Genomic DNA, 127,499 nt, shown 5'->3' on the forward strand with positions numbered 1-127,499 from the left:
GTTAACTGCACTGTATGTAGTCTTCAATGTGTTGGTTTGTTTGCCTGGCTCAATCCAAAACAATTTAACTATACTGTACTGACTTTTGTGCTGTGCGAGCAATTAACATATTTTGACAACTCCCCTCCTTAATATTATGGTAAAGCATAGACAGTATTCTTGCCCCGTTCTAACAGTAATAGCCAGTCCATACAACACAGAAAACAATTATGCATGGCATTCAAGACAACTTCCTTGTCCATTTAAGGACTTTGTAACACTAGACCCCATAGCCACTTACATATTAAAAGTCAACAGGAGCAGCAACAGGTAAATGCAACTATATTTAACAGCAACTACATTTAACGGCTTCTGTCAGCGTTTTGGTAACAAAGTTCGACTTTTCAGTATGTGAACGGAAAAGATCTGAAATAACTGAAAAAAGAGAAGACCATTCCTCAAAGTCAAGACCCTATAAGCAATATTGCACTACTCCATTTATACACAAAAAGCAGAGGCAATATTGATAGGGTCTCGTCAGCAAGGCGTGTGGATATATATTATAAACAAACAATAAAAATAATTCTGCAAGTAATTTGAGACGTGAAAAGGGTGGGAAAACTACCTGTATGCTTCGAGTGATGAAGGTTTCCAATTGAATTGCAAACGTCTTACCACAGCCGTCACGTGGCGAGTTTGCTGACGTCGTGTGAATTCCAGGCTCTGCGCAGCCCTGCTGGTGGGCACGGAAATGGCGCGTGCCTGAAAATCAGCCATTAGTTTAAATTCCACATCTCTGCATTTCAATCTTGAGGAAACTCCACAATGCGCTCTTCTATTCCATCCGATTAGATCATTGGTGTCTCATAAGGCGACAAGTTCGTTGTATTTCGATGTGGTCATACGCAAAGAAAATAAAAAGCAAGAATTTACAATAAATGACACATCCAGATATCTATACAAATCAGCAACGATATAATTTACCGCATAAGCAGGTGACTATGATATTAATAAAAATATCAACAATGAATGAGAAGCATACAGTCGCATGCCTACATTACATTTAATAAAACGCTTTAACAAAACATTTGACCAACAGACTGAAATGCGCGCCCATGGCTTCAAAATAACGGATATTTTCAATACACGACGGTATATAAACAAATTCTCACTTACTAAGAATTAATCACTTCACTTGTGTAGTTCTCGTACACATACGTCGTCTTCTCAAACATCAGCACTCTTCTCTCTGCTTCACACACAAACACACAGAGCACGAGAGAGAGAGAGAGAGAGCGAGAGAGAGAGGGAGGGAGAGGGAGGGAGCGGGGGGGAGGGAGTGAGCGACAGCGAGAGAGACTTCCTCCTTCCAAAGGATTAAAGGAAATGGAAGTGCCCAGACAATCCCCTAATTCACGGATTCCTGACTAATTTAAGAATTCCTCATTGATCTGTTCTTTTCCACGAGGATTCCTCACGTTCCACACGATGGTGGCAGACACACTGCCGTCCCTTGATATACGTCGACAGAATCAGCACCCAAAATAGGGGGAGGTAGGGGGAAAGGGCCCGTGCTATTTCCCTTAGCCTCTATCTATAAACTCAAATAAAACCACTTAAGAAACTACATCTGTCTTTAAATAAAATAGGCCTATTTAGTATTTCCCCTTGGAGATTTTGCCCGTTATTGCATTACACAATGTTTCAAATTGATTTGCCTGTTTAAAAGAATCAACGACGTGTACTACATGTGTTAAAAACTATGTAATATATTTCAAACACATTTGAATATTAAAATGTTTAATGCAAGTAATACACGGAACAATATCTAGAAATTGCTAACGTAAATGTAACATGGAACAAAACAGTAGGTCATTACGCTGTTCTTTTTTCCATCAGTAATTAAATATTAAACCAAACAACAAAAGTAGCATCATTCTTTGAAGAAATGTTACATTCCAATTGTTATGAAAAACTGATTAAGAACAGCCGATTAACAATGATTTAACAAAATCGCTTGAACATGAATGTTCATCGTATATATGTATTTGCACGATGCTGTTTCTATTAAAAATAACATGAAAAGACGTGATTTGAGTCTGTGAAAAGATTCTGTGCACCACTTTTTTAAGTGGCAGAAACGGCGAACTTTCACCGCCACTTAAATAGAGACCTAGGAACGACTGAAGGGAAAGTGTGATTCTGCTGTTTTTAATTATTTTAGAAGAGGTTCTAGAATGCACATAGGGCAGCTCTTTCCCTATCTGTTTGTGGCAGTACTGTCAAACGAGTTGAGCATTTACAGCTATGTTAAATAGGCTAAGTTGTATTTATAAAGACTAATAAAGTAAGCCATTTATAGTGCAACAAATTGGCAACATTTCAGCTATGACCTGACTCATAACTACTTAATGGCGAGTCAGGTTATATTTTCCTTCATTTAATCATGTATACGCTTGGTTATAAGCGAAAATACTGAGGACACCGTATCTCTTTACGTTGTAATTACATGTTTTTCAAATGAGGCTGATCCCTCTCAACTTTGATGACCCACGACTTGGAAAGGTCGTCGTTCCCTCGTGCAAATGACAAATTCTTCACAGCACAGGCCAGTAGGTTTCTATCCAATGCCTGGTTTCTTTTTCCCCTACGAACTGAATGCTGCTGTCGCTTTAATTCCGTGCATTCCTACATTTGCCTAGCAGCATACGGCAAGCTTCTACAAGCTAGCTTCTTTACTTGGGGATTCCACACTGTCAAGCAAGATTTGACCTGCCCCCTACTTATCACATTCTCCTCATATTCCAGCAGATATTCGAATGGAAACACGATTTTAACCACAGTTTTGAGAAACCAAGGGTCTCTAATCTTAGCCGACACTTTTGTCGTGTACCAGTGAACCCTGATATCGATGGGCAACCAATGGAGTAGTTATTTGCCATTTTATAACCAACCGAAAGCTAAATTAGTAACATTATTATCAGTGTCACGGAACTGTGACTAAATCCTAGGTGCAACTTCAGAGAGCTGGAACCACACAAAATGTATTTCGTTAAGTTTTTCCAGGGATGGCTTCAAAAAAGCTTTGGGTCGCATTTGACACTTCAACGCTACGTTCAAATTAACCACATACAGGGGACAGTAACCTTTTTCCGATTGTGGGATTTGGTCTAAGGTAATGTTCTGCGAAATCACCGGGAACGATTCAGACCAGTTACACACAAGACCACTTGTGTTGAAACCACCACCCCAACTGGGAATATCAGGCCGTGTTCAGATATATGGGGTAGGCCTACAGCATGCAATTTTTAGAGGCCTTGACATTTTTTCAAAAGTTGCTCTGCGATATACCTTTGTTCTCCGCGTTATTTCTAGTAAACGTGCTACTAAATTGTTCGTTACACATGTTGACTTCAGAGAGGTTCCTTTGAGAAACTTAAAGTGACCGAGGATGAAACTTGTCCCAAGGCGTTTCCCCTCCCCCTCCGCCCACAGTATAGGACCTGCCTCCCTGCATTCCACAAAAATAGTCCCATCCCCCACTGACCTGCCACAAATAGGAAGCTCGCCCACCCAACACACGCACCATACACACACACACACACACACAATAATTTCTTCTCTTCTTTTGCTACATATGTTGTATTTTTGATACTGTAGCAGGTTTGCAGAATTTTCCTTGATTAAGCGAAATGTAAATTATTTGAATGTAAGACTCAAAAGAGCAGCTAGCTAGATTATTCTAAGTTAGCTGTTTAACAATTAGTATGTTGATTTTTATTCCCCGAAGACTGGTTTCTCGTGTGTTGAAATTTTTAACTTGTTTGAAAACGCCCTTCTTCAATCGACACTGACAACAAAAATATTATTGCGACCATCATACCGGTGATTTAAATGTACTGAAACACACGCTCATTTTCAAATGTTATTTTTGACAATGCAAGATATTACATTGTACACAAGTTTACAACTGCATGTTATTTCAGAAAAAATAATAATTCGTTCACCTATTCATGAAACTTGGGAAAGCGAACGAAACAAAGCGAATATATCTCCTTATAACATTTACAAGTGTCTAAACATTTAGACATCTATACAGGAAAGGGATTATTTCAATCATCATTATCAGGCCTCTCAATGAAAATCTCATCTGAAACGTGTAGACGTGTATATACCTATATCTTTCCCCAGTATTAAGCAGCAATTGATTCCCAGTCAAAATAGAATATACCTTTTCACATCCTTCAAAATTCGGTAATATCTTCATGTGCATTTAAAAGAGAAACACAGAGATGCAATTTAATAAATATATATGTGACTTTTATCCCTTTGCTAACCAAATTTTAAACAAACTCATTTCCAGAGATTCGACGTTGCCGTGTCAAAGACAGGCATCGTGGCTTTCAGTAACAATGACAGCGTACTGAATCGCCATTCTTAGTGATGTTATGATCTTCATGCATACTGCACATATTATGCTTAAACATAAACGATTTAGAAATTCAAAACAATGTATTCAACATAATTATAGGTAAATTATCTTTACCAATGAAAAACATCTAAATTAGTAGAAAGGGCGCAAACACAGAACTGGTGCATTTTCAAAAACATGTCCAATGTTTGGAAAGTGTGTGACTTCAAAGTATTACTCATATGTTACTCAATCGCACACGTGGTTTTCAAGGCAAACGAAGACAACTTCTACGGTGCTTGTCGAACAAAATGTTCTTTTTTTTCGGAGGCGTGGTCTACAAGGTCTTTTACTAGGAAAAACTAGCATGGTCGGTTGTGTGGAAATGTCTTTCATGACTGATGCCTCTTTTCGAATTTAACAGGGCTGATGTTAATTTCACTCATTTTTAAAATTCCCAAATTCACCACAGATTGCAGTAACTGCAATTGTGTAGGGTAGCCTACTACTCCTGCAGCTATACATTTATGTAACTGGCCATGGAGGAAGAGTGAGGCCTAAGGCTTCACCATTACAGTCGTAATAGGAATTCTGATCACTAAAACAACCCATTATTTCCTCTCTAGCTCACAACATCCATAATGGGACGTTCTTGCGAAGGCCCAATGCTATGACAATACTATTGCACTGCTTGAATGGATGGAACAGTAGTGCAACATCGTCAAAGCAACTGACCTCAGCTTACTTGAGAGGAACGAAAACAGTGTACACTAGTACAGCAAGCATCTCCATTGGCAGCAGAAACGAGTTAACAGAGCTAAAGGGTGGTAGTCAAACTGAATGGTATTATAACTGTACAAGATGATTGTGGATCTCCAAACTGATAACATGCATACACTCACTCACACACACACACGCGCGGCGCGCGCGCGCACACACACACACACACACACACACACGCACACACGCACAGCGAGGGATAGAAAATACGACTGTATGCAACTCAAGACAATATTACAGAGTGAGCTTTCCTGGAGATATAGGCTACCAGTAATCACCTATTGACCATATGATCAGATGGCTAATTTAACGTTACTGTTTATCTTGTATGCGTTGCAGCACCTTGCCTGTCAAAACAAACATTTTTTTACCTTCGTGCTGTGAAAATTATTATGAGGTAACTGCCATACGATATTCACATGTCGATTGTAACAAGTACAAGAGCATACCATTTAACAACAAATTTATAAACAAAAAAAACAATTATGACACTCAAAATGTATTGCCATTAGAATCAATCCTAGTAAGAAAATGCACTGAATAATTGAAACAACGCTTCATCGCAGACATATGTGTATACTACAGTGAAACCGTCACTGAGAAATACTGTAAAATGTAAAAAAGTGACTTATTTGTATATCGTACATGAATTTTTAAAAGCTGCATTTAGCAATTGTATTCAGAACCCCACAAAACACAGGCAACACAATAGCCTGACTTTTTACTTCAGTGACTCGTGTAAGGAAAAAAGTCAATAAAACGCTAAGGTAATCGTCAGAATTTACTTATAAAATTGTTTGTCAAACCCGCAAAGAAGTGGGAAGTTATACGAGCTGGGGAGGGGGTCGCTTCTCTGTCAGCCAATGCCCTTTTAATATTGCACTGCTCATCTGATTTCCCAGTAGTACAACAGAAAAAGGGCAACGGACAACAAAATGAACGCTGCCACTGATTTTTCATTTAATTTCTGCAGCAACCAACAACGTTGCATATAGACGAAGTAAAGGTACAGGTCCTTTTATTTTCATTTCACTTCTCACAAGGAACACTTTAAAATGCTACACATGCCTCCAAGGATCGTAAACCCGGATAAGTTGTACTGCAAAAACCGACAGCAAGAGATTATAATTAAAATGTATTTATATGAATTGTACACGGTGATCACCATAAACAAAGGTATGGTCCGTTTATGCGCAGCAAATTTTAGTTAAAAAGTTCTTAAAGAAGATATTTTAACAAGAAAACAACGTAAAAATTACTGCAAATACCCACAAATCGATTACTGTGAAAATGAATCCTAAAAGAAAATGCTGACATGGCTTTCAAAAACGTATTAAATACCAAATTAACGGATTAATCATAGTGTCGGGCTGAAGAAACGATAAATGTGAGTCCAATGCGATAAATCTAAACTTTTATTACATGTATAGCATTACATTTACAGTTTTTTTTTATAAACTGCCCAAAATACAATTTAAAATTGAACAGCGGTTCGAGAACTGAAATATTTCATATAAGTGAAGAATGTCTCTGGTCTTCTATTCCCATAACATATATGAACATGATGCTACTTTGAAAAGATGAACAGGAGGAATATAGGGCAAAGTGCAGATTCCGCGATACAATACCAGAAACCTTCATTTAATACGTACTATTCTTATCCCTTTTGCCAAAGTGGCAATTTGAAACCCTCCCCCTAGCACGAGAGACAGAGTGGGGGGCGGGGGCTGTTATTCTAACAGCTAAATAGTGGTTGGAGTCACAAGCTACAACAATCAAAACTGCAATTAAACCCTGAATCGTCAACATTTAAAAGGTAGATAAATGTAGCCGAACAGAGACCTACTTCCTTTTACTCATGAAACAATATTTCCTCGTGTCTTACTCTTCCGTTATTTATCGACATAAATAAACTTAAATTCTTTACACGTGTCGTTTTCAAAGTAGCCTATTTTGCTTTATTCCGGATTCATAATTTGCTCTCTTGCATTTAAAATCAGTGATATAAAAGGCACATTGTATCGTTGAGTTTGAAATGAGCATCTGAAAAATATTTTTCAGATAACTGTTTTAAGCACTTCAATATCACTGTAAGAGCAATGCGTTCAAAGTATATCAAGTGTTATATGCTTGACTTCAAAATGTTATGTCCTGCTGTTACAGCGAGCGACGTTACTCAACTATATTAAATAACTGGGGATGGTACTTACAATTCCATACACGTCTGTGATTCATACATTACTCAGACGTTGTAAATGTTGTTTATTTTTATTGTTTTATTATTATGTCTTTTACGGATGCGTGTAGCTAGTTACAGGAACATTCACTTCCACGACACTAGAAGCTCTTTACCTAGCCAACTATATAGCGCACTGATTGCACGTTACTTCGTTACATATTTCGACGAAATAATACAGGCCTTGCGGACTTGCAAACGTATGCTTTTCAAGACAGTTGTAGTGAACACCAGTATGTTGAAATACAAATGCAATGCCTCTTTTAGCATTACGGCTCTTCATTCTTATAAATGACCCCTGTTCACTCCCCTCCCCACCCCAACATTCTCGTTTCGCCCTGAGCTCCCGCCATTTCCGCCCAATCACCCGGATGCTACTCACAAACAGAAAGAGGACCCCCAAATTTCATGAATGGTACCTGGCCAAGGGAGGGACAATCCGTAAGGCAAAAAAGAAAAACGACAAAAGAAGAAAAGTTGGGTGAAAGATGTAGAAAGCAGGCCTCGCAAAACACTCCCAACTTTTTTTTCTCGCCTTCTTTGATTTTACTCCTTATTGGCTTTGCGCAATCGTGAAGTTTCACTTCGTTTTGACAAAATAATGAAAATTGCAAATTGTCCATGGTCAGCCTTACGGCCTCTCAGCTCCAGACTCCATCTTTGACTAGTTGACATTCAGCTCTTGCTGAAGCAAATTCCTTATTTGCATGCCCTTTTATGATTGGTTCTTTCTTGCGCTAGTCTTTGCCGCGTGATACACTATTGGCCGAATTTCGGGGTCTTTAACAGTATTATCAGTTTCAGGATTGGTCACATACCAAGGAGCGTCACAGTATACTTTTATTTTAACAATGAATACACAAACACTGTCTTCCATTCACAAATTTCTTATTACCCGCCTTTCCTGTCCAAGATTGTCATTATTTCTTCTGTTATGGTTCCGCCAGCCCCCACACATAGGAAGTAAATGAAGCAGTGGAAATGTGTTGGTCTGTGTGTGCGAGCGTACACATGGATGTAGACTACCTATAAATAAATCATAAATTTGTTGTAAGGCAATAGTTAAGGAAGTAAAGGAAGCTATTTATCGTTTCCATCACAATCGTAACATTTTGATAAAAGAAACTATTGTTGTACAGTATAAACTATTGTTGTTTTCTACTGGAACGTATTACCTTAACATTTTGATATTCCTCTAGTCCCTTTGAACTACACATTAAGAATTTTGAACGACCCCGTTTGCTTTAGTCTGCTAGTTTTTGTGTTATTAGTAAGTATGTGTTATAATTTCTTCACTCGTGGGAGAACCTTTACCATTGGCAAAGTATACTACTGAGTGACATCAGGGAACAGATAATGTACAATTTTCACATTTCACATCACATCAACACTATGTTTATTTTTGTTTTATTTCTCTTATTTATTTGACCAATTGTCATGTCACACACATTTAAAAGGTCTAAAATTAAAAAGTCTCAGATGCCGATGGAGATTATTTAAGGTGGCTGTGAAGTGTAGGTGTTACAGACGTTTCTGTCATGTGCATAATCTTACACGCCGTGGCTAAAATCGTAATACGTATACGTTGCAACCATTATAGTGTTTTTTTCGCAACGTAAGGGGAAGGTAGGCTATAGGTCGGAATAACAGTTAGGGTGGGACCGGGAGGGAGGGGGGTGTCGAAGGCGGCCGCTCTCTGGAAGCGCTTTGGTCGATGCCTGGAGGAGGGCAGTGGGCTGTGAAATCTGGCATTCCTGGCCAATGGAGCTGAAATAATAGTATTGTCCAGCGGAAAAGAACCCGCCTTTCGCTACCCTACTCTCCCCCTGTTCTGTAGGGACCTGATTGTGCAGTTAATCGGCAAAAAGCGTTTGATGTAAGGCAGGGCGTGAATTCAAATACGACCAAAGAATCGAGAGGGATACTTCGGTCTGTGACACAAACGGCTCTCTGTGGTTTGCTTTCTTGCTCTGCTCTCTCTCTCTCTCTCTCTCTCTCTCTCTCTCTCTCACACACACACACACACACACACACACACACACACATACACCATCACATCTATGCAAACTTTCAGTTGACATTAATTGCAGTTTGCTATAATCCAAATTTCATACAAATACAGCAGCAACCTTTCTGTGATGTATAAAATTTGCTATGCAAAGAATGTGTGTGTGTGTGTGTGTGGGGGGGGGGGGGTGTAAAGTGTGGGGCGGAGCCGAGGCTATGGGTTGCTGAATAAATTACAATGTGAGGGGCTGGTAGGTGGGCCAAAAGAAGAGTTGGTGGAAAATATCCATATTAAGGTATGATACTAAACCATGTCAATATGATCGATACATAACGTCTCCCATGGTATTGGGCACTATAAGGACAAGACTGAAGTCAAGGCCTTGCGGGACTGTAAAGGTTTAAGATAGCTACATTTCTTGAATACCGTTGTTTGACACCAGCAGGATTCTTTTCAAATTGTACCATGCAGCAAACAACACGAAAGGGCGAATTATCTGAACACGCGTGGCAAATGGGTATGTTTTTGTGTCTGCGAGGGCTAACAGTCAAGCTGATAAGGTTTGCAATATCACGTGTTGATGATGGAACACGTGTCATTGTGAAATCTGCAGTTTGAATTGTATTGAATCTATTGACAATATCTGTAAATCCATCACTGTTAAGTAATGAAGAAATCATGCGCATCTTAAAATAGAAAACAGACACGGGGTGAAATATTGGTTGAATATTAATTACAGGAATCTGTAACCTACATCAAAACAAATGGGAAATGTGGTATTTTTATAAAACATAGTGAGGAAAACTAGATGAAAACCTTTTTGAATTGTCTGAAAGGCCTCAAATATTACACTGATGGCAGTTGTCAGGTATACAATGTTTTGTGTAATGATAAGAGAAAACGTTTTTAAACTACTCACAAGAACAAGTCAAAATGGCTATATAAATGACTTGTTCAAAGAATTTAGTATTGTCCCAAAAATCATTGGATAGCGATTATATTAGCCAAGAAAGGTGTGAAAAAGAAATGGAGAATGAAGAGGATCTTTTTGAAACGAGAGGGCGGGACATCCGTTTTTTTTAAGCTTGTTGAAGAGTACAGTGTCTGACGCTAGTTAGGCTCTCGTGTTCAGATGACATATATGTTCACACATGTAAAAAGTGAACTGATTTTCCCTGCGAAGCGTTAAATGCATCTTATTTAATGATTTTAGCTGACGCATAGCATTGTTGTTCTCTTTTTTAAAACGAATAGGCTACCAAGTATTTCGAATATTTTGCAAAACAGCCCACGAAAGGTTTTAGTATTACTGCCTGCGAATTTTAGTGTTTTACATTGTTTATGTTATTGGTTGTGGAACATTAGTTTAAGAAATTACATAATATGCTTCACAACACAACACTTCACAAATATTATTAGCAAGGATGAGAAGTGAATAGTATTAACAAAGGGAAAGACAGCACAATTTACATCAGTTTATATGGCTTAAATAAGGTCTTACAATCAATTTGATTAAGACACGTTGAATTATTTCCACCTCTTTTTATTAAAAGAACAAGCAGGAATACCGTGATGAGCATAAAAAAGTTTATGTAAAAGTTTATGTAATCATTGCAGAAGGATTTGTGCCGAAAGCGAATAACAAGAACTAACTTTGAATTAATCTGAAAGCCTAAGTATGACGAGAATTTAGGGTAAAATGTTTTATTGTTGCTATAAAATTGAGCACGTCATCTGAAAGGAAACAGTTTAGTCAATACTTTAAAGTTGTTTTCTTTAGAGATGGAATTTGGGTAAATACCATTTCAGTTACCAATGTAACTGAAATGCAGGAAAATACTTTAATGTACATATGTGCAAATGTATTTTTTGTGTAATTCTTATGAATTAATCACTTGAAATGCCAAAAGTACACCTTCTTTTGCCTGAACAAAATCGCGGGGATTTTCCACACTACGTGAAAACGTGTGGTTATTAAATGACTTGCTGCAGTGTTGTGCACTTGGTCTCCGTTCCAAAATCACAACCAGAAAGCAGAAGTTTAATCGTTTCATAACATTCTCAGACTTATGGCAGTTTCCGGGAAGAGAAGGCCCGGCTGTTGAAGGCAGTCCTTCGTATACTGTTGATCGCGCCAACCCTAACCATTGTTAGCTATGTGTGAAATTTTTAGCACCGTTTTTATTTCACAAACGTTCAACGTATTCCACTCTGATTGGCTCAGATGTGTCACATTAGGCACCAAGATCATTCGGAGTTAAAGCGTTGGGTATAAATAATTACGCTCACGTCACTATAGATTTTCTTGCCCCACCCTCTCTACTGCCACTGAGTGTGAACATCTTAGAATGACCATTTACAGCATTTTCAATGGACAACGGCGAAGATATAGACTGTGAGCAGCATTAGATGATCACATTTGAAATTGCAACACTTTATTAATGTTGTTAATCTCGTAATCATGTTGCTATGACACAGAAGTAAACTTTTGATGATAAGACATCGATTGTTTTGGTATTTTCTAAAGGAAATTCACTTTAAGTTTTTGAAACATTACTCTAATTTACATTGTTTGAAATGGATGAATTCAAAAGTAATTTTTCCTTTGAATATGCAAACTTATCCAGGCCATTTAATGCATTTTTAAAATATAAATTTTCAATATATGGAGGCAGTGTAACAATTCCACCAATTAAGTTAATTACAACTTGGAATGTGCCACTTGGAGCTGGAATTATATTTTAATTATTGTATATTTAAGCACCTTATATTTTTCAATGCTTAAATTTGAGATTATTTGTAATATTTTAAAGAAAAAGTTGTGTAAACGTTTGGATAGAAGGAAAAGGGCATAAAATGTGATATAGCTTACAATACATTACAAGAGAATAACGGAGAAATACTGTAGCGAATGAATGGGAATGTTCAGTGATTAGGCAAACTAATAAAGTTATTTGGTTGGATAAATCATCAGATTTTTTCAACCAATTAAAAATGGGAAACATGTAGAAACTTCTATTTTCCTTACACGTATTTACATCTTAGCTAATATTTAATTTAATTGACACTCTTTTAGCTTGGGTCTGAATCATTAGTCCCCACAACGATAATAATTACTAACTCATGATAAGAAAGAACAAATACTCACTTTAGATTCCCTCCAGAAATATAGATAGAAATATAATCCATAGCTCCTATAGATACATTACTTTGTATTTGTGCACATAAGAAAAAACAAAAGTTATTTTGCATTAAATACTCACTATTGAGATGTACCAACGTATGTGAATATTTGTAGGACATTGTAATTATTGCTTTACAGATTGTGTCATATTTGAACAAATGAAAGAATGAACAAATTTGTTTGTATTTTGCACATGCATTACTTAGTTTGTAACATGTTTGAAATATATGTATATAACTGTCTGCTAAACAAACATTCAGGTTTAGATGCAAATTCAATCTAATCTCAGTGTGCTCTGCTTTTTCACACTTGTTCAGGTTCAACTCTTTTCATTTCTTGTACAATATTATTTAGTTTTAGCATCACTGAAAGCAATTAAGAATGTGTAATGACTGGAAAAATAAAAAGGAATTTATATTGTTTTCTACTCACTGTTAAGATTGTGATTATCTTGATTCTGGGTTTATGTCTTGAATTATATGTTAGCTTTTAAAAACTTTAACTTATTGAGTATGTCCTACTTAAGGAATGAGCTTTACATTTTGACTCTGGACAATGATCTTGTGTTAAAATTTGATTATTTCCAGCATTATTAACCTTCAATACATTGAATTGTCAACTTGAAGTTAAGATACTTTCATTATGTTCTTAATTAGTTAAATGAATATTTTTCATCAGATAGCCTACTTTTTGTATAATTTCAGTCCAATTTTCATTTCAACTATGCATATAATCTGCATGCTACAGAAAATTATTAAGGTTTATTAAAAGGTTTATTTATAGGCATTTTTTCAACCAGTACAATTGCAAAGATTTAAAAAAGCTTGTTCCGGGCATACATAATTCAGTATCTTTTTGATAAATTAATTAGAATCATACAGACAAAAAATTCCCACAACAGATGGATTTGTTGTGATATGACAACCAAGTTGTCACAAAGTAGTCACAAAATGTATTATGCATAAAAAATGTATGTTGTGTTGTACATCTTCTTCCACTTTCCTTGTGTTTTATAAATCTTCAAAACTGGTCAAAACTCAGCAAAATTTGTGAGATTTGGCATCATGAAAATGAAGCATATGTAATCAGCCTCCACGTGTTCACATGGCTTCCAAGTGTAAACCATGGAGTAAATGTAATTAAGATGCTTGTTGTTTTACAAACAATCCCTAATTGTATCATAACATGAGTATCAAGAGAGAAGTGGATAATCACAGTTGCAGTCAGCATCACAGGAAAATATGGAGTCAGAAAAGACACAGAAATAAAGAGAGAAGAGTTTAACCCCTCTGCAGTAAGGCTTGGTCTTAATTCTCAACACTAATTTGAAGATGCTGTCACTTTCCATCTCTGCACAGCAGTTGTAGTTAATCTCCAACTCAAAGTGAAATGACTGGTTTTGGCAGATTGTTGTGTCAACGTCAACAGTAGAAAATAAGAAGATAAGGATAGAGAAGATAGAGGAATAAGGGGAACCATATAATGGATTCTTTTGAGTGCTAGAGTGAAGGTGATTGCCTGGCTGGACTGAAGTCTGAAAAAAAATTCATTTGCTTCTCTCAGTATTGGTTCACTGGTGACTTATAATTAAAGAATGATTAGTCAAAATATGGGGAGTGGGAACCAAGTGAAACACTATTCGGGTGAGATACATTGGAACTGAGAAATCCCAAAGAAGGAATGACCTTTGTCTTATTTGTCAACCCGGGCAATTACACATTCTGTTCCCCTATACTCCCGGGCTCCCATTTCCTTCCTCTCCAAATAATGCTGCTCCTGGCTCCATTTTTGCACTCCCCCTCTCCTCTTCTCAGCTCTCCTCCACTCTCTCCCTTATTCTCCCACCAGAAGGAGGGCTATTGACTGGAGGCCAATTGCCATTGATGGGTATTGATGACTTAGAGGGAAAGGTTCTATGGATTAGTTGTTGGTGGGAGGTGTAGATAGAGCAACGGGTCTGTTTCTCTCTTTCTCTCTCTCTCTCTGAGCTCCAGCCCCCCACCATCACCATCCCAACCCCCCTTGACACAGGCCACCCCCCCCCCCCCAAAAGCAGCAGCAGCACCTCCCAGCCCCCAATCCCCAGCCCCCAGCCCCCACTACAAGCTTCACTAATTGCATGCATGGCATTCCAGCTGAGTGGGTGGCATGGGCTTTCGTGGCTTCTCTACATTGGGAAGGGTTTCCACGGGAGTGTGAGCGTGCGCGTGCATGTGTATACACACATGCACACACGCACACACACACACACACAGACATACACATAGACACACAGTTCAAGCTGAACGTGACAGAAACCTTTCACACACATTCTTGCACGTTAAATAAAGTTGAGGAAGCTCTAGGCCTCCCCCCTCTATCTCCCCTATTTTTATGACATTTTAAGGTTCTGTTCAAATGGCTCTCTATTTCCTTGACACACCACACTCTGTCTTACGAGAAGCCTTGTGCACAATAGTGTTCTGTGTAAAAAAGTCCAAATACATGACCAAATAGACATGTGTCACTAAAACATATAGGAATAATAACTCATAAGCATGGAAAGAGTCTTTTTTGCAGGTAGAGTACAAGTTATGTTGTTATTGACAGTTTGGCTTTTAAAAGCAATGTATGCAATCAGTACTTATGATGTTCTGTCCCAAAAAGGTTCATTCACACTTCTGTGCCTTTATTTATTTTGTTTATTTATTGTAGAAATTTGGATTTATTACAATTTTATTAGTTGAGTTCTTACAACATGTTTTCAACATCAAGAGACATATCTCTAAAGCAAGAGTATAGTTCCAATTGAAGACAATTAGCTGTTCAAAATTGCAGAAATTTGGGTTTATTACAATTTTATTAGTTGATGAGTTCTTACAACATGTTTTCAACATCAAGGGATGTTTCTCTAAAGCAAGAGAATAGTTCCAATTGAAGACAAGTAGCTGTTCAAAATCTGCTTCTCAAACATCAGAAAGCAACATTTTTCTTCATAACAAATTTGTCAAAATATTCAACATAATTTGCTCTAAAAATGTCCCTGGCATCTCACAGTTTTCCCATTCAAGAAAAAATAGAGATGCATACCATAAGCAAACTACCTGCATTCCCAGCAGCCTTGTCTTTTGTTAGATAAGCACTGTAATGAACATTTTTTAAAAAGTTCTATTGCAGCCCCCAGTAATGACTACTCTACCACTGTTTCTGATGTGTTGCTGTTGTCTGTTGTTGCAAGGCAATCCTTTCCAGAGTCACACAGATATGGAGATGAAACATGCAGATGTAGCCAAGATTTTGATCCTCCTTTGCACTACTTAATTTTGGTGCCTCAATTTAAGCCAGTGCGGCTGTCAATTACACTATCATACTATCAATCTCTGCAATGGCCAAACTCACAATTTAAGACAAACACACACACACACACACACACACACACACATACACAGAATCTGTATTTTCCAATATTCTGTGGGAGGAAATTTGGAGAAAAGTTTTTCTCTGATATTACTGTCCAATGGTACACTTTACAGAGAGGATGTCCATTAGAAGAAGACACACAATTACACACACACACACACACACACACACACACATGTGGGAGAGATCACAGTTTATTGCACTGCAATTGGCAGTTGGTATGTGTGCGTGAGTTATATCTTGTGTGAATAAATCTTTCACTACTGGGCTGCAACAATATATGCTAATATATTTTTAAAAATGGTGAAAAAAACATTTAATTATTATCTTTGAATTATCTTTGCTCTCCTGTGGCAAGTGATTGAAGACTTTCAAGGCCTCTACTCCTATCTTCACATCTTTTTTGCATTGGACTAAACTTTGGGAACCAGTACAAATAATCTTAAAATTTGTGAAATATAGCAAGAAGACATCACTTAAAGGGCTATATGTGCAGCTGGCCTTAATTAGAAAATATGAAATGATGTCCGCTACATTCTGGTCATAAAATGCAGTTGTTTATTTGTTTTTGCTGTGAAAAGCATTTTTCACACTGAAAGTCCCACAGAGTTCCAGGACAGTGCATGTCAAACAGAGAATAGGCACATTTCTCTGGCGTCTTCGGAGCGACTCATAGGTGCCTGATGAGTGGCAGGATGCCAAGAATGGTATGAAGATGGAAACCTGGGTGACAACGTACAACCTACCCTGACAAAATGAAGCCAGCTGTCACCAAGGTTGTTGTCACTGAATGACACAGTTCTATATGTTATATTCAGGTTTTCCTCAAAGTGCTTTGTGCTCACTCACTATAGTGTGGAAACAGGTTTTTTTATATCATTGTTATCAAAAGAACTTTTGTCAGTGTTTCCTTAACCTGAAGCAGTGCACTGAAGATCAGAGCTAATTTTAAGGCACCAGGGAACAAGCAGTTTAAAGCAGTCAACGCATGTGAAGATTTCAGGAAAGTCCTGTGGACCTGGGAGCCGGAGGAGGGACACCTTGATGATACTGTAGATGTTTGCCTGATGTGGAGAAGCTGGATTACACTTCTCACAAAAATGAACAGAAAGAACAAACTTACAAAAACAATAATTTATTTTAAAACCCAACAAACCAAAGGAAGCAGTCGCCTTAGAAAAGTGAGCTTTCTCATCTCCACACACCTTTATTTAATATGCCTATAACTAGGCAGGTGTGGCTCGTTACCCAATGGCTGGTTGTCCACAAGTAAACCACACATATTGAAAATTATAAAATGAACAATTAAACTGTTCAGAAGAAACTGACTGATGAGCTCAGTTATTGACAAAGTTTAAAATGGAAAGACAACAATCCTTAGACATTTAACACATTGGCCACTGAAGAAACAAACATTTTTGGCGGAAAAGTGTAGGTTTTCCTTCATACTTGAAGTGATAATGTGCAGATGGAAAAATGGCACACAGGTTGTTTACATGTATGTGGCTATTATCTCTTTGAACAAGTCAAGGGACTTGATGACTGGTAGAAGTTAATTTGACAGTTTGTAAAATTAATGATAATCACTGTATTGAGTGACAAACAATATTTCAATCTAATATGTCACATGCAATATGCACATTTATATCATCTTTTGCTGAATTATGCCCTTTAATTTGTATATTGTACATATAGTATTGCATAATTGTACTATAATATATTACACCATGCATATTGTATGTTTTTCTTAAAACCATAAGGTCCATAAAATATTAAGTACATGTATACATCTGCCAAAGCCTTTTCATAGATGATGGAAAATTAATCGCCAAATGGATGCTGCAGGAGATAGCTCCCATTTCTCCAGCTTGTGCGGCAATACTCCTTCTGTTCTCCTTCAAAGTCTTGGTCTTGAATGTAACACTTTTAACTTCACACTTTACAATTTGCATTAGCTTTAAATTTATTTGTTGTTTATATATTTGCTCTCATTCCATGCTCAAATTAAAGATAAATAAAGATAAATTGAAGATAAATTTTGTGCAGCTAACAACTTCATTTCTAAGTTTCTTTCAATGTATTTTTAAAATTTTGGTCAAACTTCAAGGATTGAGGACAGAATTACTCGCAAGATAGGACTTTCTTTCTCTTTACAGGGAAGTAGCTGGACTGGGGTCAGATGCACAGATTGGGTGGGTTGTCATTACCAATGCAACAAGGAAAATCAGTGTTGCATGAAATAAGCATGTAAAACTTACTCAGCAGAACTGTGTTGACGAGAAATTAACAAGAACACAAATTCCCATGATTCCACATTCAGACAGGACACTCTGCAAGACAGCTCATTCCATCGTGTCAGAATTGGTGGGGTCAAGCAGAACAAATACAGAATAAATCTGTGATCCACAACAGTATTCATCAATGGGCATTTATGCACTATACTAGCATGTAAACCCAGCCTCACTTGGATCATTAGTGTGAGGCTGCTTTTTTCTGGGTGGCTGTGCAAAGGCTGTCATGTATCTGGTGACTCAAAACATTATGGCAACATTATCATTATTATCATTATGATTCATTGTAATATTATAGATGGACGAGGTCAGGAGATAACTTGACCCATCTCACTACAGTTCTCCACGTAGAATGTTGAACACCAGGGTGTTGTTGGACTAAGCAAAGATGCAAGAGACACATGGGGTAACAATGACATGCCTATTGCAGGTGTGTGTGAGTGTGTGTGGGGGTACCATTCAAACTTCAGAAGTGGAAAGTAAACAGTAGCAGAACACACAACAGTCACAACCATCATGGCATCTGACATTTGCATCACCAAGTCCTTAATGTGACTTTGTGGTTGTTTTGTAAAAAGGTTTTAAAAATTTGCTTGTTGTGGACGTGATTGAAACACCCGAAGTTGCTTGCTGTTTAAAAATGAGAGCAAGCAACAATGAACTGACTTCTACTGAGTGTTTTAGGCACTCATTGGCAGACCCAGTGGGAGGACCTATCAGGACTATGTGGGTAGATGCAGTCTTAATGTACTGAGTGTCCACATACACACTTAGAGGATGCTTTCACCTAGGTGTGATTTTTACCTTTGAATGATTTGTGTGCATAAGTTGCAAATGATATTGTCCAAGTCTCTGAGGTATCCCTGTTATACATTATTTATGTTATAGTTTAATGCACGACCTCTGGGATGTCAACCCAGCATACAGAAAGAATACAAAATACTGCCTACAGAATCCAAAAAAAGTAGGTAAGGTAAGAGGAAAGAAAATCTATCACTACGATCTCTTTATTGTTTATTTAATGCTTAAGAATGTCTTTTACAGCCCAATATGATGGCTGTGTGGTGAACCTGATTTCAGTCTCAGTGGTGAAGAGAAATTGAGGGAAATATGACAAGAATTGGAAATAGAATTTCTTCTCCTATATTAAGAAACAGATCTCACATTGTCAGTCCACATATGACCAGAACTTGACTCCTCAATCCTTTGTGCAGATAGTTAGGGCAGGCCAATGTGGCTGTGATCAAACTGTAAACCACCATTCACATTAAATAAAATTGCCCTGCTTCCTCTTTGAAGCAAACATCAGTTGTTCACATGTGGCACAGAGTTTGACAAGGAGAGACTCGTCCCCATCTATGTAAACGTATCCACAAACACAAACTAAAATTTTAATTTGTCCTGACCAACTGGCAGCATTGAGTTTACAGCCAGTTTGTTACTAAAGCTGTAACTGATAGACTACAGTTAGCTTCAGAATTTCAGCTAGAAACAGAGAGACAAGAGATTGGCTTTCACAGACTGGTAAGATAGGACAAAAACATTCAATTCAGCAAGACCTTATAGTTGTGAGAGATGAGAATATGTGTGCATTAAAATAGGCATAGGATTAAGTAGAAAGTTAGATAGCTTTTCCAGCAGTGTAGTTAGCTAGATAACATAGTTATCAGAACAGGCTACATTTGTTTGAATAAAATTGAAAAAGACATAGAAGTGCTGCTAAGTAATCAGCCCCTATAGCTAGCCAGCTAAGAAGATCATTAGATTTACATGTCAGTTGATGCAGTTGCTGTCACCTATGAATCGCTTAGCTTTTGGTGTTGTATCACGTAATGTATCAAATTATCAATCATATTTTGGGAAATGTTTGATAAATTGCGCCATTGTAGAGAATATTGTCAGTTGGTGTGTGTGTGGGAAGACAAGACAATGGTCAATGTTCTCTGTTACACCACAAGCAAGGCTAACTGCTAATTTTCAAACCAATGGCTATTTTAGGATTCAAACAAACTATGACCACTTGTTTGAGTGGTAGACCTCTTGTCCTCAATCCTGCTTTAAAAAGTTGGCATTTATCAGTTCCTCTGTGGTTGAATACATCTGCTTCATCAAGTGTAACAATGAAGATTTGAACAACCTGAACTCTGACACATCACATGACTGTAGTGACAGCGGTTCTATTCCGCCCTGTCCTGCACATTTAAAATAATGATTGGCCCCTCACAACTGTTCAGTTTTTGTGTAAAACCCCCTTCACTCAGGTGAGATGGTCAGAAATGGTAATTGGTAATTGAGATGGGCAGAGATTTTTAAGAAGCTGAATTTTAGTGGTGAGGATAAAAAGGTAAAGTTTCTCTAAGAACAAGGGGGACAATAATCATGGAGAGGTTTGCATAACTATTTTCTGTCATTTCTGTCTCATTATTTAACATATTTTCATATTATTTTTGCTAGCTATAAAAAGTTCAGTTGAAATTATTCCTGGTTCCTTATGTTGAGCTGTTTATTTATTCTAGATGATCACAACTCACCGTGTACAATTCAAAATATATAAATTAAATAAGGAAAATAAAATGTTTAAAGTGTGGACACAAAGAGGTAATGTTTCATTCAGCACAAATATGATTACTGTGTTTTGACTGAAGAGTGTTCTGAAAGAAATCACAACCACACCCAAAGAAGATTTTTGGATACCTCTTGTGCATGAAAGACTAATGAAGATAATGAAGATGTCACGTTTTCAGTCCTGACTCATGTTTAAGTCACAATAACTGGGTGAAATGTCTCATGATGACTGTCAGGTGTCAAAATTGAGTTATCTTTTTAAAATGGTGATGAAATAAAAGTTCCTTTTCCCCATGACACGCCTCCAAAGAATCCTAAATGGAAAGGAAGCCTCAGGCTGAGACCAGTCGTTGCTCTCAGTTGTCACATTATGGAGTGATGTTGTTTGCTCCCAGCTATACCAGAGACCGAGATTGTTTTGGGTACTGTACAAATTACGCTAGCCAATGAAATTCAGACGAGAATGGGGGTCAAGAATGAACACAGGTGAGAGGATACATTGTGGTAGGTGTGGAACATTACAGATTACATGTAGAGTTGTTTGTTCATGCTGTCTTTCATTCCAGCCTTCTCCATTTCTTTTCTTGTCCCTCTCCCTCTCACCCATTCTGCTTTGCAACTACTCTCTCTCGCTCTCTGTCTCACACACATATATTCTCACATACACACACATCAGCTACAGAAAACAAAGAGGTGATTTTACTCTTCCAATGCAAAGTGTGTCTTGTGTGGTGTTTTTTTTTACCTTTTATTTAAGCAAGCCAGAGGAAGTGTCTGAATAGGTGGATGATTGAAATGTAAATAGCAGAATTTATTATAATTACTTGCCAGTTCGAAATGATTTCCCCTAAACTGCAGCATATTTTTGCCCTCCATCAAGGTCTCCGTTGGCACTGAAAGAGGAAACTGCCGGACCCCCAGGTGACCTCTGACCCTGTGGGTCAGCGCTCATAGAATTCCCAGATGTCACGGTTCAGAAGCGGTGCTCAGACTCTCAGGTTTCTCCAGGCTGTGTGGCGCCAGGCTCAGGCAGAGGCCCACATGTGTACACCTCTGCCGCGCCCCCACCGCACATACCTGACATCCAGCGCAGGCCCGGCCCCCGAACACCACCTCCCGCCCACCCCCTGACCCCAGGGGCCACAGTATCAAAAACATGATAATATGCCTACACACTTCTTCTTCATTATGGCTAGACTGTTTGTCTTTGAATTTTGAAATAAATGTCATAAGCATCTCTGGGTGGACTGAAAGGGCATTTTCAGCCATTAGATGCAATAATCAGACAGGGTGAAAATGTTAATATCGGTGTGTAAACTGCATTCTAACTCATCCATTGAATTTTATAAAGAAGATATGCCAATAAATTCTAACTTTTCACATATGTTAATTTCACCATTTCCCCCAAGTTTCTCACTGCAGAATTTTTCTGCATGTCATTTTAAAGATTACTTAAATGTTTGATATTTGCAGTCAATTACTATTAAGACTGTCTTTAGGTGTAAAAAAATAACATTTTTGTTGTTGTATTAGGGGCAGTCCAAGGCTGTTTTTTCAACTCTTCAAAGTTTGTTTGCTTTTATACATTAACTAACAAGGGTTACTGAGTAGTTTTGAAGTTATCCTAAAACATACATGCTGATTGAGGTCAAGGTAAGGTTAAATTTACCCCGCACCCTTGCCCTTAAATGGTAATTGACGTATTTTCACTCCTGAAAATCATTTATTCCTTGTTTAAGAGAACTGCTTGCTGAACCTATGAAGACATTGGGTTGATAATACTCACTTCTCAACGTGTTGCATTTGATCAAAAGTACAGGAAATACAGCAATAAAAACGTTCACTTCGTGTTATTTTCTCCAACCGAGTGTGCATTGGCGTATGTGTTCCGAGACTGAGCTGACACCCTCAGAAAGGGAATGGGGCGTGGACAAGTACCTCGGTAGGCGTGTCTTGTTTCACGTTGCCTGGCTGTCAATCCCTTTCTCCTTCCTTAATGACTTAAGGAAGTTAGTTTGTGTGTGGCTACTGTGCTCGTTATGTTTTGCGTTATGACTGAGTTCTTTTGTTTTTGATCATTCCCGAAATTCTTCGAATTCAACCTTTGAATGTGAAATTATGGTTCGTCAGTAGATGCATATATACTGAACGCGCAGGGAATTTCTGTTTAGGTATTGGTCATATTTTGTTCAGAGAAAGAGGGTAATCAGACTACGTTTCGATAGCAGTATTCTCACCAACTCATTTTTCAAGAACACAGGCTCATTTCATCACGCCCTTTTCCGCACAAATATTCGACACTTGGGCGTTTTTTTTTTCTTTTTTGAGTTCATGTCTCGTGCAAAATTCCTTTTAACTAAATCATCACCATAGATGCTGATTTGACAGTCTCGCAATGAGTAGCCTATCATATTTCAATTTCGACGATTACTCAATTAAGATAATACTTAACAATTTAGCGCCGGGCACACGTTTCTGTGTTTTTTTTTCTTGCTTGTTTATTTGTTTGCTTGTTTTAACTGTTATAACTTTGTCACTCTCCCTCTATAATGTAATTTAGCTACTTTGGTAAGGGTGAACTTTGTTCTTACGATACTTGGCTATCAACAAAACACAGCTGTTGGTGTTTCACGCTCAGTTTAAGACGCGTGAAGTTAATGCAGACAGTAATTTACATGTTTTTACAAAGATGAATATTTGTTATAATTTAATAATGTTGTATTTCATTGTTTATGTTTCATAGATAACATTTCCAATTCATTATATAACTCTAAGAAATTTTAGAAAATACTTCGATTAAAAAAAACTTGAGAATAACATGGTATGCTTATAGTGTTATACAAAAATTCAGCAACATATAAATATGTAATGGACTTGTATCTGCACTGGAAAATAAAATTACACACAAAACACATTAATTTGAAAATGCCCCAATAATACAAATACACAAAACATACGAACATAATGAAGTTCCATTAATAATGTTTGCTAATATAATTAGCTAGTATAGGGAAGAAAAATCAACCAAATATTGACACGAAACAAGTGCAAAAGTAAAGAAAAGCACAAATGAAAACAGTAGGTTTTGGGGAAAAAAGTTATGGCAACAATATTTACTAATAAACAGAATCATCGAGGTTTTCATGAATATTTCGTTTGATGGTTGATATGGCATATCATTAACAATAAGAAGAGGAAAAAGAAGAAGTAGAAGAAGAAGCATGACAACAATAACAACAGCAATAATAATAACAATAAAACTGTGATCTTGATTTCAATGAGAAAAGAATAATATAATCAACATTAAAATGAAAGTGGTAAACAGAATCACATGTTGTTTTTAAAATTAAATGATTGCTTTTTCGCTTTTAGGTCAATTTTCAAATGTGCTTTGTCCATCCTATTTAATGACTAACACAAATAAGAAACTGCTGTGTTGTTTCCCACAAAACTTTTTTGTTAATTTCAGGGATTTCGGGATGCATAATATTGCTTTCTGTGTATATATCTCTACATAACGTTAAAAAACTAACATTTCATCTCTTGAATTCATCATTCAGTTTAGAACAAATTATTTTGGCAAATATAAAACCAGTGGCTTGTTGTGCTTGAACAGCTTTTCATTATTTTCTATTTTCTATAAGGATAGCACTAAGTTGATACATTTCAAGAAATAAAAAGCAATCATCTGTGGAAAATCAGAAGAGGGAAAATCATTAATATGGGTGTATTTCAAATGTTCCATAAGCATGATTTGCACTTAAGAGGTGAGAATAATGTTGTGTGACACTTTGATAACAGTCAAAGTGAGATTTTTTGTTAACAACAGGTAGCATCAGCATCACTCCCACACTAATATAAATTAAAAAGGCATTTCTTCTGTGATTGCTGGTCATTATCTTATATTCTTAACAAGGAAAGCTTGTTGAAATTAACTCAATTTTAAACATTTCCAGTCATTTCAGTATATGAACCTTATTGTTTTTGTAGTTGCCTATTTTAGTTTTAGGTGAATACACTTCAATTGAATCTATAAAACTTCTAGAATAAAATCACACAAAACTCACATCACATGATTTCAATATTTTCTCAGCTTAATTAACAATAAAATTGAGAACAATATCAAACCTGTAACCCTTCTGGTTTTTGTATTTCAGATCTTTTAATTTAACAAATACAGATAAGATTTGTAAGAAAAACAGGGTCAAATATAATTAAATGCTTTGAAGTGCAAAAATATGACCAGCTGATCCAAACAACATCATAGAAGATAATTCCTCTTACATCATTGTTTTTTTTCCTGAATGAGCATTTCAGTGCTGGTGAGATGAAAACAAGTCACCACCTCAGTTGTGATTCAGTAAGGATTTTTACCACCAAGGGCTCCACTTTGGAATTTGGAGTTCACAACTTGATTTAGGCTCTTTTTCATGTGGTGTGCTTCCAAGTGATGACAATGCTTGGGGTGACTCTGTGTATCTGAAAGTGTAATTATTGAAATTAAAATCTGCCACTGTTTATCTAGAAACAAAGGTGTGTGTGTGTGTGTGTGTGTGTGTGTGTGTGTGTGTGTGCATGTGCATGTGTGTGTGTGTGTGTGAGAAAGAGAGAGAGAGAGAGAGAGAGTAAGTTGTTTTCCCAGCCTCCCGATCCTGGCCCCTCTGTGCTTCTCTATTGAGTGTGTAAGTATACAAATTCGACTTCAGAGGAATTCCTGCCTTTTCCTCCACTGTCCGCATACCTAATACACTGAGTGTCAAAGGGCAATGGGCCAGAGGCAAATGCATCTCCATGGCAAGCAGGCCTTGTTCAAACAATCCTGGAATTCCAGGTTGGAAGTCGGAGGGAGGGGAATAGGGAGGGGGAAGCTCTAAAGAGGCCTCTGCCCATAACAGATAAAAGGGGAGCGGGCTGTTTTTTGAAGAGGGCGAGTAGTGGGGGTGGGGGTGGGGTGAGGTGGGGTGGGGGGGGGGGTTGGGGGGATTTGGTAGGCTGCTTGCTCCAATACCAAACGTGCCCCCCAGTTCACATGATCATTTTATTCTGAAGGTTCTCCGATGCTGTGGCCGTAGAGGCATTGGTGGCCATTGTCCATTCTCGGACACCCCGATCTCGGTCTTCGACAGGTTTCTCCACCATCTGTCGGGGGCCATCTTCTGTGGGTGAATGGGGCAGCCAGGAGCCCCTGGGTCTGTGTGATTGTCCAGTTCAGGGTGAAACAAGGCGGGTCAAGAGAAAGAGTGAGTGTTGGAGGAGAGGAGGCGGGGCAGCAGCAGCAACGAGGGGCACCATCTGTGTGGCCCACCTAACGTGACTGGTTGTTTTCCCTGTTTTTTTGGGTGGCTTGTACTCCTGTTCACCTTTCTTGCAGATACGTGCCAGAATCCATATGGCCCCGGTGGAATTCGGGCCAATGATGAGTCCTGTCTAGGGTGCGCTGGTCTGCTAGCCTGCATACCTCGTGCATGGCTGCGAAGAAGAAGCAGTAGGCCCCTGGGGGCTGGGGCCGGGGCCGGCAGTGGAGGAAACCTCTCACATTCTTTCGATGTGTGACCACACTGACCCCTGTCCTCCCCCCACCCCCTGATGCCCACCCCCCCCAGCCCCCACCCCTCCAACCCTGGTCCTGTATATCACTGGCTCGGTGACCACGCTGTGTTCTGTCTATCTTGCTTACTCCTCAAAGCGCTGGAATCCAAAGCAAATGTGCTGCAATTTTCCAGAAGTGAGGAGATAACTCACGCTGCTGTTGGTCAGACACCCCAGAATAGGGAAGGTTAATCAATACGAATGCTTTCCATCTACATTCTCCCACCGGTGCATGTGTGTGCATCTGAGAGTGTGTGTGTGTGTGTGTGTGTCTTCTTCTAATGGACATCCTCTCTGTAAAGTGTACCATTGCTGACAGGATACATTCTCAACATGCTCAGAAATATCAGAGCAAAATTGACAAATTTCTTCACACAACATTTATGAATAGTTGCCTAGAATATTGGAAAATATAGATTCTATATTTTTGTTTTTCCTTTAAAAAAGATCAGAAAAGCTATAGGAGGAAAACTTTTGACACTGTTTAGGAAATCCCTTGTGGCAAGGAGGAAATAAAGCTGTCACATGAAAAAGAAATATTCAGAAGTAGATCATGCATTGGTTATGCAATGCATATAAAGGGATGAAGCAGTCATTGACCTTGTCAATCCTACAAAATTTAATGGTGTCCATATGGAAAATTTGTCTGCATTCATTTAGGACAAGGTGCTTGCCATCCTTATTGCAGTCAGTTTCTAAATTTTAAATACCAGTTGTTTTCCCACTCACTGATATCAGTTGTTGCTCTTGTCCATTTCCTCTTCTCTGAGGTGTCTACACCCTCTGCTCTGGGTCCCCCTCTGTCCTCATCCTATTGGCTGCTGCATCATTTCCTTTGTCTGGCTGCTGTCCACCCTCTGGGCAGCATCTCCTTCTTGTCCATATTAAGTCACTTAAATTTTTTTCATATTCCACCTATAGATCTCATATCATGACATATTTTACAACCTGTGATTCTATCACAGAAATACATTTCTATCTCTGATTAACTGAAATATTTAAATCTAAATCATGATCATGGCTCTTTAAGAACTAATCCCCTGTCCTTGGGTGACCAGCAATCTTTGCAAATTTATGTCAGCAATGAACGTCTGCCAGAATGCAATCAGAGACAGTCAGAAATAACCAAAACCTTTTCTGAAAAAAAGGCAAAAGGTGTGACTCAATACCTGAACTTTAAAACAACAAAGTTAGAACGGGTAAAAAATTTTGATTATTTTCATGTATTGTTGAAGGTATAAATCCCATGTTTGCATCATTTTGTGATTTGTTGTGTATTTTATATTACAAATGTGAGTGTGAGCATGAGGATGGAGACTTAAAAAGACAGAATCAAGCTTTTTAAAAGCGGTTGGCCAGTTTAACGTAAAAACCAAACTGGCAACACTGTGGGAGGTGGTTAAGAGCTAAAGATTTAAAGTTCTTTTTTATCATTCTATTTACTGTTGTTGCAGAACACAAGGTTGATGTAGTGTCCACAAAACATTGCCAGGTTAATAGTAAAACTATCATAACACAGCACCATCCCTGCCTAACACAGAATTTGTGTAATGTTTCACCGACATGCTGTTATGTCCACTTATCCTTGTCCCTGGCCAGATAGAACTTTTCTCTTCAAATGCAAAAATTACTGATCTTAAAAGTCATTTTAACACCATTTTTGAAAAGTGAAAACACAGAGAAATCACATAATTACCCTACATTATTTTAAAAACTAGGAAATCAGTATGCCTGTAAATGTCCCTGATTAAAAAAAGCAAATCAAACAAAAAAACATTCTAAGCTTTCTCATTTATCCTTTTACTTAGTTCACACTTCTAGAAACGAACAATAACAAAAAACCAGACATCTTCTATTTCTAGCTTTACATTTACATTTACATTTATTTATTTAGCAGACGCTTTTATCCAAAGCGACTTACAAAAGTGCATACAGTAGGTACAGCGACAGTACGGGGACAGGATGTGTACAGTTCCACAATGAGACAGTTCTCAGCTGAGAGCAAGGTCTGTTTGAGGACGCAGTACTATCAGATTTTTACTTTAAAGATAGCCATTTACAGTAAAGACGGAAATGTTAATTATTTACAGTGTTTTGGATGACAATCCTTGCCGCACGTAAAGAAAATATTGGTGGTGAAATTGATGAGGTATTACTGTTATAGGAATGTTTGCCTATGCTTCTGCTGTGATTCCGCCAGACAAGTTACACCTTACCCTGAAGTAATTACATTTCTGACTGTTTTCACTCGCTTCAAAAAACATAAAGCATGAAGCATGTGCAGACCTCTGTTATTTGATTTAGTAATCTTCTCTGAGAATATCCAAACGTGGAGAAGTGTTTGCTTAGACACGACATGATGAGCAATTTCTGCGGGGCTGAGGAAAAAAAGGTGACTCAGCATTTTTGACTCTCATTGTCTGCCTCGTATACTCTGGACCCTTTCCCCCCTACCGTCCCTTTAAATACCTCTGAACCAGCACCTTTTACACTAGATGAGACCAAATATGTCCTATGTCAACTGAAAAGGCCCCTGTCACCCACGCAGGCCTTGCAGATCTGCCCTGATGTAGGCCCCTTGAGGCTGAAGGTCTGTGGTGCTTTACCCCTGCCCTCCTCCCCCAGGGCAAAAACTGGCGATGGGTCTGACAGTGGTGTCACCCCAGGCTTAGGCACGAGGACAAAGATGGCGTCGGTGGTGTGAGGAGATGGCATTCCTGGTGAACGTCATCCCCCGTGGTTGGGAATTTCCAGCCCGTGGATGTGCCACATCAAAGCCCGAGCCTCTGACCAATCGCCCACTTGTCACCCGAACCGATCCGGGGGAAATCCAATATCCGCAGAAAATCTGAGTGCATTCCCACACTCTTCTGGGCAGGCACCACTGTCATGTCAGGGCTTATGAGAGATAACCTGGCAAACAGTGCCCAGTGCAACAGACTGTACATCAAGAGAAAGCTTGATTGTGAATAACTTGGAGCCTATTGCGTTTGAATCCCCCTGAGAAGTGTGAGCATAGGAAGAGATTATCCATTATAGGCTTGATTTATTGAACAGCAAAGAATTTAGCTTTAACAATGCATTATGAATACAGTACACAGTACAGAACTACATCACACGCACAAGTTTTCATTTCAATGTCTATTGCACAACAACGAATGTGCCCTTAAATGTGCTATTGATTAGGGTCGCTTTGCCTGAATGTTCAGCGGTACTGCTGTTGATGGACAGTGAGCCCAGGGGTGCACCTGCATAATCACTATGGTGACACCCCCACTCATCACGCCTGTGTACCGGTTTGGCTCGGTCCCACGGGGAGCTGTCCAGTTCTTTTGCCCCACCCTCCCCCCCACCTACTCCCCCCCCCCCCGAGCTGCTCCCACTTTGTCCCCAAGGCAACTGAGGGCATGACTCCCTGACCTGAGCTCTCATAGCACACAGGCTTTTAAATCATCTCACCTCAGCATAGCTTGTCCTAGATATATTTTGTTGGCATGGCAAAGTTCTTCCATCATTATTATTAGTATTAGTATTAATAATTATATTAGAAATGCTTTCATTCTCCTTTTTACTATTATAATCATTATCATTTTAGCTTCTAATAGTATTACAATGACTACTGCCATTACAACAGTAGTTCACTCCAAATTATATGAGTCATAGTGACTAAAACCTTTGGGGCAAATCAGTATAAATCCAGTCCAAACATCTCAGCTCTTTCCAATGTTCAAATCACATACAGAAATATGATGTGTGCAAAAGGAGTGAGCTTTTGAGGATTGTTTCATCCCCCCGTTGTGACTTGTGGTTTGTCTCCTGGCTTGAGTGTAGACTGGAAGAGGTGGGGTTTTCTCTATGGCAGGGTCCCCTGTAGTATTTCCCTCCGTTTCTCTTGTTCTGTGGGGGTCTTGGTTGCCCAGCGGAGTTTGTGTATACCTAAGGGGATTCTAGGCTTTAATGAGGGACAAACAGCACCTTGCTAATAGAGAGTCATAATCAGACAGCTGATAAGACAGGAATCCAGCTGCTGCAGCAAGTATGCTCTGAGGGTCTCCAAGCCCAGTACTGATAAGATACCATCCCTCTCTTCCTTTCTCTCCTCATCTGTCCCTTTGTCACTATCTTTCCTCTCTGTGTCTCTCTCTGTCTGTCTCCCTCTCTGCATCTGTCTTTCTCTATACCTCCCTCTGCTCACTGCATCTCTTTCTCTCTCTCTGCATCCCCCCTCCATCACCGTCTTCATCTCTGCCTCGATCTTGGCTCGCTCTCTGTCTTTACCCGAGCGACCGAAGGAGCACGTGTAGCAGCATTCCGCTGGCTCTCTCCTCCACGCTAGCAGCCAGGCGAACTGCGCACCAGCCGTCGCTCTGGCGACAACGATTAGTGACTCAGTGCCTCTGACTGCAGGCGCCTCCTCATGCCCGCGATCTACGGCAAACCGCTTCCCTCTGACTCACCGCACAGCCGCGACCCCCGACCCCTGGCGGAGCCGCTCGAGCAGCTGCTAGCAAAGACGGAACATTCTCACTCGCATGTCTGTGACATCCCTGCGCCATTACAGATCTCACAGCAATGCTGGGAGAGCATTAAGCCTTTGCTGAGAGACCGCTGGGTGAGCTTGTTTGCATGCGTTTGAGCGTGTACTATATGTACATATGAGTGCACCGTGTGAGTGTGTGGGTGTATCTTGCACACGCGTTTGTGTGTGTGTGTGTGTGTGTGTGTCAGGTGGGCGGGGGGTGAGTAGTGAAGTGACTCATAGCGTGGGTGAGCACCAGAGGGACAGCTTCTCATTGACTACCTGAAAGTAGAGGTTTGGGAGGCGTGTTTATGAGGGAGGGTCTGAGGGTAAACATGGAGCGGGTCCTTCCGAGGTCCGCAGGCCCACCCCCACTAACAGCACTTCCAGTCGAGCTGGCATGCCTTACACGTGGCTGCTAAATGAAACCTCCACTGTCACGGGGACAGACGTGCAAGCGAGGAGAGAACACAATCTTTTGTGGTTTGTTTTCACAACTCGAGGAAACATATTTCACCAGAGTTATCTATTTGAGTATTTTAGAGAGAGGAGCTTAACATTATATGTATTTGTGTTTCTTTTTTAAAAACATTTTTTAGACAGGTTTTACTGCACACCCCTTAGATGAATGACGAAATAAATATGCTCATATTTGTATTTTCAGGCATGACTGTGTGCATGCTCGCACGCAGAGTTATGAAGGAAAGCAGTGCGTATTTTTTTGGGAGCTCTAGGGAATGATTTTCAGTGGGACATACATGAAAAATCTCCTGTTTGTAGACTGTGCATGTCCATTTTCTGGGTGTCTCTGAGTGACTGGAAAATTCCAGAATAACCACACAAAATTATGCATAGGAAAGTGTCAGTTTCTGAGGATTTAAACCCAACAATTCAACACATATGGCTACAAAAATGGAGAAAACCATGACTATATAATTACACAAAAATACAAATTACATAAGATAAATGTACACCTCAAAGTATTTGCACCACGCAACAGAAAGTGTTTTAGTGCACTGTGGAGTTCGTTAGAAGAATATAACCAGTGAAAAAAATGCTTCAACAAAATATATCACAAGCTACTTATATTAGCACTGTTACTGAAAAAAAAGCCAGACATTCTATGGAATACGATTGGCTCACTATTTAAAGGACATAAATACAATCTAATTATTAGAGAGGGAGGAAGAAGTGGGGGCAGAGGGAATTAGATCATAAACACTGGAAAATATGTAGAGGAAAATTTGAGTAAATGATTCACAGTTTCAAATAAGCCAGAGCTTTCTACCCCGAAATCAATGAGTTCTAAACTGTATGTAGCTGCATAATATGGAGTGATCCTACTACTGTTTAATACATTTACATTGTGATATGCTTAGTCATGATATCCAGATTAATATGATATTGTCACAACATTGTGACAACATTACAGATATATGGTATGTATGATGGTCTTCCTTTGGCTTTGAGAAACAGATCTGATTATTCTGAAAGGGCGAAAACCTACATGCTGTAAAATCTACACTGAATAAGAGAATCAGTGATGCAAATATAGCAATCATGGTAAAGCCTAAGGTGAAATGTGTTCATCAGGAGACCAGTTAATTTGATGAAAAAAAAAACCCACATATACATATTCTAAATGGGACGCATTAAATCGATCCCCTGGTCTCTCCCCTCAAACCAAAATCAAACATCTGGTCTCTTGCCACCTGCCAGAGGGTCACTTCATGACTATCCAAAATAGGGCAGCCTCCCCCTCTTGCCCTCTCACCCCCACAATGCGGTCAACCCCTCTCCCCTAAACAAAAGGTTGGTCTGGAAGGGAAGGGCAGGGAGGGTGGTTCAGCTAAAAAATATAAATGCACTGACCACAGCAAGGACACTGCGAACAACAATGGACCCTGGAGCTTGTGTAGATGTACATAAAATATTATCACTCTTTAAAGTTTTACTATAGTGTATCTTGTGAATTAATTCTCTGAAGGAGGGAATAAAGACCTACAACAGTGAGTATTATAATCCTGATTTGTGTGCTGCTTTGATTGAAAAGTATTACTTTTTGTTAAAAAATAACGTTATTACTAAAAACAACAAAGATCTACAAAAACCATACCACAACAACAACAAGAATAATAACAATAATTGCCCGTACAGAAGTACGAGTAGTAGTGGTAATGGTAGTAGTAAGAGTAATATAATATTACTCTTACTACTACTACTGCTACTATATTACTAATATTATAATCATAACAGGCAAGAAATAAGACACTATCCTTCAGGAAAGACTCCTTATTGCCTTATATTATATTAATACAGGGCATTAATGCTGTTTGTGACACATCTTTTGCAGAAACAGTTTCCCATTTCGACCATGCCTATTCATGCTGTTTGCGATCGGCTCACCGAAATATTTAATAGCCTCTATCGCCATCTAGAGGTAAATAAATGGCAATGTCCTGTGAAGCGAGTGATTTGGGTGCCGAGCAACACTATTCCAGAAGCCTAACAGGCAACATTTTGTTTAATGATATCACTGGCTTTAAAGTCTGACTTAATGGCATTTCTTGCTCTTCAAGCTTTGAAAATTATAAGAATAGTTTTAAAATTGCCTTTGGTAAGGTCACCTCCAAAAAGTAGTAAACCATGAAAAAGCAGTGTTGTACCAGCTGAAAAATAACAATACTTAATACCATTGTTGCCATAAATGGCAACAGTGACAGCATAATAATCTGAATGTTTTATTAGTCAGAAAGTGGTCAGATCCTTTAACTGTATCCTTAAAAGACTGCAAATGATCTTCTATGACCATTTGATCATACAAAGGTGAGTAGCTGTATTACTGGTAGAATGGAATAATCACGCTACACAACATCTCACAGCAACGTTACACTGAAGCAGCACAAAACAACTTACAAACTTCTCTCACAGAACACACAGGACTCCACCCAATGCCATATGCTAATAATTCAAAACTTGTGCATTTCCATGCAAATATTTAAAAGGTAATGTAAGAAGGACGACAATATGATTCATGATGACAATGTAAATTCAGTGGTATATTAGTACTTTGTGTAATATATGGGACAGACACATATGCACTGTCTTTATCTTATGAATATGGAAAGCACCTGGGAGAAGTTGTTTTGCATAGAACTAACCAGCAATCTGGGAGATATTAGATGAAATGGCTATATTGACTGCTGTAGCTGGGAATATTAGGTGGGATAAATGTTCCAGTGTACATTTACTTCTGACTCATTGCATTCTGTGTTTTCTTTGGATTTGTGGGAGTACGTTAATAAATGCCATTGCACTGAAAGTTCACTGCATGCTTGACTTTTTCTATTTTGGAGAGTTTTTTCCTAAGCACCAAAAGCACAGCTACCCTTAATGAAGGACATGGTATCACAGTCATCTGTAGTCAATGTATACATTACTGTTGAAAGTAAGCTATGTTTTGTTTGTGATTGTCTGTGATAATAGTTACAACATTACAACATGTAATGCTGAAAGCCCCATGAGCATAAGACAAGCAACAGAGTCAACTACAAGAGCTTTTACCATTAAACTATAATGCAGTCATTGGTGGGCATCACTTCAAATTTAGCCATACAATAAAAAATCAAAATTTAACGTACATGGTATCCAATTAATATCATACATACTTTATTTCGGTCTGGACCACAAATGTCCTTCAGCATGAATGACATAACCCCATTTTCCAAGTATTAATCACCAGATTACCACATCAATCACCTTTAAACAATAGAAGCTAACTAGCAGACCATTGCGTAAATACTGTATGTACCCAGCAATCAAAAGTAGAATATCACTGATATATTCCAAACAATAAATAAATTAATTAACAATCTGAGTAAAAGAGTCTAAGAAAGTGTCTCAAATAATTCCAAACACAGCCTTGTTGTGTGTGGCCATCTTACGACTGCTGACCTCTGTGGAAAAAAATCATGACTCGATGCCTTGCGGTCCAGGCTCTTTAAACCAGTGCTTGTTGTTACCTCTGGGAACACTTCCCCCCTCCCCCCAAGGAATACCAGAGCTCATCTGTATATGCTTAAAGTTCTAAATACAAAGCTGTGCCAAAATCAATGCAAGCTAATCAAACCTCAACACTTACTGCTCCATGTTATCCTGCTTGATGGAACAGCTGCAAAGGACTAACTATGCATGCATTGTCAAATGTCTCTTCCGCTGCAGTGAGGTATGATAAAAGGCTTGGGTCATTTTATATGTATAAAATTTAAACCTAGCAAAAGTGTTTGGTTGGACTCACTATTCAATTACGTATCTAAGGGCTGCTGATTTGGTGTGTTTGGTGTATTTAATATCAACTAAAGACTGCCTCTGGGGTTTGTTTTGTTTTGAAATGTTGACTTGTTTGGGGAAAATGTAAAATTAATTTCAAGCATAATTTAGATACTCATGTTAAAAGACGATTGGATGTGAGGCCAATGATCATCCTTTTAGAACACATTTGTTACCCTTTAATAGCTTGCTAAACAAGAGAAATGGGTGTTTTTACGTGAGATGAGAAATCAGTGATACCAGAACCAATGTCATGAATCAACAATGAAATAAACTTACTCAAGCCGATCAGGGATCCAGATGGTATGGTAATCCTAAAAAGCAGGCAAATACTGTTATAGGATACCAGTGTGAATGTCAACATTTAACTTTGCACAGAAGACGTTCAAACATTCTTTACTGGAAGCAGGTGAATGTTGATCATCCCACATGGGTTTCAAGGACACTTGGCTACATATGGTTGCATACAAGTTCACTTTATCAAAATATGACCACTGAGAAGGCAAAATCCTCAAATCAATGGTAAGTATTACCAACATCAAGCTTATCTACAATTGTTATAAAATGAACATTGTATTTGTCTAACCTGGTATTTTTTTGAGATGTTAAAGTGAGTGAGAGGGGTAAACTTGAAGGATGCTGAAACTGAGACAAGAAAAGAAAATCTGACTAAAATAAAATACAATTTCACACTGAATGACCCAATGCAACTCTAACAAATTAAGTAATTAAAACTACAAATGGGCCTGTTTTGTGATGCACTGAATTTAATGAGCATATATTACATAAGCTTCATGCACTTAAGTTAGCACAGTCTATGCAAACATCGTACCTGATGCAACCATTTGTATTTTATTTTAAGAGCAATGCAAAAAAAAAAAAAAAAAAAAAAAGGATGAGTGGTACCCTAGTCGACAGGAGTTTCCATGGCAACCAAAACATTGGCAGCTCAGCATGGTACTATGTCAGAAAATGCTCACATTTTTTCACCATTTTCGTTTGACTGCATCAAATAAGAGCTATCCACATTATCCATTCACCTGTAATCTGTAGCTGATGTTGTTCAGAGAGTTTCTACCACAGACAATTGTTCAAGAAATCAATACCAACAGGAGGTTTATTTATGTTCCACGCAGACCGCACCCATTTCCTTCAAACCTTTACTACGCGCTAAACCGCAAGGGTGCCAAATCTTTTCGTTCTGAACTGGAATTCATATAATATTGGAATACTGGATTTCCAATAATGTTCCACCGCACGTGAGTTTTCAAGAAATTAAATCGGTCAAACGTGGTGGCAAAGTTTGATTATTCATAAAATTCCGAAATGCCCTACACCGCTTTTCTGACGTGCACACCACATTATGTTAATCACCGACCTTGCTGTCCGGCGCTGATAAAGTTATTCATTGACCTCACAATTTGCAGCTGACTGACCAGCCTTTGGACTGACAGACCCAACAACCGAAGCTGAAAACATGTGCAGTGGCTGAAAGGGCCATACAAAATACGGAAGTGAATGTTCAACAAGAACATCTGTAGCAGTGCTTTACTTCTAAACGAAAGTTACTTTCTACAAAATTTGTAAATCACACTATTGTAAGTATTTTTCGAATTATATTATTTAAAACATAGTAAATGCTACGTTTACAAGAATTAAATACATTTCACAGATTTACCTACACAATAAAACATTATAAACCAAATATCCATAACCACCTGTAGTCTTATACAGGCTACATCTTTCAAACGCTATCATTGCCTCTCAAAATATATTATTTTGTTAATTATAATTTGTTGTTGTGAATAACTTTCAATTTTGGAACACTAAGTAAATGTATGAACATTAAGCTTTGCATTGATCAAAATCTGTTGCTGCTAATGTGAATGTTTCTGGTATTTTGTACTGTAAAGTAGGCCTACATTCTTATAACATATTTTAAAATAATAACTCAAGTAACTCAAACCATGTTTATATAACAAAACCATAAAATTGCATTACTTGCACCTCAAAAGTTTACCATGTGAGGTAAACGAAAAAAATAATTATTTCCATTCAAAACAACTCACACCACAGACTTTTAAATGTAAGACACTTTACAGATCATTTTTCACATATCAAAATAAAAATGCACTCTATTGCTGATTATTAACTACATAACTGATCTTAACAGATTTAGTGAACCAATGTGCTTTCTTGCAGAAAACAATACTTTTGCAATTTGCAAACTGCAAATTCAGTTGTAAAAATAACTGGTACAATAAAAATGCACACACATAAGCACACACATAAGGTAACTGGCTACTTGAAACTGAATAATGAATGTATGGTAAGGAAACACTTTATGCAGCTACCTTTACAATATTGCACACTACAATGGAGAGGCATATCAGAACATATTCATAATTATAGACATGTTATTTTCAAAGGTTTGATTTTAACAAAGAGATCACACAGGAATAGATATATAGAATGGGTCCATAGACCAAAGCAACAAGAAAAATTAAACATATTTAACAACACTACAGCTTTATGAAAACATTGTCAGCTATAAATATCAAACATACTAAAAAACAGAGCAGTTCAGAGGTGTGATGAGGACATAATGGTAATGTTAGATCAGAATAATGCAAATTGAACAGGAAAGTTTATGTTAATTCTTTTGTGTAATTTCTTTTGAGACAATATGAGCTTTATCAGTGCATCCATGGAAAATTTGCTAATGAACATTTTAACTGTGCAATTTTACTCTTACTGGATGCAAATACTTGTCAGGATTTTGGGAAAAGGTCCTGTCGTCTATGTACTGTACTGTGTGTTTACTAAAGTATTTACAAATGTAAATAACAAAAATGCATTACATACAATATTAAATACATAGACATTTTTTAAAGAAGACGATGCTTTGAAAGGCTAGTAAGTGGTCTGTAACAATATGTTTTAAGAATGAATTAATAATGAAATGAATGACAAACTATCTAATGACCCATCACGTTTAGCTTGACTGTTACGTAACTTTGGCTTGGAGAAAGATGTTCCTTTGAGGGCGAGCATTCTTACCTTCACCTCAGACAGAGTGAAAACAAAGAAATACATCTTCGCATGTGATGAATGTGATGAATGAAGAAAGTTTAGTTCAGATTATCTGGTAGGCATCCTTGTGTATATTATCCCATACTGCTAATATCACCTTTTTGAAAAACTTTTGCAATCAATTTCTATATTACATGTAACTTAAATTCTCATTGTATTTTTGTCTCCAAAGCAACTGACATGATACCAGAGTGAATATTTATTGTCGAAGCTTTGATTAAATCAACGTGTTGAGATGAAAGGAGTGCAAAAAACTGAATTACTAATGAGTGAAATAAGGACATTCGATGGATAAATTCCTGTATAATTAGTGATAAGTTCAACCCTACTCATGAATCATTGAACATAAAGAAAGACATTAATAAATCTGACCTTTGTGGTTTGTACATAGCTTTAAATAATAAATATAAGCAACAAAATTATGAGTTTGGTGGTCACCAAGGTTAACATAATACTTGAGAGACAAGTTCATGTCAATTTTAAAATACTGTGCAAGAGAAAGAAATGTGCCTCTTCCTAAAAGCTGTTATTCAAAGAGGGCTAAACTACAGAAGGAATGCAAGGATGGAGGGAAATAACCACACCCCACAACAGCAGCTGACTTCAGAGGTACCCAGGCTTCACAGATTGGGTTTGCTGAGCCATAGGACAAGTGTGCAACATGTTTGCCTCAACTTCAGGGAAAACTTTACAAGGATATTCTTGTTAGTATGATTTCTTTTTTTATTATTACTGTGGATTCATTGCATTCACAATTACAGTCTGCTTCCTGATAATTTTCTCTGTAATTCCAGTGTCACAACATCCACTGATTTGATCAAGATCAATTTCATCCATCCAGGCTTTCAACTCTGTGGTGGAAAAGTTAAAATTTCTTGAACTGGAAAGAGTGCTTTTCCCTGCTCCAGAGCTCCAGAGCAGAGAATGTCTCAGATTCAACAAGATGTATGGGGAAAGGGGAAACATGGCATGTGTAATTTAGCACAGGACTGTCCCATGCACTAAGTTGCATCTCAAATAAACTTTTCCCTACACTACATTTATGATAAACAACTGAGTGTATTTCCAACATGTAGAGTATTTGAATTGCCCATTTTTCCTGTCGCAGTTTTTTTTTTTAATGGTGATTAATTTTTCCAGCCACAGACTTATAATAAGTGTGTGTGTGCGTGTGCGTGGGAGTGTGCTCAATTAATCTTCCTTACAATGTCCAGAATGGTCTTACTGAAGGGTCACTGACAACTCTTTGCACTGATTGACAAGAGCTGTCAATCATATATGGAACTGGATCATTCTGATAACTATTTAGGATGAACTCCTTAATTTAAGATAATAATATCTATAATCTACACAGGGCTGTATTTTATATCAGTCTTGCATCGATTCAGAGATACCAAGAGAGACATCACACTTTTTCTGTTCCTGGTCCGACTTTAAAGTTCCGGTCGCTGTATATGTAGTTAGAATGAAAGTGTACCGGTATTATAAATAGCTAGTTCGTTTATGTGTTAATATCAAATAAACAAAGTAAGTTTTGTGCCACCACAGAAGGTTCAAAGCAAACTGTAGATAGGGAAACAGCGTCGTTACCATTGGGTTACGTGAGTTTTGATTTCATTCATTTGAAATTTCTGCCTTTCACCCGGAAGTACTTATCCAGCAAGTGGGTATCATGGCACTCTTTTGACATCTAATAGCTGCAGTGTTGTGTTTGATGTCTTTGTCATCGCAGTGAGTGTCTGTTACTTTATTTCTGACGGTTATTGTCTTGTGTCAGAATATTAGTGCTACCTAGAACCGAGGGACCATTCTCAGTTAAATAAATATATAGCTGGAGAATATACTAAAACTCAGGCAATGTTGAACAGCCAAGCAACATCGCAGCTACTTAACGTTAGCCAGCAGTGTTCCTAGCTGTAACATGCAGGACCAAACAGAAGCTTGCGAGGTACATCATTATCCTTTGTGGTAGCTAGCTAGCTAACTAACTAACCTGTTTGTTTTGATTGTAGATATTGAAGAAGAAGCGCGCCAGTTGGGGACAGACGGAATTATTATACCTAACGTAGTTAGCTAGTTACCTAGTTAGCTAAAGTTTGCTTCTGCTTGCTGGTGTCCAGAATTGTGTACAATGAGGACCGTCTTGATGGTCGCAGAGAAGCCGTCATTGGCACAATCCATCGCCAAAATTTTATCCAAAGGTGGGTGTCCCTAAAAAATATTAATTGGAAACAATCAGCTGTTCGGTGTAGGCCACACATAATTTAGAGAAAAGTTAGATATCCCCAAGTAACCTTGCTGTCCCTGAAAGACGTTTACACCATTGCACATGCACATATTTGTAAGTGGAACTCGTCGATGAGCATATATACTTTGTGCTGTCCTCCCAAAAAAGTAAGATTTTAAGCTTCAAAAGGCATACGAGGTTGAATTAGACTGATTAGACATTTTGTTCTATAGTACAGTACACGTAAACAGACAGTACACGTTTACCATTGCATGGACAATCAAGTGGCCCTTGATTTATGATGGGGGCAGCTAGAGTTGTTTCAAGTTGTATGATGTCAACATGCATTTACAGTACCTAATAAAACCACACAATCTAGTGATTTCAGTTACTTAGACTGAACTATATAATCTATCAAACGAGCTGCACTCTTGTGTCCTCTTGCTGTACTTTATTGCTTGCCTGGTGATTAATTAGTGAGTCGCTACATTACCTGTCCGCTGTATAGTGGACTGTGTTGAGCTAACTTAGCTTTAGAAAAGTTCTAGATTGCTAGCTGTTTGTTTAAGCAATTCTTTTCAAACAGCTGGCCAGCTAACATCAGTTACAATAGCTGGGTCAAGGTCTCTTCCTTCACTGGCAAGTAGCGAGCTAGGCAAAATTAGGAGTGTAGAATTTATGTAATGTTATTGTTTCCATTTTTGCTGGAATGATGTACTGAGGTCATCCATTTTACTCAATTCTTAAGTCATTATAATTACACTGATAGGCATGGCATAGGAATCACATGTAGCTGATGGCTAGCATAACTCAATACCTAGTTTATTTATTCAAGGTACATCCCATGCTATGCTAGTATACAGGCATAATTACATAAGGTGTTGTTGCTACTGTAACATTGCATAATGTTCAGGATAGTGTAGAATAGGAAATATAAATAATCATTACAACCATTATCCATTTAATGTTACAATATGATAATGAGTCCTCTGAATAGTCTCTGCTTAACACAAGGTTTACCACTTCTAGTTATTAATTTTGTTTAAACAGGTCTGAGTCTGGTACAAATGGTGTGTCAGTAACCTTCGTCACCCACTTTGTATGCTGGCTGTTGTGATAGCTGCTTTCAATGAATTGGCCTTGGCTGAGCCAAATAATGATTGGTATTTGAAGAACATATCTACTTAATGTGATATAAATCTCAATTAAGCATCAGTTATGAATTAATATCAATTAATACTATTTTTGGTTTATAGGACTTGTGTAGCTGCTGTGTATTTTCTGAAATTGTAATTATTCACTAGACAGGTTTTATGGGAAGAAGATAGAATTACAAATTTTGCATAGTGTCCTTGACTGAAATATCATCATTGATGGTAAGCATACAGTGTAGTACATTAAGACCATTTTAGTTGCTTTGCACTGTTTTTTGAAATTACATGAACTTTTCTGAATCAAGCAAGTTTTAAGATAAGCAAGCTATAATGTTAGCAGTAGTACATTGGTAGCAGGTGGCAATTTGGACAGATGATCCCACCCATGCCTTGATTAGCCCCAGGTAAGAATTAACTGAAGTTTATCCTTATTCTTATCCTTATTAAGGTATGCTTGTTTTGAGTGGAAATATAGATGTTTTGGCACTGGGTCTGAGTGAGCAAGAATGCATCGTAATTTATCTTTAGTATATGTTTAATTATTAAATTTATTATTTATTGTCATTTCTGTTGTTGGTATCAATGTTCTGCTAATAACCCCCATTTTCTGAAGTCCTGATACAATCCTGTTTATGCCGTGTTATTTATGTTCTTGACATTTGTTGCTCAAAGTTAAGGACAAAGCACCATATCTTTACAGGGGCTGTAAAAATGAAGTTAAGACTAAAAAAGAATGGTGTCCACATGTTGCTCCCAAAACATGGAGGTTTAATGTTTGGAACGAACATTGACGATTTTGTGTTCATCGTGTCAAAGTGTACATATACATGTACATTGAGCATATGGGCACATATAATTTTCCCCTGTACTCCTACAGAAAATTACTTAGCATTGAGCCCAGCATGAACGCTTGCTGGGAAAAAACCTGCGAGTTGCACTGCTTCACAAGTGCCTATATTTTGGTGTATATTATGACAGAGGTTAAAGCCACCACATGTCACAGCTTTATTTAAACAACGGCCAAACAATCTGCACTTTCCTTTTATTTACAAGTCTCTTTAGCCTTTCCAGTCAACAATAGCTACTATAATTACTTTTTTCATCATGAAAACAAATAACATTGAAAGGTAGATATCCTTGTGTAAACATCCCTATAGAGTAGTTTAGACACATGTACAGTTTCAGCAAGTGGTTATTATGGTTATTTTGAGGTCTCGATTGACTGCCTGGATGTAGCACATATACAGGCTATGGTGACAGCCTCATATTCCAGAGAGTAGGAGGCGCATCTTCTGTTTTTCCTGAGTACAGGTATCTTAATAGAGATGGGGATGGTCTCTAAGCTGAAAGCACTGTCCATGTCCCTGCAGGAATGGCTGGTGAGGCAGTTGGCTTCGTAGATCACTTGTGGCACTCTTTCAAGATCAATTTTCTCCCTGAAAGGCAGAAATAAGCATGTCAGAAAAAATGTCCGGTTCTGATCCGTTAGTGTTTTGAGTAAATGTGAGTAATGAGAACGCAGCTGTACTGATAAATCGCATGTGAAAGAGATTTGAATGAAACTAGCTGAATAGATTAAATTCATAGTTTTCAGAATATTTGTCATTACCATTGTCCATAGTGAGAGAAAATTTGTCGTGTGCAGTACCGAAACTGTGCAGCCTACTGTTAAAAATAGGAGTGAAATAATATTTAGTCTGCTTCTGAGACTCATCAGGACTATTGTTATCTGTGAGAATTACGTACATTTAACGTTATAGTTTTCTTACTGAAAATGTAGGTGTTTTCTCTGAAGCTTCAATTATATGCCTACTGTATTATGCCTCGTATACAAAGAATACTCTTCCATCCCTCTTGTTAGCAGTAACATTTCTGGCACATGTGAAAAGTAGTTCCTTCAAACAACATGTGTTAATTGAAGATATAAAGCTACTTTTTTCCACTACATAGTTGCTTTTCAATTATTTCACTTGGTAACCTCATTTCATGACAGAACTTTGATTAATATTCATTCAAATGTGTAACTGATGAATGAATAGTATATCTTCCATGTTTTACACAAATTGCCTCAAAGGGTACAATCTGTGGCCAGCGTCTGCCCACTCACACATATCGCCAGGCCGCCACGCTCCTTTCGTTGATGCGGTTGGGCACGTCGATGAGGTGGGAGTGGTACTCCTCCAGGCTAGCCGCGCAGAACGTCTCATCCACACACCGGCTGTTCAGCGGGTTGCCGTGGCCAGAGCTGAAGGCCAGCAGGACAAGGCAACAGAGCTGCACGAGCTGCAAAATGTAGCAGATGACCGTCAGCCATGGAAAACTGTGGTGTTGTCGTCCAGGCAGTCATGCGTGAGAGAGAGTGTGTGTGTGTCTCTGGGACCAACTCCCTTCCTAACAAGCTTGCAGAACCATTAATGGAGGGGTTCAAGGGAATGGGACTCCACATTTGCATATACTCTTGAGATGAGATGTAAATTGTGAAATAGCTGTGGTAATGTCCATTAGCCCAGACTGGCAGAAGCTGCTGTGTGCTGAGAGCTCTGTTTGTGTCCCTATTGAGCACTCTTCAGCTCTAGGTAGATTTTTAAATGTGCCATATGATGGCGGTTAAGAAATAAAAACTGAAGTTACTATATACTACTTCTTGTAAGGATAACGGTGAAAGTAATTGGTCTAATACAGTGATTAAAAGCCAGTACAAGCCAGTATGAAATGTTTTTCTTACAACACTGTTTGCTTGTAAGAATGAGAGCTTGTACAAAATGTGATCCACACTGATACAATGTTTTATTTTTCAAATATTTGTCTGTAAGAGTACTAAAAGATATTTGGATTAGAATTCAATTTCAATTAGAATTCAACAAATAACATTCACAAAGGAGCAACAAAGAAAGTTGCATAAAATAACAAATTCATCGATATTAATTTTCCTGCAGTGAGTCTCCGTGCAGTGAACAGTCATGCAGACAGAACTAGAGCAGGGTGATTCAGGGCTGATTCATTTGAGTACTAAGCTCTTTGTAGCCATCGTATAATTGGCAGAGATGGTGGTGCAGCATAGTGGTAATGACAGGGCTCATAATCAAAAGGTTGCTGGTTCAGTTCCCTGCTGGGGCTCTGCTGCTGTACCCTTGGGCAAGGTACTTAACTGAGAATTGCCTCTGTATCCAATGGCAAAAATGGATAACATTTAAAATTGTAATCTATATAAGTCACACTGGGTGAGAGCATCTGCTAAATGATAGTAATGTAATCTAATTGAATATAAGCTTAAATGGTAAAGTACATCCTAATATAATGACATTCTAAACAACTGTTGTTTGTAAACCACAAAGAGACAAGAGACAAGCATTAAGAACCACCATGGTTTTCAGGTAATTGTTGTGCCTAACATCTGATGACCTCATCAGTCCATGAGTCTAATTAGTACCAAAGTCCTGAACTGATATGTTCATCCCTTAAATTTCTCAATGAGTAATCATAATTGAGCACCAATGTGAGCCAGACCAGTTGAGGTAGCAGGAACAAATGTGAAGCTGATGCCCTTTTCAGTCTAGTGCCTGCCTAAAATAAGAGAAAGTACCAGCTTACCTGAAGCTGCATGACTGTTTCGTATTGGTTCTGAGTCCAGTGATGTGATGCTTGGAGGTGATGCCTGGCAGAGCCGTTCTGTGTCCATCGCCCAAGCTGCCCTATTTATACAAGAAAGCCTGAATGAAAATCAACGTGTGTCCATGAGACTTGAGTGAACGTCATGGTGGAGAGTTCCAGTAATGGATGTTTTAATTTTAACCTTGCGAAGGTGTAGCATTAGCAAGCCATGTCATGCTGGTTATATTCCAAGGTTTCTTTTGAAGATGGGGGTGCTTTGCTTCATTTTTGGTAGAGGCTACAGAAACATAACTTCTGTTTCTCGCAACTCATCTTCTAGATGTCATATGGTCTTTGGCATAATGTAATTTTTCTCCTTTTTTACATATCATTCTTACCTGTTCTTCAGGGTTCTGTGTGTTCCTGTGCAGAGGCATTGCCATCATTACAGCGCAGAATTGAAAGATTTACTGTCCATAGTTTACTCCTTTAATATAATATGTCGATATATTATATTTCCCAGGGAAAAGTATGTTAATATGCATTGAATGGATGTATCAGCATTTTCTAGTTAAGTAAACAGATGGCAATGAATGATGTACAAACTGTCCAAATCAGTTGCTGAGGATGTATGTATACATGAGTTTCCATCTTTCCATTCAACTGTGTTTTCTCTTCTTTGCTGCCAGGAAGCTGTACCAGCCGCAAGGGCCTAAATGGAGCGTGCTCAGTGCACGAATACATGGGCAGCTTCATGGGACAGTCTGTCCGCTTCAAGATGACATCGGTGTGCGGCCACGTGATGAGCCTGGATTTCATAGGCAGGTGTCTGACAGATTTTTCCTCTGAGAAGAAGATTTTAGTGAGCATGTAAAAGGCCATTGCATTGAGGCCATTGCAGCCTCCATCAGTTTCTATCTGTGTGTCTTTGTTGTATCTTGAAGGCAGTTGTGACTGCACAGTTAAAGTATGTGTATCCTTAGGGAAGTATAACAACTGGGACAAGGTGGACCCTGCCGAACTGTTCAGCAAGGCACCCACGGAGAAGAAGGAGGCCAACCCAAAGCTCAACATGGTCAAGTTCTTGCAGGTGGGCTTCAATCAAACTGTGACAGTCTTTATTATTGGCTTGCTGTGTTGTTTAAGTACCTCTCTTATTTGTCAGGTTGAAGCTAAAGGTTGTGACATGGTGGTTCTCTGGCTGGACTGTGACAAAGAAGGGGAGAACATTTGTTTTGAGGTAAGTCAGTTGCAAAGTTCTGTTGTTGGACCAATAGAAATTATACTAAGTAAAAGTGGTGTGTGAGTAATTGGGGGAAAAAAATCAGTCTTGGGTTATTTTGCAAACATTGCCTTCTGTGTCAACTGCATTGAAGTTTCTATGTGTTGTTTTACCGCAGAATTCCCTAATATGTAGAAGAACAAGAGTACAACATGAATCAAAATGTCCTGTTAAACTGGGAGGCTGTGTATGTGTTTGCTTTGAGTGGTTATTTAATTGCTCTTGTCTTTGAACACGATAGCAGTTGTGAACATTAACCAGTTTTAGCATTTATCTTATATCTTTATATCTTTATATTTTTATCTATCTTACATTTTTATATTTTTAAATCACGATCTATTTTACAACTACTTGCTTTTATTAAAGTGTTAGAGGGCTGGTTAGGGTGTGTGTAGTCTGAATAGGTGTGTTTTGAGTTTGCACAGAAAAATGGACAGTGATTGTACTGTTCTGACAGTTGTGGGGAGCTTGTTTCACCTCTTGGAGGCAGGGGTAGAGAAGGGACTTGAATGAAATGAGCGACCAGTGCTGGTCTGTGATGTCATGTCGTGACACCGCAGGTTCTGGATGCCATCCTGCCATTCATGAACAAATCCTACGGGAGCGAGAAGAACATCTTCCGCGCCAAGTTCAGCTCCATCACAGACACGGACATCTGCAATGCCATGAACCGGCTCGGGGAGCCAAACCGGAACGAGGCCCTGTCAGTGGACGCCCGACAGGAATTGGATCTGCGTATCGGCTGCGCCTTCACTCGGTACGGCTTTGTGCACGTTCATGCGTCACGCCACGTATGTCGGCCGTGACAGGTAGAGCAGACGTGAATGATGCTGTGGGCACTTCGGTGACACACTGTGTGAAATGAATCTGCATTCCTAAAAACAAGTAAATTGCATGCTATTGGGAAGTATGAAATAATTAGTCCATATGCAACGGAACTCTAAAATATTATCAAAGTTTTTAATATTTCTGCAAAAAAAATTTCACACTGTTAAATATGTTGAATTTTGAAAACTGAAGAAGAGGGCAAAAGGCATTGTAGGCCTTGTTACCAGATAATCTTCATGTTAGATTATGCCAGAATTTAGTCTGTCATTGTATGCAGGCTGTTTGCATACTCAGGTATGTTTAGCAAAGGCTCCACTTGTATTACTTTATTTGAAGGGAGATCCTTTTTCTGATGCCTTCTGTTTTCAGATTCCAGACTAAGTATTTCCAAGGGAAATATGGGAACCTGGACTCCTCCCTGATCTCATTTGGACCCTGCCAGACTCCGACCCTGGGCTTCTGTGTGGAGCGCCATGACAAGATCCAGTCTTTCAAGCCAGAGACATACTGGGTTATCCAGGCCAAGGTGTGTACACTCTCTGTAACCCCCAGAATGAGTGATATACTGGGTCATCAGGCAATGGTTTATGCATCTCTGTCATCCCTGTAATAAGTGGCATTACCAGGTCATCCAGACGAAGGTCTGTATGCTCCCTGTCTCCACCAAAACAAAGGGGCAAAAATGGAACCCAGTGAGCCGTTCTCTCTGCTATTTGTTTTGACTGACTTCTCATTGCAACCTTGCTTAGAGGTGATGTACAACCTGTCATTGAATGTGTAGCCTTGGAGTGCCACATATGATGTTCTCCATGGTGAGGTATTCTGTGTTAGTGTGCACCTCCAATCCCGCTCGAGCCTTAAGATGGCCTTTCTTTATAGGTGTTCAAAGGAAAAGAGAGTCCCCTCACATTGGACTGGGAACGTGTCAGAGTATTTGACAGGGAGGTTGGCCAGATGTTCGTCAACATTGCTAAAACGTCAAGAGAAGCCAGGGTAAGAGGTCTTCGTTGTGCCTACCTGACCTATCTCTCCATACGGTCTCCAGTGGGTTTATTTTCCCATTATTTTTTATAGCATATGCCCCTACCCATTGACTCCAGAAAATATGCATGTGTCTGGTTTTGGAAGCCTATATCTGTTGCAGCTCATGCCTAATGCCTGCAGGACTTTAACCTTTTGAGACACATGGTGGCCATCCCTGTGTTCGATCACAAAATGCAGAACATTTCTTATCTTCTGTGAACCTGCAGGTGGAATCTGTGAGCAAGAAAGAGAAGGCCAAACAGAGACCTCTGGCTCTCAACACAGTGGAAATGTTGAGAGTAGCCAGCTCAGCTCTTGGTAAGCAGCTAAAATCACATTTTATTTGACAGGCACTTAATATTCTATACCAAATGTCTACTCCTTCATAAGTGCTGCGTATGCTAAAGTGCTGAATTCAGTAATGGGGAATTCTTCAGTATTCACACCAACCTGTGATCAGACACTATCTGTCTTTGGGTCAGTGTTAGGTATCTCTGTTTGACATTCATGTATTTGTTTCACTGTAAGCAGACGGCATACAGCACATACACATTTGCTGATGTTTTTCAAGGTATGGGGCCCCAGCATACCATGCAGATAGCCGAGCGCCTCTACACTCAGGGGTACATCAGTTACCCCCGCACAGAGACCACGCATTACCCCGAAAACTTCGACCTCAAAGGCACCCTGCGCCAACAGGCCAACAACCCCTTCTGGGCTGACTCGGTGAGTGTTCCCATTCAGGCCGACTGAATGTGGGATACTGCAGTGTTGGGACCTGAGCAAGATTTCATCAAGATTTTACCTGTGCTCTGTCCTTTTTTCTATATTTTCCTTGCCAGTTCCCCGTTTTTCATGGGTGTTTTTGGTTAGGGTAGTGTCTAATGTGTATCCTGTGTAAGGAGTTTTTAGGAATTCAAAATATTTCTTTGAGCCCTTGCAGCCCTCCTGGAACCCTTTCTAGCTCTTGTTGGACCCTGGTCTTTCTGTCCTCCCAGGTAAAGGCGTTGCTCGCAGAGGGACTGAACCGTCCTCGGAAAGGGGTGGATGCTGGGGACCACCCGCCCATCACCCCTATGAGGGCGGCGTCTGAGAGCGAGCTGGGTAGGTGCAACATCACGCTGGAAACCAAAACCTATGTTCCTCACCCCTGCATTCTCTTAATGTGACAGCCACTAGTACCCCTGAGGAAATAATGTCTGTCTTATTTTAGCAAAATATGTATTTATATTTGTAATTTTGTGTGTATACATGTATTTATATACCTTGTGTATGTATTTGTCTTTGTGTGTGTGTATAAATATTTGTACAACAGCTTTAAAAAATGATGGATTCTAGCCATGCAATAAGAGGGCATGTAGGTATGGTAAGTATTCATATAGCTGTCCTGCAAAGTATCATTTCTTAAAAGGTCTTCATGGTATTATGTTATATTAAGTAGTATGTACTGCTGAAGTACTGCAACTCTATGAGATATTGCACTTTCGGGTGTAATGGCACCAATTGAGATGACAGTCTCTACTCATGAGATGTATCACATGCACTGTTCAGCCTTGCATAGGTTTGCAGGTTACACAAACACACACACATACATACTTTTGCTGTGTATCTCTGGGTATTACCGGGGTACAAATCACATTGCTAAATATATACACAGTTGTCAAAATATTTAAATTTCTGATAAACAGACATGACCACCTCCTTTTTGGCTGAATGACTGACAATAATCTCAATTGTTGGGCTTCTTCTTTGTGCAGGAAGTGACGGTTGGCGTCTGTATGAGTACATAACACGGCACTTTATTGCAACGGTCAGCCACGACTGCAAGTATCTCCAGACCACCATTGCCTTCAGCATCGGCACAGAGGCCTTCTCTTGCACCGGCAAAACTCTGATATCAGCTGGTAAGGTCTGCCACCATCAGCTGGTCTGGTTAAAGAATATCATATGATCAATATTTTTTTTTTTTTTTTTTACCATTGTCTTTGATTATTTATATTCAGTCAGAGCATGATATTCATGTCCAAAAATGTGCAGAAAATCACCAAAACACTTGAATTTTTGAAACAGTTGAATTTTTTACCTTAAAGCCTGAGAAATACTTTTGCTTTAAGTATAGCTTTGGAGAAGATGGACACAGTAGATATGTTGGCTGTTTTCTCCTTGACTGAATCCTGTTGTGTCTCTTCCAAAGCAACAAGGTCAAAATTACCGCACAACCTTTTATTCACACCAGGCTTCACAGAGGTCATGCCCTGGCAGGGCATCCCGGATGAGGAGAGCCTGCCGGCCTGCGAGAGGGGGGACGCCTTCACGGTGGACGAGGTCAAGCTGCTGGAGAAGCAGACCAATCCCCCCGACTATCTGACAGAGGCGGAGCTCATAACGCTAATGGAGAAGCATGGCATTGGTGAGAAGTGGTGGAGTAGCCCAGGGTAGGAAAAAGGAAGGAGTCAGGGAGACCGAGCCATAGAGAGGGAGCGAGGGATGAGGGCAGCCGAGAAAAGAAATGAATGAGGGGATAAACTGAATGAGGTGGTGTGAGGGTAAGAAAGAGAGAGAGAAGAAAGTAAATAAGGGAGAGAAAATGAGGTAGCTGAAAAAGTGATCAGGTGAAAGAGAGGTGAAAGGCAAAATGTAATGAGAGAGAGAAACATGCAAGGATTTTTACCTCATCACGATATCCACTGTGTCTTTTATGCTGAAAGGTTGTGAAGCCCTCTACAAATTTACCATGTGTCATTTGTGTTGAATGAAGTGTCGAGCTGTTCACACATCCGCTAAGGCCGAGCGACTGGGCTCTTTGCCCAGCAGTATGCACGAGTACCATTGCTGTGTGAGAGGCAGGCAGCTGGAGGCACGTGGCCCATTGCCTGCTTGAGACTTCAGCTTGCCTTCCTGTGCCTTTTTCAGTGCCCCCTAACTCCCTCCCTCCCTCTCACAGGGACCGATGCCAGCATCCCTGTCCACATCAACAACATCTGCCAGAGGAACTACGTCACGGTGGAGAGCGGCCGCAGACTCAAGCCCACCAACCTAGGCATCGTGCTGGTGCACGGCTACTACAAGATAGGTGAGTGCGGGTTAGAGCAGTCTCCTCACTCTTGGTCCCTGGTCTTTGGTTCCCCAGCTACCCGTAAGACTACGAACAGAGCTCAAACAGGGGAGGGGCTGTTGGGAGTTTGAGTCATGCAGCAAAGTACTTAATTGGCCCCCATTTTGGCCTTCCTGTACTGGACGATCATTGTAGCAGTGACAGATTCACATTCCTGGCCTTTTTGGATAGATTTCTATGCAAAGAATAGATGTGTCCCTGTGTGTCATGTGAACAAGTAGCCATGTGGACCTGCCCGAGTAAACGCATACATCATTCTCTCAGTTTCGCTAGTGTCACTGAAACGCTGACAGACTGTGACATTTTGTCAAAGAGTAGAGTTTGGGTCATGATGAGAAAGTTGTGTGAGGTATTATGTAGTTATGTATGTGGTAGCCAGCTAATAATGTTAGCACTTTGTAGTTCTTCATATTTAGTGCTTAATGTCCCATTTATATTCAGTTTACAATCATTCCAAGTTTCAGAAAGGATATACAGGTCACATAATGCATGTAAATCTGTGACCGACAATTGTTTTTCATTAAATCATTTTGCAGTTGGTTATATTTATTGGCTTTCTTTTTCTTTTTCTATTTGTGGTTAAGATTGTTTCCTTCATGATATAGTTCAGATAAGGTTAAGTTTACATAAAGTTATTTCAGGAATATTACATTTATTGTGATTCATTGCCATTTTGGTGTTTGGTGCTGTTGAACTAAACTGACAACTGAACAGTTTTTTTTATTCTTTCTTTTCACCTTGACTCAGTTTGTGTGTGTGCTTATATGCGTTCCTTTATGTTTGTGTGCTGCAGATGCGGAGCTGGTCTTGCCGACCATCCGCAGTGCAGTGGAGAAGCAGCTGAACCTCATTGCTCTGGGCAAGGCCAACTACCAGCAGGTGCTACAGCACACCCTGGACATCTTCAAGAGGAAGTTCCATTACTTTGTGGACTCAATCGCAGGTGAGTCAATGAGAGCAGCAGGCAGGGGTTTCAGCTCCAGCTTCCTGTTCAGCTTTCTGCTGTTCTTCAGGGTGTGGAGTGGGGCCTATACCCACATACAGTTATACAGACACACAACACATAACACGCATACAGTAGTACACAGTGCACAGTGGTATGGGACAATTGAGACACCAGGTTTGTAGTAGTATATTATCACTACCGTTGTGCCTTTTCAGTTTTACCCATAAGGTTTTTTTTATTTTGGGCATTTTTATTTATGATGAACTTCCATCCATTTTCTTTTTATTTTTTCATGAAGTGCAACTTTTCAAATGACTACCAGCCACCAAATTATCAGAACTGTCAGTTCAGCTTATTTCCAGGCTCCATTGACCACTTACCGAGTCTGCTGATAACAGTGAAAGAAATGGACAAGTCTATTAAGACAGATTGAAATTGAAAGTGTTACTGTGAATCCAACAATATTACCGTGCAGCATTTTTATTGTAAATATTCTGCATTATACACCCAGCAAATGAAAATGAAGGAGAGTGTGAATCAAACACCATGAATCACAGAGCCCTTCAGATTTTACAGAATTCAGAATCCCTTAGTCACCCACATGGAGCTTTGACTCTGCGTTGCTGATTTCCCTATTCTCCGCTCCCACCCAGGCATGGATGAGCTAATGGAGGTCTCCTTCTCACCCATCGCGGACACAGGGAAGCCTCTGTCCCGCTGTGGAAAGTGTCACCGCTTTATGAAGTATATCCAGGTGAGCGCATCCAGGGAGCCGACCCCTTTCACCGCCCAACCCCTACCCAGATACCTCCTGTGCAGCTTTCCCCCATGACTCCCAGCGCCCTGGTAACCACTCAGTCGACCACTTACAGCTGTGAGTCAGCTTAGGTGGAGTGGCCACGTACCAGCCTTGTCCAAGATGGTCTACGCAAAAACCCTGGACATTGGGTCCTCACTGTCTGCCTGTCTCTGCCGTCCATGTTCAGAATATGACTTTGACAAATGTAAAATGCAGAAAATTTACATATCGGCAATTTGCGAACGTGGATGTGCCGGATGTTTGACGCACATCTGGCTTCATGGTCATCGCTGGCTGTTGTCCCCTCTTTGTTATTAATGCGTGTCCTTGGACTGCTAGATTGATAAAAGCTTTCACAGGGCTTCCAAAGGCCAGTTGAGGGAGGCCAAAGGGAATCGTTCTGTCCATGATGGCATTTCATAGGAGGTGTACTCACAGAAATGAATGCATTTTGTGAAGTCACATGAATAAGTCATGAAGGTCCGAACATGCATAACCTTTTCTCGACTCAGATTAAATGGGTGCTCTTGGAGTTTGAATGTGACTCAAAGAATTGTTTGAGTCCAAGAACATTTTGCACAAATACACCCATTTCATTCAAAGTGAGTGTCTGCTCTGCAACATCTTGTGCTTACTTGCCCATATATGAATTTTCCATTGTATTAGTTCCTTGCTAATACAGTGTACAACCTAAGCAGGTTGCTGTGCTAGCCCTCGATTGGGTATGTCAAAAAAAGAGGTTTTGGTTGGTTCAGTGCATTTCTACCCTGTCTTCTGATTAGAGCTTTGCCCTAAAATACCAGAGACGTCCTTGGAAATTGTCTAAGTCTCCATACTTACAGTTTGCGAAAGAAATGCAGATATAGCTGTTTGTCAGCAGGCATTCACTGGCCCGTGCATTATCTTACACATGGACCTTGTTGATGTGCCAGCAATCACAACATTTTTTTTTTCCCTGCCCGTCATCTGCTGTAGTATTGCAGTCACTGGGGAAACATGGTCTTCAGCCTGAGAAGTGTTGAAACCAGCCAATTGTTTAAAGCAGAAAACTGTATTGCCTTAAAGCAGTCATTCCATTATTCAACAAGCTGAAAAGATTTTCTAGTTGAAGTTGATAACTGTGCACTGCTCAACTTGGTCGTCTGCCCCAGGAACAGATGCTGTAAACAGAACGAACAAAAATCATTTGCAGAAATTCTGGAAAGTTCTTCTTAAAAGTATGTAATACCATAACTACTTTGCAGTATTACTTTGCAGACACATTTGTCTAAGGCACATTGCACGGCTTAATTTTGTGCGTATATTTAAACAGCCTAATATTTATTAAAGTATCTTGACTTAAGTACATTACTCAAGGATACAGCATTGCCCCACCTAGGGCTGCAGGTTCCATTCCTTAACTACTATACCACACTGCCACTGTTTTTGGTGCAGATAATTAGCTGCGTAAACATTTACTCAGAGAGAGGAGCTTGTGGTGTAGGTGGTTTATGAACGTGGGTGGTACAGCACTGTGTTATTGAATGAAAATGATCTGCGCCTGGGGAGCAGGATGGCATAGTAGTGAGGAGCAGGGCACGTAGCCCATAGGTTACTGGTTCGATTCCCAGGCCATTGCTGTTGGGCCCTTGGACAGAGGATTTCACTTGAATTTGCCCAATAAACATCCAGCTGTATAAATAGATGACATGTAAAACTGTAAGCTATTTAAGGCTGCGCAACAAAGGTAACAAAACCTAATGTAAGGTAACGTAATGTGATGACTCTGTGTCTCTCAGGCCAAGCCCAGCCGGCTGCACTGCTCGCACTGTGACGAGACGTACAGCCTGCCACAGAACGGGGCCATCAAGCTGTACAAGGAGCTGCGCTGCCCTCTGGACGAGTTTGAGCTGGTGCTGTGGACCTCCGGCTCCAGGGGCAAGAGCTATCCCCTCTGCCCGTACTGTTTCAGCAACCCGCCATTCAGGGACATGAAGAAAGGTGGGAGAAAGGCACATGCAACAAACCTGGGTACAAGGGACACACGGCATGCTGAAAAAAACAAAAATGTAGATGTATACGTAGATGCATTGTAATAATAAAAAAAGATGTATAATAAAATATATACAAAATGAATATATAATTTATAATATCATACACTTGGTGTGGTATTAATACTTCCCAATAGTTAATGTTGTGCTGATGTTGGCCACAGTCCATGGGTTAGCTAAAGGACAACTTTGAAAATAATATACACTTGAGTCATAATGAAATATGCACGCTCTCAGATTTGTTTGTCCGCTTTTTGTTCTCTGATGATATGTCGAATCAAACTGAATGGATGTTCCGTTTGGATATACCAAGCATTCTCATGTTCTTGTATGTATTGTATAGCCAACTAATGACTAATTTTGAATTGACCCCCCCCCCCACACACCTCCTCCCCTTTTTTTTGCGTGAGCAGGTATGGGCTGCAACGAGTGCACACACCCTTCCTGCCAGCATTCCCTCAACTCCTTGGGCATTGGCCAGTGCGTGGAGTGCGAGAGCGGGGTGCTGGTGTTCGACCCCACGTCGGGGCCCAAGTGGAAGATGGCCTGCAACAAGTGCAACGTGGTGGTGCACTTCTTCGAGCACGCCCACAAGGTGCAGGTGTCGGCCGAGAGCTGCGACTCGTGCGAGGCCTCCCTGGTGGTGGTGGACTTCAACAAGGCGCGCTCGCCGCTGCCCGGCGATGAGACCCAGCACAGCGGCTGCGTCTTCTGCGACCCTGTCTTCCAGGACCTGGTGGAGCTCAAGCACGCCACCATGAGGCACCCCATGCACCGCGGAGGGCAGGCCCGGCGGCAAGGGGGGAGGGGACGGGGGCGGGGCCGCCGCATCGGGGGCAGGGGCAACCCCAAGAGGCCCAAAGACAAGATGGCTGCCCTGGCGGCGTACTTTGTATAGCCATGTCCGTGCGTGCATGTGTTGCATCGTTGCTTTTGCTCTGTGTGTTCACGTAACCACAAATAAATTTTTAAAGTAAAAATGTGTGATGTTTATAAAATATACAAGGTTCATTCCGATGTTGAGTGTAGACAACAGAATAAGAGATGCACAACCTCTACTATTGTTTAATGTACTAATTTCTATATGAACAAGGACTTAAAACATTGTGAAATAAATCTTGCAGAAGGTGAAAACTGGGCCATAAACAAACATATTGTCATGCAATGCTTTGAAAAAGCAGGACAATAAGTTTCAGTTCAGTAGACTAGAGCATGCAGAAATACAATCCACACTCCATTTTAATGCATACCTTTCATTCCACCTGTAACGCCGTAAACTCAAATAATTTATTTCGCCCCATAAGCCATCATTTTACTGAGATATATCCAGTTCCATTTAAGTTTTTAAGCTGTTCGCTCTGTCAGACGGATGGGCACTTATGTAACTATTGTTTTCCACGCCACCTACCGGTGGCAGAGTCGCATCCAGCCTGACTAGTATACACTCAGCCAGCAGAGGGAGCAGCAACATACTTTTCAGGATCTTGTTGAAGTTGTAGCCTTCGCTACTGGGCATGCGCGTTGTGGTAGACATTATTTGACTCGTAGGAACGGAGCATGTCAGTATCTTCACGTCGTTACAGTAGCCAGACTTCCGTGGAGTGGAACTAGACGGGGGTCTTGAAGCGGCGGGAGGGCGTGGGAGCCTAGGTACGAGGATTGCAGGCAGTGGTACATGTTCCGCTGACGCAGAAATAGGCATTTACTCGTTGCGAAGGAAAGCCACGTGAAGGTAAGAAATGCATGTGTCGTAAAATCCTGTTGTATGTAGTATTAATTCAGGTTCTTATAAATGTTTCAGTATTTTACAAAAGGTAACAATTTTATTGTGTACCGTTAAAAAGTGAAGCCTCATATCGCCGGGCCCTGTGTAACTAGCGACTGAAGCAAGCAAAAAACAGTTGCACAGGTGCAAAAGCAAAATGAGACATCCTCTCTGTGAGGCATGTGAGCATTTAACGTATGGAACCTGTTTAATCTGTGTTTCAGCACTTGTGCTCGTGATCTGCACGCTATTGATATGCCAGTCACTTTCCACGCGTATGGGTGTGTTGTCTGAGTTGGAGAAGGAGACTTTCTGTGCATGTGGTTTGTGTAGTTGCCAAGGCAACTTGTATTTTTGTAGACAGCTAGCCACAATGACTATGTAGATGCTTTGGAAGAAACGTTTGTTCAGTTAAGAGGGATTTATTTTACTATTCTGAGCACATTACCCCTAAAATTGTTTTCTTAAACCATACATTTCACCTTACATGTGCTTTTTAAAAATTTATATCTATTATGATTCCTCTCAGGCCATGTGCTGGCTGTAATTGTGTTTGCAGATGGAGTCAAATGTTTTACTTTCACCAATCACCAATCACAAATCTGGCATCACTGATGCATGTTAGTCACAACTTTTAGTACGCAGTAATGCAAAAGAGAGGTCAATATTCTGAAGCTGGTTCCTTTCCTCAGCGTCCTTTAGGTTGCTGAAAAGCACGGTTTTGTCAGGGTCAGCCCCTTGTGTTGTGAAGCCAGCAGTTTAAGACAGTTTTTCCATTTCCCATGTTGAAGACTTCTGTGAACGGGGGGAGTGGGAGGAGCCCGGTCTGTGGCGCGGCGTGGATGAGATCGTCTGGGGGACGCTGAGAGCCTCAGAAGGAAACAGGATGGGCGTGGAGGGAGCGGAGGCCCAGCGCTTCCTGGATGAGTTCGTGAAGGAGTTCCCTGACCCGCTGGGCCCAGACGACCCGCTGCCCGTCAGCCCACTGAGCAGCAGGCTCAGTCAGGACGAGATCCGGGGCGAGAGCCTGGACCTGGCTGGCCGACTGCTGGCTGCGAGGTGGGCAACGACGTGCTTTTGATTGTGGAAAATCCTGTTGATCCCCACCCGTGGATTAATCTCTCTTTATTTTAATATACACACTGAAATGGAATTATGAGTAACACGTGTCATTTTTCACAGCATTTCGTTTAAGCAGCTTTTCCTTCTCTGTATGACACCCTACTGAATACAGTCTCTTCAGTTGCACACTGCAGAAAATCCATTCCACACTTTGCTACACTTTTGATACATTACATAAATTTTTCAATTAATGCAGTTTAGCTCTGTGCCCTCCTTGGGGATGACTGTAGCAAACCAATTGTAAATTGTTTGCAGACTGCCCTACAGACACTAGTAATATTTTGTCACCAGTTTCTCTTTGATGGTGCATGTTTGACACATGGACAGTATAGTATTTTGCACCGCATAAAGAGGGATACGTGTTGCTTAATTTTTGGTGTGACATGTCTCTCCGAGGAGGCCCTCTCAAGTTGAATCATGTTGAGACATTGCAGATGCGGTTGAGATTCTGACTTACCCCTGGTCGTTTGGGGGATTATGACTAGGCTGTGAAGGCAGTGGTTTTGTAGCTTGCACTTGATTCAACCTAAGTTGCCCTGCTTGTGAAATGTCTACTGGAGGGGTAGTTCAGAAGCAGAGAACAAGCCTGCGTTGTCGCGGCTGCTCCAGCTCTGCCTACCTGTGTGCCTCCAATGGGGGAGGTTAACTGTATGCACAAGCTGTTGCATTCCTCAGATTCCTGCGCTGGAAATAAAATGGCCGATAACCTACAGCCTTATCTGTGTAAAATGTACTGGCGAAGAAGTGAAGAGTTTGCAGTCTAATGTCACCAAAAGGACATTCTTTGGTGTTATTGCCCCCCCCCCCCCCCCCCCCCCAGATGATCATTGTTGTTGGAACAGCAACGTGTCATACAAGTTTCGGTTTTTTGGTCCTTTCTATAGCTGCAGACAGGGAAGCACTCGGTTTTATTTTATTATTTATTTCATGAGTGGAGTCGTTTCCTCTGAGTGTGTGGGTAAGGTCTGACTTCCTGTCAGCAGAGCAACTATTGTTCTTGGCCTTCCTGCTTTTCAGAGACCATTTCCCTTTAACTCTGCCTCACAGCAGAGGCCTAAACTGATGACAGATTGACTTCTCATCGGGTTTGTGGAATAACTTCATGCCTGGACAAAACCCTGATTTGTTGCATGTGAATTAAAAGCATGTTTAAACTGTTCCCTCTATTACTTGCTAGCAACATGGTGTGTTTGTGGAAGACTGACGGCAAAGGTCAATGGCAGTCCTTTTTGAGACTGCATTTGATAACCTTTTGTGGCCAGTGTGCAGGAAGTTCCTGATGGCTGATCCTCCTCCCTTTTCCAGCGTTGTTTTTCATTTTTTGCGGCAGGCAGTGAGCTCCCTGGATTGAAGTTTGCCCCAGGCCCAAGGGCAATGACTACACCATGTCTGCTGCAAATGGTTGGCAGGCTGAAATTAAACGGTGGTCAGCGTGGTCAAAATTCAACAAAAAGGCAGTATAGTACTGCCAAGCACATTCAAAGGGCCAGGAAAAAACAAGCATGTCGTGATACTTCACCAACGCTGCCGCCATTTCTAAAAACAAGCTTTAATGGAATGCAGTAAAAAGAGAGTTTTTGAACAAAAATTGGATCTTAAATCGCAAAGCGTGCCAGAGAAACGTATGGTGTTTAATTTTTGTAAGTGCATGCAAAATCAGCAATAATTTGGCTGTTGAAGCGCAGTCTGGCAACCCTGCCACAAAAGACAGGGATTTTTTTTTTCCTTCGTTTGCAGAGGCAGAGGGAGCCACAGCAGGGTCCCATCTCCAGCCCTGTCATGTGATCATGTTAATTACGGGCCCCCCTTTGTGTGGGCTGCTTTCAGAGCCTGTTTACTGCGGACCTGGCAACTGCTACAGTGGCTGCTGAGAACAAAGAACCTGCAGCGTGGCCCTGGAACAGACCAGAATTTGATCAAATGAATAAGTCCGAGGCGGTGCTGTTGCAGCACATTGTAGCCTGCCTCTGCAGTGAGCACACAGTGGTAAATGGAGCCAGAAATGAGTTTAACCGCGCACACTACTGTTAACATGGGTACTGTGTTTCAGTTGTTGTCCAGTTATCAATGGAACAGCAGGCTTTCTGGAGGAAGGTTTGGCAGGTCTCTGACTCTGCATCATGACCTCTGAAACAAGGCATGGGTGTACACCCTAAGGCCTGAATGCTGATCAATAAGACTGAAGCTGGAACAAAGGTCCTGCTTTGACCCCGTGTGTGTTTGTGTGATAGACATGGCTTCACAAGTCAGTGGCACATTGACGCCTCTCCAGCTAAAAAACCGGCTAGTGTAAATGGAGCTTTGGGCTGGCGGAGGGTGAGGAGTAACGCAAGCCCCCGGCCTCATGAAAGATTTAGGAGACTCCAGGGAATTTTAGGAATCCAGTCAGTGTGACGCAGGTCTAAGGCCGGTGGCTCCACTCTCCGCTTCACATGCAGTGAATGGGAAGGGATTGAGCTGATGGGGGGGAGGGGCTTCCATTCACAGAAAAACTACTCTTTGTAGCCTCTGTAGAGACCCAAACAGATTTTGAAGAAGACTCCATATATGGGGGATATTACACAGTTTTATTTTCCTGTTACATTACCACCACTTCCTGTTATGTTAACTGTCATGGCAGTTCTGACTGGAGCCTACCTCTTGAGAAACCTTTGTAATTTTGTCATTCCCTGTTGACCTTTGAGTGTTCAGGTAAATCAAATGGAGAGACTACTCAAACAATCATGGGCGAAGCTTAAACTTTTCAGCCTGTTTTTGCCCCACGAAGCCCCTTTCTGGGCGTGGCTGGACTGTGATTGACTTCACCCCCGGGCGTCCTGAATGGGAACAGTTGTTCCCTAGTATACCATCTGCTCCCTTGACACATGACTGCCGCCCTGCCCCCTTCCCCACTTCCCAACCCTAATGACATCTCCATCCTTGCCCCCTTTTTTTTCCAGCTGAAGTCCAAGAAGAACTGTCCTCCCAAACTCCTTTTACATAGATGTCAGCAGTGGTATAGTGAAAAGATTGACCCACAGTTGCATCAGTAAATATCCAGCTGTATAAATGGATAACATGTAAAACTGTAACCTTTGTAAGTCGCTCTGGATAAGAGCGTCTGCTAAATTACAGTAAGGTAATGTAAAGTTGCCTCATTTTTTTCTAAAAGAGATCCTCATCTGAACGTCCATAGTTCCCCTTCCCTGAGGGGACTTTTAACACTAGTTAAAGCTGTGACAGGGGCCTGATTTAACCCTTGATTTCAGACTGCTGCCTGTAGGTTTACCCTTCCTGATATACTCTGCACACATTCTTTGAGGTGTAGCCATTCTGATGTTCTGACAATAAAGAATACTTTTATTTATTTTCCTTTGTGCCCTCACTGTTTCAGCAGCTTCTATTATAATCCACCTGGAATCTCACCAAATTGGATTATTAACTGTAATATAACCATAACCATAACAGCTATTAAAAACCAGAGAAGAACCAATTTGGTGTTACTCTTATCTAAGCATCAAGGTTTCTTTGAAACGGACAGTACATTTTTAGCCATGCAAACACAAAGTAAATGTTTTGTTTAATCTACAGAGTAGGCTCAGTATTGGGAGTTTCGCATTTGGCTGCTCCTTGTCTGAAAGCACACTTGGGGCGAGTCGTGTCATGCTCTACCAGGTGTGGGGCACCTGCCATGCATGCCTGTAAGCCACAGACTCCTGGGAACGCTTGTGGAGCATGTCCCTCCTCCCTCAAGACTCGCCACTCTCCAGGGCTGGGACTGAAAAAGCGGTCCACAGTGCAGTCCAGAGTGATTTAAGTGTTTGTTCACATGTAGTCCTCACAATCTGCAGTTTGCCCTTTGCCTTGAATAATGAATTTTTTGCAAATGTTCCCTTAACCCACAATCCTTTTTATCTGCATGTATGTGAACAAAACAGAGTGTGTGTTGTCAAAATGATATGATAAAAAGTAACACGTGATTTAATTATGCTGCAGCGAATAACTGGTGCAGTAGTAAGGAGCCGGACTCCTGTCTGAAAGGTTGCTGGTTGAGGTCCCTGTTGGGGCACTACCCTTGGGCAAGGTACTTAACCCACAACTGCCTCAGTAAATATCCAGCTGTATAAATGTATAACATGCGAAATTGTAACCTATTTAGGTTGCTGTGGATAAGACTGTCTGCTAAATTACATGTAATGTAATGTGATAGCACCTATTTGCCTGTCGGGTGGACTGTTCAGTCTAACCATAAAGCAAGAAGTCATAGAAGTGAGTAAAACAGTCAATGACACATTTAAGGCTTTATTCTTTTCAAGAACTAATTTTTTTATATTTTCTGATCTAAAGGACAAAGGTGTTCTCTGAGTAGCAGGACCTTTTATTCAGTATGTTAAATTTCTGGGGCATTTTGCGTTGCAGTTAGATTGAGTACTCACTTGAAGTGATTTAAAAAATCCTAATAGCTGCCTGTGAAGAAAACATTGATTTGATTCTCTTCGTTCTTCACTCACCAGTAGTCAACTAGAAGATAGCATATACAATTTCCAATATTGTGACACAGAGTATTGTGTGCATCAGAGATATCTATACATCACAGTTCTGTCTGAGAGCCTTCTTTGTCAAACGCTGCTATTTAATTTTTTTGTAATCCTTAACATTTTCATTTAAGTTTTCATAAATATATTAGATGATAATGATATTTGTCAATACTATGGTCAAAGCTGTTCAAAAGAGATTTTACAAATTTTACATTGTTTGTAATGAGAGTGATGAATTTTTCTTTATTCGTGAAGCATGTTAAATGAAAAGATTTTTCAGTAACTACACATAGAAGAGGTCCATGTTTAATGTTTTTAATAAAGATGAGGCAAAGGGTTCGAACATTTAAACATTATGCCATCGACAGTGAAATGTTGCTATTCTGTTGCCAGCTCTCATATCTAATTCTAGAAGTTTGCCAAATGTGTAGGCTTTAATTAAGGACAAATTGTGGATTGGGTGAATGCCATGCTGAGTGGAGATGGTCTGATGCCCTAAACCCCTCCCACCCTCTGCCTCTTACAGGAATGCCCCACCGCTGCTGAGCGCTGCCCTGTCCCATGCAGGGCTGGAGGAACTCCTGAAGAGTGACCTCACTCCCTTCCACTGTCCCCCGGACCCCGAGCAGGAATCCACCTCCGTCTGTGAGTCCCCCTCCCCCAAGACACACTGTCATTCTGGCTGATGGTTGCTGGCATGCCCTTATTCAGTTGCCAAGGGTTTTTAAATCGGATATTTGTTACACTGCATTGTAGATTTGCCAAAAGTCTGCTGGTAGCATACATTTTTTGCATGTTATTTATATAACCTCAAGAGGTTCAGATTAAGTGCCTTTGCTGAAAGGCACAACAGAACATTGTTTATTTGGTTGTATTTGATAAGGACACATGATCCCACACAAAGATCGCGTGAGTTAGAAAGGTCACAAAAACACACATTTCAGTCAGCACTGTAGAACTGCCATAACCACATGATGCAGGCATAACTACAGACACTGCTTTAATTGTAAGCAAATCATTGATTTCAATCCATGATGTGGCCATGCATGTTTAGCAAACTGGGGTTGGCGACCATCGATATCCCTTACGCGGGCGAACGATGGAGGAAATAATCAAGATAAATAGGCAGCGGCGTCGCTATGTGTAATGAGCCTTTATGGCACTACAGTAATGAGTTTCTTAAGATGTGAAAAATGAACTGGCCTGAGGAATTGCAGTGCTCCATTTTTAAAATGTCTGCTCCTCTGGAATGCTGAAAGTGTTTATCATGGAACAGGTTTACAGCATTTGTTCTGTTACCATTGGAGGTTGCGTATGAATACCTTGCTAATTGCTCAAGGATGGAAGTCACTGCCTGATGATCTTGAAAATCGGTGCCGATGGGTGGTTGAGCCCAGCTGCATGTGGCTTGTTCTTGAACCAGAGGTTCCCACAGATCTGCCAGCTGTGTGCCTAATCTTAGGCATGCATAATGAGGATTAGTTACTTGCTAATTTGCTCACTCAGAAGCCAGCGGCTATAGCCAAGTACTGAGAAAGTAACCAGGTGTGTCTGGAACAGGGTCGGACACTAGGGAGAGGTGGGGAAACAGAGAGAGCAGGATGTCCTCAGGGGCTTCTATGATCAAGATTTTCAAATTGATTCATAAAACAATCAATGGACATCCTTGAGATCCTGCATATCAAATGCCATGCTGGTTGAACACAATATCCCTCAGAACACCAATTTCCAGGACCGGTAGGGCAGACATGCTCTAAGATCCCTCCATTAGGCTGGTAGATGGGTGTTGTATGTTTGCAATTTGGGCTCAGAGGGGTCAGACTTTTAAAGTGGGCCTGGATTTCCTGCAAGGGAATTAATTTGGGGGGTAAAGGGGATGGGAGTCATTGTGGTTGTCTGGCACACCGCCAGCCAGTGCAGCGTTGCCTGCTTCTGTTTAATCTACAGGCATCGCTTGGCCTTCGCCTGTCCCACCACCCCACACCAGCCCATTCCCATTAGAGCAGGGGCTCGTTAGCATGATTAGCTGGGTAACCGAGCGACCATGTTAGCCACGCTCTGGCTGCGTCTAAAGGGAGAACAAAGCGGACCTTGTGCGCCCCCTCCCCCCGTGGCGGCGCCTTGTGCTGGTGGGAAGATGCAGTCAGCTTTTGCGTAGAACTGTCTACACCGTCACACGTAACTCTGGCCAATATCGCCCATGATCGATTCTCCACGAGCACACGGTCTTAACTCAAAACAGCTTTGACACGGGCATAGCTATTACATCTCTTGGCAGGCCATACTTGCAGATATACACCCACACGTACACAGCACACCCTATTCATCACTTATGTAAGGACACTACGAGTCATCCAAGAGAGTGTAGTCTGGCCTGCTGGCCCCGTCTTTTGAGAGTTTCCATCAGCCTTGAGCCACAGATGTCCATGGCTTGCTATGATCAGACTGCCCTGCAATCAAAGCCACTCACACATACTCTGTCCATGGTGAGAAAACCACACCACCCCTACAGACAGACTCTCCGATTCACACCCCAAGGAGGACATGCAAGAGTGGGCGGAGGACTGCTAGACACAGCTCTCCCTCCCCGAGGTCCTAAAGCCTGCCAGCTGATTTCATGGGAGTTTTCTGGTTCTAGTCTCAGATTGCTGGGGGTTGTGAGTGCAAGGGTAGATGGCAGAAAGTTTTTTTTAATTTTCTCTCACAAAATAGAACATCTTGAAGTTTTTTGTTTTGTTTTAGTTTGGTTTATTTTTTAAATGAAAGATCCTTTTGTCATACAGATGTGTGATGTTCTTGCTGCTGTTTAAGAGCTCTGTGTTTTCTTCCCCTGGTTCACTATTTTCTCCACACCCATAAAACACTAAGGGATGCTATCACCTGTTATGGGGCAAATAAGTTCCCCTCTGACAAATAAGTATGCCGCTGTATGCATTGACCTTCTCTGATTAACTTGTGTGTTGATGTTTTTATAACGTTCCAGCCTTATTGTTACCGTGTGTCCAGATGCCCCCCCTTACTGCAGACACGTGCTGTGTCATTGTAGGCATGGCCAGAACACGGAAAAGCAATGAGCAACAGAGCGTGCCTGACCTCTAGTGACAATATTTGAAATTGCACCTCAAGCTCCTTGAATCCTGGTTAAAGATTTAATTTTCTGATTAACACCTGAGATATCAGGAAAGTTGACCTATTTGGCTAATGAAAACAATCCAAACTACAATTTAAATTCTAATAGTAAATAGTGTTTTAGTATATGCAATGAAACTGTTTCATGTCTTTGATATCCTTTACCTCCAGTGCTTGTTTTAGGACATTGTTATGAATTTTTTAGCAGCATTAAATGCAGGGGTGATTATAGTGATTTATGATTATAGTCTGAAGTGTCTTTTTATGTTGCATTAGCTTGAATGCATGGAGTACTGTGCCACATCAAATGCCTTTATGGTTGTGATTTAGGTGTATTTTTAAACAATTGAGAAAAGAAAAGAAGGTAACAGTCTCTCCCCTGAAAGCAGGGTTGTCCCTCACTTATGTGCATGTGTGTGTGCATGTGTGTGTACGCACAAGTCTGCCTCATGTCACAGTGTTTGGTAATGAAAGTGTAGCTGTGAGCAGTTCATGTAAATATAAACATAAAATCAGTATTGTGAATGTCATCAATATCATCCAGCTTTAGTCTGTAAATTAAGTGCAGCTCACGTGCTTTTACCAGTTGTTCTCTTTTCATTCAGTCGAGTGAGTGTTACAAGTAGATTCAACTTTTTTTACCAATATTCTGGTTAAAGATGCATCAGTCCCACTACCACACAAAAGAATTGTTTGTATGAAGCAACACTAGCCATGGAAACATCAGATAAATGTTAAGTTTGAGATGTTTTCATATGCCATTCATGTGAGGGCCTAGCCACTATAACCCTTGTGGTTTCCAGTCCTGACATACATCCTTTCAGGCAAGAACTACCACGTCAATGTCAAAATAAAATTTTCAGTTAAAATAGTAAAGATAACATAGTGAATGACGCCAAAGTGCCGCAGTGAAGATGGCATGCAAATTTCTGTGGCTTCCTGTCTGTCAACGACTTTCTCACTTTCACTCTCTTTTACCCACTGTAATCAATGAATATTAACTGAGACCTGATATTTTGACATCAGAAAAGGTTGACATTTTAAGCCAGAAACATTTTTATAAGGTTTCTTTTATCCTGTAATGCAGTAATTTATCAGCAAGAATCCACAAATTGCTCCTGCCTCCACAGTGCTCCAGTCTGAGCCGCTCCAGCGCCTCTTCTTTAACAAGCTGCGAGAGGTTGGATTCGCCTGGCAGCAGAGAGCCCCCGCCCCGGCTTCACCCCCCTCCCGTCCCCTCCTCACCTCTGTCCATGCCATCCGCAATGCCCGGCGGAAGATGGAGGACCGTCACGTGGCCCTTCCCGAGTTCAACCAGCTCTTCGGCCTGCAGGTGGCTGCCGCACACTCGCAGTCTTGCATGTTCACCCAAGCTCCGAGAGCTCAAAGCGAGCCGCGTGGTGCATCTCGTGCCCAGAGTGGGGCACCGAGTAGGCCTGTTCAAGGGGCTATCAGCTCCTCCATACTTTCTCTGTTTGGCATCAAGCCATTTCGAAAATCTGGTTAGCTGGAACACATGTGTCTGTGACCGAGGGAAACCCACCAAAAACCTATTTGACAATGTTCCGCCTGTCTTCTGGTAGAGCAGCTACTTTGCTTCTACGTATCTGAAATCATTTTCTCTGATGACAACAAGATGTAGAGAGCATAGGATTATCACATACAACTACTCTAGATTATTACAATGATTAGCTGCAGGTATTATACTTTGGGCTAAATCACTAATCAATTAATCACTCACTAATCTTGCCTAGGCATTGCATGTAAGAATTTGTGCACATTTGACTCCTCTGCAAATAACTAATTTTGACAGAATGAATACAGTTACATTAGCATAGACCCACTGTTACTGAGATAAAACTGGAAGCTCCCATTGGAGTCTGGTCTATGGATCAGAAATTTGATTCTCTGAACCCCTCACATTTGATCTTGAGTGCCATACATATTGAAAAACGTACTCTATGATTCACTATTGTTTTTATCAAAGTTTAATTTAGTTTTATTTGCACATATGAAATAGTAATGTTAAAAGAAATACAGATACAAGCAAGTGAATTTATGTGGAGTTTACCTTTTGACCATGTCAGTACCAAGGACCAACTTTGCATGGATGTGAAGTAGTTTGGTCCAGAAAAAAAAAAACACAAAGTCATTCCTACCATTCAATGCCTGCTACAAAGTGTCTTGGCAGTGAAAATAAATATTATCAAGTGCTTTAATCGCTGCTGCATACTGTTTATCAAAGGTGGTCTCTGATAGTTGCACACGTCATTGTGTGGAGTCAGACTGTCTGCCCTGTTGCTGTTAGAACATCCTCTGTGCCCCTCTTTTCATGGGCCGATTGGCTGAGAGTCAGAGCTCTGATAGCCGTGCCCCTCCCAACAGGATGGAGTGGAGCGAGGATACTACGCTGTGTTTGACGGGCACGGAGGGGTGGACGCAGCCACGTACGCCGCCACCCACCTGCACGTCGCCCTCAGCCAGCACGAGGAGCTGCAGAGTGACCCGGCCGCTGCGCTCAAGAGTGCCTTCACCCGCACCGACGACATGTTCAGGGAAAAAGCAAAGAGAGAGGTGAGCACCGGTCTGCGTCCTTCTTGCAATGCCAGGGTTGTCAAATGGACACACTAGGTTCAACCTGATTGCGTGAAGAATCTTCTCATTCAAACGTCTCATTCGCTGTAGACCTTTAAACCCGTCCACACCTCATATTGTCCAGTGGTCAACATTTCTCTACACAGAAGGGCATATTGTAATATTCGTTGAAAAGCTTTGTAACCCAGAAGTTTGTAATCAGAACGTTTTACTGATGTTCATGCCACAGCTAATACTTAAGGAAGGAAAGGTTTGTGTGAAGAATATGACTGTATACCTTCAACTGGGAGCACACTGTGTGACTGCTAAAATCTTAATGTCGCAGACCACTACACATTGCAGGAAAGTAAACTCCCAACAAATCGTCTTGTGGTTGTGGCGGTGGGTACACTGTGCAAAATAGGCACCCACATAGTACAGTTTCACAGCTTGTGATTGTTTCTCTGACCAAAGAAGCAACAGGCTAGTGTCATAGTTAGTGTCATTTTGTGCCTGGGAGTCATAAAAATAAAAGTGAAAAAGACTTGGGGCCTGTTAGGGGCTAGAAAAGCCATGGACAGTATGCTAACTACCTACCGTGCTTCCTCTCATACACTCACTCAAACTCACATGCGTGTGCAGTGGAGAGATCTGTACGTTCTCATCCCCTTGCCTGTCTGGTTAGAAATGGCATTGTTATTGTATTGGCTGAGATCTAAAATGGACAAAGATGGAAGGTGAATTCAGGGGCAGATGAATGTGCTACACATGTTCGCATGTTGTGCAGCCCTGGTCAAGGGATGCTTCATTGTTCTCTAGCGTTTTATTCTATTCTTCTAATGACGTAATCTGATTAGCTGTTAAGATTGAAAGGGCTGCCAAAGTGTTCATAGTGTGTGATTGACGTTCAGTACTCAATACTACAATACTACTCATGAACATGGTAGTTATTCTCAAAGTATGAAACCGTCTTATCAGACTGCTTGATGAAAGCTTGTTTTGTCATTATTGGAGTACTAGAGTCAAATGGTTGAAGGCAGTCGCTTCTTTGGGGCATAAACACTGAAAATTGTAGCAACAGAAGGAATGTGGAGAGGGTTGTGCCAGACATTCTCATTTGCAGTGTGTGTGTGTGTGTGTGTGTCTGCAGCGTCTGCGCAGTGGCAGCACTGGGGTGGCGATCCTGCTGTCAGGCGATTGGCTGCACGTGGCCTGGCTGGGTGACTCCCAGGTTATGCTGGTGAGCCAGGGCCAGCCTGTCACGCTCATGGAGCCCCACAAGCCCGAGAGAGAGGTGACCAAATGCACCCACACCCTTTTCACACATGCCAGGGCCTAGCCACTCATTACTGTCAGTGTTCTCCCGGAGGACACACCCTAATCCAAGGGTGTTGTGCAAAAGATAATGTGCAAGTGCAGCAAGTGGAAGACAGTACACCCACAGCACAATATGGTTATCGAATGCAGTTACGTATAGTATCAGCCTAATAGAATAAAGCACTTCCGTTTTGCCTGCCGGTTACCCATTTATCCTTAGTAGGTTCAAGGGCTCAGGTCTGATTTAGACCTCCTGTTATAGTGTGACTCAGTCTTGGTTCTGTAGGACAGCATACCAAGCCTGCTATCTCCCAGCCAACTGCACTGTGTCAGGCATTAAACTAGTTCAGTTTTAAGAGCCTGGCTGAATCGGGTGGTTCCCGTGAGGAGAGGACACCTGCAAACACTGGCAGTCCTCCAGAGCCGGGGCACAGGAGCGCCCTAGTCAGACCGCTGAAGGCTTTATCGCTCACCTTCGGTGCTCTCTCCCTTCACTCCAGCTACTGTGTGGAATCACTGCAGTTACACAGCGCTGCGCTCCTCTGTCTTCTCGTTGTTTGCGCAGCTGCTGTCTTGTTTGACGAGCAGAACGGTATCCAGAGGTGTTGTGAAAAGCCCCATATAACTGTAAAATATGGATTGCCCTCAGTGGATTATTGATTAGTCTGATCTGACATTGCCCAGATTCCCTCTCAGGCAGGCAAATTTTACTTGAAGAGTACACCCACAGAGTACTGCAGAACTGCTGCAGGGTTGTGGGTTTGAATCCCAGGTTGGAATCTGATGGAAAAAAAGCCTGCCTGTGTGGGTGCATGAATGTTCCAAAAACAGCAAATGCAAGCACACTTGATGGACCCAGAGCGTCTGCTAGGCACGATTGCGGGGATCGTTATGCTCTCTAAAAGAGGAGGCGTGTTAAATTCAGCTCTGCTAATGGCTGTGTTTAACCCTCCAACCAGGATGAGAAGCAAAGGATCGAGGATCTGGGCGGGTGTATTGCCTTCATGGGTTGCTGGCGCGTCAATGGCACTTATGCCGTTTCCAGGGCGATCGGTGAGTGACATAGCCTCTACAATAGTGTTGCTAAGCGATAGCAGACATCCCTCCTCTCTACTAAGCACATTGTTGTGAAGTGGTCTTAAAATAGGTCGGAACAGTTTGTCAGTGGCGGCGGAACCAATGGCTCGCTGGCACTTTATTACATTGTACCTAGCTGGATAGCTAGAGCAGAGTGTTTAACAGAAGTGATTACTCATTTCATGCTTTTTCACCAGATGTTGCATCTGCAGTTTGATTGCATCTCACAGTATGTTCAGTTTTACTGTTAGAGCATCTGTGTGCTGCATGTACCACATACACACAGTTTCAGACTGTCTTTGAGGGGTGGTTAGAACATACGAGGCAGTCGAAATGCCATTTGGGAATGAATCCCAATGTATTGACATGAAGCCCCCCCCCCCCCCCCCCCCCCCCCTCCCTTTCATCTGCCCCCAGGTGACTTTGACCAGAAGCCCTACATCTCCAACGAGGCAGACTGTGCCTCCGTCCGCCTGAGCGGTAAGGAGGACTACGTCCTGCTGGCATGCGATGGCTTCTTTGACACAGTGCAGCCGGCAGACGTGCCGGGGCTGGTGCTTGAGGCCCTGCGGGACAGCGGTGGCCAGGGTGGCCCGGCAGCCCAGCGGCTGGTGTCCCAGGCCAAGAGTGCCGGCTCCAGCGACAATATCACAGTGCTGCTGGTCTTTCTGCGGGACCCGGAGCAGCTCCTCCGGGAGGCAGAGGGGGACGCCGACCACCCCCGCTGCTCCGTTGAGGAGACGTCCAGCATCGTCCAGGACAGCAAGGGCACACCAGAGGGCCCCTTTGGCCAGAGCGCGGCAGAGCAGTGAGGCCGGAAACAGAATCTGGGCAGAAAAAAACAGGTGTCACAATATGAGCTCTGGCAGGTCTCTCTGAATACTGAGTGTTGGCCTTAATTTGCATGTGGTCACCAAAAACCAGGGCTTATGTTATGGTCTGACTGGCAACGTGTGCAGACGCACTCTTGAAAGGGTGGTTTGAAGTGGAAACCTGCGTTGCAGTGGGTCCAAAAATCTCTGCTACTCAACCAAGCCAGGTTTGCTGTAAGGGCCACCCAAGGAGCTTTGGGTCATCTGTCTTAGGGTCACTGTTACAAGCCACTGGAGCCAACTCTCAATGGCTTTCCGTGAGCTTATGTGTTTAAAAAAAAAAAACACTCAAACAAAAATGTGGCACTGTACAAAATGCTGGTCTTAAAAGAATATTACTCGTGCTAAAAGCTTGGCTGTAATGTGCTGTTTTTTGTATATGAGTAACATGCATATTTAGCAGTGTGTCTGCTTTGTGGGTGTGTCATTAGTGTATGCTTCCACTGTCCTGTAAAAGAACCACATTTTCTTCCTCTCTTATCAATACAGAATACAGAGGTCTATAAATCAGTACCAGCTGGGCCAAAAAAAAAAAAAAACAGTGAAGTGCGGCTTTTTAACCACAGTGTATCAGCACTGATGGCCAGCCTCCATCTTTGTTTCCCTTTTGTTTTCCTGTGCCTTTGGAAACAGTGTTAAATAAATAGATGTGCTAAGACTGGCTGGAGACAAACCAAAGACACCAAGAGCACGGGGGCATTATGGACTCCCTGTCCTGTAGCCGAGATGTGCTTGGGGTTTAATGGCAGCCCAATGGCTGGGGCAGCTCACATTGCAGTGTCACAAGTGTCATGAATATTTTAAACCCTGATGACATACAGCTGTAGTAACAGGGCAGCTGTAATATAATGGGGCTATTAATAGACAAAGTGGAAGGTATTGAACCAAGCTTGTGGAGGGGCAGAAAGGGGGGGGGGGGTTGGCAAATATGTCAAATGAACCACCTCTGCATATTTGATCTAGCCCTCCTTCAGTTCTCACTTTGCTGAGACTACTGGGTCAGGACAGGAGAGGAGAGCAGATTCTGCAACCCCCATTGGCAATGAGCAGCTTTCTTGGTCTTCTGATTTTCTAGGTCACCCTAATCCATCAGTCACCATGCTTCATGAAAACTTTGCCATTAGGTCAAATCAAACCTAGTAATGAATTCTGCTTCTGTGACCGAGAGTTTGCATGGATACAGACACTGCAGCAATGCGCAAACATGGCTGCTGAACCTGGGGGGCAAGCACCTCAAGGTTACTAGTTTGGGTTTGGTACCTAACATTGTTGCTGTCTCTCTTTATCTACGGTGTTATCGTATCTTATCGTATCGTATCTATGCAGCTATCTAGTAGAGCTTGCAAGTCTGTTCCAGGAAATCTGTTGAATCTGGGTGCTGAGTCATCTTTTGCCCACAATTCACAGTACGCATCTGATGGGAAACGTTCAGTCGATGATGTCGCTTTATTGTAAACCCTCTCAAAGCAGTGGCTTGTGATTGATGTCAGTGTCTGGTAAAATCCAAAAGATCTGTAGCTCAGAGAGAGCTGTGTGCCTCTCTGCTGACAACATTAGACGGTTATGAGATATATCAGAAATGAGCAGCTTGCCCTAAAAAATGTGTGCCCCGTGTAAAACTAGCAAAGCAAGGCTTTGCGTGTCTGATAAATATTTAACCAAAGTCTCCCTAAAATACGCTGAATGCACACAAGTTGTGGTGCTTGCAAAGTGTAGAAACCCATTTTTGTTCTGACAAAAATGGTACAAGGTTTCGGAAAACGGATCATCAGGGCAGTTATGGCAGGCAGTGTATTCTGTGTGTTCTTTTCACTGGCCTTATTGAAGTGAACCATCACCGGATAACACCCGAAACCAGCCCCCTGATTCTTACACAGCTGGTGCATTTTTCAAAGAGAGGCCTGAAAAATATGGAGCCAAATTCCCCATCCATCTTCATACTGTTAACTATGTCAAGAATTTGGGTGCTAAGCCTTTGTACTGAGCTTTTGTAGGGTTGTGGTGTCTGAAAATTTTGCCCTCATGTTCAGTGTTTTCACAGTTTCTTAATGTGTTGATGTCCATCATGAATCTGGAAGATGGTATTCGTTTATAACCTCTATACCAGTCCTTTTGCCCATATTTGCTGGGAAATCAAGTGCCATCTGGAAGGTTTTATAACAAGTGGATATACAGTATTAAACTTCATCTTTCGTGTATGCGTGTGTGTGTGTGTGTGTGTGTGTGTGTGTGTGTGTGTGTGTGTGTGTGTGTTAATATGATTGCATGCAGCATTTGTATTGACAGTTGTTAACATACCCTAATGGATCCTCTCTTTTTAAACTGGTTAATGTTTTTTTAAAGTGTAGTGTGACTTTGAGGTGGAAACTGGGTGTGTTTTTAAGCTTTCGCATTGATTTAAACAGGGAACATCCCAAGACTGTGTTACGTGTTTTACACCACTCTATGTAAGTGCCTTAACCTGTCTCAGAAATATTGGTAAATAAAACTAATCAAAGCATAATAAGATGAAAATGCTTTGACAAAACTTTTGGTTTCAGACTTCCCTCCCCCCACCACCCCCATTTCAAATTTCTGATATTCAAGTAGTTTCTGAGATTTATGAGACCTAATTATTTACTTGTGTGCACGTCCTTCACATTTCATCCGTTATTTATGAGGTTGCAGTGGGTGACTTGGTTGATGAGGAAAAAAGCATTGCCATGCTACTATGTATGTGCAGCTTTTATGTTTTTGTCAGTATTCTGCAAGTTATTGCAGTTTTACCCTGACACCATTACTGAAACACAAATGTTGCTTCACCCATGTATACTGATATTGATCACCTGACCAGGAATGTTCCTGAACACAGTTTAAGTTTAGATGAATTGTATTGAAGTGAGTTGGTGGATTCAATTTCTGGACAGATATTTTACAGTATTACATTTTCCCCAATTGTATCATTGCTTTGTGATCTGAAACTTTGTATGAGACACCCTATTTGATTCCAGTGTAATGATTTCTTAACCATGAGTTGAACTGTAGTCTATAAGTCTAAACCCAGCCCACAAGCTGTGGGTCAAAGTATTCATTGCCTTTCAGCCTCAGACACTGCCATTTTCCTTGCCAATACCATAATGATGTGTTGTTGAACTCTGTATTAAACCATAATTGCTAATCACATTTTTGTCATGTCTGTTATTGTATATATTGTTTGTTAATTGACACCGCCTTAATAGATGTAACTGTGCAGAACCAAATGCATGCCAAGTTATTAAGGAAATATTATTGCATGTCATGCATTGCAGTTCACAGCGATAGCACAAACATGATCATTTGGCCCCAACATAGTTTAGTTTTGAGGAAGATACAGGAAGCTCATTTTAAAATGTCTGTACTACCGGAAACATTTCCACAAGAAAAATTCATAAACCATGTTTGACACTTTACCACCAGTATACACCTGAGTGGCTGAACTCAGGGTTGAAGCAAAGCTAATTAAAATATAAATAAATAAAACATAGATAAATAAATATAGATAAATAAAACTAACTGCTGTACTTGAACCAGATAAATTAGTTGACAACAGGGAAAACTGATCTTGGAGATCCTTGGAAATTTTGCCATGCCCATTTAAAACTGAACAAATGCTTCTGTTGGCACATGTCCTTAGTGTTGAAGATGCACTGGCTAACCTTTGACGAGTGAGATGTGTAATATTTTGTGTCAATTGTTGTAAAAGCTGCGAGGCATCTCTATTCATTTCACAGACACTTGCTTTCACTAGACCATTCACCATATAAGTCCTCTTATGTTTATAAGAGAGATACATGCATTTACATGGAGATTGATACACGTTAACTGAAAGTCATCCCATCTTTGTGTGTTTCCATTTGGAATCAGTACCTTTGTTTGTATGTATTTTGTCTGTAAATGACAGAATACAGAGGATTTAGTTGAGTAATTTACTTTGATAAATGAAACATAAGTTTAGAAAGTAACTTTTGACTTGCCAGGCAAAGTATTTTGAACTAACATGAATAATTATAAACATTGCAAATGATCAACAAATTACAGTACAATTACAAATGAACCATACTGACAAAATAACTAGTAGTAGATTTCCCTATAAGTGATGGGGAATATATTATGTACTTAGACTAAAATGGAACAATATATGTATGTAACAGTGTTAAGCACATAAAGACAGAAATCGTTAGCAGCAGCATGTAGTCATTCAGAGGTAAATATCTGCCAAAACCCTTGTCCCCTAAAGGTAATGGTGAACACATGTAATGGATATCAATGGTGATGAAGGAATTGGAGCAATGCCCCTTTTCCTTTCTATGCTGTAGCATGTTTTATGGACACTGCTTCAAAGGGATATGAATTGTGGCTGATTGGCAGTGATGTCTAGCAACCAGGGAATGGCACTGAGGGAAGGATGTTGGGATGTGATAATGTCAGGGCTGAGCTCTCCAAAGCTCTGAGTCATATTTCCTGCAACAAGGGGAATGAGTAGATAAGATTGTGCTCCTCTGTTGAGGGACAAAGGGGCATCTCTCTAACATCACTACAAAATCCTTGAGGACAAAGCTGTCAAATAGGCAAATGACTATCCTGACATTGTTTTAAAAATATTTCTATTATCAGAGGAATACACACTAGATATATTAATGGATATATTACAACTAGGTTTTTTGCCACTGGCTACTCACATAAAATAGAATATTTCCATGATGCTACATTGATGGTGAAAGTAAGATGACATTGCTATAATGTTTGCTGCATCGACTCAGCTAATACCAGTCTGGTGCCAATGATATGATGTTAATCAGAGGACGTGGCAAAAGATCAAACATGAGCAGGTTCAGCACACCTCAACAGGCTGTTAGCTGCCACGCCTGCCAGCTGCTGTCAATCATCAAGGACAACCTTTATTTCCCTCTTCTTGATTGGGTTAGAATTGCTCTGTCGAACCATTCCAGTGCCTTCTGGAGAGCAAGTGAGCAGAACACAGTAAAGCAGTCATGCGAATGGATGTACCTACACTGAGAGGAAATAAAAGACACAGCAAATGAGAAAAGTGGAGACAAAATGGCTCAGTCTTACATATTCCACCCTGCTTTTTATCACTAACATAAGTACAGCCTTAATGTTGATAGGTGAATGTTTATAATTGTACAGTCTAAACAGGATGTCTGAAATGCCATAATTAAATAAATATAAAAGAAATAAATGGAATACCATTGTAACTGTATATTTCAACACTTGGGGTCAGACATACATGCTACTATTAGATTAGAAAGGATAAATACACTCGCTATGCAAGGTATATACCAGTCGGAGATATTTAGGTATAATATGTAATCTAGTATCATTCTATGTAATAATGATAAGTACTGAACTGCATACAGCATGCATGATGATTGCTCCCTGAAGTAGTAATTTCTCTTCCAGGATTAGTTCCCTTTGCTCACACGAACATTGTAACCATCTATGCAGGGAAAGACATGAACCCCACACGAGCAAGGGAGTCATTAACACTCAGTTGTCTCCAAGCCAACATTCCCTCTCAGGGATAATTCATTGTACCTGCTTTGAGACCCTCATGACTCCAGTCGGGTATACGCTACTTCATCTAAATTCCACCTAGTCCTCCTAGTTAACCACTTGCTGTAACGATACACTGCATATACTGCGTCTTTCAAACCTATCAACACTGCAGTGTAAAGTACAAAAAATCATTTTATTTTTCAAAACAACAGATACTCATTACTAAGACTGTATCGATAAACTTTGATACCCTTGGCAAACCCGCCCCCTCACGTGATAAATATTTTTTGCTCCCTCTGTGATCACGTGACCCTCCCCTTTATTTCCTGCAGTATCACTGCTTGCTTTGCTTGCTGCAGTCTTGCGGATGCACCGTTACGAAGTAACCGAGAAACGGACTTGTTAATATTAGCTAACGTTACTCTCCTTCTACTTTTATCCCCTCTCGCCACCCTTGCAGGCGTTGAATAGGTTCGAGAGTTTCACTGCCTCTTCTTAGAGAGTTTATTTGTGGCTATTACCTTTTTTCCAGACTTGATTTGACAGTATCGTGGAGAACGTGTGTACAGGCAGCTAGTTTTAACAATGGCGACAGCTGCGGTATCTGCCCCTGTTGGCGGCGCCTCCAACCCCGGATCGGGAGCTGAGTTAGTCCGCGGGCAGGCCTTCGATGTCGGTCCCCGCTATAGTAACCTGTCGTACATCGGAGAGGGCGCCTATGGAATGGTTTGGTAAGTTCTTTTTTTTCTCCATCTGCAAACGGGCTTACAGTGATTTGTGTCTACATTGCTTTTGGTTACTGCCGCATCCCCCTTATAAAAATAACGTTCACGAATAAAGAGTTTAATTTCGAGCTCTTCCACCACATGGTGGTAAATCTCAGTTTGTGATGTGGACTACATGCAGATAGGTAAGTTTTTTTCTGTCTCGCCGTGTGCAAGCACTGCTGTAGCTAGCCAGCTAGCTGGAAGTACACAGTCAGCCACTTACTTGTTGATCACCGTTGGAGGCTCCTCATGTTTCATGTTGTTAACGTTAGCTAGCTGTCTAACTAGCATACGTGGCTTGCTAGGTAATTGTAATTTAACATTGTAGCTATAATTATACAGTACACACTACTGTAATTTTCGACATAACCAGTTTCCTGGCACGGCATTGTCAATATTCTGTCTTGGTTAGCTAGCCTTAGCTATACTGCTAGATTCTAGACAAACTCCCATAAACGGATGTAGGTAGCTAACGTTAGCTACTTGAAAAACGGAGATATCATAAGTAGTTATTCCAAAATCACAACAGTTTTTTAAAATCTTACGTTAAAAACTGGTGTTAAAACTTCCATACGTGTACTGTCAGTAAATTGCACACAGATGTTGAAAGTAGAGATCTATTGGTTGCACATGAAATTAACAATTTGTTCATTCATGCCTTGACATTAGAGAGATGCGATGCAATGAATGATTATCTCTTTATAACATTTATTAGATAGCAACCTCCAACGCTCTACAGTTGAATGCTGCAAGCCTGGTGTACGGGAGTTGGTAAAGCCAGCCTTAACTAACTTAATCAGCTAGCTGTTTAGTTAGCTTGGCTAGATTTTCCCTTTCAATTAATTACATGGCGGGGATCATTTGGGATAGATCTATTTATATAAACGAGTTCTTCAACAAACCGTTTGTTAAATATTGATTGTGTTAGGCCCGCAGCGCCTGTGGTGTGCATAATGACATTGTTAGTGTGTATACATTTTTTTCACAACTGTGAGACAGGTCGTGCAGACCGAGGAAATGTCAAGGCACGATGATGCTGACGTGCTTTGTCGAAGTGCCCGTTTGACGGGGGCGTGGGTGCTGATGAGAGAGGTTACGTGTGAGAGAGCCGTACAAAAAGCCTCTTCCTATGCACGACCATGCACCAAACTCAAAAAACCCATGCCTACGCAGCGTTTGGCCGATTATCTGTTGATCTCGAAAAGTATCGAAATGAGGGGTTATGCATCTTTTAAAATCATATACAGCTCGAGAATGGCCTGCTTATGCAAGATGAAATTCGGCTGAAAAAAAAACGTCAATGATGACTTAATTCTTTGCCCGGTAAATCAGTTCTGGCAGAAAGCTCCGTAATCTTATATAATATATTACGTAATCGTATTGTATATTACAAGATTTCCATAAAAAATAAAAGGCATTTAATGTTCTAGGTGTGAGTGTTCATATGCACTGCACGGCCGCAAGTAAGTTTTCAGTTAGTTTGTTTTTGTTTTGTTTGTTAGAAGTCCGCGTGCTTATGTTTTTGGTATTTGACGGACCATTTGTTTTAATTGACTTCCCAATTGTTGAGGTGTGCCATAGTGGTAGTTTAATTGTAATCTTTGCATCATGGTGAAATGTTCTTTGAGGTGCAAATTCCTTTGACAGATCCTTTCTTACAGCAGTGGTTTCAGTTTTTCAGTATTAAACTTTCTGAAAATAAAGAGGCATATGAATATTCAACAACTCTGATCGTGAACCTGCCCTTCCTTTGAATCAAATATTCTTTTATTTTGTAGCCTCAACATGCATTTTTAAGATGTTTGGATTCTAAAGAGTAGTCGAGAGTGTTTGGTGAAAATGCAGGCCCTGTGTCAGTGTTTAACCAAAACCTTGAATAGTGCTAGCCTTCAATAATGACATTGCTAAGCTTTTTTAATTATTATTAATTCTCTTAAGGACAGCTTCAGATTTCACTTAAACAACGAAATGAGGAAGGGAATATAAGACCTTGCATTTCACAGCATTGTTGAAAATCTGTACAGTGTAGGCAGTGTCTGTTGTGCAACACGGTGGAGCAACAGTGTGGACTTGTAGTCTTGTAATTTTGTAATTAAGGCCAGTGGGTTTGAATGTGGACGTGACTGCTGTTACCTGTGGGCAAGGTATTTGGCCAAAATGCCCCAGGAAGAAAAACAGTGCCAAAAATGGGTAATTTGGCAATGTCTGAAATCTGCTCTTGCTTGCCATTTAAAGAATGCATACTCGCTCCTTCCTGCTGCATTCATTGGAAAAACAGTTTTGTCATTGAGGTTGCATGTGCCAGGGTGTGGTCTTTGTTGGAGGCTGATGAAGCTGTTGGTGAAAAAAACACAGCAACAAAACCACACTTATTACAAAATGTTTGGCTTTGTATTTGCTAGTGTGAGCAAGTGTGTATGTGTGGGTGTGTACACAGAGGAGGGTTGTAAGTGTAAAGGTGTCTCCTCTTAAATTTCACCAAAAAAGTGGTTCTGCACTTAAAATTCAGTCTAACTGCTTTCCTCATGTTATCCGTAGGCAAGTTTGTCCATGTGCCAGAGAAGATCTGTGTAAGACTTTAATTATGTGATGCGGTGCAAGTACACTTCCTTGCTGTGAAGTTAGAGGAAGCCAGGTAGACATTACCATCTGGTAAAGATGTCCAGTTTTTTATTTTCAATTGTAGTAAATATATCTGCTGTTGTCACTACTGTGGTCTTGCTGCCTGTGTAGTTTTTCATTTCTTCATTGTTGCTGATGAAATTCTCCTTTTATAAAACCCTCAAGGTCCAGCCATTCTATGCTGCTTGTTCCCATGTCAAACCCTGGCAGCTGATTTTGCTGCTGTGTCCCCACCCCTGCTTTGGCAGTAGTAATCATCGTCTCTAATTACGGCAGGGCGGAAAGATTTGGCGCTGCAAAGTCAAAAGCCTTGATTTCGACCCCAGTGGGATTTGGCCTCTGGCTGGTCTCTCTCGCCTGGCAGTTGCATTGACTTACACTCAATTGTCTGGCTAATGCTAGTGGAGACGCTGACCCTTTGGTCTGTCAGTAGCAGTGACTGAGTTTGTGCTGGATAGGTGTCTGTGAGGTAATTGAGCACTGCGCAGATGTTGACCTCTCAGAAATTCTTTTCCCCTTATGTAACAGGTGTCTCCCATGGCCGTAACTGATCAAGTGGCTCTGCAGTGTAATGAAAGACAATGGTAGCAGTTTTGCAGGTTCGCATGTACAAAAGTCATAGAACAAGCCCAAATGCTATGTTTTACACTCTCACATTAGCCTCCAAAGACCTTTCTTTTTTCAGACATTTTGGTTGGGATTATGGATGTCAACATCTGTCTTAATGATATGATACAATATTGATACCTAAGCAACAATATATTGGAATATATCTAAGAAATTGCATTGATGCCATGCAATACGATTCATGCTATGCATTTTGACACCGTACAATTAAGCTTAACCTTAAAGTTATTGTGTGCTTTTATGGAAATATTGAGTGTCTATAAAAATCATTATATGCCATTGAAATATTCAGTGTTTATTATTTTATTGAGTTTATTAGGATTGTTGCAAGCGCTCTGCTATCATCCAAAATAATGCAATAACATGAGTAAAAATAAAGCTCTGTGCTGCATATTGATTCTTGCATGCAACGTACAGTTGTATTGTTGCCTCTGTGTCACAGCATCAGTATAAATTGATGTATTATTACCGCTCAAATTGGGAATACCTTTCTTCCCATCGCTGTAAATGTTGCAGTGGCATGGTCATAATCTGTGGGAATGGAGTGGAGCAGAAAAGAAAGGGTCCCAGTCTTGGGCTCTCCTAACGTGAGTGTTTTGGCCAGAATTAAATTGTTCCCAAAACCGAAGGCCAGCCTGTGATGAAAGAAATGTTTCGCCTCTCATTCTGTCGAATGCTCGTAAGGAGGCTGTCATCTTAATGAACTTTCTACTTTCCGTTAACGCGCTGAAGCGACATCCAGGCAGGATTGGAGGAGCTGCTGCTCGCTGACTACCACTCGGTGGTTATGTAACGGCACAATTGGAGCTGTTCAGTGGTTACATGGCAAGAGAGGGGGCATTAACCACAGTCATTTGTTTACCAGTGTCCTTATTTGCTCATGGCGTACATGTTTGTGGTCAGACCTGCGCATGTCAGGATAAGAAAGGAGGGCTTACCGCGAATACTGGGGTGGAGCTTTTCTGTGGTTTTTTGTTTTTTTTTTTCTTTCTTTCTTTCTTTCTTTCTTTCTTTCTGTCTTCTCTAGGTCTTATAGCTTGAATGTAATTTGCATTTGTGATCTTGTGACTGGGAGGCAACAGAGGTAGGGGGCAATCATCATGTAGCTAATAAACTGTACCTGACAGCACTGTGCAGAGGTTATTTTGAGATGATCTGTTTGAATTGGTGTGCTGTCTCGGCAGCATTGACTCTGAAGTAAGTGATTGTAGTTGCATTTGGAATTCATTTATCAAAAAGGAAAAATTTTAGTTGTTGTGAAGAGAATTGAGCGGCACCAGGTGGAAGCAGATGTTGGGGAAATATTATGCATCCAGTCCATGTATTACTTTTCATTTAATCAAACAAGTAGGCTAATCTGGTCTGTCTTGGTACACTTCAGTCCAAATGTTAAAGCAAGAGCCCACTGCCATAGCTTTTCACTGTACTGATCTGGGTTCTTGGATTAGACGGTGATTCATAAACACCCTCTAGGACTCAGATGTGCTCTTAAAACTGGAAAAGTCCTCATGAGGAAGCAAATGAGACCCTCAGGCTTTCAGTTCTTGAAGTAAAATGTTTTGAAGCCACACAGTGAGAGGTAGCCGTTCAGAGGGTATGGATGGGCATATACCTCAATTAACCAAGCCTGTAAGGAAAAAGCTCCTTTGTAATAGTGTTTTTTAATTAAAAAGTTATTTGTTTTTAAAGAATCCAGGAATCGGGTAGAACAATTTAAATGGTCCAGATGCAATTGCTTTTAAAAGTAAACTACTTTTCAGAGTATTAAAAGCCAGCCAGCAGGTCTTCAGGCTTTAAGGCTTACCTTTTCACCAAATCCTCCCTGTCTTGTGTTGCCCTTTTTCAGTTCTCGTAAATGGCAGTGATTCATTTGCTGACTGTGGCATCCAAATGGTCAGTTAATGGGAGTGCGATTGACCATCTGGAGCAAAAAATGCTGAACATACATCAAATTGTCCAGATACTAAAATACTGATAAAGACTGTAGAATCACGAGAAACTCTGAAGTAGTGCGTTTGCTTGAAACCACACAATTGACAATGAAATCCATTCCGAGCAAAGCGGAAAAGGTGAAGACTTTGGTGCAGCATGCTGTTGAAGTTGAAGTTGCAGTTGAAGCTGAAGCAGTGGTGATAACAGTACTAGCTTCAAGTGAAATGCAGAGGCACCAGAATTGGTTCTGAAGTGGGGAAAATGAAAGGGCGTCTGCAGCAATTGCATGCTCTGGACACTCAACTCACCAACACCCCCCCCCCCCCCCTTTTTTTTTTGTTGCATTTGGTGAAATGAGTGTCATTGCCCCTTAATTATTGTTTTTTTAATAATCATTAAATGTTTTCATTTCATTCTTTCATTAGTAGGTAATGATATTTTGCCACTTCGTTCAGGTTTCTGAGGTACTTGAAAACACCCATATTTATGCAATCTGATTTGTGACGCTGGAAATGAAATGTCTTATAAGGAAGTGACCTCACTGAATGCATTTGCTTCATTAACCTGTACAGATTTGATTAGGAAGATTTTGGTTAAAGATTTGTGGTGGGTAATTTGTATCATATCATTAAGCAAGTTTTAGCTTGTAAATGGTTGGTTAGTTCTTACTTGTGTTAGTGTCTTGTCAAGTGTGTACAGAAACTTCTTGTCTTGTTCTAAAGTGCATATTATGCAGTTGCTTCCCACACTCCCAGTTGGGATACTGAGTACAAGGGAAGGCAGTAATGAGGTGAGAAACAATTTCCTCTACAGGCTTGTGTGTGGATTTTCCATTTAACACTGACTCAAAACTTGCAATCCTTAATTTATGGTTTCCTTTCCTCCCCCACCTTGTCTAGCCATTAGTAAATTTGTGCCTAGGATCAGTCAGATATGTTTTTGTAGTGCAGATATCCATTGTCATGCAAGTAATGGAAACTGTGATTTATTGGCATTTTATTGAGGGTATTTACAATAATTTATGGTATTGTATGTAACTGACAACTGCTAGGTTGTCTTAGTTTCAAATTAGCACAAGTTGGCTTGTGTTACGCCTTGAGTGGTGCTGTGCATGCACTTGCTGGTCTGGGACTGTTGTTAACCAGGACTGGTTACTGTTGCTCATATAACTTGGATACATTTCTGTTCTCTTGTATCGGTTGCTCTGGACAAGGGTGACTGATAATAAATGTACTGTAATGTGCAGGTTACTTTACTATTCCAGTTTATGATCAAAGTGCAAGGTAGTTTCTCACCTTGTTTCCAGCAAAAATTGGTTCAGGATTTGAGTAACGTGAGAGCAGATCCATTTTCAGCTGGATGTACTTCTTCACCTCAGTATGTCTGATTGACAGGAGCGCCTTGCGTGAGGTAATGATGGACTTGAAAGCAGACTGGTGGAATGTTTAGTGTCCACTATATACCCACCTTTGGAATAAATCCCTCACTACACAACCATCACATGGCTAGCAGTCACAGCCAGAAGGCTATTTCTTTATGGCTTTGAAAGATACTCTTGGGGTCATTGTTGTTGTCGTCATCATCATTGCATACACTCCTAAGTATTTTTTTTTCCATTGTTTAAGCCAATTCTTAAGAAAACTGTTGGAACCATTATAGGTATGGGGCCTAGTCTAACATTAAGTCACTTCCACAGAACAGCTGAGGTTTCATAAACCAGCTTGGCTCAGAAAAAGACATGATATGGGCACCATACAAAAATATTCTTTGGTTTAACATGGGTAAATTAAAAACATTTTAAATGGACCAAGCTGTCTAGCCAGCTGGTACTAGTCATGTTGCATACCTCCAATAGCTAATTAGGTAGCAGTGAATAACTATTTTGCTTGAATGAAATTGTAATGAATTGTTTTAAACTGCAGTATTTTGTTTGGTTGACTGTCAGAGAAGCTTTGTTTGTACATCTTAGAAGGTAGAGTCAGATATTGCTTACTAAAGGCAAAGGGAGACCAGCACAAAAAAACCAACACCAAGCCACGGTGTCAACAATGTATTACAAATCTGTAAACCAAACACCGTTGTTTGATCAGTCTGTTTTGTATACAAAAGAGTTACAATGTCTGGACTGGCCTCAAACTGCTAATTGGACAGTGGAAACAGGCTTAAGATCTCACATTAACGGTCTATCTCAGACCGTGTTTTAGGGGGGGTGTTTTGAAGGGGAAGACAAAGGCACCAGTATGTTTCTGCGGTGTTTTATGAGGAAATTGCCTCAAATACCATGGGGGTGACACAATAAAGGGACATAACGCAGCGGACGTTACAGGCATGTTGTATTCCACTCTCGAACGCAGAATTTTCATTCAGAATGTTTCCTCCGCTTTTTGGAAGGGAACCTGTGACTCGTCCAGTGCCGTTCCCCAGGCAGTCTGACTCCCCCGAACAGAGTGAGCTCATCCTGGCCCGGGCCACGCCGTGCTCGCACGGATGGATGAATGACTGAAAGCGAAAGTAACCAGATTGGAATGCGCATTCAAGCCCGCTCAAGTTGGGCTGCTTCCCATCAGACAGTAATCCTGTTAACAATGATTGGACCATGTTCTGTTGTTTTTTGTTTATGTTTTGTCTTTTTTTGCCGTTGTCTCATTCTACCCAATTCCGTCTCATTCACCACAAACTAATGTACAATTTGAGAATGGTTAAAAAGTTGTGTTTGGAATGAAGGGTGAGTGTAGTGCGTCCAAGAAAATGTATTTCTGGTCTTGTGCATGCAAATTGAAGTGTCATTTTACAATCAGAGGGAAGTGCTGAATTATGAATGGGAAGGACATGGATAGGGACATAAGCATTCAACTTAAGGGGGTAAAACTATGGCTGGAAGTGGTCTTTGGCATAGAAGATGTAGCATTCAGTTTTTAGGACCTTTTTTTCCAATGGAAAGGACAAAGGTTGCACCTTCTATTTGTTACTGAATCTGTAAATTAAAACTGGTGGTAGCAATATTTGAATATGTGGTCAGATATTTTCTTTGTGGGCTTCATGTTACAGCTGGAGTCAGACTGAATGCAAACCCCTTGCTTGCTTAGGAATTCAAACTGTGGAGCCCTCACAACAATGTGAATTTATGTCGGACAAACTTGATCCAGATAGGAAACAAGCCAACTTTTCAAATCTGTGCAGTGTCTAGTCTCTCTTTGGCAGTGTAAGTTTTCCAGTTTGCTGACGAAGCTTGCTAAGCAAACACGACACTCAGAAAAAAATCTCTACCCTCTACCAATGATTCTGTTTACCTGGCATGCAGGTTTTTTTTATTTTTCCCTTGGTACAGTTTTGGTTAAGTGAAAACATAGCTAGGCCTGCTACCCCTCTCTAGCTGTATTACCAACAATGCCGTGTCTCTGACCTTCTCCTGTGAGGTGCAGTGATGCCATGCATCAGGAATGCAGAATGGAGCCTGGCTAAACAGAATCCATTAGCAGTGTGGCTTTAAATTTAAAGCTCAGAAATTAAGAGCGATGTGTCTGGAGCTGGCTGGTTGTAGCGACCAGGGAGCTGGCTTCATCCAATGGCGCCTTCATCTCATTTTTTTAATATGTCTGAGTTAGCCATCTGCTCTCGCCTAGCAGTGGCAAACTGAAGTCGGAGGATCACAGCCCTGGTCTCTGAGAATGGCAGTATGATAATATTTCCCCTAAACCATCAGTTGCCTCTGATTGTAAATCATCAGTCACACAGCACGTGAGGTGATTTAAGAGGACAAAGGTTTGCAAAATCCTGCTTTAAACCAGTAATTGGGATCATGTGTCTTGATAAGACAGCTGTAGAGGATTTTGTATAACCGCATACTTTCAGGACCATGTTCACAATGTCTGATGTCTTTGTTGCACAGTGTGTGGCCCAGGTGACTCTCCTACCCTCCCCTGGTTGAGGAAAGTCACTCATTAATCTGTACTCCATTATGATGGTGGATGGCTACTGTGTTGTCTGAAGGCGTTTCCTGGAATCTGGCCAAGGTGCAAGCCAGGAAATCCAGGCATTACACCCCACTGGCGGACACAGAAAAAGTCATTACACACTGTTACACACAATCCCTTGTTCCTTTAGCAGAGCACTTTTTGTGGCAGATTATGTCTGGTTTTCAGAGATCTACAAGTTCAGGAACTGCACCATTTTTTAAAATCAATGCAGAGTCTGTACTGTAAAACAGTATCACCCATTTTTGGGTGCTCAAAACTAACATTTGTATTGCAGAGGTAGGACGCTTATAGGGGTGGTTTTGCCCCTGGAGATTGTAGGTTTTGGTGATCCGTTTCGTCTGCGATTGGTTCTCACTCACCTGCTGGAGTAGCCGTTTGCACAGGCAGTCTGCTGATGGAGCACCACTGTAACTGTCTGTTTCATAACCACCTCCTTCTTCAAAGCCTATGATATTGATGCATCCTGGTAATGCCACAGATACAGCAAGCAAGCCTTGCAAAATGACCATTTCCAGCATACATAAAACATTGTCACTCTGTCAATGAAGGGTCCTACATAGGTATTATGTAAGGCCCTTATACATACTCTGAAATGCTTATACACAGCATGGACATTCAAAATTATTTGATAAGGACTATCATGTCATCCACATCATTGGTGATGTTACCATGACACCCTCTTCCATTTCTAAAAACAGCAAATTCTGTTTTTCAAAGTAATCAGTTTTGTTTTCCTGATTTTGAAATGTTTTTCAGTGCATTTTCCATTTTCTTACACTTCCTGTTTTCACCCAACGTACCAATGTTAGAGTGTATTTGAATAAGATAACAATTTGGAACAACCTCAGAGATACACCTACAGTAAGTACCAAATGCAAAATTCAAGTGCAGTTAGGAGTCAGTGGATTTAAAATTTCCTCTGCCTTGATGTGGAAATTCTGAAATCTCTGATTACCCAGCTTCTTCCCATTGTGGTTATGCTATCAGCCATCAGGAAACTGAGTAAAATCAAATTAGTTAAGCATATTTTTATGAAACAACAAATTAATGGCTGAGGCAAAAAGCCACACAGCACACAATTTTGCTTCCTGAATAGTGTAGTTAAATATCAATTAATATGCAAAGCCCTCTTCCTTATTTTACTGGTCACCAAAGTTGAAGCGAGTTTATATTGAATTCACACAAATTGCCATGCAAGAAATATCATGTCCATGGAAACATTGATCTGCATTTTAAATCGTCAGATTCCATCTTGAAATCCTTCTGAAGGTGAATTCCTAAATTCTGTCAGCGATTTTGTGGTAAAGTAGCGGTGTACATTCTGGTTTAATATTTGACTTCAGATGCAGTGGAATGGAATGCAGTCAAGGCTTTTTGTGTTTCTTGTGTAGGCTTTGTTGTAGAAATTGTTAAAAAAGTGGCATTTCAGTTTGTATATAGGGAAAACATAAATACTCAAATGAGAAAAAAATCAGTTTAGTTACTAGAGAGGAAGGGAACACTCTTACAAGACTGCAGCCCACATTCTTATATGGATCCTTGAGAATCCATACCACAGCATTTCAAGTTTAAGAATCATTATTTTGATCCAGTGTACTTGGTGGGTGGGAGTCTAGTGTATGATCTTGATGTGTTGCAATTATTACACCATCACGGTTTACGCCGAAAATAAACTGTATACTTCGTGTGCTAGTGTAGTTCCCTAACAGAACTGGGTTGAGGGAAAAAAAAAAAAACACTTGCATCGATGTGAGCGCAGAATGGCTTCATGCCCCTTGAAGTGTCACATCAAATGGCGTGTGAAGGTTATCACATGTGGTGGCTGTGGCCAGGATGTATCTCAGGCCTCGGCCCCACCTCCCCACGATCGATATCACAGCTGCTGCGCAAACGCTTAAAGAGAGGCTGCGAGGGCGTGCCCCATCGCCGTTATGCACCTGCCGCCGAAGCACGGCGGCTCCGTGTGGCCTTTGCTGCCGCCAGCATCCCGGGTTCACAGGGGTGAAGCTGTGAAGGAACTGAATTCCAGGTCAAGCACTGACTTAAAAAAAAAAAAAGGGTGCCACAAAGGGTGTGTTTCAGGTAAACCGTAAGGAGTCACGGTGCAACAGGACACTCCTCCCATTAGGGGCCCTCGCTGCGTGCAGCGGACCTCCTGCCCCCGCTTACGCCCACCCCTGCTCGCCACTCCCGCAAGGCAGTGTACCCAACGCCGCTCTCCGCCAGCGAATACCGCCAAGCCTAGGCTTTCTTCCAAACTCCAGCACAGGAACGGTTTCCGTGGAAACCACTCTGGCGTTGACGTCAGCGCGCTACACCAGAGCCAATCTGACTGCAAGGAGCTGGGAGGGAAAGGAAAAGGAAAGCGTGAGACCAGCAGCCATCAGAAATGACTCTCCCCGTTGATTGAAATAAAGACGAACCTGCAAAGCAGCAGTCGTGATGTGCTTGTGTTTCATTTCGACCATAGGTTTCTGAGCTCATTCCAGCCGGATGCAAAGCTTTGCCTGATGTCTGCTTTACCTGCATGCAAATGCAGTGGGCGTATTAACAGAAGCCTGAACAAGGTAGCAGTTTAATTCAAAGGGACAAAAACTTGACAGAATTACAAACCGGCTCATCTCACTACATGTGTCAGAAATGGAAACTGTATACATTTTGTAATGAACTTTGAGTATAAAATGGTAATAAGACAGAAACAAGTAATGGTAACAAATACATTTGTATTTTGTTCAGCTAAACTTTGCACAGCCTACTTGCATTTGTAAAAAAGAAGAAAAAAATATATTTGCAGTATATCGCCAAATGACAGGAAACCAGATAATTATTAGATGAATTGACAAATTGGTCATTTAACTGCAGCAGTTATGTGTGCCTTTTGCCACTTATTTTCCTTTAAATCAGTGAATTCATTGCCCCAATGCCACAATTAGTTTGTAAAGTGTTAAGTTATGATTGAATTCATTACTTCACCACACATTACATTCTTTGTATTTGTAAGGTGCATATTTGCACCACGCTCTCATACCAAACACCCCTTTGCACATATTTTTTGAAAATAATTTCCCACTGCCACTTTGGAGGTTGGCTTTATTATAATTTTAATAATGTTTATATTTCTGCATGAGACCTCTTGAGATCCACCCCCCCCCCCCCCCCCCAACAAAATGGTGAGACTGGAAGAGAGAAAAAGGAAAAAAAATGAATTATCAGACAAGATGAGCAAGAACCACAGTAACAAAGAGACAGTATATAAAGAGACATCTCATTGTTTCTTGCATGGTTAAATTGTGGAATTAGCTCACTGGCAGATGTAGGGAGTCACTGATTGGTATCCAAATTTCATTGAAAGATTTCTTTTGAATTTTGGAGCATGTGGTTTTTTCCCTTCAAGATGTGATTTGTTCACAGGTTTAACCATTGGAATATTGTGAGTTTATCTCTGCTTTTCCAATTGAAAGGTATTGCCTTTTGGTCATAGTTAAGGCAATGAAAATGTTTCGTTGAAATTTAGCTGGTGCTATGAAAGGTCTGATGAAAGGTCTCCAAACAGGCATGGGGTGAAATGCTGTGACCCAGAAAGGTGGATTTTTTTTGTATGATGTCTTTCCAGAATATTTGAATTGGTGAGCAGAATCTGGTAGCATGTTGTTATCTGAAATGTTTACGCTGGTGTGTGTATTAATACATCCCATTCTGTATGTTTTGTGTTGGATGATATGTTCTCAGTGGATAGTCTTGTATCGCATGAGGTGAGTTTTTGCAATTGGTAGATAGTGTGGTATTCCTTTTTGGAGAAGAGGTTCTTTGACTTGACAATGTGAATGAGCTGTATTATCAGCGGTGGAGGCTATTGTCTGATAAATTGGATGTTGATTGCAGGGAGTTTTTAAGTTGAAGTTATAGCAGGAAACTCCCACTGCCAATATCAAATTTCTGGATTAGTGTCGTAAATGGTTTCAGTGAATTGTTTTGTGTTCCAGGTGACTGATTCCTTTAGTTTCCATGAGTTGAAAATAAAAAAATATCTTGAATTTGGAAGTCAGGATTGTGCCATATTGGAGTGAATTTGTTCACAGATTATGTGTAACCCCTGATCATATTGACTTTTCTGTTGCACATTTTGCATAGTGTGTATACACGTGTGTGTAAACATATACATTTTTTTTATACATTTAACTTAACAGTAGTATGCAGAGGCACACACCAAGCTGAAGTTTCTGAACCGAACACACATTTTACACAGAAAGTATATATTCTAACAGAAAAGGAAAAACTAAGCCCCATATGGTTTCCGAATGGCTTGGAAAGTTTAATTATCTTTCTAGTTACTCTTGATGCTCAATTTAACATGATGATATGGCGTTGTTAAGATGTAACTGTGTTTTAGAGATGTAATGTTAGGCCACGGAAGTAGCAGTATGTGGTTTAGGCACTATACTTGTGACCAGAGAGTTGTGAATATCCTGTGCTTGGTGCAGACTGAAGCATAGTAAAACGTACACAAACATTTTATCCAATAAAATGTACTGTTTTTCTGACAAAGGGAACAAAGCGTGCTATAAATGAACAATTTTCTGGCAGTTTGCTTTGCCTCTACTGTTTTTTTTTTTTTGCCTGCCCAAAATATAGCTGCATTATTTGAACATGACTTTTCCTCTTCTTGTCTGCTGTACAGACACAAACCAGTGATGTCGATTGCATGATAACCATGAATTGTAATCCATGTCGTGCCATCAAATTGCACCATTAAAGTACAACATGGAATCAGTTTGACTTTTGTCATGGCCTATTTGAAAAATCCTGTGCAGAGGTTGGCCTTAAACTTCTGAATAGGATAGCATTTGAATTCCTAAAATCCATATGACCTGACCCTCTATGCCTCTTACATATTCTCATTGCAACTTGAATTGATTCCCTGCCAGTATTTTATCTCCAGCAAACAATAGCAAAACCATTTTCCTCATGTGAGTAGAAATTATTTTAGAATATGTGCGTTTTTGTGAAAAGGCATCCAGCAATGTGGTATTAAAGCAAGTTACTTTCCTGCGTATGCAGTACATGTAGTCTACCTTCATTAATTACAATCCATAATGTTCCCAACCAGCTGAATGACATTAATCTAGCCAGTTGTGTATTAATGGTAAAGTGAAAACCAGTCACTTAACTTTTAATTGCCTATACGCACTGTGGCAGATATGATGTAATTGTGGTCTGTGAGGTTTTCCTCTTTAAAAATACTAATGTTTTGTATTACTGAACAGTAAGAGCTCAGAAGTAGGCCCTTCTCGTTTACCTCCATCCAAGTATCTTGCTTAGCAACGTGTAATCTGTTTGTGTACGGGAAACTGAAATTGTAGATTAGATCAGCAGAATCTCTTGACAAATAATTAGCAATCCTGTTAGCAGCTGTGTTCTCAGGGTGAATAATTTGTGAACAGAAGAAATGGTGAGGAAAGAGAAAATTATGCTGTCCATAAGTGGCTGTGGTGAGAGCCACAATATTAGCATTCACAGCCTTTTGAATCTCTGGGATCTTCATGGTGAGTGCATCTGTAATCTTGAAGAATTAAGGTAGGCACATTGAGCACTTGATTGATAAATCTCAAATGGGCCATAAATACTTTCATACATTTTCAGTTCAAGCCCATTGAACTGGGAACTGAAACCCCTGAAAATTCTGGAAACGTTGCCCTGCTTTTTTCTGCATTTCCCTCTGACGTCTTTTAAAATTCCTCCCTCGTTCTCTCTGAAACCCAGATTATCACCCTCCCCTCCACGCTTGTCCCTGTCCCAACAAGCGGGCGCTGTCCGTTTCAGGCCATCCCGTCAGCCGAGCCAGGCACCAAAATTCTCACGCCCCTCTTCATCCCTCCCAAACAGCCCACAGCTGTCCCCCGTGCCGCCCGCACACTTCTCCATCCTCTATTTTTCATTGTGCTCAGAGACTGAGCAGCAGGCCTTTATTTTTCTGAGATTGTTCCAGAAATATGCGCCATGTGAGTGTCTGGGGGGGAAAAAGTCCTATATTCTTTAAGTAAAATGGTTAAAATGAGCCTCTTTCCTCCTCTGGCGTAAAATGTGATTTAGACAATGCAAGAAGAGAATTACCTTCTGCCTCCCCTTTTTGAGAGCGCTAAATCTGGGAGTCTGTGTACGCTGTTGTATTAATCGCTGTTTTGCAGATGTTGCATTGCATTCACTCATATGTGTTGAAGAGCTGTGTTGGCTGTATGCGCAGGTACTCAGAGATGCTGAAAGTGATACACTCTGCACAGTGTATCTGCTGATGCATCGTATGAAAGTGTATCAGTTTTCAAAATGACTTTATTGCTGAGGGGTTTCAGAATCAGTCATTTACAGAGAAAAAGAACAGTAGTAGGCCTATTACCCGCCTGTCTTTTTTTTTTTTTTTTTCCTCCCCCCCACCACTACCACCACCACTATTGTCATAGCAACAACCTGTTGCATAACCACCAGCTCTTGCTGCAATATAGGTTAAATCTTGTAGTCAGTTCCCGCGGAAACAGTCCCCCCCCCCCCCACCCCCCGCTCCTTTGCTAACCGTCGTGCCTGCCAGGAGCTGAGCACTCGGGATTCAGCCACACTTTCACCGTTCCCAGAATTCAGTGCATAAAAACCAAGAGCTTAAAATGCAAACTCTCAAACCCTACAGTGCTTCAGGAGAAGCTTTAATAAGGAAGAATCCACTTTTTTAATAGAACATAAGGACCTTGTCGTCCTTGTGTGAACAGAGATGATCACATGCAGCATTGCGAAATCTTTATGTAATTATTACTCATGCATGATAATACTGAGTTCAGCTTCCAAAATATTTTTTAATTTGTTGCATCTGACCCCTTTGGTGTGTGTGATGTACTTATTAACTGTACAATGTTTATTAAAATGACTATTCCCTGCCTGTATTTGTATTGCAGTTTTAAGCAATGACTCCTTACTTTTTCATTTTGTTTAGTAACAAACAGGGGCTATGCCTGCTACTACTGCTATCTTCTGTGTTTCACTGGATACTCCGGGACAATAGGGTGTTGGTGGATTGTCTTTGTTTTCTCAGTTGTTTGGAACCGGGTAGCTTTCTTCCAGATTTAGTCCACACGATTTGCAGCAAACAAAACAAAGCTGTCAGTAGCTCCTCACTTTTCTTTATCTGATTGTTTTGTGGGTATGGCATCTTTCACATCTGTTCCGCTTTACTTTCTTTCAAGCTTAACCCTTTTAGACCCAGATGCAAATGCGCAAGATTGGCAGATCAAAGATGTCTGATCTGCAGGGGCCGGCCGCAAACCTACATGCTCTTAACTGCTCGGGTCCCTGGTAGGCTGCAACCTTTGAGCCCTGCCACATGAGGCTTTACAAGTATTACAGTGTTAGGCGATTGCTTTCACAACACTGGAAATCTTCTGCGTTTGATCTTGCGGGGGTAAAATGCATCATTGGTATTCTGACCCATTCAGGCTTCTGTAATCTGGCCTTCTACCAAAGCCTTGCTTCTGAGCAGCTACCCAGACAGCACCTGCCTGAAGCTAAGCCGGGGTACTGTCGGCTGCAAAAAATCCTAATCGGCCCAGACAGCCACTTTCTCTCAATACTATCTCCTTTCACTGCAGACATGGCGTGGCACGACCAATAACGATGATTATGCAGCAGCGCCATCCATTTTGAACTTTGCTGGTTTCCCACCTGTTGAGCAGGATTTCCAGACAGATGTTTTGAGTGACTGGCTACCTCTCCCGTCCAGTGAAACCGCTGGACTCATGGTGTGGGTCTCTGTCCCTCGAAGGTTGGACAGTGTGTCATTGTCACATTGCTCAATTTCGTATCCACCTAGATGAGCTGACTCTGCAAAACTTGTGTGACCCCTCTGAGAGACCAGCTCGCATTAGTCTCTTAGCACACCTTAGGTCACCTCTAGCATGATGGGCTGCATAGGGGTGGGGAGTGTGTATGTGTGTGGGGGGGTCGGGGTTTTGTGGTCATTTTTTTTGTAAAATTTGGTGACTATTTGTTCTTACAGCAGTCCTGTCTTTCCTCTGTGTTTCCTCTGTATTACATTAAGCAGATGCTCTTATCCAGAGTGACTTGCACATCTTTTGGTTTTTTTTTAAATGTTATCCTTTTACAAAGCAGGGTACTTCCTGAGGCAGTTTGGGTGGGAGGTTACAACAGCAGTGGCCCTCCTGGGAAATGAACCTGCAACATTTGTGTTACAGCCCTGCTCCTTAGCACTATGCCGCACTGCTGCTGTAGCCGCAGTCAGAAATTATTTTTGGAGAGGGAAGAGAGGGTGTGCATTCAGAGAGTTGTTAGAACTTGCACACAGGGTTTGCTAGATGATGCGGTGTGGCGCCGCTGCCCCCGCACCTAACAGCTCTTTTGCAGCAGCTGCCACAAAAAAAGCAGTGCCACAGCCGTACAGTAAAGCGGCCATGGAGCAGCAGTCGTGATCCCCCCGAGCACCACTCTCATTCCTTTTCGAGCGTCTTCACTTTAACTGGTCTAAAACCCGACCGGTGTTTCCTTTCCAGTGTCGCATCTTGGTGAGCATCAGTCTTCCTTTGGAACAGTCTCGCGTCCGCGTGTGTGCGGATCGGAATGGAACAGCTTCATCAAAGTGTGTAGCCCTCTGTGTAACAGCAAGCTGTTGACAGACAGGGGGAAAAAAGTATTCCTGTGGTTTGAAAAAGAGTAGGGTTTTTGCTCTCTCCCACGCAGTGCGGTTGAGTTCAACCTGCTCTGGCAGAAGAGGCTAGATACACTATGAAAGGGAAAAAAAAATGTAGCAGAAAAGTAACTTGCTTTTTTTTCTGTCAGCCGTGTTATACGTTATACTTCTCCATTGTTCAGGGGACATTCATGTTTATTGTGACATGCCTTTGTTTTTTAACGATAGGTTATAGCTAGAATTGAAGATGTCCAGTGGATATGGCACCAGTAAAATGTATCTACTGTGCAATGACATAACTATGCCAGTATGTCTTTGTGTGTGTGCTTGTTATTAATTCTTGAAGTCAGGTTGTTTGTTTTTCTGGTTGACCTGTTCATTTATAAGATTACAAGTATTCAAGCACTTAACACCTTGAGGGCAGTGTGTAGTTTTGAGGACCATTAACCATAAACAAGAGCAGGCCTGAAAAGACTTTGAAAGACTTTTTGAAAGTTCAAAGTTTTCCTTGCTTCCCAAACTGTAGAACACTTAAATACACTTGATTGGTATGCATGACATGCATTTCTTTCTTTTCCACTCCCAGTTTATGGACAGAGGAACCACCCAAGTATATCTTTTTTTTTTTTTTTTTTTAATAGGACCACACAGGCACAATTTTTGTTGGAGGCAACCTATGGTGTATATATCTGGATAGAATGAAGGATCATGTAAATAAGGCTTTCAAAGCATATTTGCTTTACATTTTACTCTCTAAGTATTCAATATTTAGGGTAAAACATGATTCTTGCTGTTTTTAGGCAAATGTTGCTTCCTCTAAGTATTGACTTGCATCGTCTGATGCATTGTAGCATGTTACAATCCATAGCATTCAGGGAATACAGTTTGACTCCAGGGAAAGACAGAGAAGTGGATTGTACCACGTGTAGAGCTTCTTTCCATTGCCTGTTATCTTAATGGTGTCCGCCTGTCCCTGACTTTCACTGCTCGTCATAAAACTGTTTGCTCAGGAAAAGCACTTCCTTCCCAGGTTGATTAATTGACATTAAATGGTCGCAGATTGTATGACATTGATGAATAAATAGCCTCATATCTTTATATCCTCATGCATTTTAGACAAAACATTTATTTTAATGTGGAAAAACTAAGAATATGAACAGAAATATTTCAGTGTACTTTCAGTGGGGAGAAAAGCAGACAAGAAGGTAAGCTATGTTGAGGTAGCTGCTGGCAGAACTGACGCTCTGCTGCTGAATGATTGCGGCGTGGTCCCAGTCAACAAGGAACATTCAACCGTTGAGAGATGTCAAGAGAAGAGACTAAGGCTGTTTTTCAGTTCCTTCCTTATTTCAGCTCTTGTTGAGGCCACACTGCTTCAATATTTCCCTTGTCATGCTGATAAGGCATCACTAGGGCATATACACATAGATAACTTTTTTTTTTTTTTTTTTAACAAAAATTACACAACCGTTTTTGAAATGGTGAGCTCAGCTTTTGTTAATGAGTATAAAAAGACTTTTTTTTTTTATATTTGAATTGGGTTAATTGAATTTGGCTCTTGTTTATATCCCTTAGAGTAGCCTAATTCTGGCTGTGAATGTGTGTGAGGGAGAGCGGTTAGTTTGTACAATTGACCAACGTATGCTTTGTGAAGAGTAGACTTTGAACACGTCATAATTTTTACTCTCCCCTCTGCCCAAGTGGAATTTCCATGTAATTATGAAGGATTTAGGGGGGTTTTTGAGCAGGTGAAAAGCTTTTACTGTAATTGCTTTAAGGACTGTTTGTATAATCTTCTTTACCTGATGCTTGTTCATAATTCAGCATATTCTGCATGCTTTAAATTTACAGCTTGCTGTCTGTGTTCCAGTTGAAGTGCTGTTTTTTCCAAATTGTAGTAATTTAGAAGTGTTACTGTACATGTTGAAAATCCCACCCCCTGCGGACTGTTTGTTTCAGGAATCATCCTGTTTGGAGAAATATAGTACAGAGAGGTGTACGCATAACAGCTGTCCCCCCCAGGACTCAAACTCACAACACAGCTGTCACCTCTACTCCACAATACCACCTGCTTATACAGACCTTGCATACCCGTAAAACAGGTGGAATAATAAAAAATACATTAAATTAAAAACCTATTCACTTACGACAGTGACTGGAGCTTGCTTTGAAGGCAAGGGGTAAGTTGAATGGAAAGTAAGTGAAAAGATGGCTGGGAGCCACAGCAGCCTGGCATTTGCCAGGCCCCAGGGGAGTCTTGGCTGGGGGTCCGAACGACGGTGAAAGGGAGAGGGAGGGAGTGGCAGACGAGCGCTGAAGGCTGGCATTGTGCAGGGCCTCACTCCCTCTCCCTCTCTTCCCTCCCCTCCCCTCGCTCCACTGCGCCTTGATTCCTGGCAACCCTCCAACCAGCTAATGAGCCTCCCTTCCCTCCCTGTGTGCGTGCACACACACGCACACACACACACACACACACACACCCCCAACCCCAGCACTGACCCTGAGTCACTCTCTCGCTCCGCTCCGGGAAAGAGCAGCGGCCGCCGCCAGTCCTGGAAATGACGCGCTGGAGGACCGAAGCCAGCAGGCCACTCCTCCCGGCTGGGGGCAGGGTGGCATTTACCGCCCAGGCAGCGAGAGTCGCCAGTCGCTGCCGGAAACTCCCACTGCACCCAAAGGCTCACCCCTCTCTCCTGCTTCCCGTTTCTCTGTAGCAAGGCATTTTGCAGCACATTGGCAAAGCGCGCTTTGCGTCTGCTCCCGTTTCTTTGCTTTCACGCAACAGACATTCTGTGGAATGCACAGAATGAGATGCCGCTCAGAAAAACGATGTCCTCGTCTCTTCTATCCGAACGGGAGAAGGGGAGCATCTTAAAATGGCTGTCCTGCAGTAACCAGCTGCAGCGCCTGCTGCGTGCTGTGCAACTGGTGCCCTCCGCCCGCCGCTCTCCGGCTATCCGGGGCTGTGTCTGAGGGGCGCATTGATAATGTTTCACCGGAGCACAGCTGCAGTCTCTCTCGCTCAGCGCAGGCGCTCCGGAACGGTCCCCCCCCTCCTCTATCCATCCCTTTATTAAGTCCTTTGTTTTCAAGCCTCGTTTTCCATTTGCCCTTCCTTCAGCTAAAAGTGAGGCTCTGTGTCATTCATGCTTAATTCATTAGCATGACTCAGGAAATGAGGCCTTCTGCAGATTCTGCACACTCTTTCAGCATCGGTTGTGGATAGATCTGACATGGTGACCTTGGCATTGCGGATAAACAGATATACTTGATACACGTACCAAAAACACATTCCCTCTCTTTGTGCACGCTTCCATTATTGCACAATTTCCTTCTGAGTCAGTACATGATTGACATAGAAAATACACTGTAAGTTACAGGTCTGTTAACGCAAGGATTAGTCATCATCTTTACCTTTCCCTCTGAAAATGTGCAGGTCTTGTGATTCCCATTCATGATAGTAGCCCTGCCAGTCCAGTAAGTGTGACTGACTATTAGAACAGGACATAATGCTTCCATAATGCTTCAAATGAATGTCAAGCTTTATGTGTAAACTCCTGATAAAGAGAACTACAGCAGGTGCCCTAAAATAGTGTGCCCCCTGTGAAATACTGGTTGCTTCAAACTATAGCTTGTTTTCCGGTGTTCTCGTTCCATCCAGTCCACTGTAGTCTGGGAACTCGTTCTCTGCCTCCCATTTACTTTGTGTCAGGAACCTGCACTCTAATCTCTTCATTCTGTCATGGGGTCCTTTACTCTGTATCCCTGTATTAAGCTAACCAAACTAGTGAGATCCAAGCGATAGGACCAAACCTCGCCTCTAGTGCAGTGCAAATGTGATGTATCCCAGCCTCGGTTTCTGGGTTCAGATGATGCCTGAGCGGTCACTGTGCGATTAGATTGAAAGCAGCGTAATAGAAAATTCAATAAGTGCCCTCTTTGTTGTTTGTCTCCCCCCTCAGCTCGGCCTATGACAGGGACAACAAAGTGCGGGTGGCCATCAAGAAGATCAGCCCTTTTGAGCACCAGACCTACTGCCAGCGCACCCTGAGGGAGATCAAAATCCTGCTGCGCTTCAAACACGAGAACATCATCGGCATCAATGACATCATCCGCGCACCTTCCATCGACCAGATGAAAGACGTGTATCCTTTTCAAGGCCACTGCCCTTCCACATTAACTCAGCTCCTCGGCCCTGGTCCCAGAATTCCTGGTCCCACACGGTCAAGACACCTGCAGGTTCTCTACCCAGGCAGTTGAAGGGTAGCCTGCCCAGCAGACAGATAAGTGGCATATGATGGTTACTGCTCAGTCTAGAAAGGGTCGCTGTGTTTTGGTTTGGCTCACCATGTCATAAATTAGCTGGCCATTTTTCAGCCTCATGATGTTGCTTACCCGTGAAAAGGTAACGTCTGTGAGCACACCCAGAAACTGCTATGTTAGACAAAAACGGCTTGGCGCAAGGTGGCCAAATACACACCCCTTTCAATCCAGTTCCAATTTTTTATTTATTTATTTATTTATTTTGCTGTAAGTCAATGGTAGGATCCCCCCTGTCATTTTTCAGTGGTGAAAACTCACGTTAGTCATCTCTGGGCAATTTCTGGTTTATCCAATGCAAATTCTTGTACTGGGGTAAGATTCAGCTTGATTTGACAACTAGCTAGCTAGTTTTGGTCAGAGAAGTATACTTTTCCATTTGCCATGTCTTCCAACACACATTGTACTTCCAGCTGTTAAAATATACAATCAATTAAGAAAATATGGAGACACTATTAGACTGAACAGAATTAAGAAAAATGAAGACCATGTTCCGAAAAGTACATACCATCAGAAAAAGAAAGGTAGAAGGAGAGGTAGTAGCAGTAGTAAATATTACTATGGTTTAGTTGTCAACTTTAGCTGTTATTTTGCTGGCTAGTGCTTTAGTGGTTTGCCTTGCAGAATCCAGGTATGATGTAGAAATAGATGAAAAAATTCACCAGCCAAAATAATTTAACAGCTATTTTCGTTGGTGGACCAAAATGTTAACTATGATGCTTCAATGACTACATTTCCTCACGTAATTTGTTTTGCTATGCAGGCAACATTTGAAACGGCCACATCAAAAACCTCAAAACATGCACTCAAAATAACCAAGCATGCACTTACGTTAAAAAAAAAAAAAACTCGCGAGCGTGCCCTCTTCTGCCTTTCCCCAAGGCATACGTGATTGAAACGGCAGTGACCAACGAGATAAATTCCATAAAATAAGTAGGAATTGCAGAAGGCCAAATGTTAACAGCATGAGCATTTCAAGATGTGGGCGTTGTGACGTGTGGCAGGTCAGACAGAGCCCATTGAAACCTTTATCCCTTGGAATGTTTTCACAGAAGATACCAAAAATGAGTGGTTGCCCTGTCAAGGGTCAGCTGCTTACAGTATGCTTACAGCATCCAACCAGATCTCTGGATTTTGGTTTTCCAGGAAAGTAAGAAAGCAATTATTGTTAAAAATTATAGTTAAGGTATTCATTAATCTCAGGATAACTGATAGTTGCACTATGCAGTTTCATATTAATAGTAAATTCCTGAGACTGTTAATGGTGTATAGATAGCTGGAAACCAGCCATTTAGGGGCACTTTAGAGCGTACGTTTATGTGATTCTAATGTATTATGATGCCGCTTGGCTAAACCTCTGTATTAGGATATCTACACAGCTGACCATCTTGGTCAGTGATGTCTGTCGTGAAGTATCCATTCAGTAAAACATCCCTCTCTGTAAACAGCTGGGAACCCTAAGCAAAGGAATCTACATTCAACATGATTGTTCAACATTACGCAAATATTTAGTCCTTTATAAACTTCCTCCTCTCAAGTTACTGTTGATGTTCTCCGTGTCAGGTTCAATGGCTGAGTTCATCTGAGGACACAAGAGTCTGCAAGTGTGATCAATGCAGTAGGCATTCAAACTGTTTAGGCTTTGCAAAAGTTTTGATAGAAACGCCAACCTTCTTTTCCATGTACTTTTTAGATTTACAAGCAATGATGTGCTCCTACTGAACTTCTAACTGAATTTCCTGAGGGGTGTGTGTGTGTGTGTTTGTGTGTGTGTGTGTGTGGGGGGGGGGGGGGGGGGGGGTTAATACTAAATAACATCAAGAAAAATCCTGTGAAAAGGTACTTTTTTCTTGTACAGCCTGTCCAGTGTCCGACAATCTTATTCGTTTCTGTATCGGTTAAATAATTTTAAGTGCTCCAGAAAAGTAAAGGAAGAAATGAAAACGAGGAAGAGTTGGGGGTGTGCACAGCAATCAGGTTCTCCATACAGCCTGGGTACCAGCAGGACAATGGCCCTGTGTTTGTGCCTCTGGTTTTTCTTCTTAACTTCAGCTCTTCAACAGCTACATCGTGCAGGACCTGATGGAGACCGACCTATATAAGCTGCTGAAGACGCAGCATCTCAGCAACGATCACATCTGCTACTTCCTGTACCAGATCCTGAGAGGTCTCAAGTACATCCACTCGGCTAACGTGCTGCACCGTGACCTCAAGCCCTCCAACCTGCTTCTCAACACCACCTGTGATCTCAAGGTCTGCTTTCCCTAGCCACGCCACCCTCTCTGCTGTGTCCTCACCACATGCAAATGTGCAAAAGCTCCAAATGTGTGTGTGCAGACAGTCAGCTCTGCAGGCACATGATATTATCTTTATTTGCTTGATATTGCATATGATATTGTGAGCGTATCCTGCATGCGACCTGTGTTCAGCTTGTGAGCACTGCCATGGGGAAAGGTAGTTTTACCGTGCCACAAGCTTGCGCAACATGCACTGCTGGGCTGATGGTCCAAAGGACAGCTCATTGTAGGTGTGCAGATTCTACCACAGATACCGCTCCTTGGAAAAATGGCTCGCCACATAATGTAGTTTTCCACTGCCTTTTTGAATAAGACAAAGTGGCTAATAGTGTGTTCCCACAAGTGAGTCATTCCCTCAAGGCTGTTGCACTGACAGAGCGGCTGAAGACTGAGGTCATTGAGCTTTTCGCAACACGTATGTGGTTTTTCAACTGTAAGGGTTGCACCCCTCCCTCCACTGTGTGTAAGATGTACCCTTTAGCCAATGGCAATCTTCCTCTGCCCTGCTCCCCCACCCCCTACTCTTCTTCCAGATCTGTGACTTTGGTCTGGCCCGTGTGGCAGACCCAGACCACGACCACACCGGCTTCCTCACAGAATATGTGGCCACGCGCTGGTACCGGGCGCCCGAGATCATGCTTAACTCCAAGGTGAGAATCAACGCCAGTCGGCAAGCACTCACGCATACATCACAAACTGTTTTGCGACAGCTGTCACACCGAAAAATGAATTCCGATCAGAATAATGTCTCAATGGCAATGATGTCAAGTCACCGAAGGAGCTGTTTTGCAAATGTTAATCCAGCTATTCATCAGCCAATTTGTAGAGTGCAGTAGCATGCAGTGTTTTTTAGAAAGTTTAGTTTAGTTCTGATGTTTGGCCACGACTGTTAAAATTAGCCCTGCTTTGTTTGTCACTGGTGTCTATGGGCTTCACAGTCGTGATATTATAATTGAGATTGAGACATCTGAGGAAATCTTCACGTTCAGTGGTGATCTCCTTCGTAAAGGTGGCAGCTGGAAGCAGCTGATGCAGCAGCGCGTCCAGTCTTATTTGCCCTTCCTAGTTCACTACCCTTTCTAGGGATGCACTTATTTATGCAGCTATTTGCAGGCTGTTCGAGTCGCAAGCAAGTGGAAGGAGACTGAGCCTGCGTGCGTGTGTGTCTTTGTGCATGTCTTCGTTCACAAATAAATGTACATACACAAGTGTCTGCATGTGTGTGTGTATGTATGGATTATGCCTTCCTTTGGGCATTCCCAGTTTACTGAGCATGTTGAGACAAAGGCAGTCTGAGGTTTAGGCGCAAGGGTGACGTCAGCAGGCTTGTTTCGAGAACGAACGCCCTCTTTGTTGGAATACCGTTATGAGTCACGAAAGCCGATTGATTGCAAGTGCTGCCTGTATGAGCGCCTTAATCAATGCAAAGCCTATTTGTACTACAGTGTTTGGAAAGAAATTATGGTTCTGCAAGAACGAGTTTGGTTTTTTTTTTTTTTTTTTGGCTTGTGTACATAATTGAACAGAGAAAGGGAAACAATATGCACTCGTCCAATCAAGGGTTGCTCCAGCATGATTAGATTTCCATCAGCTGTAATGAGTGCAGTATCGCCTCGCAATTGGGTTGATGTCCCTTGCCAGTGTTCGATGGATTAGTATACATGCAATATCTGATTTGAAGAGAGGGAGAGAGAATTGCCACTGCACCCATGTGAAAGTGATATGATTCTTATTTCTGATTTGTATTCCTCTTACAGCAGTGTGTATTTTTTTTTCCTTTTTCACTGCAAAGAGTAGAGCAGCAAAATGTGCTCCCTCTTTCATTGTCTCTGGGCCAAGGGCATTGTTGTCATGGCAACGTGGGTTTGTGCTTTCAGGGCTACACTAAATCCATTGATATCTGGTCAGTGGGCTGTATTCTCGCAGAGATGCTGTCCAACAGACCCATCTTCCCGGGGAAGCACTACCTGGACCAGCTGAACCATATTCTGGGTAAATACGCACAGATTTATGCCTCCTCCTTTTTCACCTCTCACACTGGACTGCTTTAATGCTGTAACGGGTATCGTGGCGGTTGTGCAAACGCTCCAGATTGAGCACGTATCCTCTCTCAAAGCCAGGTGGCAGCGATGCCTGAACTTTTCAAATTAGATTAAGAAGTTTAATCCTTTGCAGCGTTTATAGCTGGGATAATCGCATGGTGCTGTTTTAGTTGAGCAAACATTTAGCCGCACTCTGAAAACGTCTTCCTTTCTGAGAAGCCATTTACCCTGAACCGTGTAGCACAGCTGCCAATAGTGCTCTTTACACATTTTGACAGTTACAGCTTTTTACAGTTACTTTACAACTTTTGACGGATTTCATGCGTGTGTCTCTTTTGGCACATTTATCAGCCATAAACTGCAGACATGAACTTTCTCAGCCATGCCTCGCCACACTGAATACAGTGAATGTGTCTATATCTGTAGATATTTTAGTGATGTGAAGATCCTGCAAACTTTTTTTTTTTTTTTTTTCCAGCATTCACTTATTTGGCTAATATTTGCCACACTTATCAACCATAGTTTCTAGATGTGCTCTTGACTGAGTCAAAGTCATGATTTGTTTAGCTTGAAAGTCTTGTTGTCGCTGGAACACACATTTCATAACAAAGCCAAAATTATGGCTGCAGAAAGGTGCAAAACGGATAAATAAATGCTCGAACCAAATGGTGTCCATTGGATGAATAAATCCTTTGCCGCATGATTTGTGGGGAGTCGTCTGTCACACAGTTGAGGCCTTTCCACTGTCGGAACTGCAACCACACCGCACTGTGGAGTTCTGGCTCTGCATGCTTTTCCACTTTCTTTTCTGTCAGGCTTAACTAGAAGCATGCAATATGAAACTGTGCTACGTTAGCCCCATAACTAAGCTGGTGCTAGCTAACAGGAACCAGAAGTGTGAAGCAGGAAGCAGGAGTTTTGGCACAAGTATGAGAAGCAAAATGCCTTTGCTCTTAGGTGGAATCAAGTAAGAAGCACTTTATCATTTGTTTCCATGCCGAGCATGTGCTCAGAGTTTGTTACAGGAGCCATTCGCTCAGAAGTTCATTTTTGCTTGCTAGAGCCACTTAGCCCCTACTCCTTTCATGTCAGTCTCAACAGCATCCATTTGAGCCAGTGAAGAGTTTTAACGCCAGGGAACTACTGGCTGTGGGAAATTTCAGCTGAACAGCATTTTATGATTCTAGAAGGTTGTGAGCGTTGTTTTAGCTGGCTGATCTCTGGACTGATGAAGGATAAATGCTTCATACTTTGTACTACCTGATAGCAGACATTTATCCAAGAACAACCATTTACTTTTCTGCTTACTTCACCAGTAGATGGTCTGCCAGCTTGTCAAATTTGATACTTTTGAGTCTCCCCTGATTGGCTTGACCTGGTGGTGGGCTGCTTCTGGGAAGGGAAATGGAAAGGAATGAAAACACAAACAGGACCTGACCAGCTCTTTGGGCTGTAGTTCATAGTAGTTCCCATTCCTCTCTGTCTCAGCATCTGTTAGTGACAAAGCCTTCGAACTGACACTATGTCGTAGTCAGGCGAGGTGCAGGTTGTGCGTTTTTTGAGGTGTGAGATTTTCTCAGTCTCGTGCTTTGGAGATTCACTACAAAACAATGTGCATATGCACTGTATTGTGCATAATAAGAATGTTTTATTGCCCACTATATATTCAGAAAGCAAGACAGAATTGTTTCAGCTCAAGGTATGCGCCCATCAAATTTACTGCGTCAGAGAGGAATCCATAAATCATAAAAGACCTCCGCTGGGACCTGAGGTTTCAGATGCCTGTGTTGTTTGGCTGAGTGGAGTATGAAAGATTGATTTCCTCTCTGCCTCCACTCTGCCTGCCATAGAACTCTTTAATGACTGTTTGTTTAGAGCCACTGAACAGATGTTTTCTTAATGATAACGAGCGTCATTCCGACATTTAGATTACTCCTCATGTCATTAGCCCCGCAGAACAGGCGATTGTGGGACCTCTCAATACTCCAGTCTGTGCTGTTATTGAGGAATGGCGTGCTTGTTTCTGATCTCCTTGTTGACTTGGATTGCGCGTAGACAAACTTCGTTGACAGTATCCGAGATGTTAAGTGCATCTGCTACATTTCAGCCCGATAAATGTGGGCCAGTGAATCTCCCCTGGTTTCTTGAACTTGTCAGGAGCCTCACGAGGGAGATTCAGCCCTGTTCATGAAGTAGCCCGATGAGCTTGCCCCCGTTTTTCAAACCACTGGCTCATGAGTGTGCTTTTATGCTGCATTTTTACATCGTGTTTGCAGGAGAGAGGTTGAGTTAAACAACCCCCCCATCTCTCCTGCAGGCATTCTGGGCTCACCCTCCCAAGAAGACCTCAACTGCATCATCAACATTAAAGCCAGGAATTACCTGCTGTCCCTCCCCCTCCGCTGCAAGGTCCCCTGGAACCGCCTCTTCCCTAACGCCGATCCGAAAGGTCAGCCCACTTCGTTTTCCCCACACCCTCTATTCCTCTGGAAACTGGGCTCAGTCTCATCACCCATCATCTTAGCTTGTCTGTCTGAGGCCAGATGGGCTCTTGGCATACTCTTGGACTGCCTCAGTGAGGATAACAGAATAGCAAGGCTATTGCACTGATTTTTTTTTTTATTTTTATTTACTCATTCTTTTATGAGTTGCAGTCCCCCAGCCCACTCCCATGCGTACGTCACTGTTAACATATTTCCATTTGGTTTTCTCCGGTTAATAGCATTGGCTGAAGAGCCTGTCCCAGGACTGGAATGTTCTGGATTCAGTCTTGTGTAGCCATAAACAGAAATCAGAAACCTTGGTTTCCACAATGGTTTTATTTTCAATAGTGAATGTCAGTAAGAGAAGCAGGGCTGGGGCACTGCGATGTGTTGGTGTCCTGCTGCATGTTTGTTTTTTTCTGATCCTGTACTTGAGGGTTAATGCTGTATGTTTCCCATCAGCCATTGCCCAAAGTTGATACCAGACTGTTTCGCACATGTTGATTTACTGTGCCTGGAACAGCCTATGCCCTTTCTATGTTCCAGCTTTGGATCTGTTGGACAAAATGTTGACCTTTAACCCCCACAAGCGGATTGAAGTGGAGGAGGCCCTGGCCCACCCCTATCTGGAGCAGTATTACGACCCCACAGATGAGGTAAAGCTGGCCCTTTAATTTGAAAGTTGTTCTAAAAGGGTCATAAGCTCAGAATAACTTTTGCTTTCAAGAACTAAATTTGGTCCCTTCAGATGTAGTTTCTTGAATGTTGAACATCTTAAGACAGACTCCCATTCGTCAGAGGAATGGGCAGTGAGGCTAAATATTTGTAAGACAGCATTGGACATGATTTATTTCTTAGTGCAGACTGAAATTGAATGGACTTGTCCTCTCTCTTCATTAGTCCAGTTAGTGAGCCACCCCCGCGGAGGAGACTGTTAGTTATTGCTTCTGTGTGGGCGTAGGTCGAGATGAGCACTAGGTCTGCTCGCTTCTCTTCAAGGACGTATTCCCTCTGTCCGTTTGATTCTCTCTTCTTCCATCTCCATTTTCTTTTTCTTTTTAAATTCTAGGAAAAATTGAGCTTTGTCTGATAAAGGCAGGTAAAATAAGTTTTGGCAAAAGCATTTAACATAACCTAGCAATGTACAAAGCTTACACTTAAACTGTGTCCATCTGCATTGAATGGCCCCTATACTCATCCCTGTCCTAAAACTAGAGGGAGATAACTGAACAAATAACGTTGGTCACCTTACTCACCCCTCTCATCCTCTCTCTTGATTTTCCCCCCACTCCTCCTCCTCCTCCCTTCTCCCCCTCGACAGCCTGTAGCAGAGGCCCCGTTCAAGTTTGACATGGAGCTGGACGACTTGCCCAAAGAGACACTGAAGGAGCTGATTTTTGAAGAGACGGCACGCTTCCAACCAGGATTCAGGTCCTAATTCTCCACCCAGGTAAACGCTTGTGAGCGAGGGACAACCTGGCCTCCCTTCGGCGTCAGGCGAGCAAATGTCGCCTCTGCGAAAGGAACGCAGCTGCCCGGCGTGCTTTTGTCTTGCCGTGATTTTTAGCCCCCGCTTAGCACTGAATCAAAGGGCACTGTAAAGCTACTGCATATTCCATTCCCAGGACAGTGCATCTTGCAAGTCTAACCAGAGCCTGAAGTTCATTTTCAGATTGAAGAAAGTCAAACACTGCATTAAATTATCACAGGGGAAACCAAGCCAAGCGTACCCTAGTTTGAAGTGGCATTGTAAGTCAGAATAGTACACCCTTTCTTTAGAGGGTCTCTCTCAGCCCAGAGCTGCAGAGTTCATTCATTTTGCTGCAGCCAATTCCCTTACTGGGCATAATTACTCAATTAAGTGCAGCAGTATCAGTCTAGACTTTAATATTCCAGCATTTGAGTTTAAAAAAAAAAAAACACAACCAACCTGAAGGTTAAAAGTATTCTTTTTCTTCAGAAATTTAAATTAAACCAATAAAGATTTAATTAATTAATACAAAAGGAACCAGAACTCAGAAGTGAGTTTAACAGCAGCAAAAGCAGCAAAGGATTGTTTTAAGGGGAGGATGAAGAATGAAGATTGTGGTTGCACTGTGCAGCACTGTCTGAGCACTGGCCTAGCAGCAGGGTGGTTTAGAGGGACAAAACCCCCGTTCCTCTGTGTGACTTGTTCCTTGTTTCTGTAGGCACTGGACTTTTGACCTGTGGGCAGATCAGATCAGTTTCGATATTCTGCATGCTGCGTGTGCTGGCAGGCACACTTGGCAAAGTATTGACAGGCGGTTATTGCCATGTGTCCTTTCAATTCCCATTATTGCTTATTGAGTTTGTCGGTGACATCATTTCAGTTTCTGCCCTTTGAGGTTTTCAATTAGAGAAATGGAGCATGTGCTTCAGTAGGGTTGACCACATCTCCGCATTGGAAACATTGATCATCAACCCTTTTAGGCCAGGCGACCCATTGCAATGGGCCCCACGCCTGTGGTGTAAATTGTTGAAATCATTTTTGTTTACAGTGTTTACATTTTGGGCCAAAGGGGTTGATCGATTGGAATCTCCAATGGGCACGGGAAATGTGATTTGAAAGGGTTAAACGTGATGTGTTCTGTTTTCTGGCCCTTGTACGTTGGGTACTGAGCCCTACCCCCCTGCAAAGATCCACTTGCAGACAGCAACAGCCGAAAGATGGAGATGAAAGCAGCAAAGAAAGAAAAATGGATGCCTCCTCTTCCAAATCAGCGTGGAAGTGAAGGGGTGGTTGCTGAGCACCAAGTGCAGAACACAGCTGCTGTAAAACCTCAGGGGAAAAAACACTTCAGCTATTTAATTGGTTACTTTTTACCATGTTGAGTTGGGAGTTGTAAAATGTGCAGTAATGGCCAAGAAAGAAGTTAAAAGTGGTAAAAGTTGTAAAATCTGCAGTGTAACTCCTGCTACTCCTGGCAGCAATAGCATACCCGCTGAAAGAAGCCAAATGGAGTTTGTCATTACAATACCCAAAATATTTACTAATCAGTTATCCAAAGCAGAGTCAGCAGACATGCACAGAGCAAGGAGTGTCCCTGGGAATCATTTGAATGATGAGTTTTGAAACGCAGTCCCCCGTCTTTTTCACCTTGTCCTTGTTGCCTTCTCTAGGGTGCCCCTCCACTCAGTGTCTTCCTCTCTCTCTCCTCCCCCCCCCCCCCACAGATCTGCCCTGGACTGACTCCGCCCCGACGCTGCTGCTCTCCTTGCCTGCTTCTCCTCAACGATGTGCTGTGGTTTACGTCTCGGCTCGCCATTCCCCTCCCCTCCCCCCGCTCCCGCCCCGTCCGCTCGGGACCCGCTTCAGGAATCTCTCTCTTTTAATCTCTCTCTCTCTGTCTCTTTCTCTGTCTCTTTCTCTCTATCTTCATTGCATGTTCTCCTCTCACCTACGCGATGGGGCTTTGATTTTTGGGGATTAAGGCTGCTGGGGGGGGGCGGGTGTTGGGGCTGTTTTGGGGTTTGGGGGTTGTGTTCAATCAGCCTTTTGTCTTACATTTCAAGAAAAAGTAATGGTTATTGTTATTGTCGTTGTTATTATTATTATTATTATTATTATTATTACTATTACTATTACGATTATCCTTGAAAAAAGAGAGATGATGTTACTGAAAAGGTGTTTCATTAATTCTGAAGAGTTAATGTAAAGAGTCTCTACTGCAGCATTTTGAGAATCTTATGTAAGCCACGTTTCGATCAGGGAGTGGGTTGGTTTTAATAAGCTGTGATGGAGATCTGAGCTAAGAAAATACCCACGACTAATCAGTTAGTTTATGCAATACAAATGCAAAATTTCAAGCTGCATAGCAGGTGTCCGCCAACCATTTCAGAAGACATAAGCACTTTTAAAGCTCTGCGATTTGTCAAAGCATCATTTTCTGGCTGTTTGTTTTGCCACATAGCATATAATTTTTTGATGGTTTACTCTTGTGATGGCATGCAAATTGAAGGCAAGTCTTTAAAGTGCTGCACAGCTTGAGGTTTTGAGGTTTCTAGTGTGGGGAGAGCATGCACGTACCTCTGGTTAGTGCCAGGCATCCTATGCTTCTTCTGCTCATCTGAAGCTGAACACGCTCATACAGGCATCCTTTCCTAGCACGAGAATGGACGGGAGCGGGTTTTCTGACGACGGATCAGATACTGTTTCACTAACTGCACCGGCGACAGCTCTGCTGGTGCATGCATGCATGCGCTTACAACATACACTACTTTGTCTTAAGTAACGTCGTCTGCGCCCCAGAAAATGCTGGTTGCGAGCCACAGACTGACTGCAACCATAAGGAATGGGGTTGGCATGACCGATTTTCCCCTCTGCACTCCTCTGTATGTTATCTTCAGCCCACAAACCAATAAGAATTCTCTCATTGCTGGCCCATGTCAATCAGCGATTGGATGGCACGGCTAACGTACTGCTTAAATGGGATTTAAACTATACGCTTATGTCTCTTCCCCTTTCTGCATTTGCTGGAAGGTCATAAGGCATGATAGCAGTTATTTCATTGACGTCATACCCTTGCACACCCTTGCACTCCTCTTCAGCTATTTTAGCCACTATTGCATTGTATGCACTCTTAGTAAAAGCTGGTTAAAGACTAAACCGTATTAACATTGAGTTCCATACTCAGTTGCTCTGAGCAACTTAACCCAGGTCTGGTGTGTAGTGAATGTAGACAACAATGTATTATGTAGCTGAAAGGTATGAAAAGATTACGTTGGCCAGTTTTACAAGCAAGTCTTTACAAGCAAGCATCAGTTGTAGTGTAATAATGGTCTGTCATGCCAGTGCTGACTGCCTTATTGAGAGGACCACAGCCAATGTTTGAAGGTTTGTTTGAAGGTTTGTTTCTGCTTCAGAGAATCTGGGGGGGTGGGGGCACCATGCAGCAAGGTAGTTTGTTGCTATCTTGTCCCCCATTCTTGATTAAGATATCTCTGTTGCTTCAATTGCCTATTTCAGAGTGTTTCCATAACCAAACTGGGAGGCAGCTTCCCATGATAGGGAGTGTAAAATGCCAAGAACTTCTGTTGGCAGGAAAAAAAGTGCCATCTTGCCAAAAAAAGGTGTGCCAGCTGGCCACTGCATCCAAGCCAGTGGTTCTTATCTTCACACTTCCTCCTCTAGCTCCTTTAGCGATGCCTGGCTGGGTATGTTTCCTTCACTGTAACACCATGTCAGTCATAATCAAACATTGTTTTCATTTCTGCTCACTTACTTTTTTTTTCCCTCAGCCTCACCAAAAGCTGAGAGAAGGCAGCCAAAGCTCCAGCAGAGTGAATTCTCAAAATGAAACAAAAAAAAAGAAAATAAAATGGCATGCCCTCTCTCTTTCACTTTTTCCCCTGCTTGCTCACGGCTCAGGCCTTCGTGTTCGTGGATCCAGTTGTGCAGTGTGGAGCTTACCTGCCTCTCTCTCTCTCTCTCTGTCTCTCTCTCTCTGTCTCTCCGCTCTTTCTCAAGTGCAGTGCCTCCTCTTTTCTCCCTCTGTGGTGAGTCAGTCTGTTTCTCTCTCTCTCTCTCTTTCTCTTGCCTTGTAACAAAAGACTGTGCCCTCGCATGACTGTTAAAAGCTTTCTATACAAAGACTGTAAGTGCCACATTTGCTGGGCATTTCCACACAGGAATCTTGGGCTCTTGCTCCTCTACCTTTGTGGTCTCACACTTCCCAGTTGGAGGGTGCTTTCATTTGGATGTTGTTGTTTATATGAATCAAATCAATGGTTTTCTCTGTTCAAGAGCCAAACATCTTTGACAGCGAAGACTGTAAAGTGGCAGTGTATAGGATGCCCCTCAGCCAATGAGTTACAATGAGTAACAGTCTGCATCGTGTGTGTGTGTGTGTGTGTGTGTGTGTGTGTGTGTGTGTGTCAGGGAAAGCAAATCCAAGTTTTTGTATTCCTGAACACAAATAAAAACCTTGGTCTCCTCCTCCTCCCAGCTAACTGAGAATCTGATAGAGTTGGCAACTTTATTTCATTAAGGGACTGAATACTCCACCATGAAAGTAAAGATGTGTTTCTAAAAAGATGCTGTGTTTTTGTCAATGAATGGGGCAACATTTGGATTTAATCTAGCCCTAAGTAACTAGCTCTGTTTATATGACACAGCAAAAAAGAGATGGCATTGGCTGTGCTAAATGTTTAAAGTCTCTTTAGTCTGATAAATTTGAAAGGTCAAATTTTAGGACTTAGGTGAATATACCAGCACAGTGATCATGAGTGTTTTGTCATTTAGCAAAGGAAGGCCTGTTTATGTATTCGGCTGTGAGTCAGAGCTGATGTTTGAGGGTATCCTGTCATTGTGTAGGTAGCCATATTTGGAAAATCCTACCCACCAACTTTTAATGAACATCCACTGCACTTACATTCAATATATTCAATAAAATGCCATGGTAAATCCAGAGCCTCAGTCAAAATAGTCAGGTACAGTTCTTCAAGGGTCTTAATTTGTGTGTCGGGAGGGGGTGGGGGGGATAGGAGCAGGGGGTGGTGTGGGTGGGAGGGGAGTTCTCCAGAAACACACTGCAAATGCTCTTGTAAGATAGCTTCTGCTGAATCCATGTGCAACCTGTCTGGTTTTGTGCCTTTATTAGTCTTGTATAACAAGATTTCTTGCGCAGCTTTGTTTAGTTGGGGATCAGTTGTGATTGCAGTTTATTCTTAAACAAAAAGGAGTCTTTATTCTCACGGTTATGTAATTAAAGAGAAGTTATATTGCCACAGCTTTGTGATTGTTATTCTGTATTGAAAAGGTGACATGATAGAGCTTTTCTTTTTTTTTTTTTTTTTTAATTTGCTTTCCCCCTCCCCTCCCCTCCCCCTCCCATTTGCCTTATTTTCTTTTGGATGTTTTGTGTAAGCCCTTTTTTATTTGTAAAATGAATGTTACGTTTCTAGTGAATATTAATCTTGTTAAAGAATTGTTTCCATGTATTAAACTACTCCTCTGTAAGTATATTTTGATTAGTAGAACCTTTTATTGTGAATCTCACTTAAAAAAAAAAAAAAAACGAGTTGCGGACTTTGGGTTGCATTCTGGGGTGTGCGTTAACATTTCTAGCTGGAAACCACATAGTCTGCTGTTAATAAAGAGGACAGTGGGTAAAATCAATTTTCATCACATGTGGGATTCTGTGTATCCTCTGAAGGAATTGACTTTGAAGGCATTGTTTCATAACACCAGGAAAATTGTCCTGCAAACAACGATCTGCCATGTTGAATCACTGATGTCAAAGTTATTTTACTGTACATCTCTGCCATGACCTGTAACCAGAAACGCCTGAATAAAAACACTGTACCCTGCTTGTTTGGCGTTAGTATTTGATTTTGGAAAGAAGTCACCAACCAGAAGACCTCTCATTTGCAAGTCTTTGGCTTCTTTTCACAGTGACAGTAAACTGCATTCCATAAGTTAAACTCATTAGCAAAATAAGAGTGATGCTGCATGTCCACGAGCACAAGCCAATTCAAGCTGCTCTCTCCATACAAAAGTATTAATCGAAAAAAATGCATTTGTGTCCAATCTGGAATGCATCTCTGAAAACATTAGGTTTACATTATCCCCCCTATCCCACACACCAACATTAATTGGCCAAATTGTTGTATTAACTATTCCATTATGGCTAGATTGAATACCCATACTTTTGTTTATGATATGGCAAGTGTTCCATAAGTGGAGATGCGGGGGCTGCCCAAATGTAAAGGTAGAGGTAGAGGTTTAATCCTGAAACCTACTCTAAAATCCTTATTCCAATTGCAAATCCTGATCCTTACTAATTTAAAGAATGCAGAATACAATGATAATGTAAGCAAGCCAGTCTGTTCAAATATATGTTAATGGTTTAATTTCTGTGGAGCTGAACGACCATGTCAGTTTAATATTCACGGGCCACTATAATCCGTTAAATTAAAAGAAATAATCTGTTTGGTTATCCTTCAGATTCTACCATCCTCCAAAGTCCAGAACAGATAGAAGTAGGCCTATGTACAATACCAATTTGCTGAAACTCTGCATTTAGGTTCTGCTTTTGGAGTCTGTTAAAAGTATTATGAAACAGCAGTGCTGCTACACGTCTCTTGCCCTGTCTTTTCCATAGTCATAAAGTACGTTATCTATAGTGGGGTGTTTAGCTATGGTACGTCAAATGGTATGTCAACGGGGTTACAAAGTAAGTAAACCATCATTCCAATTCTATACCAATGTTCTCAATAAAGTTCCCAGGATCAGCTTACAAATAACATGAACATGAGTAAGTAAACCATCATTCCAATTCTATACCAATGTTCTCAATAAAGTTCCCAGGATCAGCTTACAAATAACATGAACAAACAACAACCTGAGGGATAAAACCATGATCGGTGATATTTATTTGCACTGTTTGACAAGCTCTCATAATATAAGCGACCGTTCTATGGCAAAGATGTACCTTGCTCCAAGCAATGAAAAAGAGCTGGACCACTGAGGATGTGTCCTTACCGTAAAAAGTGGTACTATAAAAACGTTTGCTGAGTAGCACTTGTCAGCCCCGACTTCAGCCATCCTCGGGTTGGATGACACATGCGGCCAGTCAATGCCTTCCCTTTATTGAACTCTAGCACTACAGCTTAATATAAAAAATAATTTACCGTTCCATATAAAAAAACGCATGCCTGTACAATTGACGTGTGTCTTTGCCTTCTCAGAACACGCTTTCGAGGTAGACGTGCTTTTCTGTGTTAGCACTGCACATAATCACTTACTCCTGTTACGTAAGAGCTCCCCCTGTGGAGTGTAAACACTGGCGACCTACAGACTGAACGCAGGCTTTTGGCAATACATGATTCATGTGAAGCCTCAGGTTATCGTTGAATGTGGTCTAAGCGGGCTAATACGTAATGTTCGATCATGTTGTAACATTTATGCAATATATATATATATATATATATATATATATATATATATATATATATATTATTATTATTATTTTTAATGACATTGTTACATGTTGTGTAATATCATTGGTTTGCTGATTCTTCCATATGAATTGGCTTACAGATTCAAGCAAAAATGTCGTCCACGTTGCTAAATTGAGACATGGTATTTAGGATCTCCACGAAAAAGCTTTATGATTACAAAATTACCTAAAGCTTTTTGCTAACTTAAGGAAGATTGTTACTCTTTAAGTAAGCAAAAAAAAAAAAAAATGGCACACTTGTGCCATTAAAATTATTGATACCAAATTACAGAAAAAAAAATGCATTAAATAATCTGAGCCATGTTACCTTGCATGAACTTAACAAGAACCTTTCTAGATCAGTGTCATAATGTTTCATAAATTGTTTAGCATGTTGCCTGTATGTTATGAGGTTAGATAGTACATCTAATGAATCTAGTAAGTCAAACCTCAGAGTCATTGTGGTTATTTCAGTAAGAAACCTCAAAAAGAGGTTAACTCAGTGCTGTGTAGTTATGGAGTATGCAATGCTAGCCCATACCTTGCTGGATGGTACACCCACCATCCCAAAGTCTCCCTCTAATAAGAATATAAGGGGCACTATATAATGTTTAACATTAGTGCTATTCATACAAGTAATCATAAGTACAAGAAAAAGAAGATTATGAAAATGATTAATCAGAAGTAGCATTATGCAATAATTGTCATGATTTAGCAACAGCTGTGGTCAATCAGGACCAGAGATGGTTGTATAAATAGCACACAATATATTTTGTAGCACTTTATACATGGTGTACAGAAATGTGACCTGCATTTGTAGTGTAATGGCTGTAATTGATCCAATGGTTTTTACTGTATGTGATATTGTGGTACATTACGTGAACAAAAAAGATGTGTTGTTTGCCTACAATGTGTCACATTCATTCTTTAATGTGAGAGATGGGGCACACACATGTTAAGATAGTGTTCTAATGTAAGTACATGTCTTTGTACAGGTATGTTTTGACTTATGTTGGGACATGAAACAGTGATAATGTGAAGACACAAACAACATATATGTAAGCATTGACAGATCACATAACAAGCATTTTTTTCAATGTTAGTAATTTACATTAACAGAGGTGTCTTACATCCTGACAATTGAGACTGGGATGTGGCATCTTTAGAAATAGCAATTAGCAATTTGAAACTGCCCTATTGACTGATAAGGCATAATGGTTATACACTTGGAACTATTTGAAGGTATTGTTTTAATGTTATAATGAACCAATGTTAGTACCTGGCAAATGTAGGAGAGAAAAACTGATTAAGTAATAATTTGATAAGATTTTAAAAAAGGAAAATTAAGACAGAGAAACATAAGTGGAGGAAGAAGGTGAAGGAGAAAGTATAAACATAAAAGCCCAGGACTCAGACCTTGGGGAATTATGGTTATCTCTATAGGAAAAGCCAATAAGGGCCTAACCCTCTATGCTGTATGGGTATGATGTATGTCTAACCAACCTGTTAACTTGGTAGATGAAATACCTGCCATCCTAATAACTGAGGGTTATCTTCTTGCATACAAAGATGATGTAATGCAGTTTCCAATAAGGTCCTGCATTGTCAAAGCATAAATCCTTTGACTAATTTTATTTCACTTCAGTGGTGCTACTATGTTTCCTGAGGTCAATTATAGCCGTTTGCTCATAGGTCTGCCAAACCATTCAAGCCCCCTGGTTGGCAAGGCAACTGAGGAGCAGTCTGCCATGAGCTTTCAGTGTAACATGAATGGGAAATGTGAAGGAAAAGAGTAGCAGGAGAGGAAAAAAAGAAAATTGAGGTTAAACTAATTTGCCTGCGAGAACTACTGCTGAAGACTGGTTGCCGTGGCAGCGTGCTGTCCTTGACTACGGACAACTGCATTTCCCGTGGCAACGGTGAGAGTGGATCTCAGCTAGGGAAGAGGGAGAACAGAAATGGACGACCTTTCTCTTCATAAGAGCTCAACAGCTACAGCAGTTGCTATGCCTACTACGCTAAGGCACTTGCTAAACGAATGGCAGCAATTAAATGCTGTGTCTGTGCAGTGTATATAATGTAAGGTATATAATAAACTCTATACAATATTTAGTTGTAATGGACTATGTCATGAAGACAATTTTTATCATTGAAAAATATGCCAGCCTAGGTGTTAGCCCATATTTATCATGGAATAGATATCAACAATTGACATACAATTTAAATTAATTAAATTAATTTAAAAATGCTAGTTAATACACAATCAACCTTAAGTCACAGGGATTGGATCCGACCTCAACTAAGTGTAATCCTGTAACACTGAAATTTCAAACATTTTTTATGACTGAAGTTGCTTATATACTAACCTTGTTAATTATTCTGTGTAATGAATTTGCTCCCTACCATAACAAATAATACTTAAATACAGACAATATCTGACTTGGCAAAACTTTATAATGCAGTTTGGTCAAGTGGTTTTGCTTGCACAAAATGCAAGAGGCTCTTATTGGATGAATTTGCCAATGCACCAAATGAAGAGTGGAGATAAAAAAAACAATGCAAGATTTTCTTGCAGAGAAGATAAAGAGCTATCTGACATTCAGTAACTCACTGGGGGAGTACAATGCATAGTGACTTCAATCAAATATGTTATCACTCCAACTCTAGCCCTGAAACAGGCAGTGTGCACCACAGGATACAGCCACTTTGACAAACTCTAGGGGAGCAACAAAGGGTGTGTAGATCCAATCCTCATAGCATATATCAAAGTTTCAGACATCTTAGTGACATAACTTGATCCTAGCTGTATGGGATGAACTAGTCAGCCTAATCAGGCAACAGTCTACATATCTACATATAGATATATATGTGTGTGTAGTTGAAATGAGTTTTGGAATTATACAACAGAAAAAGTGTCATATTTACATGTTGAAAATATTTTTGATTACAGACAGAGCACATTTCATGTTTGCTGGTGCAGACATGACAGAAAAGGAATAGTACACTTTAAGTATATTTAACATTATGCCTAGATCAGGGCTAGGCTTTGACTTACTTGCTGTTCAGTTGAAATAACATTTCAAAACAGCATAATAAAAAATTTTAATTGAACTAACTCATCCTTATTTTACTGGCTGAGGTATTCAGAAAAAAAATCATCTAAATCACCATTTTACTCATTATCAACAACACCCATTGACAGACAAATGTAATACAACATGTCATGGAGAGCAAGAGGTGACATACTCCCTTTACCTGTCTCACTCCTGTATACTGTGTTCTCTCCTGTAAAGAGAGACTACCCTGTCTGGTATATTGTGTAATTGTTATGCAATTAAGGATTGTCATCATAATTCTAAACTAACTCTAAAACTATTGTTTTACAACAAATATTAAGTGATTAAACAGGAATGAAAGGGTAGCAAGTGATATATTTAGTTTTATTAATCCTGACAATACTAAGACCTTGCTACAGGGCCTTCTGAAAGTATTTAGACCCCTTCACTTTTGCACACTTTTGTGTTATTGACTTAACCTAAAATGGATCAAAATGTTTTTTGGCTGTTAATCTACACACCTGGGTTAACTATTCTAGTAAAATCTACCTTGCCAAAGGATATAACAGTTATGCCCCACCTGATATTTGAGCCCACAATCCACAACCTCTGCAGTCTATACCAAATAATTTGAGCTAGCAGTTTAAGGGAAATGTTTTATGCTGCTGCACTAGCATAGTGAAGGGCTGGCTGGTAGTGCAGCCATCAGCAGTATCCCTTTCAGAATCTCATACCTTACTTCAAAATCTGTGTAGTCTTTTTGTCATGGCAGGCAGTTTATCATACATGTATTTAAATATTTAAATAACAAAAAGTAGAGTGACATTGATAACATTTTCATGGTTGATATCCAGAGAGCATGTGCTTCTTAATCTATGGAAAACAAATAGAAATAGATTGAAACAGAAGTTGATACATATTTTAAAAGATAGGAACTGAGCACTGGAATAGTCTCATTTTATGCAGATGTGCCTAAGGTGAGCTCAGAACAACAGCACCCACTCAGGCCCGCAGCCTGCACAGACTGCCCTAGGAAAGCTTGCTTAAACCAGCCTGTGCTCGGGACTTCCTCTGTTGTGAATACATCTTCAAATTAAAGAAAATACACCCTTCAAATATCAAATTCCAGACTAATAGAACAAAAGTTGCATAATGTTTCAGACCAAAACTGGTTAATACTGATCAGGCAATTGTGAATAGTCAACAAAAATGCATTGGTGTAAAGAAAGCTCAGTGGAAAATGCTTGAAGATATTTTATATATCATATATATTTTTTCTGTCCAACAGGGCTCCACATTCTGACCTGTAAAGAAACTAGTGACCCCCCCCCCCCCCCCCCCCATGCCAATGTTGGCAGACATTCTCCCCATGTACTTCAGATTCCTTGACAGACTTGATTAAGGACCTCCCTCTCAGGTCCTGCAGGAGTAGCAATAGGTGTCTGTTGCCATCAACCACTTCCCTCCCAGAATCCCCAAATTGTTGTACACACTGAACTTGTTAACTAGCTAGACCACTACATCACTAAATCACTGTTCAGATCTCACATTCTGGTAATAGCTTGTAAACACCTAATTATGTTGATAGCTTCACAACTAATTGAATAATGTTATGCACCCATTAATACCACAAGTTTTAGTATTTTGCAATACAATGCCGACAGAATATGTATTTGCTTTCTAACTATTGATGTTACAGTCATTTTATGCCCAGGCTGTGTACATGCTGAAGTGTCAGGACTGAGGCCTATACCCTCAAACAAGCTGGTCACCCTGATTGTCCTCTGTTTTATACTGTATCCAGCTGTATGTATGGATCATGCGTATATAAAATGTAAATTACACTGAACAAGGTTATGAGGTGAACTAATTACTAATGGAACATTTTTAGAAAATTCTTCTGTCAAATAAGTGCAATATGACAAGAGAGAATTGTGGTGACCCCAAGGCAATCTCAGGAAGGCACATTACTCTCTCCTGGCATTTTGCTTTTGTGTTCAGTGCTTTTGGCTCAGAATTCATCCAACAGTTCAGTCCTGAAACCCAGCTAGCTGGTAGGTTCCCCCTTTGTCCATGGCAGGTCAGCATTTGGAGGAACGGCAGCAGCCAGCAGCAGTACCCTGGTACCACCTGTCACATTGTTAAAGGCATGTTGTTACAAAAGTGGTGCCCTTTGAAAGTTTCTTTCAAAGGGCACCACTTTGAAAGAAACTTTCAAAGTGGTTGAGTGGTAGTAGCAGTAGTGGTAATTTACGTGCCCCTGTATCCAAGGCTTCTGTGAGGAGCTCTCAGTCTTTGGGGGTGGTCAGCCGGACCATGCTCTACATCTCGCAAGAGTTCAGTACCATCTCTGCACAGTAAGTCTCCATTCTCACATCAGATCACACAAACTCCCAGATGCACTGCAAGTTGTGACACTGAGCAATTATGTATCTAATATATTACTGTATTATTGTATATGACATCTTCTGTGTTACTTGCACTGGATTTCACAACTGATGAATCAAAAGAATAAAGAAGTAAACATTTTTTTGTTCTCTTAAAACACAGTTCGATAAAACATGGATTTTGAAAGAATCAGAAAAACGGTTGCATTTGACATCATTTGACATTAATTTCTAACCCGTACACAAAAATGATTTTTTGAAGTGTTTTTTTGTACATACTGATTGCACAAAAGGTACTAGCTTGTTTAAGGCTGATGAATGAATGCTTGAACCATCCTAGATGGTTTAAGAGGCTCTGAGATTAACACGTCTGTCCCTCAGTCAGGTGATGCCCGGTGGGCACTCAGTGATGGGGATTCATTCCATGTCCTTCAGGCCCTCACCCCAGCCCTGCACCATGAGTGTCACCCAAAATATGGCACACACACACACACTTAACCTATGATTACATTTTGGTGGGTCAGTGTGTGCCCTGACTGCTTTGTTACAGGAAATCCTGTTTTAGCCCTGAATTTGGCACTGTTGCATTGTTTTGTTCCTCCTTGTAAAAAATGGGATAAGTGTGTAATGTGCTAGATGAACCTCAGGGGCAGATTAGCTGAGTCACTGAATCACTACAATCCTGCCATTATTATAATTCTTTATAATCAGTATTACATTATTCAAAACATTATGAACCAGTCAAAACAACATTATACAGCTACATTTGCTTCCTGTTCTGCAAAGTCCAGTATGTTTTTCAATGTTAAGTCACTCCAGTCTGCAACACAGTCAATGGAGACATGCGTCAGTGTTACCCTCTCAATGGTGAGACTGAGCTCCTCTGCCTCCTTCTCTGGGGATGGGGTTGGCACCACCTCCTTGAGAGGCTTCATATTCAAAACATCCTCCTCTTCTACAGCAGGGGGTGCTGACGTGAAGAGGGAAGAGTCACATACCAATGACAGAGTAGCCTACAACAGCAGTGATAGCACAGACGCATCAGTCAGCGAGGCACAAGTCAGGCGATGCTCCTCCGAATCCACTCTTGCTTCTGGCCCCAACTTCACCCTGAAGAAGCTAGAGAAGAGGCAGGATACCAGAACTTCTTGCTCTGGCTTCCTCCACAGTCTCCGTTTCTGCCACAACCTCTGTCTCCTGCAGCAGTTTTCGGCTCTGCTGAGAGCAGGCGTTAGATAAGGGCTTAGTGTTCAGACTGTTGGATGACGGCAAGCTCCCACTAGATTCCACTCAGAACATGACCGAAGCACCCACCATGACCAAGGCCTTAACTGTGGGCGCAGGGAACAAGGCCACTGTTTCCACCTTCAGTTTCAGTGCTGAATTGACTACTACAGCCAGCTCTGCAGGTGGGGATTGTTTATGCTGAATACATTTCTTTACCATGTTGTATCTTGCCTTAAAGTAGTGGTCGCTCATGTTTTACTACAAATTCTTGGATTTATGAATGTCCAAATAACAAATTTGGCTAGGTGCTTAACTTCCTTAATCCAGTCCTCCTCCAGTACAGCTGCTACATCCACCAACTCTGGTAGGGGAGATCAGGATGTAATGAAATTCAACAACATCTCCTCAGGAAAGTTCAATTCTACAAAATGTTCTTCCTCTGCAATGGGGAGTGAAAACAAAATAAATCAAGGATCCCAAGTCATGGGTTGTAGTGACAAAAAATGCTCATCAACCCATAAAACATCACATAAAGGGTGCTTCTCAGACCTTCCCAAACTTAAAAAGTCAACAGCAACATTGGGAAGGTCTGTATTTTTGCACGCTGCCACTCTGCCAGGATAAACCTGAGACAAAACCGATCCCTGTCTCTTGTACAACAGCAGCAACAGTGACAGCCTTCTCTTTTGGGAACCTGCCAAGGTGGAGAAAGAGACTGCATTCAGGATACTGGTGGATAAAGGTCTGGGCACTTCTGAATCCACCCTCACCTCTCATGCTGCAACACCTGCCCCACCTTCACTCCACTAACATTCAAAGAAACTACCAGCACTGGAGCCACCACCACTCCCACTGTTTTTTCCTTTACCATGGGGAAAGAGACTGAAAAGCGTGTTCCCACATTTGGGCTCTGCAAGGCTGACCAAACCAAAAATGGACCTGTGGAGAAAAGTGGTCTGGCCCAGGCCCTGAAGACCACCATTAGCATAGGGAGGATCCCTACAGGTGACCAGGAATGGATGTATATTTGATTTTACATACTCTTTGGTTTGTGTGCAAGTTTGTTTTCCTGGTATTTTGGTACACTGTCCTGGTCAGAAATGGATTGGAATCCATGAGATTTCTTTGGCTGTAAAAACTCTTTACTGCTTGTGCTTACCATAATGACAGAACATTCTTAATGCCATGTTTGTATTTTTCTTGTAGATGAAAGAACCAGCTTTTGAGTTTGTGACCTCCTCTTCCCCAGCTCATATACTCAGCCTGTCTGGGGCAGTAGCAACAGCAGCTTTGTGTCTGCCTTAGCCGTGGTTCCCAGCACAAGCTCTGTCTTTAGACAGAGTGTCTCAAATGATTTGGTGTCGGCCAAGAACTTGGTGTTCAGACTGCCACAGGACAGCAAGTCCTCATCAGCTGCTTCTCAGCCCACAACTGAAACCCCCTCCAAAACTCAGTCTTCATTTCAATGGCATAGAAACCAAAATTCCAACCGTCTCCTTTGATTTCAGAGCCAGCTCTGTAGGTGAGGTTAGTTTATATTAATGTATTTTTTTACCATGTTGTAACACACTCCCCCATGATTTTGCACCACTTCTATTCCAGCTATTAACCTGCTGTGATAACAAACAATTCTTAGTGTATGCAGCAGCTCCATGTTTATAAAATACTCTTATATCAAATGCAAATGTTCCATTAATAAGTGTTTAAATACATGGAGCATCACGCTAAATTCTTCTTGTGAATCACGCTGGATTGTTTAACACACTTATATACATACAGATCAAAGCTAAATTTGTTGGTCTTGCTGTAAAACCACTCACCCCTTAAACTTACTGTATTAATTATTGCTCATTTGAAAGGTTTTGTCTACGTGTCTCAAACATGCAAGTGCTTCCAAGCCACTTCCATGACCTCTGTGCCAAGCCCACGCTGCTGGATAGATTGAAACATTCAGATGTAAAAAGTATTAAACAACTGAATTCTCAAATAACATACTGACATAACAAAATAACAAATATACATGTGGCATTGCTCAATCATTTTTAAAGGCTGTTGGTTTTTCATGTTATGAACATTGAAAATAAACAAAAGAGAGAAATAAACACAAAGTGTTATTGTAAAAAATAAAAGTAATGAAAAGCAGCATATGAGTGATGGGGTTTGTTCATCAGCACCACCCTGCTGTGGTGGTGTCAACAGCAGGCTTTCATTGTTAAAGAATTTTGAACAGTGCAAGTTTTACTGAAAATTGTGATGTGAAGCATATAATGGCTGTGTGGCTGATTGTGCACTTAACTCATCCTGAGGATTTTATGAATTTGTAGCCCCTTACATCTGTTGAATGGCAATGAGAACATTGAAAATGGGGAATTTCCCCAATAATGTCCCACATCCAAACGGGTCTCAACTTTTCTGTTAGAAACGTAGTTACCACTCGGAAAACAGCAGTTAATTGGTAATGTTATATGTACCATTCTAATCATTATGAGAATTACATATTTGCTGCAAGGGTTTCTGCTCTTAGCACAACTGGATAATTTATGAAAACAAGGTAGCCAGCCTGTGCTGCTAGAGCCTCATGCGGCCTTTCATGGATTTGTGTATGGCCCCTGAGGTGAGTGCAAATAGGGGGAAAAAAACATATTTTACAAATTTGATTAACGCTTTGATAAAGAATGTTATTGCTGGGATCTGGGAAATACATAAAATGCTGTTATATTTTACATCATAGGCAAACATAAAGGCATTCTTGAGCAAGAAGTCCCCTGATTATTCTTATCATCTCACCAAAAGCATTAAATCATCTGCAACATAAATTTTGTTGTCCTATTACATATAGTTACTGAGTCTGTCTCATAGTTTATTGCTAATAACTAACAATAAAATAAGAACTGTTTATGTAACAATGATGGACAGAAATGATGGCCACAAAGAAAACCTAGCCTGCTCACAATGCTTGTGAGTTATAACATGGGAAATGTCTATCAATTTTGCTTTGGAAAACAAACTAGAAAAAAACCCACTTAGCTAACTTTAATCAAGTAATCTGTGACACCCCTCAACACTCTTTCATTCTCTCCCTCACTCTCTCTCTCTCTCTCTCTCTCTCTCTCTATATATATATATATATATATATATATATATATTTATTTTTTTTTTTTTGTTACTGTGAAGAGCAAAAATCACAAAGATTTCATTTGTTATTGTATACAGCCTCAAGAAATAAAACACGTCAGTTGTAATCTGCTTGAAACATGTATGAAATATGTTGAAATATTCACATGGCAAGTGCTGTGATTGTACTGTCTTTAATTAATATCAACTTTATTTATGAAAAAAACTCAGAACACAGGTAACATAACGTACTATGAATCTGTCCAGAAGATGGCGTCAACGTAATGATTTTTGCTCGCGGAGTTTTTTGCAGTATAGCTTGCCAGACAGTATCAAATAAAAAATGGATTCAAATATATGCCAGGACACGTTTGGCTTAAAATCTGTCTCTCCCTTCTAAGAAATTAAAACACGATAGTGACCCAAAGCATGCATGAAAATCAATAAGGACATAGTTAATGCAAAATTAAATAAATGTTTTGGCCACTGCAGTCTCCAAACCTCTTGGTGTTTTGTAGCTTGAACTCAAGAAAGCTTCACAAGAGAGACCCAAGAGATTTGAAAGAGTTGGAGAAATACTGGAGGAACTGGACGAAATGGTCAAAAAATCCCATGTGTCTGAACGTCATAAAAGATGACAGGAAGTGTTCTCCCAGGGTCAGCAAAGTCCATGGAGAATGTGATAAGTAGTAATTGCAGCTATTAACATAAATAATCACTACTACATGTACAATTATGTAAACAAATGCATTCTGTTGCTCTATAGTTTTATTTAATGCGAATTCCCTTCACACACGTCTCTCTCTCTCTCTCTCTCTCTCTCTCTATATATATATATATATATATATATATATATATATATATATATATATATATATATATATATAGATAGATAGATAGATAGATAGATATATAAAAATGGGTCATGAAGCGAGTCGTATGAGGTTAATGGCTGTCTGTGAGTGCTACTGAGATCTTCCCATAGAGAGCGGTAAACGCCAGGAAATCGCCACGGCACAAAGACTAACAAATCGAGCTAATGCTTTCTGTCAATCGTTTTATCACAGCCTATTTTTATGCTAAATCGGATTATGATATCCAAGGACAATGGCCAGCAAGAGAAAGCGCCTAAATCAGACTTCTTGTTACGCAAAAAGGAGCTATATATTTTTTAATATTCAACTGATATATCAACAAATCAAAATGAAGCCACCTCAATAAGATCGCAGTTTAAAGCCTACGTTAACCTTGTCAGTGGTATTTAAAGAGGGAAATTATATTTTTGTACGACAACGATTTTATAACCTAATGTCGTCCATTTGCACTACATCACCATTGTTCTACCAGTTTAGTGAATAGCTTTTACACTGCATTATTACTGAAGCCTGTCTATAACACATTTCTCCTGTTCCATATTTTGTGAATGGCTCAAATTGTACCCATGCCCCCTGCCATGCATTATTGCTTTAAGCCAGCTGCGACTGTGTTAGTTGACATGATATAAGAAACCGTTAAATGGGGATACTACTACAAACAATATAATCGAGCGAACAAAACACAGCTGGAGACGTTAAACATCTATTACTATCCATAAATAAATCAACACTTCAACTATTCTACCTGTCTTGAACCATTATATACAAGTATTCATTGTAGCTAAGCGATGCCGTGAAGGTCATTTTATTTATAGACAATTAGCTTCGGAGAATGGCCAAAACT

General features: G+C 41.0%; 3 protein-coding genes across 3 annotated transcripts; all 3 read left to right on the top strand.

Annotated features, from left to right (window-relative positions):
- Nucleotides 1-40,034: 40,034 nt before the first annotated feature.
- On the top strand, nt 40,035-56,276 carry top3b (DNA topoisomerase III beta). Its single transcript, XM_036526972.1, has 18 exons — nt 40,035-40,114; nt 40,396-40,584; nt 46,045-46,176; nt 46,339-46,445; nt 46,521-46,595; nt 47,198-47,394; nt 47,835-47,991; nt 48,345-48,458; nt 48,716-48,806; nt 49,060-49,214; nt 49,487-49,592; nt 50,246-50,392; nt 50,725-50,898; nt 51,433-51,561; nt 52,397-52,546; nt 53,203-53,303; nt 55,127-55,328; nt 55,792-56,276. The coding sequence occupies exons 2-18, from the start codon at nt 40,515-40,517 to the stop codon at nt 56,274-56,276; spliced, it is 2,592 nt and encodes an 863-aa protein (XP_036382865.1). The 5' UTR covers nt 40,035-40,114; nt 40,396-40,514.
- A 653-nt stretch (nt 56,277-56,929) lies between these two features.
- Nucleotides 56,930-73,964, top strand: ppm1f (protein phosphatase, Mg2+/Mn2+ dependent, 1F). Its single transcript, XM_036527963.1, has 8 exons — nt 56,930-57,110; nt 57,935-58,202; nt 63,309-63,427; nt 67,042-67,244; nt 68,297-68,485; nt 69,636-69,779; nt 70,762-70,855; nt 71,297-73,964. Exons 2-8 carry the CDS (start codon nt 58,030-58,032, stop codon nt 71,689-71,691), a joined length of 1,317 nt encoding a protein of 438 aa, XP_036383856.1. The 5' UTR covers nt 56,930-57,110; nt 57,935-58,029; the 3' UTR covers nt 71,692-73,964.
- Nucleotides 73,965-77,631: 3,667 nt separating this feature from the next.
- Nucleotides 77,632-110,450, top strand: mapk1 (mitogen-activated protein kinase 1). Its single transcript, XM_036526099.1, has 9 exons — nt 77,632-78,017; nt 99,857-100,039; nt 102,278-102,467; nt 103,045-103,161; nt 104,389-104,503; nt 106,871-107,002; nt 107,583-107,692; nt 108,358-108,486; nt 110,232-110,450. The coding sequence occupies exons 1-8, from the start codon at nt 77,872-77,874 to the stop codon at nt 108,472-108,474; spliced, it is 1,110 nt and encodes a 369-aa protein (XP_036381992.1). The 5' UTR covers nt 77,632-77,871; the 3' UTR covers nt 108,475-108,486; nt 110,232-110,450.
- The last annotated feature ends 17,049 nt before the right edge of the window (nt 110,451-127,499 follow it).

The sequence above is a fragment of the Megalops cyprinoides genome, chromosome 4 (genome assembly GCF_013368585.1).
Source record: "Megalops cyprinoides isolate fMegCyp1 chromosome 4, fMegCyp1.pri, whole genome shotgun sequence".
Classification (NCBI taxonomy): Eukaryota; Metazoa; Chordata; class Actinopteri; order Elopiformes; family Megalopidae; genus Megalops; species Megalops cyprinoides.

Excerpts from the sequence above, each read along its gene's own strand:
- mapk1 (XM_036526099.1), top strand. The coding sequence starts at position 77,872 with ATGGCGACAGCTGCGGTATCTGCCCCTGTTGGCGGCGCCTCCAACCCC. Across the intron at positions 107,003-107,582 it reads CCCTAACGCCGATCCGAAAG|CTTTGGATCTGTTGGACAAA; the intron begins GTCAGCCCACTT and ends TCTATGTTCCAG. Across the intron at positions 107,693-108,357 it reads ATTACGACCCCACAGATGAG|CCTGTAGCAGAGGCCCCGTT; the intron begins GTAAAGCTGGCC and ends CCCCCTCGACAG.
- ppm1f (XM_036527963.1), top strand. The coding sequence starts at position 58,030 with ATGGGCGTGGAGGGAGCGGAGGCCCAGCGCTTCCTGGATGAGTTCGTG. Across the intron at positions 58,203-63,308 it reads GGCCGACTGCTGGCTGCGAG|GAATGCCCCACCGCTGCTGA; the intron begins GTGGGCAACGAC and ends TGCCTCTTACAG. Across the intron at positions 67,245-68,296 it reads ACCAGCTCTTCGGCCTGCAG|GATGGAGTGGAGCGAGGATA; the intron begins GTGGCTGCCGCA and ends CCCTCCCAACAG.
- top3b (XM_036526972.1), top strand. The coding sequence starts at position 40,515 with ATGAGGACCGTCTTGATGGTCGCAGAGAAGCCGTCATTGGCACAATCC. Across the intron at positions 40,585-46,044 it reads CGCCAAAATTTTATCCAAAG|GAAGCTGTACCAGCCGCAAG; the intron begins GTGGGTGTCCCT and ends CTTTGCTGCCAG. Across the intron at positions 50,899-51,432 it reads AATGGAGAAGCATGGCATTG|GGACCGATGCCAGCATCCCT; the intron begins GTGAGAAGTGGT and ends TCCCTCTCACAG.